Source organism: Acanthochromis polyacanthus, chromosome 14 (assembly GCF_021347895.1).
Source record: "Acanthochromis polyacanthus isolate Apoly-LR-REF ecotype Palm Island chromosome 14, KAUST_Apoly_ChrSc, whole genome shotgun sequence".
NCBI classification, from domain to species: domain Eukaryota; kingdom Metazoa; phylum Chordata; class Actinopteri; family Pomacentridae; genus Acanthochromis; species Acanthochromis polyacanthus.
The window spans coordinates 14,543,062-14,687,240 of record NC_067126.1 but is presented as its reverse complement, the minus strand read 5'-3'; the positions used below and the strand labels follow the sequence as shown (position 1 = coordinate 14,687,240).

The window sequence follows — 144,179 nt, the reverse complement described above, 5'->3', positions numbered from 1 at the left end:
TTGGAACGCAAAATAATTAATTTCGGAATAAATATCACCAATTACAATGTTGAAAGATGTTCTACAAGCTGGAAAAAAATGCAGCTTTTTAGCAGTTGTCACTGTCTCCCGCAGTTTCATCACAATAAATAAGCTTAAAACATCGCAACTTTTATCGCAATTTTTTAGAAGAGCTGCCGTGAATTCAGGCATTTTCGGCCGCAACAATCACGACAAAATGCCCGCGAAATCCTGGATGGACTGCTTTGGGTTTTACAAGGATAATAAATCTAAGAAAAATAACTAAATGACAAAGATGCATGTGTTTCAATGATTCTATTATTGAACATGATATACTTCATATGATATACATGATACATGAAGTGTATGTAAAACATTTTTTTCAAGTGTACATTAATCCATTGTGTGTGCATGGATTTCAGATTTCACATATACATTTTTTTCCTATCACATGACCCCCAGCTTCAAGGAAGATTCTATAAAAGGCACATCAAATTTTCCTCAAAAATCCCAAAATAGTTAATCAGTTCACAGTATCTGTTAGCTAGTTGTTTCAGCACTTGTGTCACTGACTATATTTTTTCCACTTACTGTAGGAGGAGGTGCTGTGTCAGGAGTATTGGCAGCAGGATCTGTAAAAAAAAAAAAAAAAAAAAAATCAACAACAAAAAAAAAAAAACAGTCGGGTAAGTAGAGGGGCTTTGATGGAGGGTGAAGAAGAATGGTAGAAAAATCCTTAATGGAAAGGCTGGATAAGCTGTATTGCTGAGTTCAAAGTTTTGTCAAACATACTGATCTCGGCAAAGCTTTTCGCCATCATGCCATTGTCCACACTCGACTGCACCTTGTCTAAGACTTTACCCCCAACTCCCTACTTCGTTTGTCCTCTCTTTTTCCTTTTCCTCCTCTGTTGTCTGAATGGCTGCTTTCCTGCCGTGCCTCCACTTCGGCACAAAGAGACACCTGAGCATGTTAGTGCTGCCACTCGGAGTGGGGATCGAGTGACCCTGCAAGTCCACCTCTGTGGGTAAGATTACATACTCATGTGTCAGAGAGAGTCATGCGTCCCCAGAGAGTCAGTGAGCCAGTGGGGGCAGGTGGAAGAGGAGTAAAGCTGCTGATCACTCCCTGGTCACAGTCCAGCTGCTTCACTGTCCAGCTGCTTCCTGCAAATACATGTACAATAGTACAAGTCAAACAAAGTCTTGTTTTTTAAAAGGACAGTCACAAAAGCAATTTCTATTTGTTCATAGACACCAGATGCTATTCCAATATATAAGGGTTAGTAAAATGTCAGCTGTGTTAATTAAAGCAGTGAGAGCATCATTCATGGTTTACCCGTCCCAATACCACTTCAATGGTACTGACCACTGTTATCTCGGAGCACTCCTAGCTACACTGTCTGTCAAAAAAAAATTCACCACTTGGATTTAACTAAGCAAATAGGTAAGAGCCTACCATTGGATCATTATTGTAATGATGAATATGTTTCAGCACGCAACAACTTATTTAACCCTAGCTGATACAGTGAGTAGCTTTACATTTCTTAAACAACCATGTTGGAAGACATATCCTGTGGTGGTGGACATGATGTTAATCTGTCTCAGAAGGGTCAAATTATTGGTCTGTATCAAACAAAGAAAACAAGGAGATGTCGAAAACTACTAGAGTCAGATTAAGAACCATCCAACGCATTATTAAACCTGGAAAGATAGTGGTGAACCATCATCTTCGAGGAAGAAATGCGTTTGGAACAAGCTCTTGTATGATCATGATCGGATATCACTTAAACGTTTGATGAAATCATATAAGGAATCAATAGTAGAACTCACAGCTATGTTTGGTAGTGACAGTAAGAGCATTTCCACTGACTGAGGCTTATCAGACAACAAGGCTTCAATTTGCTATTATTTGCTAATTTGCTATAAATGCTGAGACATTGCAGAAGTTTATCGAAATGATGCCACATTGAACGTGTGCCGTACTCTCAGTTAAAGGCAGTCCAACGAAATGTAAGAGTGTGCGACTTTTCTGAACGAACAGTGCATTTCGTTGATGGTACAACCCAGTTGATTAACCATGATGATTCGGTACTTGTCAAAGTATTCCAGGGCTTTACACAGGGTTTATACACCAATCTTGAAGTTAAATTTACTACCATTTAATACCTTTTTTACTACCTTCAGATTTTTTTTACAACCATCAAGACACCGAGTTGCAAGTATTAATCAGAAACCTTTTTTGATATGCACGCAGATTTTGACATACAACACTTGCATTATACTTACCACTATCCAAGGAGACCTAGTTATTTAGCTACAGGGTATTAGTTACAGTAACTGGTACAATGTCAGGTGGGGTGCCTTGCTTCAGAGGCACTTAAGCAATGGAATGGTATTGAATTTAAACTTACGTACAACCTTTTCAAGATTGACTCCCAACCATTAGGCAACAGCTACTAATACTATAAAAGAAGAGATTTAGACAAAATATTGCACATTTATTTCCTGTCCCCATGGAAGGCTCCACTAGTCCATTAAGAACATGTTTAACAACCACACAAACCAGTAAAAACAAATTGAGACAAGGATTGAACAACCAACTAGGTTTAAATGACCAACAAATCTGCACGCAAATTTTCACAAAACACTTAATCAAAAAGAGAGCAGGATGACAAAATAAAAAAATCTTGTACCAAGTGCCTTAACCTTTCATAAAATAGAGAGAGAGAGAGAGAGAGAGAGAGAGAGACAAAATCAAAGTCTTACGGCAAGTGCGTCAGCTGCACAGCCTTGTCCTCGTTAGTTTTGTCCATTTGCACCAATTCCTCCTTCTTCTCTTTATATCTTCTCCTCAGAGAATTTGATTTTGTGATTAGTTCAGCCATTGCAATTTTGTCCAATCACCGCAACTTTCCCGCAATTTTGGCCCGCCTCCCGTGAGTCCCACCAATCATAGCAGCTCCCAGCGCAAACGTAATGCACGTATGTCACCGAATTCACTTCCTGTTTATGGTTTGAAGATGCAGACATGTGCGATACTAATGTCTCTCATTTGCCAATAAAAATTACTGCTGAAGACCGTGATAAACAATTAATTCACTGATGTTCTTCACCAAAGCAGAGCTAAACTGTTTTACAACCATGCAATATTGTGGTGGAATACAAAAAAGAAAAAAAAAATCATCGATTGATACACACTCACGAAACATATTAGAACGGCTGAAATGAGTGGACAACAGACCAGACAAATCACCATGATGGAAACTGTTGCATCTAGATCCATTAGAGCACTGAAAGAATGAGGTAAATTAGATTAATTATTCCACCAAAGAGTGGAGAGAAATGTCCATGTCATCCGGAGGGTCCACCACCTGAGCGGGACGCTACCACAGGCAACACGCTCCGTGGTCGGACAACTGGGGCAGACGGGGCGTCTCGGTCTCGCCGCTGAGAGCCACGGCGGAGTTATGTGACGATCAGCGTGTGTGAATCATTTCCTTGTTACCCACATCATTCAAAACGGACTCGGGGATTTGAATGAAGTTTTCAGGGTCGGTCAGAAATGACACAAGGACCAAGTGATTAGATTTAGGCAGTGATACGACTTAAAGTTTGGATCCACGTATAGGTTGTGGGAGAGCAATCTGCGGACAGATGAGCGCTATTCCGCGATCCCGCAGGCCGCGGTCGCTCTCGGAAGTCGAAGTGGCATCATCCAGGGAGATGTCAAGTTAGCATTGCAGCAGCTAAGTCAGCTATGTAATTAGTGCGCACGCGGAGGATTTCAGCTCTCTAACGACCAATGAATGCATTGCTATGACGTCGACGTGAGCGACTGACGAACGTTCCGGTATAAAATTTTGCAAGCAAGATATGTTTTATTTCATTTATGTTTATTTTTTGATCGAAATGAAACACCTCATTGTCTAAAAGAAAAAAATAATACCTCGTTTTTAAAAATAATACCTTTTGCCCAAATTTAAAACCTTTTAAGGCCATTAAATTTTGCGTTTTTGATTTATCACTTTTTAATACTTTTTAAAACCCCGCGGAAACCCTGTTACACCTGCCTATTTTTCCTACATCCAACACGTTGACTACAAGAATACATCTTAGACCTTGACACGTATCTTTGGTACAGGACAATCAATGTTATTTCCTTCATTTGAGAGTGGTTGATGACTTGTGTGTATTGTTTTTCTTTTTCAGTTTAGCTTTCTTTATAAAACACCAAATCATAGCACAAGTCAACTCAGGAAATTTTACATAGAAAGGTCAAAACCAATATAATAGAGAAAAAACCCAACAATTCCTCAGGTTTCTTTTTGTTTCTGTATGTTTCTATTGTCAAAGTGCATCAGAGAGATGTATTATTTTACTGTCAGTGAGTTGCAGTGTGTTTCTAGAGGCAATGAAGCATAGGTTTTTTATTTGACTAAAACTATGTACATGCATTTTCACATAATTTTGGACTATTGCAATATAAATACAATAACACTAATAATCAGAAGAATTTGAATTGTGATTTTCTCAACCTCTCATTTAAAGATATCAGTACTTGTTTATAACATTTGTATATATAGACAAATTAAATACAATATGCATAAATATAAAATATATAACTTTTATACCTTTGCCGTCTTGCGCAAAGTGGATAGTCAAACTGAATAAAAGCACAAATACATGATTTCTGTATCATTTAGGTTTTTTTTTAAACTTTATTATTAGCACTACGAATAATAAAGGTCAGATTATGAATCACCACCATGGAGCAAATCTGTGGCTATACAGTATATGTCTTGAAAAGGTATGAAATTTAAAAGCAAAGACCCCAGGAAGACTAACGACAGTTAAACAGTCCAGTGTCTAATGTTGATCTAAATTCAACGTCAAAATAACAATAATAATTTGTCAGCATTGCTGAAGGGTCCAGTGGTGGCCACATCAGGGTCCGAACCACTGACATTCTGATCAGTAGTCCAGAGACTCAACCATTGCACCACAGATTCCATGTTACATTCTTCATGAATATGGGTTATTACAAATCAGCCAGTTATATTGCAAAGTACGTTTCTGTATGGTGTTTCAAACTCGTGCTCCATGTGCCCCCTTTTAACTTTGAGCACCTTCCCCTCCAATGGTCTCTGTACGGCCCTGAACATTACTCAAAAACAAACTAAGGGATTTAGATGAAATTTTCAGGGATGGTCAGAAATGACACAAGGACAAAGTGATTAGAATTTGGCAGTGATGCGACTTATAGTCTGGATCCACAGACTTGTTAAGGATTCCCCATTGAGATAGCGGCATGGAACCATGGCAACAAGGAACCATGGCAACAAGTGAACGCTACCTCAGCGGCCTGTTGACGATCACATGATTGTGATCCTACTACAAATCCACCACTGTGGACATATCGGAAATGACACAAGGAACAACTGATTAAATTGTGGGGGTGTTTCTGAGTCCCATCAATTGTGGCGCCCGCTATATATTTATGTCGCGGTTCGGTATGTACACTAATGGTGTGGAAAATAATCGATATTAATCGATGCATCGATGCGCACGTGCGCGAAGCGAATGCATCGGCTCATTCACTGGATATGGATGCAATTGACGGGTGAAATCTAGATTCATCTCGATGCGTTAGCGGGTATCAGTAAAATCCGATGCAAGCGCCGTTTTATTCATGTTAAACTTCACCCCATCTACTGTTCCCCATGCGCAATGAATGCACCATCATTTTTTCGCGTTTTGTATTGAATACGGACGGAAGCCGTTAGGTACATACAATACACTACTAGTAAAACAATGGATGTTCACGTGAGCAGCAGTGAGGAAGAGACAATATTTAATGCACCCGCAACGTTTAAATCTTTTGTTTGGAAACACTACGGATTTGCAAAGAAAGACGGAAAGCTCGTCAAAACGTCCGTCATTTGCAAAGAATGCCGCGTGAAGAAGCTGTACAACGGAAGCACGACAAACATGCAGAGCCACTTAAAAATAGTACACCACATCACCGACAAGTCTACCGCCACCTCCCCCGCCTCCCCATCTAGTTCCTCGTCGGACACTGGAGATAAACCAAGCAAATCAGGTCAGGATCAGAAAAGCGTCGCTTCTTATTTTGGGGGTCCTCTCGCAGCAAACTCTGGCCGCGTTCTCCAGACCAGAGCTTTCTGTGAGTCTCACACCGGAGCAAATCTTGCAGAGTTACTGCGCGAAGTTAGCCGCAAGTGGAAGATTGGCGACAAGAAACCAGCGTTAGTCACGGATAATGCAACCAACATGATTCTGGCTGGGTCTGGCACAGAAATGAAGCCACATGTGCGATGCATAGCACACACACTTAATTTGTCCTCGCAAAAAACATTTAAAGCAGACCAGGTGAAACCTATCCTGGTGAAAATACGGCGAGTTGTGACATTTTTTCATAAAAGTACCAAAGCATCTGATGCTCTCCGTGATCAACAGCACAACTTGGGTCTGGCACACCACAAGCTAATCCATGATGTTTCCATAAGGTGGAATAGTTCCCTTGAGATGTTGGAGCGTTATTGGGAACAGAAGGATGCTGTGGCAGCAGTATTAAGGAAAATCAAGCCAAGGGGATAAAATAAGATAAAATAAGATAGACTTTATTCATCTCACAAAGGAGAAATTTAGTGTTACAGGGCTCTTAGAAACAAAAAACAAAGGAGTGCAAAAGTCACGAAAGTGCAAGAACAAGAATAAATATTGCACATAGTAACAACTACACAGTAGTGTTATATAGTCTGATGGCAGTGGGGATGAAGGACCTGCGGTAGCGCTCCTTCCTGCACTGAGGGTGTCTGAGTCTCGTGCTAAAGGAGAACCACTGCCTCCCATTTCAGATGATGAGATGAAAGTTATCCCAGAAATTGTGAAACTGATGTCCCCCCTGAAATTGGCAACCAAGCTCCTCAGTGAGGAAAACACCCCCACTCTCTCCATCGGTTCCCCACTACTGGCCAAACTGCGGTCAGAATTTGGAGAAAACCACAGCGATCTAGCGGTCATTGGCAAGATGAAAGAAAATTTCAGACAGGACTTTGATTCCCGTTACAACTACATACAAGACTTCCTCGACAATGCCTCAGCCCTTGACCCCCGCTTCAAAGACCTGCACTTCATAGATGCTGACAACACTGCAAAGAACATAATATTCCTGAGGATAGTAGAACAAGTGGAGGATATGGTAAGAAATACAATATTATCAGCAGTTAGTTTTACTCTTATTATTTTCTGTCTCTCTTAAGGGTTTTCCGTTTTAGTTCTAATGATGATGATGTTATATGTATTTATTTCACATGGAAAATAAATTAACACTCATGCTAGTTTTCAACACTTGTGCAAGTTGACTTTTCTAGATGATGATGATAATCTCAGCTGCTCTCTGCTCTGCTGATTGTCAGGCAAGGGCTGATGGTATGCTGGATGATGAAAGCCAGGCAGCTCAAGCAGAAGGTGATGTGAGAGGCCACAGGGAGGAGAAGGATGATGAGGAGGAGGATGACAATGAAAATGATGTGGAGGAAGATGAGAGGTTTGTTTTGGTACTAGTGCATTGATTTGAAAATAGGTGTGATGATGATATTGTAATGCAGTCATATGGTAATTTAACTAATAACTAATTTAATATGCTCATATTATTGTAAACAAAAGCACAAGTTTGCGGAGCTGCGCGTGAATTTATTTGGAGCATTACAAAGTGAGTTATGAGACTTTGCTATTGTTTATGATTCCTGTTAATGTATCAGCACCAAGAGGAGGATGTGCATTATATTGTTTTATGTTGTTTGTGTTTGTCATATTATTGTAGACATATTGTTGTGACTCATGTTTCTTTTGTCCTGTTTTGCTTTGTCTTGTCTACCCTAGATGAGGAGCCAGAGCCTCCCAAGAAGAAGTCAGCCATGGACCAGTTGCTTGGAGGTTTCCTCGCTCCTAGAACACCAGAGTAGACCATAAGGGAGAGAGCTAAGGAGGAAATAACAAAATACAGGGCAAGGGATGGGTTAGATGTCAATGGTGACGTGTTGCAGTGGTGGAAAGAACAAGTGGATCTTCCACTGCTTTCAAAATTGGCCAGGAGCTATTTGTCTGTTCCTGCAACAAGTGTCCCTTCTGAAGGAGTGTTCAGCACAGCAGGTGACATTATAACAGCAGAACGCAGTCGGCTTCTTCCTGAACATGTGGACCAACTAATCTTCCTGAATAAAAACTTGAAGCAAAGCCATATGAAATGCATCACAAAGTGAGGTGTTGATAGTGAGAGTGGCATTTACAGAAAGATCTGTTTTCATTTTCTTTTCTTTTTTAATTATTATGGACATTTCATAATGAGGCACTCAGTGAGAGTAGTCTGTTTACACTACAATACACACAGCAGCTTTGAGCCTGTGACTGTCATATTGTTTTAACTGTATTTTACTTTCTGTCTTATGGAGATGGACATGTCATAGAAGACACTCAGTGAGAGTAGTCCGTTTGTGTTTACACTACAGCAGCAGCTGTGAGTCTCAGATGCCAAATTGTTTACATTTTCTATGCACAAAACCCAATTGTGAAAGGGTAAGTTGTTTAACACTTTCTGCTCCTCACTACAGTATTAGCCTACCTCCTAGTGAGTTCATATTAGCAGTATACACACGTGGACAAAATTGTTGGTACCCCTCAATTAAAGAAGGAAAAACCCACAATTCTCACTGAAATCACTTGAAACTCACAAAAGTAACAATAAATAAAAATTTATTGAAAATTAAATAATCAAAAACAGCCATTACTTTTGAACTGTTGATTAACATAATTATTTAAAAAAACAAACTAATGAAACAGGCCTGGACAAAAATGATGGTACCTCTATAAAAGATTGAAAACTATTTGACCAGAGTGACATGATTAACTCAGGTGTGTCATTTAATTGACATCACAGGTGTTTCCAAACTCATAATCAGTCAGTCTGCCTATTTAAAGGGAGACAAGTAGTCACCCTGCTGTTTGGTGAAAAGGTGTGTACCACACTGAACATGGACAACAGAAAGCGAAGGAGAGAATTGTCCCAGGACATCCGAAAAAAAATGATAGACAAACATCTTAAAGGTAAAGGCTATAAGACCATCTCTAAACAGCTTGAAGTTCCTGTGACAACAGTGGCTCATATTATTCAGAAGTTCAAGACCCACGGGACAGTAGCCAACCTCCCTGGACGTGGCCGCAAGAGGAAAATTGATGACAAATTGAAGAGACGGATCGTTGGAATTGTATCCAAAGAGCCCAGAGCAACCTCCAAAGAAATTAAAGGTGAACTCCAAGGCCAAGGTACATCAGTGTCAGATCGCACCATTCGTCGTTGTTTGAGCCAAAGTGGACTTCATGGGAGACGACCAAGGAGGACACCACTGCTGAAAAAAACTCATAAAAAAGCCAGACTGGAATTTGCAAAAATGCACGTTGACAAGCCACAAAGCTTCTGGGAGAATGTCCTTTGGACAGATGAGACCAAACTGGAGCTTTTTGGTAAGGCACATCAACTCTATGTTCATAGACTCAAAAACCAAGCATACGAAGAAAAGAACACTGTCCCTACGGTGAAACATGGAGGAGGCTCAGTAATGTTTTGGGGCTGCTTTGCTGCATCTGGCACAGGGTGTCTTGAAAGTGTGCAAGGTACGATGAAATCTGAAGACTATCAAGGCATTCTGGAGAGAAATGTGCTGCCTAGTGTCAGAAAGCTTGGTCTCAGTCGCAGGTCATGGGTCTTCCAACAGGACAACGATCCAAAACACACAGCCAAAAACACCCAAGAATGGCTGAGAGAAAAGCGTTGGACTATTCTAAAGTGGCCTTCTATGAGCCCAGATCTGAATCCCATTGAACATATGTGGAAGGAGCTGAAACATGCCATTTGGAGAAGACACCCATCAAACCTGAGACAACTGGAGCTGTTTGCTCATGAGGAGTGGGCCAAAATACCTGTTGACAGCTGCAGAACGCTCATTGACAAATACAGAAATCGTTTAATTGCAGTGATTGCCTCAAAAGGTTGTGCAACAAAATATTAAGTTATGGGTACCATCATTTTTGTCCAGCCCTATTTCATTAGTTTGTTTTTTTAAATAATTATGTTAATCAACAATTCAAAAGTGATGACTGATTTTGATTATTTAATTTTCAATAAATTTTTATTTATTGTTACTTTTGTGAGTTTCAAGTGATTTCAGTGAGAATTGTGGGTTTTTCCTTCATTAACTGAGGGGTACCAACAATTTTGTCCACGTGTGTATTTGGCAGACAGGAATATGAACAAACATTGATTGCACTGTTGAAAGTGTCACTTTAAGTTACTCATTGGGAGCATTTTGTTGTTGCTTTTTACAACAGTAATTGTTGTTTAATTATTTTACTCTTTCATTGTTGCAGAATTCACTCAAATCATCGATTCTCAGTGGCCAGTTAGAAAGTCAACTCTAGCACATCGGTTTGGCAGACAGTAGTATGGCCATTGAATGGTTTATTTGTTAGGCAGTACATTAGTTCTTCAATAATGTGTACTGTATATTACACTACTAGAACAGAGCACTTGTATGTAGTAGTGTTGAGAGTGGGGGAAAAAAAAGACAAACAGCACTTTTGTTGAATTTACTGCCAAGCGCCTATAAGGAATAAAACCAAATCATTTTTGTAGTACCATACTGCATTCCATCTTTTTTATTTAATTTCTTTTTTTGTTTGCTTATTTGCGTCATGATCGATCGCAACAAATTGCATCATATGGTATCGGATCGCATTGATTTGAACAAAATGATTATCGCATCGTATCGCATCGCGAAGAGGGTGAATCGTATTGCATCGTATCTCCAGAAAATTCCACGTATCGTTAAAGTATCATATCGCTGGCAGTGCATCGTGATGCGTATCTAATCGTCCTCAGTGCTGAGATTCACACCCCTAATGTACACATGCAAAACACACACCTGTGTTTTGGGCAAGGTCAGGTAAACAGTCTTGGTGGAGTACTGCGATCTCTGAGTGCATTTCTTGTTAACTGACGTGACCAGCCGTGAGCGCGTATGTGAATGTGTGCCAGGAAATGAAATTAACTTTTTAGGCTACTGACATATGTCCAAATGTGAGTCAGTCAATAGTAAATTATCATTTTGTGTCTTAAATCTACCAACCACTTCATGTTAAACCAGTATATGGCTGCTGCTAATTTCCCACCTGTGATGACCCTGGGTCATTTTGTGCAGTGTTCATATTGAAAAACTTGGTCTCCTCTCCTCCTCCTGTGTGTGTGTGCGTGTGAGTGGGTGTGGCTGTCCAGCAGAGTCAGTAGCTGTGATTAGTTCCTGGTGCTGAGGCTGATTGGGCTGCTGGGAGGATTGCTGCCACCTGAGAGTCTGCCTGGAGGCTACAAAAAACCAGCTGCTGCAACCTGCTCACTCTCTCCTGATCCGGCCACCCTCGATGAAGCAGCCTGTTGTCAGCTCTGTGTGTTCATGTGATAGTTGGAGACTGATCCTGTGGTAGGGGCAGGAAGCCCAAAGACCTGTTAGTGACTAAGTTTGTTAATTGTTATTCTGGAAACCCCAGTTTATAGTTTGCTTTATAAAATTAGAATTTTATGTTACTGGGAGTTTTAAGTTACCTTTGTTTTGTTTAAAGAATAAACCTTTTGTGCACCTTTTGAGAATTTTTCCAGGCTGGCTTCATTGGAGGTGGCTGAGTCCAGAGCATTATCATGTTGCGTTCATGTTTCCCCTAGACTAGGGACGTAACACCACCGTAGTGGGCCAGCTAGTGTAAATGGGTTGGAGCGTTAAAGAATTAATTTCGGAATAAATATTTTTAATTGCAATATTGAAACATATTCTAAAAGCTGAAAAAATGCATTTTTTTTTAGCAATTGTCACTGTCTCCTGCAATTTCATCGCAATAAATAAGCTTAAAACATCACAACTTACATCACAATTTTTTTTAGAAAAGCTGCTGCGAATTCAGGCATTTTTCGGATGCGACAATCTCAACAAACGATTGTGAAATCAATCGACATAACGTGACGACGATGACCACACAACTATTGTTATTTGGTGAACTGGTATAGCATATGATCAGTAGACTATAACTGAATATTTAGTTTGTGTAGGTTTATTATTAGCCTACATTAGATAGAGGCAACACTTGCTGCGACTTATTTGCTACATAACAAAAAGAAAAAGTAGCATCATGAAGAAGAAAGGTCAGAGTCAACATCAGAGTCATGCTAACTGCTTAGGGCCTTTTCCTCTAATTTTAATACATCTTAAAAACTGTTCCTGATTTATTTTGTCAACGCAATGTGATTTGACGGAACTAAATCAGGCAATAGGCTGCATTAGCAAAATATATGATTTTGTACTAACCATGAGCTAGTTCTACATTACAACTGTAGCAGACATCCAGGTTAAGTGGCCAAAACATTCCACAGGAAATCCCATCTCACAGATAAAGATCAAACTCTCTCTCTCAAAGACCTAAGAAAACACGCAAAGTGCCTTTTTATGGCCAGAGAGAGCCCTGTATCATCCCAGATGCGATCCGTATCATCTCCCAGAGACCTCATAAAATTAACTTATGATGCCCTCTGACTTTTAAAGAAAACCTCTTTTCTTTCCAAACAAGAGACACACGTGTTCCTATCATTTCCCCTTCTACAGAGAGACTCCAGAGTCCCTGCAGAGAACTGTTAAAACCTTTAAATTTAATTACCATTTAAATGTTTGTGGTCCACACCAACAGAACTGCTTTGATGAGCTAAAGCCTCTTCTGGCTCCATCCTGTCCCTGACTCCAGCTCTGCTGATCGGCCATCAAGATAAGCAGGGTCATAAATATTCTAATGACCTTTTTGTTACCCTGAAGCTGCAGAGACTCTGTCCCTTTTCATTCCACAGGACTTTTCTTAAAACTGATGTTTCCAAAATGTATTTTGTGATTTTGAGATTATCAAAGTTGAAGTAATAACTTGTTATACATGTTGGTTCAACTCTGACGTTTCTAAGCCTCTGATATCAAAAGTTAGCGAACTTATGGTTCATTGTCTTTCTAATTCATTTTGCATCCACAGCTCAACATTGCCACCTCTTGATGCCGGAATGCCATGACATTATCAAGAATTTCACTGTATTAATCTTAAAATTCTGTTCTATTCAGGTTTCAAAGACGTGGAAAACTGTTTTATTCCGCCTTGTATGAACGTATGTTACCATATTTGCACTGTGACACATATAATAACCATTAGAATGCACACAAACATATAAATAGGAACTAGAACTCACATATTCTTAGATTAGCTTGTATATTCAGTTTTATTTTATCTTTGATTGTTTAAAATATATTGTAAGGATCATGGAGGAGTAAACAGATCGTTCTTTTGCGCGTTTTAATATTTTTAATCCTTATTTGATCCAGTTTCATCTCTCCCCTCCCAAAAGTCAAAAGTGGGAGGCACCCAGATTCAAAGGAAGCCGCGCTCAGCCGTCAGCTTCCCCGCCTCCGTTTGGAGAAATCCCTTAAAACCAGCCATTTTACGCTTTCTCTCTCTTACGACTCTTCCTCTTACGCTTCCTTCTTAACTCGCTTCCAGAAACTACGTCGAGCGATTCTTTGTTTTTCCTTTGGCGCCTTTTCTTTTTTCTCTTTACTCTAAAGCTTATCCTGGTTACAGAGCGGGCCTCTACTAACCACGACTCTTAATCATTTTTCTTTTAATCAAAGAATAGATATCTTCGCTCACTACCTGAGCAAATAGAGCTACATTTTTGTTTGACGACGATTTTTGATCAAGAACCAATTCGATCCCGTTCCAGTTTTATTCTTCCCGTTGTGCAGCGGCTCCGGTCACAGGTCTGCTACTTTTTCAGCTAAACCTGCCGATCGACGAAGACAGACCAAGAGCCTGCGGTTTTGTTTGTTTATCAAGCTATTTTTCGGTCAAGTCAACCCCAGAGAAGGACAAACGGTTCCTGTTCTCTCCACCATCTGCTGAGATCCCAGCTGAGCCAAACCGGATCAGCGGCACTCAACTATAAGACGGCAGGACGCCAAGACGTTGCCATAGCGACAGACTTCACGACTCGGGCATTCCCAAGAAGTTGAAGTTAAGGTCCGTTCAAGGCCACGTTGTCCCAGCCAAACCTCTGAGCAGCCATTCTCCAACAAAGTAAGCCAGCAAACGCATTGGTGTGATCTGAATTATTGGGTTGACGTCTTAAAATAGCTTGAAATCTTCCTTAAATAGCTTCCAAAATATTCCTTTTAATAACTCCGTTTAGTCACCTATCAGTCGTTCCAAATTTTCACATTTCCAAATTATTAATCATCTCGTCATACCTTCAGCGGTCTGATTACTCAGTCCATAATCCTAGTTAGAAATGCAAATCTGAATAATTAACACACACACACACACACACACACTATCACCCACCCACACACACACTTATTATCTCACACACAAACACCCATTATACTTATTACTGTATTAATAGCTGTTTTGTTATTAGTTTAGTCAATAAATATCTTTCATTTAGACCAAAATTACCGTCTTTGGTGTTTCTGTGTGTACAGACTGGGTCATTATTTCTTAGAATTCCGACATTCAGATATTAGACTGTTCAACTGAATTAAATCATTACCAGTTATTTTATTTCTCTACATATGTAGAGTGGTGCCCCATTTCGTAACGAGTGCATAATTCATATTTCCTACCCAACACTTGCAGTAATTTTGTATTTACATTGATAGGCTATTATTAAAACTTTAACAATGACTTAAATGCCCGTGTCTTCAGAACATAACTGGGTCATTCCAGGTGAAATGACCAGATATTCCTTGGGAGTGTTGCTGCACCATTTTCAAATTAGTCCTAAATTTGCATGCCATTAGATAATCACAAAAGTACTTTCTATGCAAAATTGTAGGCCTGTAGCTCAAATAGTTTCTGAGTTGTGGGGGTCTGAAATTTTCAGAATTTGGGCTATAAAAAGCCTCGCAAGCGTTTTTTGCATCTTTAAGTGGCTATTTTTCAGCCTTTAGACATACCAGAGAGCTGTGGGTTGGTAAACAAGGCCTCTGCATGTAGCTAGTGCCCCACAAACATCCCCAGGTGTTTTCCTACTCTCTGCAGGCCATGGGGGCTTGCTAAAAATGTTAAAAATTAACAGATACCTACTCACGAGTGGGGTTTGGGACCTTAAAAGTACTAGAAATACTGCACAAATCTCAGTGTGGGACAGGTACCAGAGACCCCAAATTTTTCTACAAGACAGTTCCATCTGTCTTGTATCACTGTACAAAAACCAGCAGGGTTATATTTGTAGTTACTGAGATATTGTTACTCAAAATGGCATGGGTAATGTCAAAATGGTTTTTTGCTTTTCAGTACTTTAAATTGGGATACAAGTATTAGTAGTCATTCCAATGGTAATATTATGTATGTTTTGTTCTTTTTGAAATGTTAGTTGTTAAAGGTGACTACCTTCAAAAAGTGTAATTATGCCTTTATATCTCTATGCCTTCTGTGTGCTCTGCTCTTACTACTTATTTCTCTATATGTTTAATATGCTGCTGGTTTCTTGAATTTCCCTTGGGATCAATAAAGTACCTACCTACCTAGGACCTGTGGTTTTCATGTCAGCTACTGAATTTGATAAGTTGCAAACACCCCATTTCTAGCCAAGATGTATGATAGTCATAGTGCGAGTACTGAATGTAAATCAAATTTTATTTGCTTAACATTAAAAACAGTTCTGAAGTCTTCAGCTGCACAGCGATCATAAATTTGCTAAAGTGTGAGAAACAAACAAAACTATGCTTTAACTCGTATAAGGTACTGCAGTCTGTCATGTTCTAGCTCGGGGGTTGGCAGCCCGCGGCTCCGGAGCCGCATGCGGCTCTGTCATCCCTCTGTTGCGGCTCCCTGTAGCTTTAGAAAATAAATAATCAGCAGGCTATTTAATTAAAATTTATTTTATTTTAGTTTGTTAGTTTTTAAAAATTAATTCTAAATTTGAAGATTATGGTGATCTTGTAACATAAAAATAAAACGTCTTAATTTTTTGTCTGTCAAAATATGCGTCCCAGCCGTCAATCTCCGACACTCGCTGGCCTGCTTGTATTTATTTGGAGTCTTGTTGATCTTTGGATCCCAGTGTTTGCTCTACATTCATTCAGCAGCGGCGGACCACCATTCCTAAATCCTCGCTGTCGCGCCTTCAAATTTCTGTCTTTTTGTTGTCACAAATGCACCACTGCCGCATGTCTCCGCCTTCACAGCAGAGTCCTGCATTGTGTCGGGTACTCGTGAGTACTAAGGTAAACTACGGATAATTGTCTTGCTCAGTATCTACTCTTTGATGTCAGGTTAATACGATGATACTCGCGAGAGCACGGCTCGATGTCACGTCCAGCATCCAGGCAGCAGGTCAGAGAGTCAGAGGAGTGTGGTCTTGGAAAAAAAAAAAAAAAAAAAAATCGGGCAGCGACTTACCGGAGAAAAGTTATTAGCGTAAGATAACTCATAATAGATTTTACAAGTTAAATAGACATTCGCAAAATATTGATTTCCAGCTATCATTACATAACATAACATATGAGGTCCAGGAGCAAAAATGACATTTACCAAGTAAGATAAATATTAGTGGTAGGGCACAATTTAAAAAAATTAAATTTATCTAATTAGAGGCTTTGTAATTAATTAATCACGACTGATGGCATCAAATAGCAATATCTGACATCATGAATTTCAATTTAAATAATTATTGGTTGATGACTGAATTGGTGAACAGACATATATGTTAACTTAAACAACAAGTATATTTCATTTATATTTATCTGCATTTTTCATCTTTCTACTACATTTACAGATTACTGCAAACTCAAAGTTCATTTATAGTGATTATATTCAATATTTTAAAGCTTTTTGTAAACTCAAGCACCTTTAGCATCTGAAAGTGGTCTATTATGGGATGGATACACTGGCTTGAAGTGCTGTGGTGATCAGAAAACTATTTGTTGCACAATTTGCAAATAGCAACGCTTTTATCCAAGCTGCCATCAGGAAGATTTTTAAAAGAAACTTTCTGCCCAACACACTCAGTGTTCTCGTCTTCGATCACGGCTCACCAAACTTTGTTGTGCGCTGACAGTGCATCCTGTGAATCTTTTTCACGGCTGGAAAATAGACTTTAGGTTCATTAGCACTACCCACCTGGCTGGAGTGTTCAGTGTTATCGGTGTGCCAGAAATTTGGGAACTGAGAAAGGTGTGGTTAAATACATTATTTTTTAAATTAATTAGTCAAAATTAACAAGGGCATAGAGGTAAAAAGCGATATGTGCAGTGTTGTCTTCATTTTGAATGCCAAAACAATTTTGCGGCTCCTGGTGTTTTCTGTGGGAAACGGGTTGAAATGGCTCTTTGAGTGTTAAAGGTTGCAGACCCCTGTTCTAGCTAATGACAACCTGCTGCAAAACCTGCAGCCCGTTTGCTTACCTATGCTTATCATTTGCTTACCATTGCGTAAACTCAACTCCATGTTGATAATTATAGCCAGCACTATAAATAAACTTCAGAAGATGATAAAAGCATGTTGATGTGATCAGTGCATTCATTTATAAATGTCTCTGCCTTTGTTTCTCTCAGGAGTTGAGAGTGTTGGTGGTTTGGTGACAGGAATTTTTGCTTTATATGTCCCCGTTATTGCTTTCTATTTATAATTGTTTAAAGATACAGATCGCCTCTCTCTAACCTTGTAAACCTTTCTGTTAGAGATCTAGAGACTACAAAGGCCATAGCATAATATTCCATGGTTATTTACCTGATAATGACATACTGTAGTGATCACAGAGCCGGTCGGTGAGACTGAGTTGTTGTGCTGCAATGCATTATGGGAGTTTGAAATGTTAGGGAATTAAATGTTGTTATTGTGGTTCATGTTACTGTTATGATGCTACAAGTGTTTGTGTTTTATTGCATTTTTGTTATTTAGTCAGTCTACTTGGTTTAGTTAAGTGTTATGTTGTCAGGACTATAAGTGTGAAGGGTAGCTTGTTGAATGTCTTCGTGCTTTGTCTTCTGTATTGGGTATTTGCTTCTGTGTCAAAATAAAAACATCTGCCAGTTGCAGATTGCATAAAACACAAATGTCCTTTCTCCAGTGTTGTTCTTCTGCACGGCTTGCCACAGTAAGTATGCTAGGCACATGTGTTTGTTCAAATGCAACTCTTGGTCATTAATTTAAATTGCAGAAAAAAGTACTATTTTGGAATAAATCATAACTTGGCACTAAATGAGTACTATTTTAGTAGACAACAGCATCGCTTGATCATTAGGGTTGTGGGTTGCTGGAGTCTATTCCAGCTGACTTAGGGTGAAGGCAGGGTTCACCCTAGACAGGTCACCAATCTATCACAGGGCTACACACAGAAGCAGACAGTCACTCACATTCATACCTATGGACAATTTAGAATCACCAATTAACCTCAGAATGTTTTTGGATGGCGAGAAGAAGCCAGACAACCTGGAGAAAACCCACACATGAAGAACATGCAAACTCCATGCAGAAAGATTCTAAGTCCAGGGATAGGGTTAGGATTAAAGACTGGTTGAAATTAGACTTTAATGCCAGAAGTTGCACACTTTAGTGAGCAACCACTGTGTGAGGTCTTAAAACAAAGAGGCTCAAGACATGCGGTCCTGAAAGTGCAGCCTTATACCTCTGCTCAATTTGCTTTGAGTTGAACTAAAGCAAAAATAAATTTCCCAGGTGTTAGCTAACCTTTTCCTTTCAGCAGGGAGTCCTATAAGCACACCTTCCAGAAACCATGAGGTACACCCCCTGTCAAAAGTTTTAGGACAGTTTCTCCTACAACTTTTGACAGGGGGTGTATCTACCAAATTTGGTACACATATACAGCACATCAGGCTGAACAAAAAAAGTCAGTGACAACCACATTCCAAACCCAACAGGAAGTGAGCGAACTCCTCCTAGGGGGAAACTCCAATTCACCTCAAATTCAGCCAGTACATACAGGAGGCCTTAATGATCCAAAGTTATTAAAATCTTTTTCCAAAGTCAAAGGGTGTGTCCATGGCAGCCTCTGGAATTTTGATCCTTAGCCATGAAATTTCAAATGCTGTGTAAATGCCCTGAGCATGCTCCAATCTGCCTGAAACTTTACATGTATGATCAGAGTCCTGCCCTGATCACATCCATATGATGAAATACAACCTCTGTCAAAAGTTGTAGAACAGGTTCTACTTTATTTGAATGAGAAAGTGTCCTAAAACTTTTGACAGGGGGTGTAAGTGCTGTGGTCCTCATGAAACCTCTGCTTCTTGTTTCTTTGCTCCCACTGGCCAAGCGCACACAGAATCAGGAGCAGAAAGAGGCTGTGCAGCAGGGAGAAAGTATTCATACTGAAATACATCAGACCCCTGACTGTAGATGACAACACTGATGTCCTACAAACAGTCATTTCCACTGAAGAAAAGGCACAGTTATGGGTCTGGTGATCCCATCAGTCCTGCAGGTCCAGGTTAGGCCTCTTCTGTTCAATCCCATTAGCTCCTCCACAATGTCTATTTTTACACTGACAGGGACATTGTGAAATATGTAACTGTACAGTCATTATCAGTGATCCTACTAACAACAGCCTTAGCATACATGCCGTTTACTGAAACTGCTGCAGAAAGCACCTTGTTGTAGTTTCACTAACACAGCTTGTCCAGTGTCAACCTACTGGAACTGACTGAGCTTGTATTTTGTATTTCAGACACTGAAAGATGGCAACAAGTACAGTTTGACAAACTTCATGGTTTGGATGTCAATGTGAATATGTTTTCATGTCACCCAATCACAGCTATGACGGACAAGAGAAATGCATACTGTCTGTTCACAGATTGGAGAGGGAACTGACCTGATAATGGGAATAGAGGCAGAGACAAAAAAACCCCAGTCATAACACAAGTACAAATACAAGTTCAGGGATTTTGTGGTGTAACATACACTGACTTATGTTCATTATAAAATTATGCAGAGTTTCCTAGGCTGATAAATATACTACATGAAGAAAAGTATGTTGACAAGTGGATGTTGAACTAATTTGCGACAATCCTGTGTAATTCTTTTTTCCCCCCTTTTCAATCTAGCTCTCAATCCCCTGGCATTCCTCAAACTATTTGCTTTTACAAATAATCTGATGAAATTTTAACATTCAACAAGTATACTTTGGAAGTAAATTTTGGAGCGCAATGTTGAAATTGGCAGCTTGACTTAATGGTGCCAGTGTTGTCACTATTCCAGTTCCTGCAACCAGACAATGATACAAAAATGTGCTTGTTTGGATTATTGTCACAGTAACATGACAACACCACAGCTGCTTACGGGATAGTTCCTTTGATTTCCGTGGATGATGATATACTTAAAGCTGCTAATGATGAGAAATTTACTTTTGTGACATTCATAAATCAGATATTTTGAAAGCTAAACCTGAGAATGACATTGACAAAGCAATTCATAGCACATGTCTCATAATGTGAAATGGCACAATGGTCCAAATGTGTACATTTACCATCCCAAGACAGGTAGGGACTGATGATAAATCTCAGTAGGCACTACATGAGGTCACAAATTTTGAGCTGCATGCAGACATCCATCAAGGGACCATGGACCCTGACAGACTTGTTAGATGACAAAATTTTCACGAAATGCATAAATTGACCCAAACACAGCCCTTAGATGCAAATCAGTGTGTGAGAAAGACATTTGGACACTTCAATCTTTCTCTCAGAGCAGTCATGTCTATTGCAATGTTACAGGGGGAGTTGGAGAACCCAAGTGCAGGCACAGGCATGATAGACAGGTGGCGACAGAATCAGTTCTTTATTTAAACAAAACCAAGTAAACCACTCCAGGAAGGGGGAAAACAAGGCAGGAGATAAACTAACCAAATCCAAGACTTAAACAAACTATAACTTAGACCTACAAAAACCCTCAGCACCACTACAGAAATCAAACAGGAATAAACTCAACCAGTCAGCAAAACAATGTACTTACAAAAACCAGGATGGGGGAAGCAGGAGAGTCCAGGGGGCTAAAGCAGACAAGGTGGTCGCAGGGCTTGGTGTGGTGAGCACAATCCAAGGAGGGAAACAGAGTCCGTGACAACATGTGAGTCGCTGTGGCGAGAAGTCTTTATGATCCGGTGAGGTGCAGCTGAACGAGCTGGGCTTTATACTGCGAGAGGTGATTGTGACCAGGTGTCTGGAGTGAGCTGATTACTGCAGCTGACACTCGTAGCAGTAATCAGCAGACAGAAGAAACAGGAAGAGCAGAAGGGCGAGAGAGATAACAGGAGGGAGAGTGAAGGGCAGAAACAGGAGCAGGATCATAACATGTAAATACTGCACAATACACATAACAGACATGGTCTTTAACCCATGTATATTACCGACATGTCAGATAATCTTGTTATGAAGTCAATGTTTTAGTGGTGCAGAGCAACAGTTTGGAAATGGCTATTAAGTGTCTGCTGGTTTGTTAACACATAGTGTTAATGGGCTGAGCCCTAGTCACTATTTTATACTTGTTCTATTGTCCAACCAAAATTAGAACAGCTGTTACTGTTGACCTATTGTTGCTCAAATTGCTGATGAAGTTAATGGTGGTATTGATAGAAAGGCGTCAGAATACACGGTGCATTGCATTTTGTTGCATATCATGTTGGATAGCTGCAGACCAGTCAGGATGCCCATGCTGACCCCTGTGCACTGATGAAAGCTTCAACAATGGGCTCGTGAGCATCAGAACTGGACCACGGAGCAATGGAAGAAGGTGACCTGGTCTGATGAATCACGTTTTCTTTTACATCACGTTAATGGGAGGGTGCCTGTTTGTCACTTACCTGGGGAACACATGGCACCAGGACAGACTATGGCAAGAAGGAAGGCAGGCAAAGGCAGTGTGATGCTTTGGGCAGTGTTCTGCTGGGAAACCTTAGATCTGGCATCCATGTGGATGTTTCTTTGACACATACCACCTGCCTAAGTATTGTTGCAGACAATGTACATTCTTTCATGGTAACGGTATTCCCTGATTGCTGTGGCCTCTTTCAGCAGGATAATGAACCGTGCCACAAAGCAAAAATGGTTCCGAAATGAAACAAAGATGAGCACAAGTTTGAGGTGGCCTCCAAATTCCCCAGATCTCAATCCAATTGAGCATCTGTGCGAACGGTCAGGACAAGCAAGTCTTATCCATGGAAACTACATGACCCCGACGTCCCAGAACCACACTCCAGAACTTATTGCAAAGCATAGGCTACCAATCCTAACAGACCAAGAAGACAGAAACAGCAAAATTCCTGAATTTATTGCTTTGGTATATCATGTAAATCAGTGGTTTCACAAGCTTTTTCATTGGTAGTGTCTACAGATACGGACCCGTACCCGTCGCCTGTGGGCTATGGATATGGCACTTTCCATTTGCCAGACAGATACGGACCCGTCTCGCGAGTCAAGAAGCTGCTAACCACTGCAAACTGTTGAAAGGTAAGCAAAGGTTAAGGTTAGGGTTAGTGTTAGGGTCAGGTTTAGGATCCGTACCTGTAGTACCGATGCTACGGATCCGTACCGCAGCGTCTACCGGGAGTCACGTGACCAGATCTCGTGTATCTGATTGGCAAATGGCAAGTGCCGTATCCGTAGTCCACAGGCTTCAGGTACGGGTCCGTACCTCTAGCAACAACCTTTTTCATTAGACACATGTAGTCTCTGCACAGTCCCTTTTAGATTTTTTTTTTGCAAACTTTAATCTGATCTTCCTATTTTTGAGGATCACCAACGGTTTACAGCAGGGGTGTCAAACTCCGTTCCTGGAGGGCCACTATCCTGCATGTTTTAGATGTTTCCCTCTTCCAACACACCTGATTCAAATGATCAGGCTTATCATCAAGCTCAGCAGAAGCCTGATAACGAGCCTGATCATTTGAATCAGGTGTGTTGGAAGAGGGAAACATCTAAAACATGCAGGATAGTGGCCCTCCAGGAACGGAGTTTGACACCCCTGGTTTACAGCTTGTGGTAAAACCTCCGTATTCTCTCTGGTGAAGTCTCCTCTTAATTGTAACACGCCAACCTCCTGGAGAGTGTTCTTAAACTGTTGTGAAGTGATTTTTCTTGACCAACATCAATGTGTGTATTCAGTTCTTTGTAGCGCCACCTTTTGCGGCAACCACAGCAGCAAGTCATTTTTTGTAAGTCTCTATGAGCTTGCCACTGGGATTTTTGCCCATTCCTCAAGAAAAAACTGCTCCAGCTCCTTCAAGTTTGCTGGTTTGTGCTTATGAACAGCAATCTTTAAGTCTGACCACAGATTCTCAATTGGATTGAGGTCTAGGCATAGACTGTATATATAGTGGATGTAGCATCTGGCTCCAGAATTGAAGCCAACCGGGAAGTGTCAAAAACTTGCAATATCACGCCATCCGCCAGGTTTGGCTCCAAAAAGCTTTTTCTCCATAGACCCCAATTCATTTTTGGAAAAAATAAAATTTGATGGACTGATTTTCTACAGCTCAGGATTTTTTTCCCGTTAGTTTTCATGGTCAAAATGAGAGATCAGGTGGCCGATCTTAAAATAAATCAACACTGAATTTTAAATAAATCGTTAAAGTTGGCAGAGCCAGGGGGCGTGGCTATACTTGATAGACAGCAACAGAAGCCTCTGCAGTAAAACGTGGGTGGGATAAGAGAGTCCTCAGCCAATCATGCCCCTAGTTGCTCTCCGGTACAGCCTGTTTGATGACGCTTTTTACGTCACTGGCTCCAAAACATCCAAAATGGCGACCAGGAAGTAGCAAAATCCGGGCTTCATTTTCTCGGTGTTGAAACCAACGGGTGACGTCACGGTTAGTTTACGCCTGGGTCTAAGCTTTGACTAGGTTATAGCAACACATTTATATGCTTCCCCTTTAACCACTCAAGTGTTGCGGTAACAATATATTGGGTCATTGTCCTGCTGGAAGGTGAACCTCTATCCTAGTCTCAAATCTGTCACAGACTGGTACAGGCTTTGCTCAAGAATATCCCTATATTTAGCACAATCCATTTTTCCCTTGACTCGGACCAGTTTCTCAGTCCCTGCTGCTGAAAAACATCCCCACAGCAAGATGCTGCCACCACCATGTTTCACTGTCGGGATGGTGTTCTTGGTGTGATGTGTTGGGTGGTGTCAGATTTTAGCTGAAAATAATGTCTTTCTTCTGGCCACTCTTCCATAAAGCCCAGCTTGTGGTCCTATGGACAGATCCAAAGTAGTTTAAATCAATCCACTGGACTTTAAAAAAGTTCCTTGAAGACACTTCACCTCTCATCCAAGAGGTTTCTTCAGTTCTGGTGGTGGTTGGTGTTGCCTCAGCTTTTAAACCTCTGTGAGGTGTATCCAGGGATATTATTCCAACGACCAATACCAAAAATCATCTGACTACTCAACAATGGTCGTTGTGAGTATCGGTGGGGGTCGTTGAAATGCGTCACTGAGCCCTTGTGTGCTAATGGTGATCATGGTAGTTTGTATGTGTGAGGGACCAGGTCTGCGAATTAGCTGTCAGCTATTGACCTATGAACACGACATCGGTTAATGTAACAATGTTTGTTGTTCTGTCCCTGTCAAATAAACAAATAAACAAACAAACAAACATTAGCTTGAGTTCAATTCAATTCAATTTTATTTATATAGCATCAATTACAGTCAAATTGTATCAAGACGCTTTACAGAACCATATGCCTGACCCCCAGAGCAAGCCCAAAGACAACAGTGGCAAGGAAAACACCCTTTTAACAGGGAAAAAACCTCGAGCAGAACCCGGCTCTATATAGGGGGGACCCATCTGCCTGCTGGCCGGGCGAGTTGAGAGGGACAGAGGAGGGCAAGGGGGAAGGATGGGAGGAGAGGGAGGGGTGGGAAAGCAAGGAAAGTACAACACACATTTGGATACATGTATGACAAGATATGTGACACAAAGTATAAGCTAACATTGAAAACTGACTCATAGTTTACTCTCATGATGTACAGCTCTGACATTAAATATACTACATATATAGCTAGCAGTAAAATTCAAACAGTATGCAGATTAGCATAACAAGTATAGTGAGGGCGATGCAGAGTTGACTGGTGGAAAAGGGGAGCTGGAAGCAGTGGGCTGGAGGAAGGTCAGCAGCAGCATCCCACAGTGGACATGGTGGAGACTGGACCAGCTGGTGGAACATCAACCGCAGATCTGAAGCATCCAGCTCTGGGACCAGGGACACTCGGAGAAATAACACAGGGGCAAACAGAGTGAATCTAATGCAATAACGGTATACATATTAAATGTAAAGGTAGACAGAGAAGGGCTCAGTGCATCAAGAGAAGTCCCCCAGCAGCCTATAGGTCTATAGCAGTATGACTAGGTGCAGAACAAAGGGACGTCCAAGAGGGAGTCAGCTGTGGAAATGAAGACACAGGCCAAACCCCTCTGGGTCACCCAGTCAGCCCTAACTATAAGATTTGTCAAAAAGGAACGTTTTAAGCCTGGTCTTAAAAATAGAGAGGGTATCTGCCTCCCGAACCCAAACTGGGAGCAGGTTCCACAGGAGAGGCGCCTGATAACTGAGTGTGCTGAGTAGTTCTTTTGGGGAGTTTTGAAAGGACCTGATTGTAAATTGGCGAAAGATGATGTCCCACTATATAAATACACAGGTGGGTGGCTTTACCTCAGCCTCATGCTTTCTTCTGAGCTCTCCTCATGGTGGTGACTGCAGCAGAGTGTGCTGGATCTGGCGTGGCAGATCAAGACGCACATAATACCGCTGGTACAGGTAATGGGCTTTTCCCATCTATCTTTCTGTAATGTGCGCCGCACTTAGTTACAGCTTGTTTTGCTCTGTGTAGTGACGCTGGGAGACGGGTAGCTCTGTTCAGCGGGCCATGGGTGCGTCTGTGTCGGCAGGGTAAGCTAACGTTGTCAGCTTTGTGTAATCTGATGTGTTAACTGGTCCCTGATTTTGTTGTGTGGTTGCTGCAGTATAACTGCCACTGTTTTTGCAGGATCTCCTCCGCCTGCATTGCTGCTACGCTGCGCCACGGCTAATTGGGTATGTATCGCTCTAGTGAGGAAGTGATCAATGAAGCACAGGTGATGTCATTTAATGATAATTATGCTTAATTGTTTACCTTTACTAGGCTGCAGCTAAGCGTGTGGTTTCTTGGACGCCACCGCTTCCCTGGACTGGCTGCTGTTTCGGCTCTCTGTTTCCCTACGGCTCTTTTCCGGCTCTCTTTTGTTTCTTCAACGGCTGTACTGCCTTTCCTGTGGGCTCATTGTGTCAGCGTGTACTTTCTGCGGCTTATGGCCTCAGTATATTGGATTTATTGGACTGCACTTTTGGCCTGAAAGCCCTAGGCTACAAAGATTATTGTGGCCTCATATTGTACATGTTTTAAATACTGTTTTGTGGAGTGAGTGAGTGTGCGTGTGTGTGTGTGTATTTTTAATAGTGTATATTGGTCTGGTCACCAGGTTGTTAAATTAAGAGTGCTAATTATCTGTTTCTTTTGTGCAGGTTTGGTGAGCCTCGGCGGCAGTTTAATCCCCGGTGGTGGTTCACACATCCCTTTTTTCGTTGGTGTTGTGTCACAGGTGTGATTATTTGGACCCCTTTTTCTCTTTTGATTTTCTGATTATTTCTTATTTTTGCCTGCCGCCATGGTAAGCCAGCCTACTCTTTATTGTTTAAGTTGAGTGCTCCTGATTTTCTATTTTTAAACTGTGGCCTTGACCTATTTAAAATTAATATAAGTAAATAAAGAAATTGTTATATTTTTGGAAACTCGTCTTTTGCCCGAGTGATTTCGAACCTGTGCCTTGAGTGTTTAATTGGTCCTTAGTTGATCATGTGAGTAGAATGTCCCGGCGGTGAAATTCCCCTGGGTGGCGTTGTCGCAACATCTATCTAAATCCTAGCCATTCATTTCCATTCCTTTCATCACGCCACACATGTTTCTGATTATTGGTGTTTTGAGTTTTGTCTTTGATTTTGGGGTGTCCCACTGCCCGTGAATGCCTCTGATGAGGCAATAGGCTGCACCTGCCAGGTTCTCCCTTACTTAGACGGGTCTGTCTGCAGGCTGCAAGAGAGAGACGTGTCGCAAAGTAGGCGTGTCGCAAAGCTTCGCATCACTTTGTGACACACCTACTTTGCGACATGCCTCTCACCGGCAGTCACGGAGAAACACACGAGATATAAGATTTGAATCTTCAACCATGGCGGGTCGTGTCCACACTGTAAGTTTTAGCATATTTCATGTAATGTAAACGACTTGCTGCATGTTGTTGTTTCATAGCTATGGTGATAGGCGATATTATAGTATGTAATATTATTTCATTGAAGAAACAGAAGTACACCAGCCTGTTGCTGTGTAAACGTCACAAAAAGAATGAATGAACGTCACAGTGTGTGTTGTAATAGGGTGACCAAACGTTCTCTTTTGTCTGGATATGTGTACTATGTGTACCAAGGGTGTTTTATAAATTCGTGTAAATTCTCTGCTGTGCTCAGTCCGTATGTTTCGGTGTTTTATAAATGCTTTTCACATTATTTCATATTACGTATTTATGTATTTGTCAAGTAAGACTTGAAAAGAGAGCTATTATTTTGTTATAAGTTGATATGCTAATACAGAAGAGGCATTATGTAACCGTATTTTCTTTAAATAACAGTGATCTCTGGATTGGTCCAGAGAGAGAGGTCCCTGGATTGAAAAAACAGGCAAAGACATAGAAGTAACAGTCTTCAAGATTGCATTACGTCATCAGAAGATAGGGAATCAAGTGTTGCTGTGTCCCAAAAAGAGGGTGGCCTGCAGTGAATATTGTAACTATTTTGCTCAGAACTTTTTTTAGTATTAATATGCACCTCCGTATAAACTGACTTGGCCCATCAAAGCAACATCATGATACCATGATTTTTAAAATAAATTGTATTAGATAAATTTTGATATTTGTTCTATTGTGGTGCAGCGGCTTCCGAGACAGACACATGCAAATGACTGTGGCATTTTTATGATAATGGTAAGCTTTCAAACATGGAACTTTCAAATTAGCTGAACATATTTTCAGTACCTTAACCTGTTTAATGTTTCTGACACAGTACGCCTGGTACCTCATTCTTGGTGCTCCATTTGACTTCACTGTTGTAAGTTGAACCGATAATTTGATCGTTACAGTTCCTGTAAGTTTGACAAACTAGTGTGGATATTTAAAGTAACAGCAACATACATGTACATGAAGTTAATCATTGTGGAATGTGATCTTCCTAGAAGGACAACATGCCAGTTCTGTGGAGATGGTGGTGTTCCGTTATTATGGAAAACCTAATCCTGGAAGGGTATGATTGATTTAACCTTTGTTAGATCAAAGAGATCTAACAAAGAGATCTAACAAAGGAGATTAGATTTCTTTGTTAGAAAAAAATATTGTTATATTGTATCCCTAGCTGGCCCTTTAAGTATTATGACTATTTTTCTTAGTTTATTTTTTGTTTCTTCAGGCATGGGAGAAGGTTTGCCCATTTCACTAAGGAGGGAAAGGACATGATTTCTGGCTGTCTTTCACCTGTTTTCCAACTGAAGCGGAAAAGAACAGATGATGAAGACACAGATGTAAGAATATGTGACAACAACACAATGAGTGATATAATATGGCGACTTTACATGTATGTGTAATTAAGACCTTCTTCAAAGGACAGTGTTGTCACCAATAACCCTAACAGGCAACCTTGGTTTAAGGCCCACTGAATGGTCTCACTAGGAAGCACACCATAGTATTTGTCATGTTTGTCCTTTGTTTCATTTTATTAGTAAGTTTGAACCACTGGTCATAAGCCTGACACACAATAATAAACAGTTACACTAATATTATAAATCATACATCAGCATTGCAGATCAGAGACCAAGGGCTATCTAGAAATAATATCAGAAGTAACTGAGATCTAGACTTTAATAAAAAAAAAAATCCCCACAGTTGAACAGAGACAGAGATGCATATTATAATAGACGATATTTGAAGACATATTAAGTGTTTTCTTTTTTCAAATTTCACTTATTGTCACCATGAACTTGTGAAACGCTTGCTGCTTGCGTCAGCAGCATCCTTTACAAACTGACAAAAAATGGACATTTGGAAGACCGCCGACTATATCAATAAACATTTAGTGTCGTTTTGATATGTTTATCTTGGAATGTTCCATCTATTTAGAATCATGACTGGGAAGACAATGAGGTGTTGAAGGTTGGTGAAAAGCCACCCAAGATCTATTGACCCACATTTTGTAGAATTATTTGTGAAAAATGAATTTTGAAATTACAGGAGGAAGTGAAAGCGGCACAGCGGGTTCGCCAGCTTCACCGTGCTGATCTTATTGACTGCATGAAGGGGAGCATCTCTATCAGGAGAAACCTAGAGGTAAGTATATCAGCATGAAGACATAAAGGTTATGTCATCAGTTACATTTCAAAATGAAAGCTTCTATTAAAGTAAAATCTAATTAGAGAAATTTTGGTCACACTGCCAATGTGAACAACCACCATCCACTAAACTGACAAATTGTTTTCAGGCTATAATAAGTGGAGATGTTCCCTCATCATGGGAGCTCAGGAGAGAGAGGCCAACCCTTCACTTTGAAGATGAGCAACTCGACCAGGTTGTCTCATTCTTGTTTAAATTAATCAAGGAAACACCAGGAGCAAGGCAACGAACAGACTGGGTTGCCTTCATTTTTGATGTCCTTTTGCCAGAGGTATGACAAGATTGTGTTGTTTGCATGAAGTGATTAATGAATGAATGTGAATGTCATGTGTGTATTAAACACATAAATGTTTAAGACACATTTATGTGTTTAATACATTTATGTGTTTTATCCAAATGAACTATAGGGGAAACACTGCATCTTAAACTTGGAAAGTTTAAGGGAAATTTTTAGGAAATTCTTTTCAGATTGAAGTTAATAAAATATTACATATATTTTCCTTTTGTTAGTCTTCCAGTGAAAATTAAAGGACTGTTAATTTGTGATAGCTTTTTGTTTTGTTTTTTGTTTTGCAAATTTCTTTCTTCTGGTCTAGGTGACAGTTCTGGCCGAAAGACATCAACTGACAGTATCAGAGGCTTTAGAAAGGTTCAGAAGGGGTCCACAATATGAACTATGGTAATAATAATATGTGAACAATTGATGATGATTGATGATAATGAAACATCTACTTGAATACCTTTTTATTTTTATTTTTATTTTTTTTTACAGTGAGATGAAAATGTTGGCAAACAACATGATGAAAAACCTGTCGGAGGAGGGAACAGTAAAGCTGAAAGCTTTAAAAAAAAAATATGAAAACAGCCCTCTCTTCTGAGGCATTCCTCCAGAGACTTTAGATTTTTCATCCTACACACACTCATACATCACTACTTTGTTGTACTTTGTTTTACTCTATATTTTTATCCAAAAAAGTTCACTTGTTTATTTGTCTTTTGGATGATAGATTTCATTTTTCAAATTAGAATGCTGACAGGAGCATGTGCCAGTGGATGCAATGAGCTCTTAATCAACTTTGTTTCTCAGCAGAGCAACACATACTATAAAGGTGAGGAATGTAATTCACTTCAATTGTCATGGTTTTAAAGCTCTGGCTGACTATCATTCTTCATCAGTAAATGAATGTAGTTACCTGACTGTTGTGACGTAATGTAATGTAATGTGACTTTTCTGTTTATACAATGGGCTTATTTAGTTTAATTTAAATATGTGCACCAAGTTGCAGTTTTATTTCAAACATCTGAATGGTGCAGCTGGGTCTGTTGTGTTTACAAACGCTGCTAAAAGCGATGTGAGCTTTAAGTTTTAATAAAGCCACAGCAGTTACAAATAACTTGTCACATGTTTTCCTTCTTTCTTTAAGGGACCAGAACAGGTGTTGTACAATGAACGTGGTGTTTTAGATGTCAGTGTCAAGCAAATTACATCCATGTATTATTAACAACTTTTAGAATGACAAAAAGAATCATATTGGTATCAGGGGCCTATTTCACGAAGCAGGTTTAGTGAAAACTCTGAGTTTGTTAACCCTGAAATGAGGGAAACTCAGAGTTTTCCGTTTCACGAAGCGAGGTACCTCTAACCAGGGAATGCGGGGTAACTCGAGCCTGTTTCACAAAGAGGGGTAACTTCAACTCTCAGTCAGTTACCGCAGTAACAGACTCTATGACTCTAACCTGCTCGCCAGCAGGTTTATCTGAGAAAACCTCGAGTTTCTCTCCGTCTCCGCCCTCTTTCAGCCACACACGATGTTTCATTTCCTCATTCATTCAGTCAGTAAGCGAGCGAGTTTTGGCGTAGAACAGCTTTTATTAACAATCCAGGGGATAAAGGAGCAGCATTACTGCACAGATAATTAAATATTCATCGGTAGATTGTTATCAGACCGAGCATAAATGTTCTCGCATTTCCGGACAATTATCGGTTTGAGCGGTACCGTTTCGTAATCGTTTCAAGTCCATAATCTACATAAACAACCTAATCCGTCCTTACATTTACATTACCAGCCGCAGTCATGCTCTCACATCCAGCAGATATTGTGTGTTGCGCTGCGGTTCTTTTCAAATGAAAGTTTTTATATGATGTCGGAGATGCAGAGCACTACAGTAAGACAACTGTATGCAGGATAGTCAGAAAAGTTTTCTGTGTGATTGGCTGCATAGATGCACATACTTCCCCATCACAGCTCCCTCGCATCATGAATAGGAAGTCCATTCACAGCATAAATGTGCAGGTAGGCTACAGGTAGACTGACTACTGTTTCTAAATGTTGAAGACTGCATCATAGTTCAACATCTATCATTCTCTGCACTGTCCAGATCATATGTGATGCTGCATACATCATTTCTAATGTGGAGGCCACGTGGTCTGGGTCTGTTCATGACTCCAGGATTTATGGAGAGTCTAACCTGAGCAACAGACTGCAGCGTGGTCAGCAGCCTAAAGACTTTCACAATAGAATTCTCTTGTCTCTGTCCTTTAATATACTCTGATGTATCCACTATACATTACAGGAGAGTTTGATGGCCTTCTGCTGGGTGACAGGGGTTACCATGCCAACCCCGGCTGATGACCTCATACCCTGACCCTGAACCAGGCCCCCAACAGAACTTCAACCGGGCTCACTGCAGGACCAGAGCCCGGGTGGAGATGACCATAGGCCTGCTGAAAGCCCGTTTCCAGAGCCTACGTCTCCTCAGGGTGACCCCTGAGAGGACCTGTGATATTACTGTCGCATGTGTTGTTCTTCATAATATTACCACTATTAGAGGAGAGCAACACCCTGCCCTACAAACTGAAGACCCAGATGATGACCCCATCCACCTGCAGCTATCCAGGACAGCAGAGCAGTCAGAGACACCATATGCAATAATCACTTTACAGTTTAAGTCACCATCATCACCACCACAGCAAATAAAGACATGATACACATTGCATTTGGTCTTCTTTATTTCCTACAAATAAAACAGATAGTTCAGTTAATGTTCCAGTAGTTAACATAATTCACCTGTGACCATCACCCACCTCTAACTTGTGCTCCAGTCTTTCAATTTCCAGATCTGCCCTCCTAATCTGTTTTTTGGATTTTTCTCAGCAAATGCAGTTTGTAAATCCGTTTTACTGATAACTGGGAATACATAGAGGACATTCAATTATACAGTTGCACATGAATTCCACAGAATGAACCTCTGGTGTTTCCTGAACATCCATCTCACTGTGTCAATCTGTGCAGTGGAAGATGAGGGACCATTCTGCTGCTGTCCAGCCATGCTCTGTTAAAAAGGATGAGAATGTGCAATACTTCAGTGTAGGGTAAATGTCACACTCTATATTCCACCCAAAATCTGAATGAGAAGAGAACTATCCGTAACATACCTCTATATGCCTTTCTGGATCCCCCTCTGTAAAGGCAGCAGACACAGTTTCATCCTCTTCATCCTAGATCAGTGACATGTTTCAGTAAACTTAAACTACCATTTGGATAAATCTTTGGAGTGTTGCCTACTTACAATTACAAGGTATGTATATATATATATATATATATATATATATATATATATATATATATATGCATCCATGACATTTTATACCACCGTTTTACAGGCATCTGCTTTCTTTCTGTTGGCTGAGCAGAAGTCTATGTTAGTTTAAATAGGCTCAATTATTTAGCAGGACATGATATGGATGCAGACATTTAGGCTATGTGTGGATAAAACAACTGCACAGTCAAACAGCCACTTAATATTTAGGCTACTTTACAATGTAAAACATGATCAACACGAAGTACCTCCATGAAATAATGCCGAGGTCTGACCTGTTTGAACAATGTTTTTATATTTCATCTTAAGCTGCTGCCCCGTCGGGATTTCACCTAAATGAAATAACTTACTAGGCTGCCATTCAGACAGTTATTCCCTGTAATATTATTACGATTACAAAGGACTACATTTAAACTTACGCATTGATCTGCGGGCAGCAGTGTTCTCTACGCCGTCTCCCTCTCTTTTGCAGCTGCAGCGGTGTTGCACTTCTTTCTAAAAACGTGTTCAAACTCGCCATATGAGCACGTTAAAAACTTCCAGTTCAAAAACGCAGCCTTTCACTTCCCCGTTTCCACGGTGACTCGTCGAATCGGGGTTCCATTGATGCTGTCTTTTCAGACTTGCGGTGCACGCGCGTAACTCCGGGTCAAACTACTCCGAGTTGATTAACCCAACTCAAATCAGCCATTGTGAAACCGAAAACTCAGAGTTTTCTATCTCAGAGTAGATCAACTCAGAGTTGTGGAAGAAACTCAGAGTTTGTAAAACCTGCTTCGTGAAATAGGCCCCAGATCGGTCTCGGCCAATCCTGAAGGCTGCAGTATTTATATCGGTATCGGATGTGAAAAAGTGGTATCAAGCCATCCCCAATTGTAATATTTGTCATTGTTTAACAACTTTATAATTGTATTATTAAAGTAATATGTTTGTTTGTTTTTGGTCACTTGCTACGTGACAGCCTCCAAAGTCATACTGCTGGCTAGGGGACTGCAAAGAGCCACAAACGATTTCTGGAGGAGGGCAGCAACACAGGCAGCAAAAGACATGGCCAACTGTCTTTGTGCAAGTATGTCGACTAGATTCCATCGAATCGAGTCAAATCACATCCTTGCAGATGCTGCTGGGTCATTCCATCTCAAGTCAACAAATGGCTCCAGCAGCACCATTTCTGATTTGCATTATATTCAGTTTCAGTGTGCCATTAGGTCCCAAAAGAAGATAGCAAACAGGTTTTTGGTCATATGTGTACACATTTTGCTTTTACACCCAATTATAAGAGGGTAGGTTTTGGCCTAAATCTGATAGCCGTCATTCAGGTACATACTTCAGAGGTTCATAATTCTTGAAATGTGCAAGCTAGAAGCATGAAATTCACAGGAACATTGCATTTTTCACTGCTAGTTGCAAAACAATCATGTTTTTAGCCCTCGTCTGAGTTTTTATGGAGGGTGGAATTCCTGAAAAAAAAACGAAAATCTTAATTTTGCCCATGTTTGAAAGGCCTCTGTATGCCATTTTAATCTAAAAAAAATATTAAAACAGCATTTCTTTCTTTAGTATGGATCTTTACTAACAGGTTAAAACCACTGTTGAAGTACTCAGCTGTTTAGTGTGGCTGCAGGACCTACTGTAATTAGGGGCGAATCTGAAATTTCATGAAATACAACCACATTTTTCACCATGTGTGATAAATAGCACCACTCTGAAACTTTTTGCAAAGAATCTTTGCGTACTAGTTGTCAAAACTTCAAAATATTGAATTGGTGTTCTGTCACCTTCATATTGAAAATCTAAGTCAAAAGGAGGCCTAAAATGTCCTCCGCTAGGGTGCATCAGACCCCCCATGATTTTTAAAATGTTTTTATTTTGTTATGGCGGTATAATAAAAATGTTCTACCTCATGAAAAAATAATTTAGTAAAAATTTCATGAATTTTGATTAACATTTACCGGGTCCACATCAAGGGTGAAAAAATGGGAAAATATCGATAAACTAAAAAAATGAGACAAAAGTAATTTAAACTTTCTAAAATCTATTTAATGTTTACACTTTCTTGAACAATACATATAACATTAAATAGTGCTAATAGTTTAAACACAGCAATTTTCAGGTTTCATGAAAAGTTACTAGAGTTTGTATCTGATGGCCTATATCCGAAATAAATCAATCAAAGGTAAATACATAATCTATAAAGTCGTAACCTTCACAGCTACTCGTGTTTATGCACTATTCCATTAGCTTCCTCTTGCGGAGGTTTGGTCTCTCCTTCCTGTCTGTTTCCACTACTTGTAGAACATTCTGAAAGTGTTCTTCTGACTTAGCAGCACCAGTAAAGTCCGCACTCAGCTTCACGCCTCTTTCTGCACAGTCATTAATGACATTAATGGCATTGATCTTTGTTTTTGAAGACAGATAAGATGGCAAATTCATCCACTCAGTAACTTCTTTGGTCAGGAAATCAGTGTCCAAACACAGCAGTCTAAAGATGAACCAGGAGTCGCATGAAACCAAATCTGCTAGTGTCGTAGACTGTGTGATGCCAGTTGGAAAATGTGGCTTCCCAAAACCTGTACCAAAGCGATTTCTAGGTGTGTCCTGACTGTCACCATGTTCAGATTTCACTGCCATGAGCCTCTCAGCCAAGTTGTGCCGCTCACCTGATGGAGTTAAATCACTGAAGAGTGCAAGTGGTACTATTTCTGTAGTTAAATACCACAGATGACGGGATAGAGCAGTTATGGCACGCTTTGATACGGTTGGATTGATTGCCTTGTATTGCAAGGATTTCTTGTACAGACTCAAGTCATTCCAAGGAGCATCCACAGCTGTGGTACAAGTATTCCACCATGAACTGTAGATCAAACACACAAATGTGACAAAGACATGTAACTTCTCACTCTGTTGTTTGGTAGTAATGGTTCCAGGTGGCAAGGAACTGATCTCATGTTGTAGAAGAACGATTTTGACTGAATACAGCAGTTTCGCCATCCGTCTGGCCTTATGCAGTGCACCAGGACGCTTGAGACTAACATCCTTGTTGCTGAGGCCATCTAAATACAAGAAGCACAGTTCTGAGAATTCCTTGTAATCATCACACTGATGTTGTGTAGAGACTGTGGCAAGCTGAAGTGCTTCACTTCTCCATTCTTGCACCAGAGCCTTTGTTTCATCAGAATATGAACTTGGATCAAACAGTGTCAGCTTTTCTTTGCTGAGGTGCCCTACCCTTTGAAAGTGTTTCCTAAACCTGCTGAATACGGATACTTCAGGTGATTTAGACGCTTCTATTTTCAGGTCTGTGAATATCTGTGTCAGCATCACCTCACCAACATGATGTCGACATGCTGCCCAGAGTAACGGCTGTCCTAATGCCTGTTGGAGACAAACACAAGCAGCAGTCACATGGCCTGTGTTGGAGGCAGTTGTGTCAAACACCAACAATACAACTGAATTCTGACAGTCCCATAATTTCAGTAGTTCCATGCTTTTCTCAGTTATAATTTCTCCTGATCGCCGGTCAGTGCCTGCTTTGTAAGCTGGAACTCCAAGCAGCTTAATTTCGTTCACATCACCGATCGCTACAGTTAGCCGCTCTTCATTCACATTCTTATTTGTCAAAGTACCCATAAGTTTTGAATCCCAGTGAAGTGAAGCAAATTCTGGGCGTTTCCACTCATCTCTCACTGCAGTGGCGATCTTCTCTCCCACTTTACGTCGTGACCTGTCTGCAGTAGCATATGAAACAGCAATCTTGCTGTTGTCACCACCACATTCCTCAATGATTGCCTGAGTGTATGCTGCCTGCTCAGCTGGTGATAACTTCTTGTAGCCAATGAAACCAACTTAGGGTTTTTAAGAATGTCATGTGGAATGAAGGCTGCTGTTCCAGGACGAGCTGTTCGATGATGGGTTTTCCCCTGTGATGAACCAGGAGTGACCAAATCTTCACCACTGTTATCTTCATCTTGACTGCTTTCACTGTCAGTCAGTTGAACAGTTTTACTAGCTGTTTCTCTTTCTTTCTCAACCTTCTCTTGGAATTCCTTTTGTTTTAGCTCTCGGGATTCTTTACGCTGGATCTGGGATGCCAGTGCCTGATCATGAACACCAAATGAGGCAATTCTGTCAGTTTTCATTGACTGAAGAAATTTGATATCTTCTTGGTTTTTCATAACTTGCTCTGCATCTCTAGTCCACAGAGGAAAAGTCTTCTGCAGATCAATTTCCATATCTTTCAGTTTTGCCAGTACACTTGGAGATGAACGGCGGTCTACTGGTATTTCTCGAATTTTAGAATTCTTCCCAACTAGTTCTCCAATTTTCTCACAAGCTCTTTTCTCTGAAATCATAGGGATGTTTCCTTTCTGATAAAATGGAATTATGTTGTCCAGAACAATCTTTGCGTTGTCCCTTTGTGTTCTATTGGATGCTGTGCCCTGCGCTGATCCTTCACGTTGATGGAACATGTAACTTCTTATCACCTGCTCATTGGTTGGCAGCCTGCAGCCTGTAATTTCTTCATCCATTGCTGTTATGCCTGCTCCAAGACCAAATATAGCAGCAGATTCACGAGTATTCCTTACTTTTTAACTGCTTTTGCCATTTTGTTGTGCTTTGTCAGTAGACAACGAGTGTATGACTACATGCTGCATTAGACCAATACTTCTAGATTAGAAACCATCTATTTCTGAGAAACTGAAAGTAAAACAACATATTTCTGAGAAACTGAAAGTGAAAGTGCAGAAGAATGATATTAACCACTTAAAATTCTGGGAAAATGCAAACATTAATGCTTGGCATTGCTTGCCATAGTAATATAACCATTTATTTGAATATTGCAATGATTTCAAAATTTTATGGTCAATGTGGACCCGGTAGAATTTATCCAAATTTCAAAATATTTTATACAGTGTGTTTTTATTAGGGGTAGAACATTTCTATTATATAGCCATGGCAATATTTTTTACTTGGGGGGTTTAATGCACCCTACCCTCCGCCATCATTTTTGCCAGATTTAGGGCAAAGAAAGTGTCATAGGCCCTTAGAAGATACAGGTTTCTTTGTTGTTTATATATGATAAGATGGTTGCAACACTCCATCTAAGCCTATATGGAGATAGTTTGAAATACTGCACTCACTGACTCTAGCCTGTTAGTTTTGGAAACACTCCCATGAAGCCACGACAAGGCCGGTTAGTTGTTCCAGGGTTTTTTTTTGTTTGTTTTTGTTTTTGTTTTTTTTGTTTTTTTTTGGGGGGGGGAGAAAAACTTATACCTAAAGAAAAGTAGATAAAGCTTCGAAATTCTAAAGATAAAAGATAAAGCTTCAAAATTCCTTTGTGAAAACAGACATCTATAGCTAGTCATATGCGGAGTCACTGACCAGTGCCAGCAAAAAAGAAGAGAAGTTTTCATTGATGAAAAAATTTGCATCATATCAGATTCTTTTTGTCTAATGTTAGCCAAAGGACACATATTTAAAACTGTTTCATGAATTCAGCCTGGCATATATAAGTATGCATGATAAGAGCAGTGAGTTGACTTGAATGAATGGGGAATTTTTGCTTTTTTTTAGTGTCAGACTACATGCAGACACAGAAGAGCAGAGAGTTATTAGACTGAGGTAGAGATTTTCAGAACTTGTACCAAACCCTCCTCTTAAAGTACAACATCAGTATAAATAGTTGTGGTGTCTCTAGATTGGGTGTGTTGGCCTCAATGGGTAATAAGTGTGGTTTAATAACATCTGCTGATATACCTGAGGTGTAATATGACACATTTGATACTTCAAAATAATATATGTTATACGGCAAAAATGCTGCTCGAGGGCACTTTCAGGCCCCTATTTAACATAGATTTTCTATATGGAGCCAGAACACCAATTCAATATTTTGAAATTTTTATTACTGGAATATGAAGATTCACTGCTAAAAGTTTCAGAGTGGTGCTATTTATCACACATGGTGAAAAATATGGTTGAATTTCACAAAATTCCAGATTCGTCCCTAATTAAAATAGGTCCTGCAGACAAACTAAACAGCCGAGTACTTCAACAGTGGTTCTAAAATGTCAGTCAAGGCCCATACTCAATGATTAAATACTATGAGTCATAATTTATTGATTTAAATGGCATACAGAGAGCTGTAAAGACATGGGCGAAATTAAGATTTTCAGTTTTTTTTCAAGAAATCAACCCTCCAAAAAAATTTTCACACTCAGGTTAGGGCTAAAAGTCTGATTGTTTTGTAATCAGTAGTGAAAAATGAGATGATCCTGTGACTTTCAGGCCTTTAGCTGTTATATTTCAAGAATTATGGCAATGTGAAGTACCTACCAGAATGACGGCTATCAATTGTAGGCCTAAACCTACCCCCATATAATGGGGTGTAAAAGCAAAATGCATACACATATTACAGAGAACCTGTTTCCTACCTTCCTTTGGGACCTAATGGCACACACAGACTGAATATGGTGGAAATCAAAGGTGGTGCTGCTGGAACTTTTTTGGATATTGGTTGATTTGACATGGAATGACCCTGCTGCTCTTGACCCTCGATTTAAGAGGATGGCTTTCGCTGATGCCAGAACTGCAGACGAGACCTTCCAGAGGATATGAACTGCAGCAGGAAGACTCAGTCCTAACAGCAGCGAACCCATCCAGCAACCAGTCGAAGTGGAAGAAGCAGGCAGTGCGGCCGCAGCTGAATCAATTGTTTGGAGCTATTTCCATGGGGATGTAAGGGTGGCAAAAATGTATCACATTTTTTTCTGTAAATCTAGGATGACATCAATCTAATATCACAATCTCATAAAAACTGTTGTATCTCCCATTATTATATCTCCCACCCCGAGCAGGTAGCGGAAACAGTATCAGCCAGGAATCCCATGGCAGATGCTGTCATGGAGGTGCGAGCCTTCTTGGAGGAGCCTCTTCTTGCAAAAAATGAAGATCCCCTCAAGTGGTGGGAAAGTCGGGTCCCTGTGTACCCCAGGCTTAGCAAGCTGATGGCCAGGAAGCTGTGTGTTGTGGTGACATCAGTTCCCTCTAAGTGAATATTCTCGAAAACCGGACTGATTACCTCAGAGAAGTCGCCTCAAGCCTTTGAAGGTCAGATCACTTGTCTTCCTTAATGCTAATTTGCCCAAAGACAAGATGGACAGGCAGAAGAAGCCGTAAAGTATGGAACTGCTTTGTATTTGTTTACATTGCATTTTGTTATTGTTCAATTAAGACTTGAAGGGGCAGATCTCCTGTTTTTCGAAAAGGAGCTCATTTGCACACGCTTGTAGGACAGTCCACCAGTCTATGCAGAGTTTATATTAGTAGTAATAGTGGGCTGTATGTTCATATTTTCTTCTTATTTATTCTAGTTGTATCTATTTTTCCAATACTTGAAATATTTTTTGTAATTGAAGTACAGTCTTGCAAGTTGTTTTCTAAGATTTTCTATCAAAAATAACAATTGTATAGAATTTGCACTGATGCTCAGGTATAGGCTGCTATTAACCCAAAGACAGTTCAAGAGTCCTCCTCAGGGTTTAACTTTTTTACAGAGCAACAAAATGCACCCCAGGACAGTCCACCAGTCTATTGAACAGTTTATTTGTTTGTATGTTTTGTTGTTCTGTATTATTAACAATGTTCTTGTGTGGAAATCTTTGCACTAAAAGCTGTTTTGCACAGAAATTCATTGTAGCCTGCTTTGTTTTTTAATGTTTATATGTGTTCAAGTCATGGTTTACACACATACACAGAATTTGTACAAAGGGTAATTCAAAATAGTCATGTCACCGTCAAAGCAGAGTGATTTGGCGTCGCCCTGTGGAATATTTGCAATTAATCCAGATCAGACTTTAAAATTTAATCCACACATGTCAAATAAGGTTATAATCAATATTTCAGAATAATTAAAACTCATATTGGTGGGATATCTAAATTAATTCCTCCCAGTGATTATTTCCAAGATAAAACGAGTTAAGGCCAGACTGGCTTCTTAAAACTTAAAGCTCGTTTCCGGAGTTTCCGTTTGTTTTCAATTTATGTATCATTTTTTAACAAAGCTTAAATGTGTTAGTCGAGTTCGATACTATAATATAATGTTAGTATGACGCGATATGAAAATTTATTCATGAGCTCCGCCTTCCTCTCATAGACCCCCATGTTATTCCAAAAAGCGCCAGTCGCTGCCGACCAATCAAGTTCGAGCTTCAGCTTTGTCATGCTGTCAATCAACGGTTACGCGCACAGCAAGCAAGCCCATGCAGAGGTGGGCGAGCTACGCACTATGCAACCGCGCGCATATTTGTTTTGCTTGTGGAGGAGAGAGCATCAGGGATCAGCAACTTCCAGAAAAGTTACCAATCCCATGGCTTGTCAGGCCAAGAGACTGCAGGACGTTTTTTGGCTCGGGGTGCTCGCGTCGCTCTCCGACCACGGCCTCCATAGCCCGCCTGACGGCTTCGTTTAGATGCCCAACCTCTGGAGGAAGATGTTGGGGCGTCTGGGACATACTCTTCGTCAGAGGAGTCATGCAACTCTGAACTCTAGATAGAAATAAACAAACAATGTAACACATATACACGCGTAAATGCACTAAGTTTGATAAACAACGTCATCGAGAGGGATACACGAGTGTAATCACATATTGAAACTTTACTCGTTCGTCCTAGCAGATCCATGTTATTTTGGTATTAGGACAAGTTAGACTCAATAAAGAATTCTAATGCAATTCCTTTATTATTTACTAAATGTACTAAATGTAGAAGAGTGGAAAACAGCAAAACAGGCAAGATGCTGCAGCACTCCGGGCACTCCTCTCAGGTACTGCGCGCGTGCACAAATAAAGGGGCGAAATCAGAGGGAGGGTGGGACCAACAGTGTTTTGGGAGACGCTGCGATTCAAACTCCGGACACGAGCTTTAATAAATATAAAAAATGAGCCAAATGAGCCAGTTTCTTGAACGGCTCTTTGAAAGGAATGGCTCACCAAGATCCGGCTCCCCTCAAAGAGCCATAAATCCCATCTCTGGGACGGCCCTTAATATGGAGGACCCTCCGCAGGAATGCGCAAACAGAGGGGTAGTGTGTAGGGATAGTGTGTAGGGGGCGGTTTGGGACTGAGCCATACTGTTGCTTCCTCCCTACAGGAGCCAATGGGCAGCGGGGACAGAGGCTTTGAGGCTGGCAGGAGAGAGCTATATACGAGCCTGTGGAGGACAACAGGAGAGTGCGTACGGAGGGAGAGCTGGAAAGGGTGGACAAGCGGAGGGAGCACGAGTCTGAAAACGGAGGCAGAGGGTAACGCCAAGACGAAGCCTGAGAGAGACCCAGAACGTTACAACGCGACACACTCGCAGCGCCAGGGCGGTTACCTCTGCCTGGCGTGTGAGTATCCCTTTGGGGCTTTCCAGTAACGTTCTGGCGGGTGTACATCTTCGTGGGAAGGTGGGTGGTGAAAGAGACTTCCGTACTGGCAGTGGGTCTGTGTCTTGCAGGTGGTTTCCCTGGACACGAGCCCAGGCTCAGGAAGAAGGTGGCTGGATCCCGTGACTGCTGAACCGTGTGCTCTGTACCCCGCGTCCCCTGGATTTTAACCGTGGATTTTAACAGAGAGACTATAGGTTTTATTGGACTTCCGCCTTGCCGGCTGTTAGTTGGGTAACGTAACGTAGAAGTGTACACTGTATTTGCGTATGAAGAATTTATTCCTGTAATTAAATGATTGTTTGGCACCGGCATCTGGTTTTCCTGCTCTCTGTTATTATCGTCGCTGATAAGGTGCTCCAACCAGATCGGTAAAGAACCTGGAACAAAACCCTTGCAATATTATTGATTCGGTCATTCTTTATTCACACCCACTCGGCTACATGTTGAGCCATGCGCTTGTTAAGTGGCTGTTTGGTTTCCCCTATGTAGAGATCTGAGCATTCCTCACTGCATTTAACTGCATACACCAGGTTGGAACGAGGTCAGGGCCCTGTTTTCCACTTCTTCCATGTATAGATTGGTCACAATAGTAGAGTGCCTGTATATCAGAGTGGCAACATGACGGGTCCAAAAAATTTTGGTCACGTGATCTATGGGCGCCATTTTGTTTCCTATTCATGAACGCCGGGTTTTCCTGTTAATGTTGTTTACACCGCAGAGAGTAATTCTAGGTCCTTTTTCGCTTCCTAAATACCTGAAAAATGACGGGCTGTTGTGCCTTTGGGTGCACAAATCAATCAGAAGGGATTCCACATGTTTAGATTTCTCAGTTTAGTTTAGTTTAGTCTTTATTTAAGGGACAATGTACAGAAACATTAAGCTCACATGAGTCAGAGATGTGCTGCACCAGATTATAGCTTAGTAGCTAGTTTCCATCTGCAGTCCCTATAACATTAATAAATAACAATACTAATACAATAAAAATAAGAAAACAATAAATGAAACTCACACTTCTCACTACTGTCAGACCTTCACAATCAGACAGTTAACACGTCCAATTCCATTTGCTATGTCACATTTTACATCAGTCCATTTAGCAATATAATTTACATAGCTCTACTAAGCAAAACAACTATATTGCAACACATCAATAAGTGCACCGTATTATTCACATTTAAATTTAATACAATTAAATTTAATTAAAAAAATAAAATAAAATAAAAAAACACAAGAGAAGAGCTCAGTTCGTAGGTGGATCCTACGGAGCCCCTAAGGTGCCACGGACGAAAAAAAAAAATCGTGCTCACGAGATACTATTCGTGCGCACGCAATACGAAAGCGTGCGCTCGAGATACTTATTCGTGGGCATGCTTTAGCTTAAACGTGGTCACGTTTAAGTTAAAACGTGAGCATGATATGTTAAAGCGTGTGCACGCTTTAAGATAAAACGTCAGCCGGCGGGAGGAGGACTCAGATTTGGTAAATATCCCTGTGCACACTGACCGTGCAGAGCCGTCTCTGCGGAGCTGTTCATGGTCTGAATGCTATACGTGCAGAGGAACACACCACCGAGGCAGGTATGGAAGCAATAAAGGGAATTTATTGTAGACAACGTAATATGGAGGCAGGTGGGTCTGAGGTGAGAGGGGAGTGAACCTGGAGATGAGTTCGGTTCCGAGGATGGTGAGCCGGGGATCGGCGGCCGTCTTTGGTCCGGTGGAGGGGGACGAGTGTGGCGGCTGATGGTATTTGGATCCCTGGCGGCAACGGAGTTGGATTGGGGCGGAGATCCAGGAGGATTGGTGCCGGCAGGACGGAACGGGCAGACGTAGATGATCCAGGCAGGGAGGAACGACGAACCAGCTGAACGGAGATGGAGGCTTTCCGGGGGGGCACTAGGAGTACCGGAATTAGGAGGGGATTCAGGGGGTTTCACGGCGTCTGGAGGATTCGGTGTGGGTAACAGGGAGGGAGAGAGAGAGAGATCGACGTCGATGGAGAGGTCTGTACTCGAACCCGCCACTGCAGGCGGGGATGGTGCATCCGTGGGCTCTACAGAAGGAGCAGCTACAACATCCGGATCATCTACTTCAGCCTCTGTGACCTGCTCCGCCACGCTTGGATCGGCGGAGGCCGCTGCAGGAGCAGCAGCCTGTGCGTAATTACGCACGGGCGCATTGCCATCCACTCGCTCTGGACATGCCCTGATTAAATGTCCCTCTGCACCGCACCCAAAACACTTCTCTGATGTAGCGAAAACCATGTAGTTGAAGCCATCTATTTTGAAACTAAATGAAACATTAAGATCAGATTCATTGTCCCGTAGTACCATCAGCGTTTGTCTGCGATGACAGATGACATGCTTGAGGAGCGGGGATTTACAGCCCAGCAACAGCATCTTTATTGGAGACACAACTTGACCAAAACGGGACAGTTCTTTCACTAAAATGTCATTTGTAATGAACGGTGGAGCATTGGAGATGATGATTCGCTTTGCAGGACTCACCAACGGAAGCACAGGTGTGTATGTGCCCTGGATATCAGCGCCTTTTTCCACCGCTTCCGCAACTTTCTCTGTGCTGGACAAGAAAATCACAATCGCTCCATTCATCCGGGAGGCTGATTTGACATTGTTATATCCAATCTCCTTTCCCACGGCGAGGGTGGCTTCCTCCACTGAACAGTTACCGCTAGGAACTAGCTTGACAGCGTGCCGGCGTGTCAGCTGTTCAAAGTCACTCACACCGGCCGGCACAGGCATGATGCTCACCCGGCGGCCAGCGCACACCTACACAGGTAAGGTCCACTAGGCACAACGGGTGAGAAAAGTCAGTATATCCCAAAAAACATATTTATTTTTCTCCTCACGAAACCACACTCTCTTAAAGGACACCCGACCGGAACCGAGAGAGAGAGAGAGAGAGAGAGAGAGAGAGAGAGAGAGAGAGAGAGAGAGAGAGAGAGAGAGAGAGAGAGAGAAGTGGGGAAAAGATGGGGAAAATGTATTTGGATGCCAGATAGGAAACGGGGAGAAGAGAGGGTTCTGACAGAATCTGTCACGCCCCTCTGGCTGCAGCGAGCCGGCTCATCAGTGTGATGTGAACGGCTGTGCGGAGAAGCGCAGCTGGGTAAAATTAACAATCGGCGCCCCCATAAAGCCTGGCGCTCTCCACCACTTCAACGCTGCATCATTGACTGAAGAAACCTCTCCGCTGCTCATCTATGTCTGCCCGCTCCATCCTGCCGGCACCAATCCTCCTGGATCTCCGCCCCAATCCAACTCCGTTGCCGCCAGGGATCCAAATACCATCAACCGCCACACTCGTCCCCCTCCACCGGACCGAAGACGGCCACCGATCCCCGGCCCACCATCCTCGGAACCGAACTCATCTCCAGGTTCAGTTCCCTCTCACCTCAGACCCACCTGCCTCCATATTACGTTGTCTACAATAAATTCCCTTTATTGCTTCCATACCTGCCTTGGTGGTGTGTTCCTCTGCACGGGTCCAGCCTTGTGACAGTTTCAGTGTTTTAATAAGTCTGTTGCTTGTCCTGTGAATACTGCTGCTTTAGGAAACACTACAGCTGGAGCTAAGGTTAACGTTTAGGAAAGGGAGCCTGATGAAAAGGAAACATCAGCTCTACCTGATGGCAGGAGGAGTCTGTGAAAGCTGCACCGGTAAAATAGAAGCAACCTGTCAAATTTACACTGGTAGAGACGGCGTCTGGGTCCGGATTCGGACCGCGGTCCGCCTTTTAGTGAGCCCTGTTCTCAGCCATACAGCTTCACCGCTTCCTAACACAGAGAAGACAAATTTATGAACGGGAAAGTGAACGTTATGTCAATAAAACATATACATATGTTTGCACATTTTTAAGTGGTTGTATGGAAATTCGGGACCTTTTCTAGTGGGTATAAGGCGTATACCTGCGTGTTTACACCCCTGGGTATGCGTATCTTTGCGCATTTTTAAGTGGGTATACGGAAATTTGGACAATTTTCTCGTGGGTATATGGCGTATACCTGCGTATCACACAGACCCCTGCTTTCTCCCTCCCTCGCTCTCTCTCTCTCTCTCGCGCGTGCTCTTAAAATGATTGCAAATTTCACTCAGTTTGTGATAACTGTGGAGAATAGGCTATATAACGGCTCTCATGCCAGGAGCATATTATTTAGGATTTTTCCCAGTAACTAGTTAGGCATCACGTTATTTCCAGACATGCTGTTTTAAGTTAACCCGCAACATGAAGTATACCTATTTTGTTTTAAAACATTATTTTAAGCTCTGTGCTCTGTTTTCTGTTGTGCAAAGTTATTCTTACTTTGATTTGCTTGTCTGAATAACTAAGGGGAGTATGGACAGCTCTGGTCAAAAGGTCAGTATAGCATTCAGGACCATGAACAGCTCCGCACAGCCTCAGCCGCAGAGACAGCTCCGCACGGTCAGTGCGCACAGGGATATTTACCTAATGTCTCTAAAGCTTCGACAAAATAGCCTCCGATCACTTTTGGGTCACTGCTTGTTTTGTAGGCATTCAGCCAAATTACTTTAGGAGAGAAGCCATCGATACACCCATTAATACACACACCAAAAGGTTTCAGTTTGAGTCGATGTGCCAGAGGTCCCTTTGAGAAGTGCTGTCTTCTGTCCAGTCTCTGTCGTCTGAATGCTGACCCCTCTGGATCCAGCTCGGCCAGTATGAGTCGGACTTCTTCCTTCTTGACTTTTAGGCCATTTTCTTGGCACTTAGTGAACATCCACCGATATCCATGCATCTTCCCCGGACCTTGTAATTGTTCCTGTATGAAATCAATGACACGGCCCAAATCTGAGTCCTCCTCCCGCCGACTGACGTTTTATCTTAAAGCGTGCTCACGTTTTAACATATCGTGCTCATGCTTTAGCTTAAACGTGACCACGTTTAAGCTAAAGCGTGCCCACGAATACGTATCTCGTGAGCACGCTTTCGTACTGCGTGCGCACGAATACGTATCTCGTGAGCACGCTTTCGTATTGCGTGCGCACGAATACGTATCTCGTGAGCACGCTTTCGTATTGCGTGCGCACGAATACGTATCTCGTGAGCACGATTTATATTTTTTTCCTCTGTGGCACCTTAGGGGCTCCGTAGGATCCAGGTCCAGGTTGAATGCGAAAAACAACAGCATTACAGTCAGTGCTGACAAGTCTGACCATCCAATAACCACTTTCTTAGTTCCAGCGTAAAGATAGTATAACTCCATTGATTTTTAAGATCAGTGGGGAGACTGTTCCATTTCTCCATAGCCTTGTATGAAAAGGTTGTTCGAGCAAATTTAGTGTCTCTATATGGGACATTGCACTGCCCCCTGGAGGAGGAGCGAGTAACTCTAGTTGTGACTTGAGATCTCAGTTTGATAAATTTCTTCAGAGGAGCAGGTGCAGTGTTATTTAAAATTCTGTAAGCCAATCAGACCCTTGCAAACTTTTGGATATTTTCAAAATTCAATCATTTATATTTTTTCAGAATTTGACAATGATGAAACTGCCTTGATTTCCTGTCCAAGATTTTTAGAGCCTGTTTATGAATGGACTCTAAAGGTTTCAATGTAGTTTTGTCAGCCTGAGACCAGCATGTCACACAATAATAAAATCGAGACATAATCATTGCATTGAAAAACATTTTTGCTGCCTCCAAGGTCAATGAGTTCCTAATGCATTTAAAAGTAACAATATTAAATTTTAAATTTTGACACATTTGTTTAACATGTTTTTTGAATGAAAGCTTTGGGTCTAGGATTACACCTAAGTATTTATACTCTGTTACATTTTGAATTTGTTCTCCGTTCACACTGATAGTTGGATAATTAACTTTTTTATTATTATTACAGAAGTACATTGTTGCCGTTTTATTCACATTTAATGTTAGGCAACATTGTTGCAGCCATAACGCTACTTGTCCCATGGCCTCAGTGAGTTTAGAGGCCACCTCTTCAGCATTCTTACCCCACATATAAACGACTGTGTCATCTGCGTACATTTGGATGAAAATGTTATTCTGCACCACAGACGGCAGGTCATTTATATAAAGGGAGAAGCGCAAAGGGCCCATATTGGACCCCTGCGGCAGACCGATGTTAATGGCTGCAGTAGAAGAGGCGGCGTTGTCAACTCGAACAGCCTGAGAGCGATCGGACAGGTAGGACTCCAGCCATGTCAGGACATCCATGGACAGTTTATATTGTGACAATTTAGAGAGAAGAATAGAGTGACTGACCGTGTCAAAGGCCTTTCGCAAATCTTAAAAGGTTGCACCTACAACCCCTCCATTATCAAGTTTGGTTTTGATATTTTCTAAAAGAAGACAACAAGCTGTTTCTGTTGAATGATTTCTTCTAAAACCAAACTGCATGGGATGTAAAAGGTCTTCAGCTTCTAGATGTTCAATGAGCTGTTTAGTTACCACCTTTTCAAGTGCCTTTGACACAATCGGAAGTATACTAATCGGTCTATAATTACTTATATGTTGTTGACGTTGTTTTTGTTGCTCTTACACCAAAAAAATTGACCAAATAGAGTACAGAGTACTGTGTCCGTGGCCAAACATGCACAGCTTACTTTGTTCTTTTAACGTTAGATTGATCAATGAATCTTTGTGAGGCGAGAAAATGTGACACCAAGCACAAAACGTCAATAAAACATATAAAATCCAAAAGATTTGAGTGGAGCCACACAAACCACTCTTGCCTTCGGCAGCCATCTTGACTCATCTTGACCACCGTTCCCAGTAATAGTGAAAGAAGGAAACTGGGGGAAAATAAAGTCTGGAGAGTGGGATGGAAACCGACTTCATCATCGTTTTTGTGCCAGGTTAGTCCCATGTATGTACTTTCATGTTATGATGTATGGGTGAATGACAGATAGAAAAGTTTGATGTGATTTTAGGCAGTTGTGGTTATTTTGACTTTGACCATTTTCATGCATGGAGATGCATGAAATACGGGCCGCTGAAGTTTAACAGGTTACCCCGTTAAACTTCAGCGGCCTGTATGTGCAAACGTATTTTGCTAAATTGACCGAAGCTGCAAAATCGATGATAGAAACATTATACACCCATCGAAAGCTTAGATTCTCGTGAATCCGACGGTATAAACCACTTTCAGATGTGATTACCACAGCGGGTAATATAAACACATTTGTCCAACAAACAGCAAATAACGTAAACAGCACAACTCACCTTTGAAGGCTCAAAACTAGTCACAGATGAAAATATTCCACAAAAAACGGCCATAATCCAACCTTGGACATCCAGACAAAACAAGCCAGTAAAATATTTTGTCCAAAACATGTCTTGAAATCAGTAAGCAATCCACAAATAGGTAGTTTTCGTGAATGTGCACCTCGCGCTGCGCGTCCCGTATTGAGTGAATGGAAACAAAATTTCAATTCAATTCAATTCAATTTTATTTATATAGCGTCAATTACAGTCAAATCGTCTCAAGACGCTTTACAGAACCCATATGCCTGACCCCCAGAGCAAGCCCAAAGGTGACAGTGGCAAGGAAAAACACCCTTTTAACAGGGAAGAAACCTTCGGCAGAACCCGGCTCTATATAGGGGGGACCCATCTGCCTGCTGGCCGGCTTCAAATCCCCAGTTGTCACCACTCTGATATACAGGCACTCTACACAATAGGAGACACTGGCGACCCCACACCACAGAGCCAGAAGAGCAACCTGGTGTATGCAGTAAAATGCAGCGAGGAATGCTGAGATCTCTACATAGGGGAAACCAAACAGCCACTTAACAAGGGCATGGCTCAACACAGGAGAGCCAGTTCCTCAGGACAGGATTCGGCAGTCTTCCTTCACCTTAAGGAAGAAGGACACTCGTTTCAGGACACCAATGTTCAGATTTTGGACAGGGAGGACAGATGGTTTGAGAGAGGAGCGAAAGAAGCCATCCATGTCAAGGTAGAGAAGCCATCTCTGAACAGGGGGGGTGGTCTACGACATCATCTTTTGCCAATTTACAATCAGGTCCTTTCAAAACTCCCCAAAAGAACTACTCAGCACACTCATGCTAATGACCACCATTACCACAAAAGGGCTCAGTGATGCATTTCAATGACCCCCACCGATACTCACAACGACCATCGTTGAGTAGCCAGATGAGTTTTGGTATTGGTCGTTTCGTTTTGAATAATAGCCCTGGACACACCTCACAGAGGTTTAAAAGCTGAGGCAACACCAACCACCGCCAGAACTGAGAAGCCTCTTGGATGAGAGGTGAAACGTCTTCAAGGAACTTTCTTAAAGTCCAGTGGATTGATTTAAACTACTTTGGATAACCATGACCTGGATGAATGAGAACCTACATGGACATCTATGGACAGATACTCCAGCCTCTGCTGTGGAAGTCTGCAGTTCCTCCAGGGTTACCTTTGGTCTCTGTGCTGCCCTTCTGAATAACAATCTCCTTGATTGGTCTGTGAATTTTGAAGGGCGGCCCTCTCTTGACAGGTTTCTTGTGATGCCATGTTCTTTCCATTTGATTATAATGGATTTGATGGTGCTCCTGGGGATCATCAAAGATTTGAATATTTGTTTTTATAACCCAACCCTGACTTGTACTTTTCAACAACTTTGTCCCTGACTTGTTTGGAGAGTTCCTTGGTCTTCATGGTGGTGTTTGATTTGAGGTGCTACTGCCTTAGGTGTGGCAGCCTTTCAGAAAAGGTGTGCATATACTGACACATCATATGACACCTAGGTGGACTTCATTTCACTAACTATGTGACTTCTGAAGGTAATTGGTAGCACCAGAGCTTTTTAGGGACTTCATAACAAAGGTGTGAATACATATGCACATGCCAATTTTCATTTTTTATATTTTTAATATAGAAATTTCTCATTTCACTTCAAAACTGACTAGTTTGTGCAGATTCATCAAATAAAACTCATATTTGAAAAAAAATGATTTAAATTAGAGGCTGTAATGTAACAAAATAGGTAAAAAGCTAATGGAGGTGAATACTTTTACAAGGCACTGTGTACACAGGATGTTTCCTTCAGTTTCATTATGTGAATTTTTACTACTTTGTGATAGCATACTGTCTTCATTGAGCAGGGACAACAGGAACAACGTATCTGAGATTAGTAAATCCAATTGCATTTCAAGTTTAACAGAAACATACCTTTATTTACTAAACAGCGATCATACATTGTCATTGGATGATAACAGAAGTACTTAAAAGACAAACTTCACTTGTATGCTAGAACAGCATCAATGGCAAATAAGTCACTTAAAGCTGGATCAGGAAACTTCAAACATAAACTCTTTTGACACCATCTCTTCTCTGTTGCAGTGCCAACTAGTGCAACTTCCAATACAACTAAAGAATAATTGAATTAAGAGTCAGTCTGACACTTAATACAAAGTGTTTTGCTTGTATAGTAATAAAATTTGCCAAATATCATTAAACACAGTCATAATTTATAGTTTGTTAAAGGCCTCTAAATATTGTTTGAATATAAAATGCAACACTTTTGAACTAGGTGTTAGCATATATTGGCATATATTAAGAATGCAGTGGAATTGTAATGTCCACAATCTAACATCCAGGTCCTTGGTCTGTTTCTAACTAGTAGCCCCACAGAAAATGCGCCATGTTACAAAAAACCTCCATAGTGCTGTAGGGCATCTGTGATCAGTTTACATATTTCACTTGAAATATAAACACATGCCATCCGGGCTAAGAGGCTCCTTTAGCTCTCAGCTTGGACAGCAGCATCTCATTCTTCCGACATTCCTGGTGTTGGGGGAAAAAAAGGAACATTTATCGTTACTGATAGATGTCATACACAGGGTTATATTTGCAAAGTGCTGCTTTGCCTTTCAAATAGCTTTTGTTGTTCTCTGACATACTGTCCATTCTTTAATTCATTTTTTGATATTTTTGACAAGTGGGGATGATCTGTTATCACGCTTTAGTAATTTTATCAATATTTTGTAAGAACTCATGCGAATGTAGTACCCTTTCCACCTCAGAGCTAATGTGTATTAACAGTAATGCAGTTTTTCCACCCAAATGATATGCATCTCCATATCACAATTAAAGGAAACACACATTTAAATTTCTCAAATTCTAATTGTTAAAATGCTTAATGAGGTCAACTGTGTTCCACTCTCATGCATAACATGATCATTCACATATCTAAAAGAAATAAAAACAACCCATATAGCTAATTTTGGCAGCTTTGAAGTGTTAAGAGGTGGAGAGAGTTTGTAATTCAGCTGTACTGTATATTGCTCCTATACAATGGAATTAAATTCTCATATCTCTAGTATTAACACGTTATCTTTATTTCATTCTTTAAATATCATGGTTATTGTCAATAGTGGTATACCAATTAAAGAGGAAAAAAAGATATGTTTATGTCTTTATTATAATTTGCATGTGATTTTAATGTTTCCTCATTTAACAAGGTTATTTTTTAAAAAGAATACTGGATGTTATATGTGCTCATCAGATTTTTCGATAGTCAAATATTAATACTAGCCTTGGAAAAAAATACTGAAACTTTCAGGACAACAGTACATGTAACTTTATGCAAAATGTCATGGCAGACATTTCTGTAGTATGACCCTGGTTTGTTACTCATTATTCTGTTATTTTATAATGATATCCCAAATTAAGAGTAATTTGTCTAATAAACACTTAATATCCTGTTTGTATGTACATGCAGCTAAAACTAATTAAGTCTAACAACATTCCTGCAATATGTTCTACACCTCGAGTTGTAATGTGCCACTAAAACAGTTTTTAGAGAGGAGCTAGTTCAGCTTTACAGTAGTTCTGCTGGCTAAAGTTTGTGTTACTGCATTATAAGAAGGAAGTTTTAAGATTTTGTTAGTCTCACTTTGTCTGCCTTTTCTGAAGAACATCATAGTCTCATTCAACATCATTCAGCTATAGCAAGAGACAAAACACTCTGACTTGTTTGTATTTCTTTAAACCAATCACAATTGTTGTGGATGGAGTTCGGGAAAAAATGCCTTTGGTGATCCCTCAAAACAGTGACAGTTGAAAGTATTTTGGTGGTAGATTTGCATGCAAAGAAGAGACAAGCAACGTGGCTGAAATGATAATCCAATGAGGAAAGAAATAGCAGGCATGATCCAAACCCTTTGCAAAACCTGACATTTTGATGTGCTAACTTGCTGGCCAGAGCCGGTTGGATTTACAGTTGCACACAAATAGTGGAAGAAAAGGACAAAGATACCTGAAATGACTGGCCAATTGCAGACCTATACTCGCATCCTACATCAGTGTATTTCCATCAGTTAAAATACCAGTATATGTTTCCAACATATGTTTACTGAATAGCTGTATTCTTCTTTTTTCATAATGGCTGGTTTCTGACTTTAAATCCTCCCATTGTAGTCAGCAACACGTAATGAAGCACATGCTTGGTGCCAATGCCTGTTGTTATTACCTCCGCCAGGAGGTTATGTAATCACCGGGGTTTGTTACCTCCGCCAGGAGGTTATGTAATCACCGGAGTTTGTTTGTCTGTCCGTCTGTGTGTGTGTGTGTGTGTGTGTGTGTGTGTGTGTGTGTGTGTGTGTGTGTGTGTGTGTGTCTGTTTGTCTGTCTGTTAACAGCATAACTCAAAAAGTCATGGACGGATTTTCACCAAATTTTTACAGGATGTCCGGAAGAGCAAGAGTAAGAATCGATCAGATTTTGGAGGTGATCCGACTCACCGTCTGGATCCAGGAATTTTTTGAAGGTCGAAGGACAATTGAGAGACAGAGATCACCTTCAAAATCTAATCGATTCTTACGCTTGCTCTTCCGGACATCCTGTAAAAATTTGGTGAAAATCCGTCCATGACTTTTTGAGTTATGCTGTTAACAGACAAACAGACACACACACACACACAGACGGACAGACAGACAAACAGACACACGGCATGGCGGAGGTATGCGCTCTCCGAGTGCTTTTCTAGTTACCTCTTTAAACTCCTTGACAGTTTTGAAGTACAGCCTCTGCTTGTCAAGCAGCTCCAGGTACTCATCGTTCAGCTGATCTCTCCTCATTTTGTTCTCCTGCTTCTTCTTCTCCATCTGGAAAATAAAGCAACCTTAAACACTTGAGCAACAATGTGCAAAAACAACAAGTAACAAAAATTGTGTTCATGTGTGAATGTGAAACACTGTAAAGTACTTGGAGTATCAATAAGGTAGAAAAGCGCTATAAAAGTGTAGAACATTTACCATTTACATGTACACCGGGATCCCAGTTATGAGGTCTATCACCATTTTGATCAAATTCAGGATATTTACATGCAATACAGAAAAATCTGTTTCTTGATATCCCATATACACACCTGATCAAAATCTTAAGACCAGTTGAAAAATTGCTAAAATTTACCTTTTGCACATTTGGATCTTAATGAGGTTTTAAGTTGAGCTACAATATGCAAAAGCAAGAAGGGGGAGTGTGACAAAAAGCACTTTGAAAAAGTAATTTATTGAAAACAACAAGTAAACTGAAATAGGCTGTTTATCAGCTGATCAAAAGTTTAAGACCATCGCTCAAAAAGTTACAAAAAACTCTCCAAACCAGAACAAAAAATTTACTCAGTAGGACTCAGTAATGAGCAGCTCTACCGTTCTTGTTAATTACTTCAAAAATTCGTTTGGGCATGCTTGATGCGAGTGTTTCCAGGAAGCTTTTGGGAACATTGCTCCAAGTGGTGAAGACGGCTTCACGAAGGGCATCAACTGTCTGGAACTGATGGCCATTTTTATAAACTTCCCTTGCCATCCATCCCCAAATGTTCTTTATGGGATTTAAATCAGGGGAACATACGGGATGGTCCAAAAGAGTGATGTTATTCTCCCTGAAGAAGTCCTTGGTCAAGCGAGCATTGTGAACTGCAGCATTGTCCTGTTGAAAAACCCAGCTGTTACCACACAGATGAGGGCCCTCAGTCATGAGGGATGCTTGCTGCAACATCTGCACGTAACCAGCCGCCGTTTGACAACCCTGCACCACCTGAAGCTCCAGTCTTCCACTGAATGAAAAAGCAACCAAGATCATGATGGGCCCCCCTCCACTGTGCCGGGTAGAAAACATCTCAGGTGGGATCTCTTTGTCATTCCAGTAACGTTGGAAGCCATCTGGACTGTCAAGGTTACATTTTCTCTCATCAGAGAATAAAACTTTTTTCCACCTTTCAATGTCCCATGTTTGATGTTCCCTGGCAAAGTCTAAAATGGCAGTTTGTGGCGTTGAAGGAGACAAGGACTTTGAATTCATTTTTTGTTTTAGAAACCCTTTTCCCGCAGATCTGATGGTTATTACGCTGCAGTCGGCACCAGTAAGGGCCTTAATTTGGGTCGAGGACCGCCCTGTGTCTTGACGGACAGCCAGACGGATCCTCCAGCTCAGCACAGGTGTAATTTTTTTGGGTCTACCACGTGACTTTTTTGTTCCATAATGCTCAGGATCTTTCAAAAAATTTAGAATGACCGTGTTACCGCGTTCAACCACAGCAGCAATGGCATGCTGTGAGAGGCCTTGCTTATGCAGCTCGACGATCCTACCACGTTCAAGTAGAGAAAGCTTCTTAGCTTTAGCCATCAGGAGGGCATGACTATGTGAATGGCTGACAGAAAATGAGAATTTTGAGCAGATTTTGGCTTTTATAGCCTGTGGTCTTAAACTTTTGATCAGCTGATTAACGGCCTATTTCAGTTTACTTGTTGTTTTCAATAAATTACTTTTTCAAAGGGCATTTTGTCACACTCCCCCTTCTTGCTTTTGCATACTGTAGCTCTACTTAAAGCCTCATTAAGATCCAAATGTGCAAAAGGTAAATTCTAGCAATTTTTCAACTGGTCTTAAGATTTTGATCAGGTCTGTACATGATAAATACAAGTATCCTGGTTATTGATTACTTTGCGCTATGCAGGCATCTGTAATGTCTACAGCACAAATCTGCAATTTCATCGGACATTCCTGTAATTGTGAGCCTAACTTTAAATGAATTTGTGACTAGCAAAACCGAGACTTCGGCTAGGTATGGGTTTAGCATTACTAAAAATCAACATGGATGAAATTATCTCTACTGTACCAAGCATACTGAGTGAATGACTACTAAAACAAGATTTATACCAAACTGAGAATTTATGTACCATTACACATGTAGTAGTAGGTAGTAGGGAATGGTAGATGCTGTGGTTACTTGAGACAGACAACAACAACAAGATGTGGAATGCTAGCAGGAAATGCAGGTGCAGCAACAGTCCACTGAGAATTGAGCAGTTAAAAACACAGGAAGAGATGGTGTGGCGATGTATTGCATTTGAATTGACGACCAGGGACAAGTCAGACGACAACAAGCTAGAAATTAAGCCATGTCAGAGGATTTGGAATGAACAAGCAAGCACCTCATTCTTTTGTTTTTTGGTTTCTTTATGGAACTGAATTTGGTATAAAAAACGTGGAATTTCAATGGTACAGACTATCACTTTTCTACTATCCCTCTCTATTATCCCTATAGAGAGACAATTACCTTAATCCGGCTCTGTTTGATTCCTTCCACTATTTGTTCCATTTGTCTAAGGAACTGTTCCTTGGCTGCTGACGATGACATGGCTCTGAAAAAAAGTGCGCCAGTTAACAAATTAACTGAACACAGCAAAGAAACACTGACAGATCCTGGAAAAACAAAGCTGTGGACTTCACTATGACTTCAAATACATCAGTGTTCAATGATACAAACATGCAACAAATGACTGTATTAATACTTACTGTTGGAAGTTGTCATGAATGGAATTCAGCAAATTTACCTATAGAAACAAACACTTCTTATTGCTATTTAGGTCATATTTAGATGTTTACCTTTAACTGGCTAAATTAGTCAAATACATCCATAGTAAAAATGAACATTTACAAAAACAACAGACAAATACACTGCATTCAACGCCAAGTTCTTCCAGAACCCTGCCATAACATTCAGTGGGCAACTGGACTGAAAAATATGTAACAAAGGCCCATGCTAGAATATACTTAAACACATCGTAAATTCAGTTACTCACATCTCATGTATTACTGCATACTTACATCACTAATAGGGACAAATGGTAATTACTAAAATGTTTATTTTGAATAATCAGAAATAGCAACAACTGAATTTTTGGATAGTTAATATCTATTTCCACTAGCAGTTCAGTAATGATCTTTTCAGATGCTTTGTGCTGTAATGTTAGTGATAATATTCTGCTTCTGTATTTCCACTCGACAGTATGCAAAGAGGACATGCATATCCCATGCTGCTATAACTAATTTTTTGAAACGCAGTGGGAACATCTGCCTTACTGGCTTCACTTTAATTGTGACAACTAGTTTGAGCTATGACCACTCCAACTACACCTGCTATCTGCATGCATTCCGCTGTTGCACAAGAAGCACATCCTTTTCATTACTATCATTTTGATCCCTAAGTTTATTATGTCAACAAAATGGCAGGACTACATTCATTTATTGAATATATAAAACTGCGCTATAATGCTACACGTCCACACCTCTTGCATCATAAAATGTTTTGCCTTCAGACTAGCAAAGATCTAGCATTGATTAGCTGTTCCAAAGATACTGCTGTGACTTAATGTCACAGAGTTTAGTGTTAGTCTGATGAAACATTGTATTCATCGTTAAATCCTCTTCAAATTTTCTTGCCATATGCCAGGTCAACGAATGTTACCTGAAATGTCTTTACCTCAGTGATCTCAAATCCAAATGCATGTCAAGGATGAAGGCAAAACTTTGTTCCACTCACAATGTTCAAGTGTTGAAGTGACGTGATAGACACAGACCAGGTCCTGACAGGCTAGTAGAGTTTTTTCAGACTCACTGACTTCTATTAAAATACTTACTTTCATGACACGTGTAGCATTGACTCTTGCCTGGGTTTTTACTTTATGACCACCCACTACCCTCCCGAAAAAAAAGAATCTTTCGGATTTGGATGACTCACACATCATCCTAATTGACATGAAAAAGTGACATTCACTGACAAGTGACTAGATGTTGCTGACAAATGATTGCTGTTGTAGCTTGCCTCCTTTTCCAGGTAGACCTTCTTGTCATCCAATGTGTTATACAGTGTAAAGAACTGCTTTGTCTCTTTGTGTGTTGCAGAAACTGAAAGTCACAAGAATAAGCATAGATTTAATATCTCACATATTTTGTAGACATCCATTTGTAAAAGGAGAATAGAGTTTTCTGATCACAAATGCTGATTAGACCAAAATGCAGAAGAGTAACACACCAAGACTGTAGAGTTCGATAAATCTCTTCTGGTACTGTGTCAGTTCGGCCCGGCTTGGCACCTCATCAAGCTTCCTCTGCATTATGGCAATCTCACGGTTTCGCCGAGCCTGAGCAGAATGAAGATAATCTTGAATGAGTCATCTCAAAGAACAGAGTTTTTGTAATGCCAAAAGCTATAAGAGTTATTCTGATCCAACCGTGGACGGTGTCTGATAATGTATGTCGTACAGCATCTTACATCCAAAAACTGCTAAAACATGTCAGTAAGTTGCACTGGGTCAAGAACACACATAGCGTAATATATTTTGACTCTTGGTGCCTTAAATATTTAATAAAGCACCTATGTGGATAAATCCACTGCTAAAAGTAGTCATAACAAATGCAAAAAATGTGTAGACATATTCACTGCCCTTGACAAGTTTCTCTTTTTATTGTTTTTACAAACAAACATCCATCCATTTATCTATACACTGCTTCATCCTCATTGGGATCATGGGGGCACTGGAGTCTATCCCAACTGACTTAGGGTGAAGGCAGGGCAGACCCTCGACAGGTCACCAGTCGATCACAGGGGTAGTACACATAGAGACAAATAATCACACTCACACCTATGGTCATTTTAGAGTTACCAATAAACCTCAGTATGTTTTTGAACTGTGGCAGGAAGCCAGAGTACCCAGAGAAAACCCATGCATGTGCAGGGAGAACATGCAAACTCCATGCAGAAAGACACCAGGAAGGCCAGGATGCGAACCAGGGATCTTCTAGCTGCATGGCGAAAGTGCTAACCACCAATCCACTGTGCAGCCCTATAAACAAACAGACTTCTACAAAGTAACGTCAATTGATTACAGATAAAATAAGTTATTACACAAGTGTCCACTCACCTTAAAGTGATTCAACTAAACACAGGTGCGACCAATTAATGCTACAAGTCATAAAGCTATTAAATTCTTGTCAAAACAGCTAAATTCATCTACACAATATTTATAAAGCAGAGCGAAAGAACGTAAAACTAGAAAAGCACTCGGAGAGCGCAGACCTCCGCCAGGCCATCTGTTTGTCTGTCTGTCTGTCTGTGTGTGTGTCCATTTGTCTGTTAACAGCATAACTCAAAAAGTCACGGATGGATTTTCACCAAATTTTTACAGGATGTCCGGAAGAGCCATCTCTCAATTGTCCTTCGACCTTCAAAAAAATCCAGGATCCAGACGGTGATCCGGATCACCTCCAAAATCTAATCGATTGTTACTTTTGCTCTTCCGGACATCCTGTAAAAATTTGGTGAAAATCCGTCCATGACTTTTTGAGTTATGCTGTTAACAGACAAACGGACACACACACAGACAGACAAACAAACTCCGGTGATTACATAATCTTCTGGCGGAGGTAATAATGAGATTTATACTGGGAAGTTGCTCTTTATACACCTGATATTGGTCAAAATAATAATGTCTCTCAATTTGTTTTATTCTTACCTGTGGTCTTTTATTTGTTACTGTGACATACTGTAACTAGCAGAGATCACTCCAATTTCATCTTATCACATGTTGTTTGAAGTAGTTACCATGAGCAAACGGATCTTCTGAAGTTTCTCTCTGTCTGTGTGGTACTGTTTGTCTATCAGCTGGTTCCTCTCCTGGGGAAATCAAAAAAATTACCAATAGTGGGGCTGAAGGTTTTTGTGAGAAATGTCAGCTTAAAATCTTGAGAAACACGACAAAGTGTCTCTAACTTGTCATCTGCAAGTGGATTGCAAATATAGAATATACGCACCTTCTCCTCTGTATCATGTCCTGATGCAGACTTCAACTCTTGAATGTTCAGCTGAAGACGGGTCATTTCCTCCTAGACACAAAATACACACATCAGAGAGACGATGAAACTTACCATCAACAACATATGCAGAGTGAAAGCGTGTGTTAATACACTCACTCTACAGTGTGTGCGGAACTCCTGCTCCTGCTGCTTCAGGTTGTCATTCATTGTCACCAGAGCCCTCAGCTTTTCCAGCAGGCTGTTAAACAGAGCACAACACTATAATGCTGTATAATAAATCAAAGGTCACAGGTTTCATCCTTGCAATGACCTCATGCTTACTAATTACTTACTGCTAGCTGCAAAGTAAGTAATTAGTAAGTCTACAAAATAAGTGTGCAGCGAGCGTCTACTGCCCCTTATGATAAGAATGTGGTGGCTGGGCTATGTGAAGTTGAAGTGAAGCGTTCACAACTAATCAGAGGGTTCGCAGTTTGATCTGCTGTGTGACGTGTGCTGAAGTGCCCTCGGGCAAGACACTGAGCCCCGAGTTGCTTCTACCACATGTGGCTCTGCTGAGAGTGTTTGTGTGTGCGTGTCACAAAGGCTCATTTGCTGGGTTTACATGGGACTTTTTATTCCTCTTTAATTCAGAATTAAACTTAATTCCGCTTTAAAATCTCCTTGTAAACACTTAATTCCGAATTAAAAAGTTAATTCCGAATAAACTACCTGATTTATTCCGATGTTAATTCCGAATAAACTAATTCCTATGTACGTTCTATTCATCCGTCCATCCATCCATCCATTCTCTATTCACAGCTTTATCCTCACTAGGGTCGCGTGGGGTGCTGGAGCATATCCCAGCTGGCTCGGGCGAAGGCAGGGGACACCCTGGACAGGTCGCCAGTCTCTTGCAGGGCTACATATACAGATAAACAATCACACACATACACACTTACGGACAATTTTAGAATAACCAATTAACCTCAGCATATTTTTGGACTGTGGGAGGAAGCTGGAGTGCCCGGAGAAAACCCACACATGCACAGGGAGAACATGCAAACTCCATGCAGAAAGATCCCAGGCCCAGGCCGGGATTTGAACCGGGGATCTTCTTGCTGCAAGGCAAAAGTGCTAACCACTACCCCACTGTGCAGCCCCATTCTATTCATGTATACAGTTAATTCCGGTCATTCGTGGTTGTGCATGCTTGGCTCCTCACGTAGCGATGATGTAGCGACGTACAGATTCTGCGACCTTTGTCGAGTTGCTGTTTCAAAACGACAATATAAAACAAAGTGAAAAGCATGCTTATTAGTTATTCTTCCATGTTGTTGGGAAAAAGAAATGCTGTGGCAAATGGAGTTTGTTTTCTTCCGGTAAACAGGTGCTGCAGGCCAAGCCTGCTCTCCCTTAACTGAGGCAGGTTGTGTCTCTGTGTGTGTGTGTGTGTGTGTGTGTGTATATGTCTATGGGTGTGTGTATGTGCGTACCATATACAGTCTATGGTGCGTATGTGAGTGTGATGTAGGAGGAGCGTCTGTGACAGAGACGAGAGGAGTGACGGAGGTATATCGAGCTGCACATAACCATACAAAAGCTAAAGAGGAAAATTGTGTGAAGCCAGTGTGTGCTCTGAGCAGTAAGTGCGGACAGTTGCTGCCATTTCAATAAAGTACCTCGTTCTTCCACCTGCAAAGTTTGTTGGAGTGTATGTTGGCTGTTACCACCGAGCTGTGCTAAGCTAAATGGGCTAGTGCTACCCGGGCCTGCCCAACCACGGTTTGGTGGCCGGCAGAATGTGGGTTGGTAACACAGGGATACGTCACGTCTACTCCCTGTCCAATCAGAATCCTTTCCAACGCCCAAGCCTTAAAGTGGAATTAAGGAAGGAAACCCTTCCTTAATTCCATGTGGTCCATGTAAACCGTAATTCGGAATTAATATTTTCATGTACACGTGAAGAACAAACCTTTAATTCCGAATGAAAAACCCCCATGTAACCATACCCATTGTAAAGCGCTGTGTAGAAGGTGGTACATAAGTGCAAACCCTTTGCCACTACAATTTGGGCCAGGCAGGAGGTAAGTTCTCAATATCATGTCTCCACCCACCACTCACTAATGAAAGACTCCACTTGCAAATAAACACGCTCCGCTTAAAACATCCCCCGCCTTATATATACAGGGATGAGAATGAGAAAAAATATTTTCAGCTGAAAATTAGCCGGGGGTCTGCCGGGTACAGGGCGGAGTCTGGTGGGAGGATTCTTGGGTTTTGGAGATTTTACAGCAGTAAAAAGTGGCCTGAGAGTTCTTAAAAACAATTTAATATATATCAATCTGGTCCAAAATTATTTCTAAATGTCATGATGATAGGGACTATGCTCTCAGTTTGCTCACATTACTAGCAGTGTAGGTAAACCAAATGGCTAAGATAACTATCTTTATGTAAAATAAATTAAGTTACCTTTCTCAATATTCTCTTCCTCTCACCTCACCAAGAAGTTAAATAATATTTCTGAGAATTCATTCTCAATGCAGAGTCACACACATGAGAGAGATTGTACTACAGTCAATGTTCTCTTCCTCTCAACTAACCAAGAAGTCAAATAATATTTGAGATTTCATTCTTAATTAATAGTCACACACATGAAAGATTATACTCCAGTCAATGTTTCTGAGATTTTATAGCCACACACACACATCTACACATTGTTCCAACTAACATATTTACAAGCTGCATCATTCTGTTCAAATGCACTCATGGTTCATTGCAAAGATTTCTTTTTCCTCTTTGCAGCCAATTGGATCAGTTTCTCTGCAGCTGCACGCTCGACAGGGAGGGAGGTGGGCTAAAAGGTTGTCTATCAAATCACTCTGCAGCAATTGGGCAGGTATATAACCAATCAGCGCAATGAATAGGCTGACATATCCTGTCAGAATCGTCATGCCTCTGTCGTCACTTAGTTACACCCGCCTTCTGACTCTACACTTCATGGTGATTCGATTACAGTACTGTACATGACTGCTCTCACTGAGTGGTGGCTAGCATTCAGCGCGGTGGATATTAACAGCCGTTCGATATTACGACTCGCCGACCATAAACATACCTCACCCCCCAAAAAAATTTTCTCCTCGAATTTAGACGATTCACAAGAATGACCCTGGCAATGATAAAATCCGCGGAATTCCGCGGATCCGTGGAAAATTCTCATCCCTGTATATAGTGCCTCTAAGTGCAAGAAATAATAATATATACTGGACGATACACCTACAAAATGATACATCTTCACTACAATAAAAACAATCAGGTCAAGGTCATACACCAAAAAAGGCAGATCTACATTATGCACAGGTGGCGTTCGTGCAATATGCATGAAATCCTTCAGGTAGTTTCTGACATATGCTCCAGAAACAGAATCAAAAAATATTTGAAGTGCCTCACAATGACCTTGAAAATAAGGTCAAGGTCATGCACCCGAAAAAGCAGATCTACATTATGCACAGGTGGCGTTGGAGCAATATGCATGAAATACTTCAGGTAGTTTCTGGCATATGCTCCAGAAACAGAATCAAAAAAATATTTGAAGTGCCTCACAATGACCTTGAAAATCAGGTCAAGGTCATGCACCCCAAAAGGCACATCTACATTACCAACAGGCTTAGTGTGCGCAATATGAGTGAAATCCCTCAACTAGTTTCTGAGATATGCTCCGGAAACGAAAAAATATTTGAAGTGCCTCACTACGACCTTGAAAATCAGGTCAAGGTCATGAACCCCAAAAGGCACATCTATACTATATAGAGATGGCCTGGGTGCAATATGAATGAAATCCCTCAAGTAGTTTCTGAGATATGCTCCGGAAACGAAATGTGTGTACAGACGGATGGACATACGGACGGATGTGCCCACGCCAATATCCCCCTCCGTGCCTACGGGGGGTGATAATAAAACACAAGATTGCAGGGCTTTTTTCTCTGACATGATGGGTTTACTTTGGGACAGTGGAAGGAAATGGCTTTTTTAGACTTTACAACTAGCACTGCTCGCAGTTACACCTGACTAAACACTGTAAATTTGTCCATCGTTGGATTAATAAAGGCCTTTCTTATCTAATCTTAAGTATCAGTTTCCTTTTAAAACGCTGTTTTAAAACAAAAATATATTAGTGTGGATATAGCCTAGGGGTTCAGATTTTTACTTGAATTCTGTTAGGAGAAATTTATATCCACTGCTCTTAAATTTTTTTATTTTGTAATTTCTGAAGTTCAAGGTTCCTCTGCAAATCTGAAGACACATGAGATGTCATAAGAGAATGAGGAAAACTTAAACGGCAAACTTTAATGACTCACCTACTGTCAGCCTGCTCTTCTATCTCTTCTAAAGATTTCAGCTCTCTCTGCAGTTTTTCTGATTGTTCTGTAGCCTAAAAAGATACACAAACATAGGATATAATTAAGTACAACCCGTGGTTAACACTAATTTTCTAACAAAAGCTTGTGTTACTGATCCTTTGGGAAAAAAATGTTTTCTATGACACAATGCTTGCTAAAAATACACAAAACTGACAAAATCTTTTCTTTCCCCAAATGTTGAATAACTGATTGTCAGGTAATGTGTGCTACATTGTAAAGCTGCTTGCAATTTTCAGAGAACTCTTTGCCAGACTGTTAAGTCAACTGCAAATGTTAATACCTCTTGTATTACTTCTAAGTTGGCAATACGAGTTTCTACTTTTGAGAGAAACTAAGCCACCAAAGTAAATATATGTACAGTTGTGGTCAAAAGTTTACATACACTCGTAAAGAGCATAATGTCATGGCTCTCTTGAGTTTCCAGTTATTTCTACAACTCTGATTTTTCTCTGATAGCGTGATTGGAACAGACACTTCTTTGTCACAAAAAACATTCATGAAGTTTGGTTCTTTTATGAACAGAAAAAGTGACCAAATCTGCTGGGTCAAAAATATACGTACAGCAACATGAATTAGCAATTTCGGTGACTTAGAAAGTTGTGTCAATGGAATGAGCTTCATAGCATGGCCTCTAACTTACCTCCACCAGTCCTCTTTTGGCCTCGTCACAGCCTATTTTCACTTCTGCATGCTTAGCCTGTAGCTGTTGGCTCAAAAACAAATAATGTCAACATCATCTATGGCACTGCAGCAATTCTCTCTCCAATGCTAAAATTCAGGCAATTTGCTTAATTTCACTTGCTAAATAAAGATTATTTATTCACAATGAGCAACATCAACAACTAGTTTCTGATGACGGATTCATAATGTGAAAAAAGTGTGCTGTACGACTTTTAAAAAAGCATAAAACAACACCATACTCAGTGTTTGAGAATTCAGACTTCCAGATGCAGGCAGAGCACATTTCACCAGCTGAATAATTAGCCCAAGAGTTTTTGAAAAGTGCTATGTGTGTCCACATGGTAAATTTGAGAGCTGAATGGGAGGCTGGAACAAAAAAGTAAGGCGAAGGTAGAGCATAAAGGAAAAAATGCATGCAAATCTGTTAATAATAACAGTGAGTTTGTTATTAGAAACTCACTGATATTAAATTTCTAGGCTGACAATAATAACCAACAATAGTTATGTTACATTGTTGTATTCCTGGTATTTACTACGATATGATAACTGATATTAACATTAAGAATGCAAACTTAAAAAGACTAGTTCATTTCTGTAAGACAACACCAATATTTAGAGAGCATTATTTACTTGATTGTAATAATAACTTCTTGTTGTGTTATATTAACTCATGACAGATTTATCCCTTTATGCCAGGCATATAAAGGCTACAAAACATATTAAAATGTCTTTACGTTGTTAAACTTTCTGCAAAAAAAACACAAAATGCTTTTTTAAAAAACATTTAGGCTATATGTTGTAGATAGTTGTCAAAGGAAATCAGTAATGAGCTTAGGAAAAAAATAGTGGAGGCTCATAATAAGGGGGAAGGTTATACTGACATTTCCAAGCAAGTTATATTCTCTAGAATAGCTGTACGTTGCACCATTGCTAAGTACAAGGAGACAAGTTTTGTAAGCAACAAACCTGAACATGGATGAAGGCACAAGATATCAAGAACTCGAGAGAAGAAAAGAGTCAGAGATGTCAGCAAGAAGCCCCAGACATCTACCAAGATGATTGTCGCTCACCTGGCCTCTTCTGGAGTCGATGTTTCAAGGAACACATTTGTGAGAGCTCTTCATCAAGGCCATCATCCCAGAGGAACCCCTTTACTTCAAGAGCGGCACATCAGAGCCACACTAAGGTTTGCCCATGAACAGTTGAAAGGTAAAGATAAGTTTTGGAAGCCTGTTCTTTGGTCGAATGAGGCTAAACAGAAACTGTTTGGGCACATGAATGTGGCTTATGCTTGGTGAAGAAAAGGAGAGGCCTTCAGCCATGAGAACACCGTTCCCAAAGGTGATTGAAGCATCATGCTGTGGGGCTGTTGTGTAGCCTAAGGCACAGGGGGCCTTTTTCAGGTGCAAGACATCATGAAAAAAGAAAATTATGACGAATACTAGGAAGAAATCTGTTCTTAATCTAGGCTTAGGTCATTGCTGGGTCTTCCAACAAGACAATGACCCACAGCATACGTTAAAATTGCTCCAACAGTTCTTAATAGACATTAAAACCAAAGTCCTGGAGTGGCCCGTACAGAGCCCAGATCTCAATCCTATTGAAAATCTGTGGCGAGTGTTCAAAGTAGATGTCCATTCTCAGAAAGCATGCAATTTGGACTAGCTGGAACAATTTGCATTGGAAAAATGTGCATAAATCCCTCAAAGATATATGTGCCAACCTAGTTAAGAATTACATTGAGGGATTGTTGTGGTTCAGAAAGGGGACACTATTGACTATTAATGGCCAGGGTGCTAATAATTCTGGCTGTATTTTTTTTTTTTACCTTTTCTTGTTTCAACTCATTGCAATGAGTCAAACTTAGTGAACATTTTGTCTTGTTATTTTGGAAACAAATCAACTATAAATACTAGTGGTCACTGGCCATTTCCTTGGAGAAATCAAGGGTTTTGTCTGATTTTACAAGGGCGGCTCATCATTTTGGCTTCAACTGTAAGTCAGTGCTTTTTTTTTTTCACAAGTCACTGTGATGTCATTAGCTAAATCAGCTCCTTCTGATCAGTGTACTGGTGGTCATTTTGAAAATAATTACATCAATAATAATACAGCAGGTATTAGACGTTAAAGAGAGGTATGTTTGGGGATGTGACTGGCTTTTATATGTCTGGTGGAGAGTGACTGACAGGTCATTTGGACAAGGCAATGTGGAGGCTCAGTTACTGGTAAGCTTGAGGTGCAGCTCATTGTTTTGATTTATTTGTATCTGTTATTTTGATGTCATGTGGTTGTGGTGTAGGCAATATAGTTTCCACAAACAGTTTTGCTGCCTGATCTTTGATTGTGCCAACAGGCCTCAAAGGAACTCTGGCGTCTAGGATTTTCAGTAAGTCATTGTTCATCTTTCTAATAGTTTCCAATTGTGATGCACTTAATGTGCAATTTTAGAGTTGTACAGAATGTGTGCATTGCATCTTGTTCATTTGCTTGCAACGACCATCTTGATACAGAGGCTATGGTTTGTACAATGTACACTACCAGTCAAAAGTTTGGACACACCTTCTCATTTAATGGATTTTCTATATTTTCATGACTATTTACATTGTAGATTCTCATTGAAGGCATCAAAACTATGAATGAACACATATGGCATTATGTACCAAACAAAACTGTGTGTAATAAGTCAAAATATGTTTTAGATTTTAGATTCAAAACAGCCACTCTGCTTTGATTACTGTTTTGCAAACTTTTGGCATTCTCTCGATGAGCTTCATGAGGTAGTACCTGAAATGGTTTTTCAACAGTCCTGAAGGAGTTTCCAGAGATGCTGAGCACTTGTTGGCCCTTTTGCTGCCACTGTGTGGTCCAACTCATCCCAAACCATTTGGAGTGGGTTTAGGTCAGGTGACTGTGGAGGCCAGGTCATCTGACGCAGCACTCCATCACTCTCCTTCTTGGTCAAATAGCCCTTATACAGCCTGGAGGTATGTCTGGGGTCACTGTTGTGTTGAAAAACAAATGATGGTACCAGTATTCCTAAACCAGATGGGATGGCATGTTGCTGCAGAATGTTGTGGTAGTGATGCTGGTTCAGTGTGCCTTCAATTTTGAATAAATCCCCAACAGTGTCACCAGCAAAACACCCCCACACCATCACACCTCCTCCTCCATGTCTCACAGTGGGAACCATGCATGTACAGACCATGTGCTCACCTTTTCTGCAGCTCACAAAGACACGACAGATGGAAGCAAAGATCTCAAATGTGGACCCATCAGACCAAAGCACAGATTTCCATTGGTCTAATGGCCATTCCTGGTGTTTCTTGGTCCAAGCAAAACTCTCCTGCCTGTTGTTTTTCCTTAGTAGTGGTTTATTAGCAGCTTTTTAACCATAAAGGCCTGATTTGTGCAGTCTCCTTTGAGTAGTTGATGTAAAGATTCTGAGTGGCATTTATCTGGGCTCTGATCTGAGGTGCTGTTAATTTGCTATTGTGATGCTGGTGACTCGGATGAATGTATCTTCAGCAGCAGAGGTGACTCTTGGTCTTCCTTTCCTGGGGCAGTCCTCATGTGAGCCAGTTTCGTTGTAGCGCTTGATGGTTTTTGCAACAGCACTAGGAGATACATTCAAAAGTTTTGAAATTTTCCGGACTGACTGACCTTCAGTTCTTAAAGTAATGATGGACTGTTGTTTCTCTTTACTTTGCTGATTGGTTCTTGCCATAATATGGATTCTAGCAGTTACCAAATGGGGCTGTCAATTGTGTATGAAACTGACTTCTGCACAACACAACTGATGTTCCCAACCCTACTGAGGAGGTAAGAAATTCCACAAATTAACCTTGACAAGGCACACCTGTAAAGTGAAGACCACTTCAGGTGACTGCCTCATGAAGCTCATCAAGAGAATGCCAAGAGTGTGCAAAGCAGTAATCAAAGCAAAGGGTGGTTATTTTGAAGAATCTAAAATATCAAGCATGTTTTGACTTATTTCACACTAAATAATAAATAATATTAATAATTCCATTTGTGTTCATTCATAGTTTTGATGTCTTCAGTCGGAATCTACAATGAAAATAGTCATGAAAATAAAGAAAATCCATTACATAAGAAGGTTTATCCAAGCTTTTAACTGGTAGCGTATGTATTGTGAATTCTGAGAAAATTACTGTGTTCTCTGTTGTAAATGTTTGTTTTATTTTCTTTTTACTAGTTTCACCATCTACTTTCTACACCACTGTCACCAACACACGTGGTTTCCAATGACTCTGGTTGTAATTAGGAATTAGGTGTTTGACAGGGTGGAGGACACAGTATGGTGTAAGTGGAATTCAGATTCAATCACAGTGAGTCTGACCTCCTCCAGCTGTTTAGTTTTCTGCTGGATCTGCTTGTTGAGCGAGGCGACTGCCCTGCGATGCTGCTGTAGTGGGCCGTAGCGCTCTGAACGCTCCTCTGAAGACAGTTCCAACTGCTGCACGGACAAATGAGAGATATGTTTATTACAACAAGAAAAGACTATTAGAAATTTACAGAAGCATAGAGGTTTGATCAAAGTGCTGGGTCACCACTTGCTGAAATTTCATCAGTAATCAGCACTTTAGAATTACACCTCTTCATTCACTTTATATTACATTAACCTGTATTAATTAAATGTCCCATATTTGGCCCTTTAGCAAATTAATCAAAGTTTCACATGTCCACAGAATTTGTTTTTCATTTTTCTGTTCAAAATATTGCTAAAATGGTTCATTTTATAATAATGGTATAACCCCTGGTTTTCATGTTGCTCGACGTACATTCTAATTTACTTTAAATACAGCTAATTTGCTGCTGTCGAGGCTCCTTTTCTGATGAAAACTCTCTCTGCATGTGCTCTGTTTCGTCACTGACTGAGCTGAGTAAGACAGGTGGCTGCATGGGAGCAGACACAGATGTAAATGAGTATTTGACACTTCAACCCCTTTCAGACATGTATTCCATTCCGTAAATCTGAAGGATACTAAGCGGTCAGCTGCACGTCTAAATGCACACCCTGGTCACTTATCCGTAAAAGTTGCTCCTTCAGTCTTACTCAGTCAATCTTGTATTGCTTCCGTATAACTTTCAACATGGCACAAGTGTGAATTGAGTCTTCATATAATGGACAGACAAGTAAAAGCAGTGGTACTTTGTGAAGTGATTTGAAGTATTTGTCCACATTTCAGCACCAATATTTGTCCGAAAACATCACAGAAACACCTAATACAGAGTCTGTATGCCAAAATCACAACACACTTTTTTTCTTGCTCTTCAAATTTCAATCTATTTGGCAAAATAATGTAAATGGTTGGATTTATATAATGCTTTTATCCAAAGTGTTTACATGATACGCCACATTCACCCACTCACACACTGATGGCAGAAGCTGCCATGCAAGGTGCTAACCACAACCCACCAGGAGCAATGAGGGGTTCGGTGTCTTGCTCAGGGACACCTCGACATGAGCTCGACGGGCCGAGGATCAAACCGGCAACCTTCCCGTTACAAGACGGCCACTCTACCCATTGAGCCATGCCGGCCATGTAAAATCAATAATAATAAAACTTTAATGAATACCATAACAAACAGCTTAAAGAGTAATGATATTCAACAATAATGAAAATAATCAGAGTTTTCTCCCCATAGGATGTTACAAGGGGCGGAAGTTTTTTCTGCCAGCTTTTTGGAGCCATTAGCTCTAAGTTTGTTTAATACCTGCAGAATCAGACAGCAGCAGGATCCATGTGTGTGTCTCCAAAGAGAGAGTTGCCCAAATTTGCACACTGCAAAACCCTGTAACTAATTAGATTCTTATAATCATAAATTATCGTTGAGAACGGATTAGTTCAGACCAGCCTCCATGTCTTCATATCAGACAGGTGAGCTGTCGCACAGAATAGCAGTTTTGTTGTCAGCTGTTCAGGAGTATTTCTTCATAGTTTATTACAAACCTGCAGGATCAGACAGCAGTAGAATCCACTAGTGTCTCAAATAATACAGGGAGCAGCTGTATTTACACACAGAGCAGCATAAGTAACTCCATTAATGAGGTTTAACTTATACACTATCCCAACATGGACAAAGGGCCGACCAGAATCGAACAGCAGCTGTGAACATTTCTGTACCTTAGACAGTCCTGGGGCCTCATTTATAAAGCTTGCGTACGCACAAAACAGGGCTAGACAGTGGCGTACGCCACTTTCTATGCAAAGGTTGTGATTTATAAAAACAAACTTGGCGTGAGAATGTGCGCGCCGGTGCGCCAACCTTGATGCTTGCTTACGCACAAAACAGGGCTAGAAAGTGGCGTAAATCACAACCTTGGATGCGCTGACATTGCTGGAAGATCACGTTAAGAATGGAGAGAGATTTTAGGGTTCACGGGGATTTACCCATGACGATGACTGGCTAATAAGCCGATTCAGATTCCCTAGAGCAGTACTCTTGGATCTACGTGCTGAACTGGGCCGTCCTAGACAGACCCACCCACCGAAGCCATCCCAGTACAGACACAGGAGCTGACGACTTGGGGGTTTCTGGTGACACTGGCTCCTTCCAGCAGGAATTGGCCGACAGGTATGTGTTTTATATGAAGAATATATGAGGTTACATTTGTTGTCTAAATCCTATCTGGGTATGATATACAGTTAAATGATGTCCTTTAGGTCTGGGATATCACAACCATCCCTCAGCGCAATAATGTCAGCTGTTTTGGATGACATTATAAACATGACCAGTCAATACATCAGGTTTCCTTACACTGTGGGTGAACAGGCCAACATTGAACGGAAATTTGCAGCAATGTCCGGTTTCCCAAATGTAATCGGCGTAACTGACTGCACTCATGTTGCTGTAAGGGGTCCAAGTGAAGATGAATTTGTCTATGTGAACCAAAAAAATGTACATTCAATCAGTGTACAAATTATTTGTACGTCGGACATGATCGTAACAAATTTAGTGGCAGGGTGGCCTGGGTCAACATATGATTCATTCACCCTGACGCACAGCAGTGAAAAGACTGCAGACCAGCGCTGTGTAAAATGCCGTGGATCAGCAGCTTATTTATATACAGCTACATTCATGAGTTACTTTGCATTGACCATTCATGGTAAAATGTGGGTGTGTTGTGGGCAGAATGTGAGGTGGATCCACCTGTGCAATCTTCCAGCTGGTGTGTGATTTATCAAGAAATTGCGTGCAGCTGTGCTTACGCACAGTTTTATAAATCGGGGCGAAGGGCATACGCCCATTTCGGATTTTCGGCGTACGCAAACTTTTAGTATGTCAATGTTTTATAAATGAGGCCCCTGAACTGTCTGTTTCATTGTTTAAGAAATCAGAGAAAAACTGGGCTATTATTTATTTGGACAGTTTGATCAGCTCCTGTTAGTTTCATTTTTATCTGTTATTGCATTACTACATTTTACACATCACTGAGTGTATCGACGAGTCTCGTGTGACTCACAAATATCGCTGACGCATGCGTATTGTGGTACTCTTTGCGATATGTGGTATGTGGCACCATGCAATGCAGCTGCGAGAAACATTAATGGATAAGTGACCTATGTGTAAAGGAGTTTAAATGGCAGAATGCTGTATGACTTAATACATACAGCATACAGCAATACTTTAACAGATTGAATAACCCAGCAATGATCCCTGTTCCATGTCTGAAAGGAGCTTTTGTCACTTCTGATTTTTACTCAGTGATCATTTCACCAAATTTACCACACAGCTGTTGCTTTTAACTTATTTTTAACTTACGGTGAGTTTGTCAAATGGTCTTGTGGCTTTAACAGCTGTATTTCAGAAGTGCAGAGCAGCAACTTAAAAATGGCTATAAAGTGACGGCTGGTTAACATGTAATCTTAACAAGTTGTGTTTCTGTGTTTTTTCTGTTTGACAACAGGAACCGAAAAAATTAAAACAGCTTTATCGGGAATTCTGCTGTATTCAATTACACTATTTACTATGCTTTATAAAAGCAAGGAAGGAAGTGTGGAACAGACCATTTTTACTGCATCTTTAAACAAAAACAACATCATCAGCTGACTATTGCTTACCTTCTCAGCATACTCTGAGGCAATCTGTTTGATCTCCTCAGACTGCAATCCCACTATTTGACCCACTGCACTCGCTGTCAGCTTACCCTATGCAAAGCACACAAGCAACTCAGAGTAGGACATTTTCAGAGAAACTTATTTTTGCCCTACTTTCGAGCATACAGATAACACTGTAGACATGTTCCTAGGAAATCACTGACATCTTGGGCAATATTTACACATTTGTTCTACCAATAGATGCCAGAAAATAGGCTCAGAGCCCTGAAAGCCCTTGTTGAAAACTATTGAGGTAGTTAACTTAGATGACTGACACAATGAAAACATTTTACTAAAAGAATGTGACTCTTGTAAACAGAAATGAGAAGGCCAACTACAGAGGCGTCTCGCTCTGTTGCTGGCATTCAGAAGCCCTCAGCTTGCTTTGAGTTGTACAGCAGTGTTATAGACTAATGACAATGACAGTCAATTTTTGTAGCATACCTCTTCGTTTGCCATGGCAGCCATGCTAGTCATCAGGGTTTTGATTCTTATCTACATAAAAACAACACAAAACAAACAAACAAAAAACAAGGAAAGTTAAGTTATGGTTAAAGAGTAAAGTGTACTTGAAGATTATAGTACAATAATAGCACACTTAGCGGAAAATTCATTATGAAATAAATAAATCATTTGTAGAATTATACTCATTGGATATGCTGAAAGATAACACGAATAATTGTAGATGTATGACAACAAACTACTTCTTTGTATAAAGATTACCTCACAGCTAACACATGATTTGCTGAGGTTTGTAAACATGCCAACACTCACTAAAGCATTTCTGCATTCACTATTCACTGATTTGCTTTCTTTTTCCAGGATAAAGATACTGCCATTTTTAATTACAATAAATGTTGCAAATGTTAATCAATGTAAATGGATACTTTGAATACTTACTTCCCTACCTGTTTCTCCTACTTGACTTTATGTCTAATAGGTTGATTTTTGCTTTCCATGTATAAGATTCCCATCGTATAAAGTGCTCACCTCCTCTGCTGCCTGCAAGTTCTCATCCTCTGATATCTCTGCAGTCCCAGGGGGTGTTGCTTGAGAGCCACTGACAAGCGGAGCATTCCCTTGATCTACCTAGAGGAGGGATGAAGGGAAAGGGAAGGAAGGAGAAAATAAAAGAAAGAAGGAGTAGTGCTAAAATTCAATGCAGAAAGACTTTAAACTAGATATTTTTTTATTATATATATCCTCTTCATTTTCAAAACCTGGCTCCAACATTACACACATTAAAACTCAAAAAAAAAATTGCAGTTTGAAGATTTGGAAGTACTTATGCTAGTAATGACTAATGTAACCAAAAAACTGCAGAAGTCTGATGAGCTCATTTTGCACAAAAAGATTTCTTAACTTTTCACACTTTTGTTCTCTTTAGAGCCACGTCAATACTGGCTTAAGTGACAACACAAAAAAATGTCACAGCTAAAGAACACACTTGTCCAAAATTCCTGTCTAACAACATAGAGATGTTTGTCTGACTGGGATAAAGGAGGAACATTCAGCAGTATATCTTACTGTACTTGCCTAATAACTGATAAAAATGCTCTCTTCAAAGCCACATTCTGAGTAGGACTTATTTGTAAAAGTCAAATAATACAAATACTACCTTGTCATGTTTGGATTGCTTGCTGAATCCATATCGTCTATGGAAACAAAAAACATAAGTGATAATACAAAATTGTGAAATGAGTAAGCATTCATCCCCCCACCCCCACAAAACCAATGTCAAATACACATGCCACATTAAAAATCAGCCCACCAAATGGCAGCAATCTAGGACAAATATTTCGCTCAGGGCATGACTGCCAGAACAAGTATAATAATTAATGCAAAATGGCATTGAAGCAGCACCAGAGTTCACATCGCCATGCTTAAAATACCTGAGTACTGCTTGCATTCTCTAACCAACATGTTCAACCACAAAACACAGTTCTATGAGCAGCAGAGTACTTACAGGAGGAAACCTGACATTCTAGTACAAGGGTAGAGATAGATGGATGGGTAGATCAAAAGACAATGTGTCAGACAGATGAAAAACTAAACATGACATATGTGGATTCAACAGTACATGAATGCTTTTCAAACTACTATTTACAAACTGTAAGAAATATCTAATAGAGATTTCTGACAGATTTTTTAATACGTATTTAGAGCTTCAAGTCAATATTCACTGTGTAATACATATAAAAACAAGTGATTGGGCACTCCCACATGAGACACCATGAAAAGCATGACTGTTACACAAGGAGGACAATATAAATTTTACAAAATCACTGGCACAACAGTTTAAACGTGAGGTCAGACTGCTGCAAATGTATATCCTAATTTGCCAGCTTTGCATTTACTAATGGAATCATTTCAAATTGCAGTTTAGGTTAACAATCACAAATTGTTAAGGCTATGAAATCTGTTTAAATGTACAGTACATTAAGTATAATCTCTATTTTTAATTTAATTTTCCACAAACCAGGAGTTGTAATAGAGCTAATATAAAAATGAGGTAGTGACAGCAAAAGACTAGACTAGAAATGTAAAGGGTTAGTGCACTCAAGTAGGAAAACAATAAATTTTCTGTCTATATGTATATATATTATATATTGTTTTTCCATAGCACTGTCGCCTCACAGCAAAAAAAGACCTGGATTTGAATCGTGGCCTGGGATCTTTCTGTGTGGAATCTGCATGTTCTCCCTGTGCCTGTGTGGGTTCTCACTGGGTTCTCTGGCTTCCTCCCACAGTCCAAAGACATGCTGAGGTTAACTGGTGGTACTTAATTGTCTGTAAGTGTGACTGTGAATGTGCTTGTTGTCTGTCTCTATGTTTCGTAAGCAACAGTCCAAAATCCCAAAAATATATTACACAGGACACAGAAAATCAGCAAATATTTTACAAAGAAAAAAAATCTGTTCTGGATAATATCTGCTGAAGTATCCAAAAGTCTGGGGATAGGAAAATTTTAAAGACACACTAGAGTTTTTTTCTTAAAATGTTGTTCTTACATTTAAATGTCTGCGTTAGTACAAAGTCCATCCTAATGTTAATCATAAGCGCTACAGTAAGTGTTGCAAAGTGCAGTTCATGTAACAGCCTTCTCTATAAGTTCTGATGTAAAATGTTTAGCTGTATTTTTTCTCCGAGCACCAGGCTGAAGCCACATCCTAGACAGTGATATGAAATTACGGCATGCATCATATATTCCTTGTGTAAATGAATGTTTACATGGTAATAAAACAAACTACAGTGATTACTAAAAGCCACTTTGACAAATGATAGATGACAGTAAGCATGACAGAATGTGTGTGCACCCGCTGTCTGAGTTGCCACAATGTATACCCTGGCCCCTTGCCATAACTGTACCGAATTCTACCCTTAACTATAAATTGAAATCTTCACTTTCATGTTATTGTTGAAAGTTGTGAGAACCAGCCGAGGTCAGCACAACATTATGTTATTTGAAGTCAAAATGGGTCTTACAATATGTACAGACAAATATGTGATGTGAATCTCACCTGCCATATTCCAGCAAAGTGGAGTGAACCCTGGATTCCTCATCGAGCAGCTCCTCTGTGTCCCACTGCCTCCTGTATTTCCTCTGTGGTTTGTACATATCCTGAAAGGCACAGGTATGGATTGAGAAAACTACTTGTTTTCATTGCTGTCGAACATATACACTGTTATCTGTATGTTGATGTAAATACATGTTGATGTATTTACTTTGTTGATTATGTAGACACTTTTTTTAGTGTACATGTACCAACTCACCAACACATCCAAAACTGCCCTCACAGCCTTGTCTTTCTTGAGGAGAAAATCTTCATCCTAAATCAGAGGGGTTCATTCACAGCAGATATCAACAACAGTTCTTACTTACAGGGCAGTTTATGCAGTAATCCTTCTTGACTGTCAGGAATGATATCTTTCTAATGTTCTTACTAAAGCCGAGCATAACTTTTAAAAAAAAATGGCCCTGCTGTGTTTGACCCGTGGATACAGAATCACACTTTTACAAGAGGTAGAAAAAAATGAATCACGAATTGACAAGATAAGAATAAGTCAAAATTAAGTAAATTTATGAAACAGCAAACGCCATTCCTGAGTATTTCATTTTTTTTTCTCGAGTATTTCATTATTTTAACATTTTATCTAGCATCAGCATCATTTCTTAATGATTCACAGTGGTATTCATCCCAGCCAAAATGAATGCATAGGAGATACTGAGCATTTTTTCCACATATAATTTAGTTTGATTTCTAAACTGATGCTGGTATCAGAGAATAAATAGCATGTCCATCTTCATATGAACTTGAAAGCAAAGTGTTTTTGCTATATCCTGGTCACAATTTATGTCTTATTATTCGTACCAACTTCCAGAGATCATAGCAGCTTCAGCAAAAAACAACTGGACTTCTCTTTTGCGTTCTGGACGATATTTCACCTCTCATTAAAAAGGCTTCCTCATTTTGCTTTTTACGGAATTTCCGAGGATTACTATTACCTGACTGAGAATCTACACACACTTGATCACCCTAAATAGTGATCTCATTCTGTGAGTTACCGATTATCTGCATGCCACACCACCAAACCTCTGAAGCAGGTGGTCCTAAAGTGTGTGCTACAGCATACAGAGATGCACTGGGGACAGGCCTAAGGCACAGCATGCTTTATTATATCATTCTTCATGTACAGTGCCATGATAACAGCATTATTCTCCTTCATGATGTCTACTATTTTTACCATTTTTCTCACACAGAGGAAATGATTCAGATCATCAAATTTTATTTATCTATTTATATTTATCTAGTATTAGACAACACACAAACCACAAAATGCAGTTTATAAATAGCTATTTATTGAAGACAGTAGTTTTGAGTTTTTTTATTCAGAATAGATAGATGTTGATTACCATGACAGTTTCGGCGAAAACTTTTGCCTCCTTCAGAAGTGTCTCACTGACAGCATGTGAGATGTCAGGAAAGTGTTGATTCAGTTCTGTCAAGGTAATCAACCTCTATATTCATGTTATGTCTGAACATAAGAATTCAAAACTACAGTACAAGAGACAAAATGAACATTTTTGAGCTATTACGATTTATTAAAAATCTGTATCACCCCTATGAAAAAGGAATTGTCGCCCTAAATTTAATAACTGGTTGGTCCCCTGGCAGCAATAACTGCGGTTAAACATTTGGTATGACTTGTGATCAGTCTTTTAGATCATAATGGTGGAATTCTGGCCCACTCCTCTCTGCAGAATAGATTTAATTCAATTTTCAAGGTGTTTTAAGGTCTTGCCACAGCATCTCAATTGGATTCAGGTCCAGACTTTGACTCAGCTACTCCAAAACCTTAATTTTGTTCTTTCTGAGCCACTTAGAGGTGGACTTGCTTGTGTAATTTGAGTCACTGTTGTGCTACATAACTCATTCATGCTTGAGCTTTAGGTTATTAACAGATGGTGGATATTCTCCTGGAAGATTTTCTGATAAGAGAGCAGAATTCATGGCTCAATCAATTATGACAAGTCTTCCAGGAAGTAAAGGAAACCATCACACTATTATCACCATGTTTCACTGTTGGTATCATGTTCTTCTTGTGGAATGCAGTATTAGCTTTACACCAGGTGTAACAGGACCCATGTCTTCCAGCAAGTTCCACCTTTGACTCATCAGTCCACAGGATGATATCCCAAAAATCTTGGGGCTCATCCCGACATTTTTTTGCAAATGCCAGACAACCCTTTATGTTTTGTTTCGTCAGTAGTGGTTTGTGACTTTCCCATGAATGCCATTTTAGCCTAGTGTCTTCCTTATTGTGGAATCACATAGATGGACCTTAACTGTGGCCAGTGAGGTCTGCAGTTCTTTTAATGTTCACCTGGGTTCTTTTGCGACTTCCTGAAATAGAGGTTGACACGCTCTTAGGGAAATTTTGGTAGGCTGGCCACTCTTGGTAAGATTCACCACTGTTCCATATTTTCTGCATTTGTGGATAATGTCTCTCACTGTGGTTGACTGGAGTCCCAGAGCATTGGAAATGGCTTTCTAACACTTTTCACACTGTAAAATGTCAATGACTCTGTTTCACATCTGTTCTTGAATCTCTTCAGAACGTGGCATAATATACTGCTTTCTGAGACCTTTAGCTACGTACTTCACAATATCAGACAAGTTCTATTTAAGTGATGTTTAGATTCAACAAGTGTAGCAGTAACTGTGGGTGTAGCTGGTGAAACTGACCCCAGCTGCCAAATTAATTTGCTCATTAGGCAGATTGGTAGCTATGGGGACAATGATTTTTTCACATAGGGTAAAAACTAAAGGTTCTGCACCTTGGTACTTTTGAGAAGCCAGGATGGAAACAGCTGTGATCAACAGTCATGCATTAAAAAAAAAACAGTGAATTTCAGGCTGAACTTCTGGATGTGTTCACATTGAACAGATCAGAGACAGGGATGAAGACAAACTGATTTTGGGTACTTGGAAAAATGTTGCACATATGAATTCTATTTTTTTTTTTCAATTTCTGTCAACAAAAATAATCAAAGAAATTCAACTTTCATTTTTCTCTTTTATATGTAAACCATTATGAATTGGTTATTCTACAAATAGAAGATTTTTTAAAAAATTGAGCTCTCTCTACTCCTAGACATGGTTCTGCTGTTTCCAAAGATCTGCAGGACTTCGTACTGTGGTGAATAAAAACGTGTTTGGAGCAAACAAAAAAAAAAAAGCCCAGAAACTGTTTGAAGCTTTGAAATTCAATATGCAGTTGTATCAGCTAATTACATACTCAGCCATAGTTACTGGTTGTCATAATAGCACAGTACGTTGTCAAAATGTAGAGTTTTTAAGTTGTTCTGCCGGCAGAAAAACATTAACTATCAGAAAAGCAAACTGACAGGAAATTAAAGTCAAAGAAATGCTGACACACTTCTGTCCTTAACACAGTCTGAATGTGTGCAAACCAAGAGTCAAAAATCCCAGTCATTACATAACTAACCGGGTAATTGTTACGTTTTGGTCGCCGTCATTCTATTTTCGATTTGGGGTCAAAACACCAAAAACGGATAACGGCCGTTTCCTGTTTTTCGTTTTCAAAATAAAAATCAGAAAACGGAAAACCAATCCGTTTTCCGATTTTCTTTTTTCAATAAAAACGGATATCAAAAAACAAATTAGAAGTTAAATTTCATTTTTTGATGTCCGCTTTTCATTTATTTATTATTTTTATAGCCCAATATTACAAGAGTTACCCCAAAGGGCAAGCAAATCAGGTACAATGGATTTCACTGCTGTCTTATTTATTCACAGGACTAGCAGGATGACTTAAGAAATAAATGTAATAGTCAGAACAGCACTGCCGAAGCGGTCTATCATAATGGCATGCCTAGTTTTTATATACTTTGTGAACAATCTCATCCACTATATCTGAATGTCATAGTAATAATGTGAACATCGCCACCTTCTGGGTGCTCTAGCTCAGAATACACAATTTTCAACATTAAATGTTCTTCCAGACTGGATCATCATTTGGCCGCAAAATGATGACCGGCTACCTGTCATCAAGAAACGTCAAGGCTTGTGAGGGCAGGGTTAAGGGTAAGATCCCTGCATGGACCCTACCACCAAGCACGTTAACATGTAAGAGAAACACTATTTGCACTCATGTGTTTGTGCAGTTTAAAAACTTCAGTGTACCGCCGGCGGTACACCTACTAATTTGCATAGGAATTTCAAGAATGTCCGATGGCTGCAAACGCGATTATACAAACACTATGCGCCGATGGAAAGCTTAGATTCTCATGAATCCGCCGGTATAAACCACTTTCAGATGTGATTACCACAGCAGATAATATAAACACATTTGTCCGACAAACAACGAATATCCATCCATCCTTTCTCTATACACGGCTTCAACGTACACAGCGCGACTCACATTTCCGGGTTCATTATTACACACAGATGAAAATATTCCACAAAAAACGGCCATAATCCAACCTTGGACATCCAGACAAAACAAGTCAGTAAAATATTTTGTCCAAAACATGTCTTGAAGTCTGTATATACTGCATGAATAGGTCGTTTTCAAGGAAATGCACCTCGCGATGCCCGTCCCATATTCCCTGTATGTCTCGTCATATTTTTTATTTAAAAATAGAATATTAGCGATTTTTTGTACTGAAAATGGCTGGAATTGACTGCAGCTTAAAGGGTTAACAACATTTATGTTTTGATTTGGTTCTAGGAGAGTGGGTTCGTGTACGTCGTCATTTCTGATGTTTGTCTTGCAAAAGTGTAGTTAAAAAACGGATATCAAAAAATGAAATTTAACTTCTAATTTGTTTTTTGATATCTGTTTTTATTGAAAAAAGAAAATCGGAAAACGGATTGGTTTTCCGTTTTCCGATTTTTGTTTTGAAAACGAAAAACGGGAAACGGCCGTTATCCCTTTTTGGTGTTTTGACCCCAAATCGAAAATAGAATGACGGCGACGTACACAGACCACCTCAGTCCATGTATTCTCTATTCCTAACAATTATGTGTGTGGGACCTGACTCTTTCATCACTACTTAACATGAAAACAAGACAAACCTGAAGACCATGTTTCCCTCTGCACATATTAATTCCAGACTCACAATGTCCTAACAAAATGCCGGCAAGCTTTTGTTGTTGTATTTTGAACAAATACATTCAACACATTTGCGTATTTATTTGAATTTACTGTTTATAAAATGTATTATTTCTCCGTAAATTGGCAGAGCACCTGTCAATTTGTATTCTGAGTGACAGTATGTTAATATTATTTAACATAATACAGCAACTAAATATAAAATAAACCTGTATCCATACAGTACAAGCATGTATGAAGGTCTAAATTGTTGGGGAAATTTTGAATAACTGCATGTGTTATTTTCATGGTTTTTGTATAAAAAAAAAAGTGTTCACTCTTTGCTAGGTCTTGGCTCTGTTACTGACTGGTACTCTTACCTCTGGAAGATTGTGGGTCTTCTGGAACTGAGAAATGGAGTATGCTCTCACATAATCTCCCATTTCTGCCCTTGTCTCTATGGCTCGCTTCACCAGCCACTAACAGAAGACACAAATACAGAACTTATCTCATCAAACACAAAAATAAATAAATAAGAGGCACAGATTGACAGGAACAGTGCACACCTCCACAAATGCTGGCATCTGGTTAATTGCATGCTCCAACTGGGCCAATCACTTTGAATAAACTTGAACTTTAAGTAAAGACAGGTGAATGCAATTCATCCATTGATAAATAAAAATCCTTGCAAAACAAATGACAATAGTGAAAAGGAGCCTTTGACTGATGAATGACATAACTACATTGAAAACTAATATCCCTCACTTGGTGTTTTGATGATGGTGGTGGAGAGTGCTGTGGAACACAATGATCTCATGTGTACAAATGGACTGAGATCTGGAGACAGGATTCACAGATTCACGTCATTGTCATTCTTTAAAAGAACCACCGGATTTCCTTACTACAGGGGTAAATGACTGAGGTGTTTCCTTTAATTTGTTATGTCTGTATATTACTTTGACTTGATCATTAATAATGTTTAGAAATGCACTATATAAATGGGAAATTTTGTTGCTTTTTGCTGAATCCTCTTACCTGTATCACTGGAAAAATGTGAATAAAATCCAGCCCTTGGATTTGATGGGGCTCCAGACGATGAGGACACTTCATCTTTGGTAGAACAGAAACTATTTTCTCTGTCAGGGCACTGCAAAGAAACAGTAATGACTCATCAATGTTAGAATAAAACTGCTATCTGCAATCAATTTGAAGTGAAACTGCACACCCAAAACTAAACTGGTATAAAAAGAACAGTAGCCAAAACTAATAAAATAAGTTGTACACACGTGGACAAAATTGTTGGTACCCCTCAGTTAAAGAAGGAAAAACCCACAATTCTCACTGAAATCACTTGAAACTCACAAAAGTAACAATAAATAAAAATTTATTGAAAATTAAATAATCAAAATCAGCCATCACTTTTGAATTGTTGATTAACATCATTATTTTAAAAAAACTAATGAAATAGGGCTGGACAAAAATGATGGTACCCATAACTTAATATTTTGTTGCACAACCTTTTGAGGCAATCACTGCAATTAAACGATTTCTGTATTTGTCAATGAGCGGTCTGCAGCTGTCAACAGGTATTTTGGCCCACTCCTCATGAGCAAACAGCTCCAGTTGTCTCAGGTTTGATGGGTGTCTTCTCCAAATGGCATGTTTCAGCTCCTTCCACATATGTTCAATGGGATTCAGATCTGGGCTCATAGAAGGCCACTTTAGAATAGTCCAACGCTTTTCTCTCAGCCATTCTTGGGTGTTTTTGGCTGTGTGTTTTGGATCGTTGTCCTGTTGAAAGACCCATGACCTGCGACTGAGACCAAGCTTTCTGACACTTGGCAGCACATTTCTCTCCAGAATGCCTTGATAGTCTTCAGATTTCATCGTACCTTGCACACTTTCAAGACACCCTGTGCCAGATGCAGCAAAGCAGCCCCAAAACATTACTGAGCCTCCTCCATGTTTCACCGTAGGGACAGTGTTCTTTTCTTCGTATGCTTGGTTTTTGAGTCTATGAACATAGAGTTGATGTGCCTTACCAAAAAGCTCCAGTTTGGTCTCATCTGTCCAAAGGACATTCTCCCAGAAGCTTTGTGGCTTGTCAACATGCATTTTTGCAAATTCCAGTCTGCTTTTTTATGAGTTTTTTTCAGCAGTGGTGTCCTCCTTGGTCGTCTCCCATGAAGTCCACTTTGGCTCAAACAACGACGAATGGTGCGATCTGACACTGATGTACCTTGGCCTTGGAGTTCACCTTTAATTTCTTTGGAGGTTGCTCTGGGCTCTTTGGATACAATTCCAACGATCCGTCTCTTCAATTTGTCATCAATTTTCCTCTTGCGGCCACGTCCAGGGAGGTTGGCTACTGTCCCGTGGGTCTTGAACTTCTGAATAATATGAGCCACTGTTGTCACAGGAACTTCAAGCTGTTTAGAGATGGTCTTATAGCCTTTACCTTTAAGATGTTTGTCTATACCGTAATTTTTTTTCGGATGTCCTGGGACAATTCTCTCCTTCGCTTTCTGTTGTCCATGTTCAGTGTGGTACACACCTTTTCACCAAACAGCAGGGTGACTACTTGTCTCCCTTTAAATAGGCAGACTGACTGATTATGAGTTTGGAAACACCTGTGATGTCAATTAAATGACACACCTGAGTTAATCATGTCACTCTGGTCAAATAGTTTTCAATCTTTTATAGAGGTACCATCATTTTTGTCCAGGCCTGTTTCATTAGTTTGTTTTTTTAAATAATTATGTTAATCAACAATTCAAAAGTTTTGATTATTTAATTTTCAATAAATTTTTATTTATTGTTACTTTTGTGAGTTTCAAGTGATTTCAGTGAGAATTGTGGGTTTTTCCTTCTTTAACTGAGGGGTACCCACAATTTTGTCCACGTGTGTATTTTTTTCTTGCAAGCTTCTTTCTTCTCGTTCCTGCACAACTGTGTCTTAATATGCAAAATAATTATCCTAATGGTTTACAAAGAGCAAAAATATGAAAGTAACAGTTTCTGTCATAATGTATAGCTGATGTTTAAATCAGCTACAAAATCAACATCTGCAACATTCCAGGTTCACTGGATACTGTAAACGGTGTGAAGTCGTAGCTATAGTCTGTACAACATCAGTGTCGATATTGTTATTTTTGAGAAGAGATTAATACAAAGTTAACTGCTGTGCTTTTATATGCATAGTGAATAAATGGGAAGTAGGGAAGAAAACACTCATTCTGTGCCTGAATCATCCATCTGCTCTTATGCTTTTAAAAATGCACAAAATGAAAAATCAGACACACAGTTCTATATATTGTAACTGCATTCAAAAGTGGTGCTGCCAGCTGGAATCTCACTTACATTTTCTGGCCAATGGTGGAGTTTTCTTGAAAAAGAAGATCTACATCAATGTCAAAGTTACATGTTGTGATGCACCAGGTCATACCACCGACCACCTGTGCAGGAGAAATGGAGTAAACAGCTTAGTGGGGGTGGAGGTTGACAGGGGCAATACTGCAATGGGACTGGGTTTCTGTGGCTTAGATTGTAGAGCGGGTTGTCCATTGACTGCAAAGTTGGTGGTTTGATCCCCAGTCCCTCCAGATGCCAAAGTGTCCTTGGGCGAGACACTACACCCCAAGTTGCTGGCACCTTTTGTAGCAGCTCTGTCACCATTTGTGTGTGACTGTGTGTGTGTGAATAGGGTTAGAATGGAATGAATGGAAAACACTGTAAAGCTCCAAAGCTCTTTGAGTACCACTGAGGTAGAAAGGGGCTATACAAGTGCAGACCACATATAGTTTTATTAACTAATTGTACGAGACAAGTACAAGTAATTACACCGACATTGTAACATTTAACCCTTATGTCAAGTTTTTTGTCCTTTTCATCTGTAATTTTTAGATAATTTTGGCAGTGCTGATTAGCCTAGCCATGCTAGATCCCATGTTTCTGACGGCACAAGGGTCTAGGGAAGCTCGACAGGGAGGGAGGCGGGCTAAAAGGTTGTCTATCAAATCCCTCTGTAGCAATTGGGTAGGTATACAACCAATCAACGCAACGAATAGGCTGACGTGGTTCCGAGAGCACCGGCGGATTGTGTGGCTAAGTCCCATTAGCTTCCCAACCAGCGGAGCCGCGGAGCCAACTGGTATATTAAGGATTTGCCATATCCCGTCGGCATAAGTCCAAATACGTCTTTCTTCTCAATTGAAACACTTAAGTGCCGTCCTTTGTTTATCTTTCAAGTTGAATTTTAGCTTCAAATCTTTAAGGGCTGTGGCCAAAGCCGAGTCGAAAGATAACTGTTTATTGTGCGCCAGTTGTTTCTGTCAGAATCGTCACGCCTCTGTCATCACTTCGTTACGTCCGCCTTCTGATTCTACACTTCATGGTGATTGGTCCGGCCAGTTTTAGGAGAATCCAGCCTCGAGCCTTATGGAGGGTAACTAGACCCACCCTGGCAGAGAATTAAATTCGTTGCCGTGGGTTGTCTAGCGCGGCTAGGCTAAGCGCTGATGCATTTGACATAAAATTTGGAAAGGTGTGTAACTGTATGCAAAAAAATTAGACCTGTCTGGATCTCCAGACACTCTGATCTGTCCCTGTCTCTCATTCTCTTACACATATACACACTTTTTCCCAGTTATATGTTGAAGAAGAAAATAGTACATCCTTTAGCTGCAGAGACCCCCTACCCCTAGAGTCGTTCTTTATTCCATCACCATTTGTCATTTATTGACAACTATATGCAAACTGATCCCTACTCTTTTCTGTATTTTCATACTGTTCCCTCCCAACTGTCTGATCAATTGCATAAAATGGTTTACTCTGTTATTCTTCTGGATCTGCATACCTTCACAGACTCGCACTCTGTGTTTGTAAAACCATTGTATACTGGAATACTACTAAACACTAGGGATGGGAATTTCGACTAATTTCCGAACCGACTATCGCCAATAAAATTAGCGACTAGTCGGTTCGGAAAACTTGCAATTTAACCCTTTAAGCACCAAAGTCGCAATATTGCGACAAGCAACACTGCTGAACATAACAAGCCATAGCTTCAAATATACTGCCTCGTGTGCCTCATGTACTGTACACCAGGAGATGGCGGACATCTGGAACTTCAATCTGAGCATCAGTTGTGGGCGTGTTTTCATTCAAAGTTTTGGAGTTTACAGAGTTTGAAAACCGAGGAGACGAGACTCGCCGTCGGAGCGTATCAGAGCGCAAGACGGCACATTTTAGAGTGAGAAAACTTACCGTACCGAGAGGTCTGGTCAACGCTGACAAAGTACTTTGTCAAGTAATGGCTTACTCATATTCTGAAGAGGAATATTCACCCTCTGATGAAGATGTTCAGTCGTCCACTGAGACAGTAAGTGCCGCTGCGTCTGTGCGTAACGGCAGCGGGTCGGTGTGCCATGACAGTCCACGAGCAGCACATACTGGAGCCGATGCTTTGCTTCGGGGTGGCAGGAAGAGACGTGGTGGGTGTAGCTGGAGTGGTCAAAATACCGCTAATGATGAGGGGGATAGCGGGGGTTGAAAAAAGAGACAAGCATATGCTACTGGCAGGATCAACCAGGTAGCCCAGACGGGACGAGCGTGCGGCGCACGCCCGAGCGTAGAGCTGCATGGCGTGGCGGGAGTGGGGGGTGGGGGGTGGGTGAACGGACAGGCGGTGTAGGTTTGGAGAAATGACCGTGTCATCCGGAGGTCGACCGCCCCCTGCTACGTGTGCGTGCGAGGGGAGGGGAGGAGGAGCAATTTTCTCCCAGGCTGCTCAGCCTGTTTACAAAGAAGCCTATGCAGAGGCGCGAAGAACAAGGTGCATGATGCTTGATGCAGCGTTTAACCGACTAGTAAAATACTAAACGTTTAATAAATGAGTAGGCGGTTAAACGATTAAACGACTAGTCGCGCACATCCCTACTAAACACCCCACATTGTATACTGGAACACTACTAAACACCCCACTACAGCAAACTCGCATTAGGGCTATTGGTAAATTTCCTTAACAATAGTGCCATGACCCAGATGGCAATATACTTCTGAGCAGACTCTTTTCCCAGACCAAGGACATGTCAGTGACTCATCATTCCAAATTGTATTGTTGAAAGGGATCCTTTTGAAAACTCAATTATTGTTACTATGTGTTGTTGAAGGTCTGTTGAACTGTAGTTCCAAAAGATGTTGTAATCTATATTTTGACATAAGTTTGCTGTAAGTGGTTGAGAACATGAAGAGGTTAAATATTGTACAAAAAAGAAGAAAAAAATAAGCTTTTGCTTACAAATCAGAGTTAGTTCTGTAAGTTTGGTCTTAATAGTTTTATTTAAAGTAGGAAAAAAAAACTGCAAATCAGAAACAGAAAAGGGCCCATTTTTAGTTTGTTTGTTTTTGATTTTTGAAGGAAAGTAAGCAAAGAATAAACCTTGACCTTGGATGAATTAGAGCGGAGACTGAGAGCCAGGCCTTCTCGTCTAACATCAGTGTGTGACCTCACAAATGCACTTCTGGTAGAATGGCCAAAAAGTCCCACTAACACACTACTAAACCTTGTGGAAAGCCTTCCCAGAAGAGTTGAAGCTGTTACAGCTGCAAAGGGTGGGCCAACATCATATTGAACCCCATGGATTAGAAATGGGATGTCATTTACATTCATATGCGAGTCAATGCAGATGAGCGAATACTTTTGGCAATATAGTGTATATAGTGTGTGGATATACAGTGGGTACGGAAAGTATTCATACCCCTTGAAAATTTTCACTCTGTGTCATTGCAGCCATTTGCCAAAATCAAAAAAGTTCATTTTATTTCTCATTAATGTACACTCAGCACCCCATCTTGACAGAAAAAAACAGAAATGTAGAAATTTTTGCAAATTTATTAAAAAAGAAAAACTGAAATATCACATGGTCATAAGTATTCAGACCCTGTGCTCAGTATTGAATAGAAGCACCCTTTTCAGCTAGTACAGCCATGAGTCTTCTTGGGAATGATGCGACAAGTTTTTCACACCTGGTTTTGAGGATCCATTCTTCCTTGCAGATCCTCTCCAGTTCTGTCAGGTTGGATGGTGAACGTTGGTGGACAGCCATTTTGAGGTCTCTCCAGAGATGCTCAATTGGGTTTAGGTCAGGGCTCTGACTGGGCCAGTCAAGAACGGTCACAGAGTTGTTCTGAAGCCACTCCTTTGTTATTTTATGAACCACGCCTGACGTACGTCAGCGGGGTTACTGCATTCGCTTTGGTATGTGGCTGGCTGGCTGGGTATGTATGTATGTATGTATGTATGTATGTGGGTGGGTATATCCGGTCAGATATCTCTGCAAGTGCTGAAGTCAGGATAATCAAACTTGGCACTGAAGATCAGTCTAAGGTCCCCTGCTCAGTTGTGGAGTTAGAGGTCAGCAGATCAAGTAGGAAGGGATATACGTAGGATGATCAAAATTGAAAGCTACGTGTGACGGTCGGGGCTGCACAGTGGCAGCCAGTAGATGGCGTGGTTCTGCCATCTACTGAGGGCTTGTCTAGTTTAGCTGTGTGCTTAGGGTCATTGTCCAGTTGAAAGGTGAACCTTCAGCCCAGTCTGAGGTCCTGAGCACTCTGGAAGAGGTTTTCCTCCAGGATATCTCTGTACTTGGCCGCATTCATCCTTCTTTCAATTGCAACCAGTCGTCCTGTCCCTGCAGCTGTAAAACACCCCCACAACATGATGCTCCCACCACCATGTTTCACTGTAGGGATTGTATTGGGCAGGTGATGAGCAGTGCCTGGTTTTCTCCACACATACCGCTTAGAATTAACACCAAAAAGTTCAATCTTGGTCTCATCAGACCATCCATCCATTAGAGTTGCTCGTGATTCATCGCTGGATCGATGAATCATGATGGTTCACGTGACAATTAAGCATTGATTAATTAAGCCTTGATGCTTTGCCGCAGAAAACGGAAAAAAATAGTAAGCGGAACCAAAGATATGCGACGCGCACGCCGACCGGACAGTTTAGCGAGTGGGACCAACGGGAAATAACCGCCGTGAGCGGCATTTTTCAAATGGCTACTCCGACGCAGCTAACTGCTCCAAATGTTGAAATCGTGTCGCCACCCGGAGTAACCTCAAAGGTTTGGACTTCGTTCGGATTCTACAAAAATGAAAACAAAACACTCGAAAAACGTAACGCAATTTGTAGGCTATGCACAACCCGGTCTCACGGGGATTCGTGAAACTGTGACGTAAGTTTTTCTTTCGGTTTCGTGCGCACCAACACGATGTCGTCATGTTTTTCGTGCAGCTCACCACGAACGAAACCGGCTGTGGTAATCACATCTGAAAGTGGTTTATACCGGCGGATTCATGACGATCTAAGCTGTCCATCGGCGTTTGCGGCCGCGGCCGCCGGACATTCTTTAAATTCCTATGCAAATTCGTCGGATTCATGACGATCTAAGCTGTCCATCAGCGTTTGCGGCCGCGGCTGCCACCGCAGCCGCCGAAGCAGCCGGATGTCCGGCAGCCGCGGCCGCAAACGCCAATGGACAGCTTAGATCGTCATGAATCCGACGAATTTGCATAGGAATTTAAAGAATGTCCGGCGGCCAGGGTGGCGGCCGCGGTGGCGGCCGCAAACGCCGATGGACAGCTTAGATCGTCATGAATCCGCCGGTATAAACCACTTTCAGATGTGATTACCACAGCCGGTTTCGTTCGTGGTGAGCTGCACGAAAAACATGACGACATCGTGTTGGTGCGCACGAAACCGAAACAAAAACTTACGTCACAGTTTCACGAATCCCCGTGAGACCGGGTTGCTATGCAAGGCAAACATAAAATACCTTGGTAATACAACAAATATGCAACAGCACCTAAAAACACTGCACCCAGAGACAGACAAGGGACAGCCGCCAGCCCTTCCTTCACGACAGAGGACCATCCTCGAGACGATGTCTAAACTGCCAAGGAATTCTGAAAAATCCCGAAGAATAACACGCACGATAGGCCTTTTCATCGGCATGAATTTACAGCCCTTTTCCGTGGCGAACTGTAGGGCATTCCGCAAAATCCTCTGCGAAGCGGAACCAAGTTTCAAAATGCCACATCGAAACTATTTCGCAACGACGGAGATCCCATCTATCTACAAGACGGCAAAAGAGAAGGTAAATATATACTGGCTAACTTTCTGTGCATCTGTATGTCTTGTGTCATTTTGTCTGTGCTGTAAATTGTGCAACGTGCATTATTGTGGGATCTTTGTCAGGGGGTGTCAACAGAAGAGCTCCCACCACCAAAAAAAAAGGGCTTCCCTTAATCTCCTTGAGAACCTTCTTGGAGTAACGTTTTCAACAATCGAGGTAGAGATCTTTAAAATTTCAAACTCTTGATATTGCACTCGCCCCATAAATTGCACTGTACCTGTACCCAAAGTGGCATATTTTTTCTCACTCACACTCACACACACTGGCTCATAACTGTCTCTTTCTCCCTCTGTAGCTCCAGAGCAGCCTAAATCAGTTTTTGCCAGAGCCAGTGAAGAGATGGTCAAGTACCAGGCAGCAGAAACGCCCTCTCTTCAGGAGAATCCACTCCTTTGGTGGAAAGAGCATAAAGATTTATACCCCATGATCTAAAACGTGGCCAGGCGCCATCTCTGTGTTCCTGGCACCAGTGTGTCTGCTGAACGTGTCTTCTCCACGGCTGGGGATATTCTAACCGCAAAACGCAGCCTACTCAGCTCTGAGCATGTGGACCAACTCCTCTTCATACAAAAGAATGTGCATGTTTCAGGTTCTGAATCGGAGTCTGATGATGATTCACAAAGATGTGCAGTGTAGACCCCTCTCAAACTCCACTCCACTGTAGACCTCACTGTGTCCAAGAATCCATGACCAATGTTCCAAACTGAATCAGTTATTTTGATGAAAGTACTTATTTTGCCCTTGACATGAGACAACAATGGTTTAAGTTATCCATTCCAGTTTCAATGACATGAGACAACAATGGTTTAAGTTATCCATACCAGTTTCAAGATGAGGTAGGTGTATTTATTTTTGTTTAATGAATGCACTGTTTTTGCCTTTGATTATTAAGGCTGTATGTCTTGAAAATGTTCTTAGTCTCAAAATGTTTTGATTGCACTTTAGATTACTTTGTTGGCTTTGCTAAATTGTTTTTTTTTACAAAGCTATATTTTTCTATATTGTTTCTATCTATCATACTACCCAAATGTTTAACACTTGATACTTATAAATAAGCGCTTTTTTTGGTTTTCTTTTGAAGAATGCAATTTGCCTGGATGATTATTTCGGCAGTTGTTTCTTTGACATTTTTGTGCAGCTGTTAAATGTGTGTCCATAAGATGAATTGTGTTTGTTTCCATTTGATAAAAATTGATGGAAGTATAGAGCGGGCTTGAGCTAATATCATTTTTGTAAGCTTTCTCTTAAACAAGAATCATTGTTTGGTGAATCACTATCTGCAATGGAAAGATGTTGCAACTTCATTGTTTTCTCCCATTTGATAAGTTACATGGTTAGCTGCTTATTTTGGTTTTTATTTACACAATCAAAACATTAGTCTGAATGTTTTGTGTCTTTGAAAGGCATTATTATGACGAGTCAAATGTTTCATAAATCTTGACATTTATTTCACGAGTGAAGGTTTAGATTAATTCTGAGTTAATTGATAGGCAATTTATTTACAAATGTAGCATCCGGTGAAGACAAAAATCAATTTTAGATGGAAAAAAAGCTCCAAAAAAAAAATCGCAATAATCGAAAAATCTGGGCAGCAATAATCGAATTGATTCAACAAATTTTATAATCGGCATAATCGAGGAATTGAGGCTCCTATAATCGAAATCGAATCGTGAAATACCCTTGATGGAGCAACTCTACCATCCATCCATCCATCCTCTATACACCGCTTTATCCTCACTAGGGTCGCGGGAGGTGCTGGAGCCTATCCCAGCTGACTCGGGCGAAGGCAGGGGACACCCTGGACAGGTCGCCAGTCTGTCACAGGGCTACATATACAGACACACAATCACATTCACACCTACGGACAATTTAGAGTGATCAATTAACCTCAGCATATTTTTGGACTGTGGGAGGAAGCCGGAGTGCCCGGAGAAAACCCACGCATGCACAGGGAGAACATGCAAATTCCATGCAGAAAGATCCCAGGCCCACCCCGGGATTTGAACTGAGGACTTCTTGCTGCAAGGCGAAAGTGCTAACCACTATCCCACTATGCAGCCCCTCATCAGACCAGAGAATCTTATTTCTCATAGTCTGGGAGTCCTTCATGTGTCTTTTGGCAAACTCTATGCGGGCTTTCATGTGTCTTACACTGAGGAGAGGCTTCCATCGGGCCACTCTGCCATAAAGCCCCGACTGGTGGAGGGCTGCAGTGATAGTTGACTTTGTGGAACTTTCTCCTATCTCCCGACTGCATCTCTGGAGCTCAGCCACAGTGATCTTTGGGTTCTTCTTTACCTCTCTCACCAAGGCTCGTCTCACACGATTGCTCAGTTTGGCTGGACGGCCAGGTCTAGGAAGAGTTGTGGTCGTCCCAAACTTCTTCCGTTTGAGGATTATGGAGGCCACTGTGCTCTTAGGAACCTTGAGTGCTGCAGAAATTCTTTTGTAACCTTGGCCAGATCTGTGCCTTGCCACAATTCTGTCTCTGAGCTCCTTGGGCAGTTCCTTCGACCTCATGATTCTCATTTGCTCTGACATGCACTGCGAGCTGTAAGGTCTTATATAGACAGCTGTGTGCCTTTCCTAATCAAGTCCAATAACTTTATTAAACACAGCTGGACCCCAATAAAGAAGCAGAACCATCTCGAGGAGGATCAGAAGAAATGGACAGCATGTGAGTTAAATATGAATGTCGCTGCAAAGGGTCTGAATACTTCTGACCATGTGATATTTCAGTTTTTCTTTTTTAATAAATTTGCAAAAATTTCTACATTTCTGTTTTTTTCTGTCAAGATGGGGTGCTGAGTGTACATTAATGAGAAATAAAATCCTTTTTTGATTTTGACAAATGGCTGCAATGACACAGAGAGTGAAAAATTTCAAGGGGTCTGAATACTTTCCGTACCCACGGTAGTACAGTAGGACATTAGGACGGTAGGTCGGAAGGTAGGTAGGTAGGTAGGTAGGTAGCGTGTCTGGTTGGGGGAGGGGGGCTGGTCATTTCATATTCACCTGAAAAGATTCACAGTTCACAGCTCATGAAGCTCTGGAGCTAATCGTGCAGCCTGATGACGATGAGCAACACTTAGATGACTCAAAACTGAGGATGAATGTTTTTCAATTTGGAAAACCTCACCTTTTTTATTTATTTATTTTGGGTTAAAGGATTCTTGTGCTTTTTGCTTTTTCTAGAGTATTAAATGGTAACAGTCCAGTGGGCATTTTACATAGGCCTTAAGTTACCATGTAAAATTTTAATCTCAAGCTGCTCAAAAAAATAATGCATCAAAATCAATGTTGTTGCTATTCACACAGGATATGGAGAAGAATAATAGTGACTTTGTGTAAACAAACTGGCATTTACAGGGTTTACAGAATTACTTTCTTACTATCTAGTATATATATTATTATATTACTTGTTATTTTCTTTTTTCATAAAGAACAATGACATCATATAAACAAATTGACATTGCAAAAGTTAAAATCTTTAAAATGAGTGAAAATTAATGTATATTTTTATTTAATTGTGAACACGCCTGATGTCGATTTTAAAAATAAGCCATTGAAAGCGAAAATAATATTATGTCACATTTATTTGCCATTGTTTCTGACATTGATATTTTGTCTTTAAGAACCTCTGTGTGAATTTAAGTTACAGATATCAACAACTTGGTTTTAACTAGTTGTCATTACACTGTGACTCGTTCAAATTTTTGTTGCAGATATCTATAAAGTTATTCTAATGAGACAAGACAACAGATGGAGATATTTGTAATTCAGTCTGGACTAGCCAGAATACCGACTAGTCTGAACTGTTGTGTATGACACTGAGACTTCTCACTGGTGTTGATCCAGCAAATAATCTGAACAGAAACAATGGCAGATTCTGTGGTGGATGAGAATGTTAGAAAACGCGGTGAAACATTAACAGCTTATCAGCAAGGAATTTGTGGAAACTAAAAGCTTCATTCATCAGCGAATTTTGAATAAAATTCACTCGAGCTTTGGCTTCTAGTTGACATGGTAATAAAACTGCTTGTTATATGTGGTCATGGTGGCAGTAGCATAGTATGTTGGATAAGCAAGCCAACAGCCTCCTCTGCAATTACATTATGATTAGACGGAATTCCAATTTGAGATATTTACAATGTCTTCAACAGCTCAAACTTAATCTAAGCAGGACAGTGTAAATATCCTAAATTAGAATTTGACTGGTCAAAAAAAAATTTAATCAAACTATAGATATCTGAAACTGGAATTTCAATTATTCATACTTTGGCTGCAGACATTTGCAATATTATTTGTAGATATCTGTAATGAAAACGCATAGATGGTACAAGTTACACAAAAGTGACAAGCAAGATGCCCCCTTCCCTTGTAGAGTGGATCGAGGGATTTTCCCAAGAACATAAAGGGTCTACCACTGACAGAACTCAAACAAGCCCTGTGTGTACCTTATCAAAAGGTGACAATCCTTTGATCCGGGCTCTGAAGTATCCAGCTGCCAGCAGAAGCTCCAGGATCTCTGCCAGCTTGACACGCTGCTCTTCATCCTCTCGAGTTTCCACCTGGAAGTCAAAACCCCTTTATAACTCAGATAGCTGATGACAAAGGACGGACAACCTCTGACTGTGCCCTAATGCATTAGCATACATCAGACGTATTGTTAGGTTAGGCCTGGGCATCAGAAGTTGTAACCTTGAATATTTTATTAATACTTATATTCATTTATTTTACAAATCAAGAATAAAAAATGCTCTTAATCGATTCATCTGTCATTTATCCCAAGCGCTAAAGCTTTTCTTCAGGTACACTGGCATCCTCCCAAATTCCAAAAGCATGCATGGTAGGTTAACTGGGGATTCTAAACCGATCTGCCAGGGTGTACCCTATGTCAGCCCAACAAGCCTCTACAGGGTTGAGTACAGCAATTGGATATTTGTAGTGGGACTTCATTATTCAACTTTTCTTCCTCAACAAGACCTGCAACACTTCATCCAGCCAAAGTGCAAAGAAAATAAACGTCTGAAAATATATTTTCAAGACACAATTTTACACATGATTACAACTGTAAATCACACAGTCTGGACTAATTCCAAGGCACTGAGTTTGAGAAACACTGGTCGAACTGTGATAGTAATGTGGCGCATGGGCAAAGCATAGAAAGAAAGTGGCATGACCTTATTTTGCCAAGAGAACAGCGTTTTACATTTTATAGAAATTCACTCAGAAATAAATGGAAAATGGTACAATTAACAGACTAAAGATTCCCTGTTACGCTTCTGACCCTCACTGACATTCCTCCATTTTGCCTTGAAACTGCTGTTGAACTTACAAATAAGGCATTTCAACAGCTAAACAGTTTACCAGTTACAAGGGAACTCCACCGTTAGCTAACCAGCCTCAGTGTTAATTTTTGTAAATCGCAGTTTTACAGTCAGTGCCTTGTTGCAGGAAAAAAAACAATAAAAATGAACCCCACCTGAATGACATTGCCTTCTTGGTCGTACTGAGCTCCTATTTTCGAGCCAGTTCTCATTCTGTGGAACACAGACGTGCCCGTCGCCATGTTGAGCTGAAGTGCTTATGCCTGGTCACATGACAGCTGCATATGACTCACAGTCATTCACTGCTAAGTTTGAGTTTGGCTTCACGCAAATAGAAACATTAAAACATGTTTTTATCTTATCTAGAATTTGGAACCGTAGACTTTTTAAAACACTGGACAATGACCGACTGTGTCAATTAGGTAACAGACAAAACAGTGTGCATGCGTACTTTTCACCAGCAGAGGGAGCACTGAGCTTGTTAAAATGCTGGTCAGAAGAAAAAGGAATAATAATAATAATAATAATAATAATGAAAACAATAATAATAATAATAATAATGATAATGATGATAAATACTGTCACTGCAATTCCTTTTTAACGACGACTTCACTATTATAAGGGCCATTCCAGAATTGGAGGACATTTGGGCTTCAAAAGTTTTGAAAAATTAAACTTCTTTTTTCAATTTTTTTTTTGCTACATATTCATCAGTAATAGGTGATAAACTATCAAATGCTTGATTGGCTCAGCTAATACTTCAGTGGTACAATTTTTATTTCATGTTTTATTTGTTTGCTGATCATACTCTAATCACAGTAACAGGGTTGCAAATACATGCTAATGGTAGCTCTTTCTCAGGAATAGAAGCTAGATATTTGGCTCGCTGTTACTGCTGACCAAATTGACAAACTTGCTTTTGTAAAACAGTAAAGAAAAAAATAAAAATATTTTGTCTATCCTGATAATATGCATAACAGTGTTGCATGAGGTAGAGTGAGACATTCAATCAAGGCTGAAAATGTTATGAAAATATAAAAAATGGAACAGAGGACATAGCTTTGCTCTACTCATTCTTTTGAAAAACTGTTTGATGATGTTAATTTCAGCGGATTGTGTGATTCGCTGTTTTCTTCTTCTACCTCCTAAAAAGGTTATGGTAACAGGGTTGGGTGCATGTTGTAGGACATTCCATGCAAAAATAATTATTATTTAAACTATCATGTTGATTAGAATGTTTTACCTACAAGTACAAGAGATGTCAAAAAAGGAGGTTTAGGTTTCATTTTAACTGTTTTATCTCACATTCAATTTTATCATCAGGGGGGTGGGACAAGAGAAAAATGGCGTTTTGGAGGGTACCCCAGACTTATTTGGTATATTTAAAATTATTTTCAAACTTTCTTTTCTCCTAGTTGTTTTTTTGGTTTGTTTTTTTTTAGATTTGGTCTAAGGAAAAATACATTTAGACAAAAACTGCATGATTTAGTGTTTAGTACATAGATAATTTAAAATTCAATGGGTGGGACATAAAATGTCCTCCAATCCTGGAATGACCCATAACACTACTGTATTTTTTTTATTTTTTTTACTCAGTGGTGCATTTATTTTGGTGATTTAGTTATGGTTGCAAATTAGTTGCAGATTCAAATTATTAGTGGAAATTACATATAATAAACTACCAAAAATCATAATGTAGCCATTAATAATGGATGAAACTGGCCAGAAGTAAATACGTTTATTGCAGAAAAAGTTCAAATTACCTTACAGCCTCCACCAGCTGTAACATCAGTGACCATGTGTATTATCACTTAATGTCAAATGATTCAACACGGTATCGCCTCTTAATAGTTACATTATTTCTAAGTTGGCAAATACAGTATTTCCTCTTATGACCAATCAAAAATAAATTTTGAAAATTCAGGCCACAAAGTAGAAACCAATTGCAACCAAAGTGAATACTCTGACACACAACTTGGAAAACCTGTGATCATTAAAACAAAACTCAGTACACCTGTGATGTCCAATCAGCATATTTGCATGATCAGGTAATGAAATAACTTGTGAAAACCAGAAATTTGTCAGTATTAGACCTATGGATTGTATCAGTCTGCTTGTTTGCTTTACATCACTCAACGCTGTTGCCCATCTGAAAAAGAAGGCAATGAATTATAAAAGAATAGCTCCAAAGTACAATGAAAAATTGTGTACCTTGAAGCAGACCTCAAGTAGGCTGGAAATACAGTGGTGTTTTGCAAATTCAGAAGAATTTCTCCTAGCCTGGAAATATAATTTTATTCCATGTATAAAAGCTATTTGTAGGACAAGAACTGCTTGTTGTTCATTTCTAAATGAGGAAAACAAGAACAACCCCAGGTTTCTTTTTAGCACTGTAGCCAGGCTGACGAAGAGTCACAGCTCTGTGGAGCCCTCTGTTCCTTTAGCTCTTAGCAGTGATAACTGTATGATCTTCTAAACTTTTGATTATTAGACAAAAAAATCTGAACATGTCTTTAGGTGCAGTGGCTCTGTACTTGGACTGCTTCTCTCTGCTGTAAATCTTTCAGAGCTCCCTTCGATAGCAAATTCCTATAAACCAGCAACATGTTTGTCAGACCCCATCCCCACTAGATTGTTCAAGGACATCTTTCTTTTAATTAATAAGACAGTATTAGACATAATGAAACTCTCTCTATTAACAACCTATGTACTGCAGGCTTTTAAGGTTGCTGTAATGAAAATGAAAATTGCTGAAAATGCTTACTCTGGATCCAAGTGTTTTAGCCAACTATAGACCTATAACCAACCTCCCTTTTATGTCTACAATTCTTGAGAAAGTTGTTGCAAGCCAATTATAATGACCAGCTGTATAGAATGAATTGTTAGAAGAGTTTCAGTCTTTGGTACATTTCTCAAATCATCGTCAACATTTGCAAAACAGTAAGTGAATTTTTCAAAACAATTTGTACAAGTAGCAAAACACCATGAATCACCTGCAAAAGCCAGTCTCTTGCTCAAAATCCTGAGTTTATCTCTCAAAAATAAATATCTCTGTCAATGAACAGGTCATTGCCATTACAATGACAAGTCCTTGTGTCATTGTGTATGGCTAAGACAGTCAAATTGCTTCGTCATGTTGACATTATAACAGTGCACTCTGGAGGGATGTTCTGATGTAAACTGTGGCTAAAGTTTTGATGACAATTATTGTAGATTGTAAGTTACACCTTAGTATATGTGGGAGATTGATTGCAAGAGATTGGAAAAGATTCACATTTATGCTTTTAGTGTTTGTACTGTATAATTGTTGACAGGCCATGTCGTTGTGATACAGAAAGGAAAATATGGCACTTGATAGTACAAAGAAAAAAAAACAACAAAAAAATAAAAGCAGAAATGTGAACATAGGATAATCTCCTTTGGGAAAATTGTGCATGCACTGCTTTAGGAATTAAAGTGCAGTTTTACAGACATTTCTGTCTGTTGGGCCACAAATTCTCATCCACATCACAACGAATATCTTCTCTTGTGATGCACCATGGAAAAAAAATCTTTTAGAGTGTCTTATCCAGCCTCTGCAGGCATCTGCTGTGATGTCATCACACGCTGCATGCATGGCAGCCAAAAGTGTCATCTGTGTATGTGGCCGGTGATCATATACTTTCCATCTCTATGCTGAGAAAAATTCTTCAATGGGATTAAGGAATGTGGAACAAGGTGAGAGGAACTCCATCAGCATCCTGTGGTGGGTCGCAAACCATTGCCTGATGATGTTGGAGCGATGGAAACTGACATTGTCCCAAACTATCATATAATTTGGCAAGTCATCTCCAATCTGACCCCTCTCTTGTTCAGGGATGAGATGCCTGTACAGAGTGTCTAAAAAGGTTACAAGAAACTCTGTATTGTATGGCCAAATACTGGAAATATGCATAAGCACACCATTCTCAGATAGCAGCACCCATGGTTATGTTCCTGCCCCATTGACCTGGCACATCAGCTGTAGCTCTGTGGCCGATGATATTGTGAAGACACAAAATGAGTTTCATGAATTACTTGCATTTTCAATTTGGACAAGATACAGTTATATCAAATGTATACAGTACATTTGCATTTTCTTTTCTACAGCCATAGCAAATGTGTAAAGGTCACATTTACTGTACTGTATATCAGTATACGATGTTTAGTGTTTACTGTGAGGTACAGTAACTGCATGCTCATGCATGTTTTAACTGTACATACTGGTAGCAGAGGTGCTTCATTCTTTTACCATTTCTTTCAAATGGCACAGTGTACAACTGCTTCATATTCATTTGGTGTCTTTTTAGCACCCTGTCAGTGGTTGGGATGCTGACTGTTTGGATGTTTTCAAAGATGTTGTCCTCCTCCTGTTCAGGTGTGAAAAGGGGCCCTCTGCCACCCCTGTGAAGTTGTCTTGCAGTCCTATGTGGAAAAAAACTGTAGTAATGCAAAACACAACATTGAGTAGGATAAAATGCCACTGTATAATAATAATAATAATAATAATAATAATAATAATCCATTTATTTATAAAGCGTTTTCGATCATAGTGCTGAACACTGATTTTATTTTATTTAAAGGAATCTGTTTCTCATGATGAAGAAATTCACATTTCATTTTTCGTTTTTGTTTAGAAGTGTATCCTCGGTACTTGGTGTCATTTCATGAGGTGACGTTATCATATATTTTTGCGACGATTCCGCTCACTTTACGGCCACAATTTTACGACAACTGCCCGCTTTACGGCACACGTGTGCGCACTGCTGTCCAGTCCGCTTGCAGTATTTAGTCCCGCATGGCTAAAGTTTCAAAGGCAAAAATGAGTAAAAAGGTCTTTAAAAAAAGCTCCGAAGCGACGATGAACAGCACGGCGCTGAAGCCAGAGGTTCTCTACGATGACGACGATGCAGACGAGGATTTAAAGGGAGCAGATGAAGACATGAGTAAGGAGGAGGATGGAGAAGATGAACGAAAACGTCAACATCTGCTGGAGGCCATCAGCGCTCTTGGGGGTAAGAGGAGGAAAACGCTGAGAGAGAGATCCGAGGCGGCTGTGCAGATGTCTGAATTTATGGTTAATGCGGAGGACGAGAGTGAGAGGGTGGAATTGTCGGACCTCATCCAGATCATAGAAAAAACCTCTACCGTCCCTGCCAAGACCAAGAAGCAGTTGAATAATCTGCAACGCAGTAAGAAGACCATTGAATGTCCTCTCAGCAAACAGGAGAGTGAGAGGATTCGGAGAGATGTGGCTTTTCAGAAGGCAGCTACTGATATTAGCCGGTGGAAAAGTATTATCTCACAGAACCAGAGGGCCGAGCAGCTCGTGTTCCCCCTCAATCAGGAGCCTTCGGGCCCCAAACCCATGGAGAGAGTGGTGACTGGCTGGAAGGCCCAAACCCCACTCGAACAGGAAATTTTTGCCCTCCTGTCTGCCAACAAGCAGCCCATTAACGACCCCATCCTGACACCCACTGAACAGGCTTCAGTAAGAGCGATGAGCCTGGAGGATGCCAAAGTCCACCGCGCAGAGCTGCAGAAAGCCAGGGCTCTGCAGTCCTACTATGAGGCCCAGGCCCGGAGAGAGAAGAAGATCAAAAGCAAAAAATTCCACAAAGTGCAGAACAAAGCCAAACGTAAAGAGTTTCTGAAACAGTTTGATGAGATGGTAAAGACAGATCCAGCTGCTGCCTTGGAGGAGCTGAATAAGATGGAGGTTGCCAGAATGCAAGAGAGGATGTCACTAAAGCATCAGAACAGTGGCAAGTGGGCCAAGTCCAAGGCTATTATGGCTAAATACAATGAGGGGGCTCGCAAAGCCATGCAGCAGCAGCTGGAGTTGAACAAACACCTGAGCCAGAAGCTGGTGACCTCACTGAATGATGATGAAGAGGAGGAGGAAGTAGGTGACCCAGAACTGCTTCCTGACTTTGTAAATGATGCTGAGCAAGAAATGGATTCTTCAAATCCTTGGATGAGAGGGAGGCTCTCTCAGGATCCCACAGAAGAAGAAGAGAATGGTGACACTGTGGGTCTGACAACAGAACAGTCTGGAGGGGTGGAATATATAGCTGAAGAGGAGGAGAAAGTTGAGGAAACGGAAGACAATGTGATCCTCAGAGAGTTTGACAGCAGGAGGAAACTGCGTCAGGCTCTGGAGACTGACACAGCAGCAGAAATGTCTGTGGATGAGGAGGAAGAGGAAGAAAGCAAAGCTGCAGCTGAGGATGGAGATGCTTCTGACAAAGAAGAAGAGGGGCTTTCGGAGTTCACAAACCTTTTCCATGAAATAGTTGAAGGTCAGAGTAGAGTTGAAGGAGCAGGTGATGCTGGTCGTGCAGATACTTCAACTCAGCTGGAAGCAGGAGTGATAAGGATCAGGACTTTGAGGGATGTGGAGCTTCTCACTCAGGACAGCTCGGCCACTGATAAACTACATGGTGAATTCCCGAAGCCCCTATCCACAGAAAACCTCCCATCTACCACACAAAAGGCAGGTAAAAGCAGAAAAAGAAAAAAAAGATTCAACTGAAAGAAGTACTCACCAAAGAGACAAAAGTCATGAAAGTCTTGCTCGCTCCAACTGTCGAGGCCTCTGAGGAGTTGGAAGAAAAGCTGGACCAGAGGGGCCTCATTAAAGAGGCTTTTGCTGGAGATGATGTCATCTCAGAATTCCTAAAGGACAAAAGGAAGCGGGAGAATGTAGGAACATCTAAGATACTAGACCTGACACTACCTGGATGGGGCGAGTGGGGAGGGACAGGCCTCAAGCCATCACGCAGCAAGCGCAGAAGGTTCAGAGTCAAGAATGCACCACCTCCACCCAGGAAAGATCAGCATCTGCCCAGCGTCATCATCTCAGAAAAGAGGAACAGCTTTGTCAGCCTCCACCAGGTGAACTCGCTGCCCTTTCCCTTTGAGAACCACACGCAGTTCGAAAGCACCATTTGCTCTCCACTGGGCCGCACCTGGAACACAGAGCAGACAGTTAAAAAGATTACCAAGCCCAAGGTGGTCACCCGGCTGGGAACTATCATTGAGCCCATGGCTCAGGAGGAGCTGGTGAAGGTAAAAGTGTCTCCTGGAAAAAACAGCTGTGTGGACTCACTGAAAATGAAATATTAGCCACTGTTATTACTACGATCCAGAGTAAATAATCATGTACATAGTGATGGCAGGTTGTTGGTATTTCTCCACTCATGAGCTGTTCTGTGGATATTGAGAGATAACTTCACCATTTTAAGATAGACCCGAAAAACTTACCCTTTAAATGCAGTTTGTTCTGTATGGCATTTTCTCAGACTGTGAGAATATCTGAGTATATAGAGAGCTGAAAGAATGCCTACTTCTTTAACTGATCTCTTTCCTTGAGTTTTTCATGTGTGTTTGAAATCAAAATCAGTAAAATCAAATATATAAAGTCAACTAATTGTTTAAGAATATTTGAAAGAAATTTCACATTTGGAATTAAAGATGTTGTGGCAGGCTTACAAGTTGTGTTTTTACCAGGTCCTCTTCATTTAAGTTCCAGCCTACACAGCCTAGCTGGATGCAGTTTACTGTCTATTCTTAGCAGTGTACAAGTGTATGCAGTTGATACACATAGATAAAACCAACACAATCTAATATAGAAGTCCTTCAATAAGGATGTATAGTGTTCACTTCTGTTGTAACTTAAGTGTTGTTGAAATCTATAGTCATTTTGGAGACTAGTGTGTGACTCTGTTGAACTGTAGAATGCAGTTTTATCTTGGTAGGTGTTTTTATTTGTTGTCCATTCAATTAAATCAAAGAGAATATGCCAAATATATTTCTGTCCTTCATTAGTACATTTCTTTTGCATTACACTGTATTGTTTTTACCTTGATGGGCCTAATCAATTTCAGACTGTGATTTATTCAAAGGTAAAAAGAAACATTCCTCAGACAGGTGTTTAACATAACAATGACTTTTGGCCAGCCTGACTGTAAAAGCACACTGAATTTAAACAGACACAGGAGTTTTCCCAAGTACATTTATGATCCTTATTGCCTATGGGGGTGTTGTGAAGGTTGCAGAGTTTCTGCTTTCTACATTTATAGTGCAACTCGAGTGATGTTGGGGATTCTAGTGTTTTTCAAGCTGACAACAAACAGCCTGTTTGTACTTTTTTTTTTTTTTTTGCATACAACAGATTCTTTTTCAGGATACATTCCTGTGTAAACTCTGCATAGAGTTCACATGCTGAGTTATATAAATTTATGAACAATTTCAATCAGCTGACACTGAGTTTTTGTGCAAGCAGAGACACAATTAAGATAGTCCACCATTATTTAATAAATGCTAATTTGAATACACTACAAATTCAGCAAATATTTAGCCTTTTTTTTTTAAGCGACAGAAAGTGGTGGGAATCTTCTTGTCACTGACTAGATCATTACTTGTTGGTCATGCTTTTCTAAGTGATTTTAAATTACTAAAAGTTTGTCCAGGATTGGGCGCCTCAGCCCAAGAGTAGACTCGTCTCAAGGACCCCCACATTTCATCACAGGATCTGCAGGTAGTTCTTCAAGTATTGCCGTGGAAGAGATTGACGGCAAAATAAATTTGAACTGCATGGAAGCATGCCAGGAAAAAGCCTTTACAGTCCAAATAAATGATCAGTGCAAACATGTAAGCAAAAAGCATCCCTTTTGGGACAAATGAGCATAAATCAAAGACAAAGTTGTTTGGTTATAGTAACAGCAGACATGTTCGGGGCAGACCAACAACAACTTTAAGAGAAGCTCAGACCAGTTGTATAAGTGGTGATAGTCTTCTGCTTTGAGGTTAATTTGTTTCCTTAAAGACTGAAGAAACATTGGTTATGGTATGGCAAAGTTAAACCCAACATGTAATTTCCATTTCACATCCCATATGAATCGGAACTATTGTATTTACGTTGCTTTTTAATGCTTTTGCTGTTACAGACTCTGTTATGTTGATTTTTTTTTTGTCATTTCACAAATATTATTTTCCTGCTGTCAGTTGAAACCAAAACACACCTCTGACATCCTGATGTTTGATAAATTTTCAGCATAGTAGGAAAATAATGCAACTGAAACCTATTTAAAAGGTTGAACTTTGATCCCCAGGTGAGTATGTACATTTATAATGCACTGCCTGAAAGAGGGAATGGTCATGGTTAAAGCATCAAAGCAACATTTTGTAAGTTTCTGCCTGACTTCCTTACCTGTGTGTCTCTGCTAATGTTCAATACATTTGTAAGACCATGCAGCAATGTCTAAAAGAAAAGCCATTACAGTTGGGTTAAACCTTCACACATGGGTGAGAGTGCATGCTTTGGCACCTGACGTCTCTGTATTTCACATGATAGACACTCTATTAAAGTAGGGGATACTGTAATGGACTATGCGTCAGTTCAGGTAATGGTTGTCAGCCTGAGTGCCCGAGAGACAGTGGAGAATTCCATTAGAAACCTTATAGTTACTAAATCAGTCATTCTCCACCTTCCTCTCTATTGAACCACCTCTTTGGGGCAATTACTACAGCTTCAGCTTTCAACAATGAAAAGAGACTCAGTCCTTGGACTTACTCCTGACCACTGAACTGCAACAAAATCAGTGATTCTCACTCAAATATATGAAGACTGTTGTGGCTGTAAATCAGAGATCTAGGGTTAGGAAGGGCCTACAGCTCCCATGATGGAACATGTTTTTGTCTAGAGTCTATTTGTGAGATCTGCATACATATTTATTGTAAGATGAAGGAGCGTTTGTGCCTACAAAATTGGTTGGCTGCAGAGCATTGAAAATGTAATACTAGCTGATCTTCTGTATATCCCTGCTCTATTCTTGCAGAGTGTTATGTCAATGAGATGTGACAGAAAACAACTCTCATACAGAGTAGTTAGACTGATGGGAAAATAGCTGAATGGATTGAAGTGTCCATTAACAGTGGCTTTTTCCTACACGGCAGTGAATGTTCATAGCTGCAGTTTTTTTTGTTTTGTTTTTTGCCAGTTGCTTTGAAGGTCTGTGCCTGAAACTATATGATAGAGCACTCTTTCCCATTTCACCCTGTAATGCAAGGCCCAACTCCATTCACACCCTGACAGGTGTAAGATTAACTTAGTTAGGTGCAGAGCCGCTCATGCACACCAAATTAAATTAATGGAACAAATTTTCCTCCTAATTAAGATGAAAATACGTGTCAGTTGTAACCTTGCTGAGCACTAATTATGTACAAATGATTTATCATCTGTTTCATCCTGAATAGCAATGGGCGCACCTCTCTGATAGCCCTGGCTAGCTGTTAAGAGATGGCCCCTGATTAATACTGACAGGTTGTGCTGCACAGAAGCTGCACGTTGCCAGCCGGCCAATCAGCGCTAGCCTAAGCTCAGTCTCTCCTCCCTTCCATTAACCTACATTGGGTGTGCAGCTGAGCATCACTCTATCTCAGCTCTCCCTCTTGTTTCTCTCCTTGGAATGAAAATAAAATACTTTCCAAAAGCAGTGTGTATGTGAATGTGTGTGTGGAGCAGGGAGGGTGAGGGTGCTAAAACCTGAATTGGGATGAATCCCACTTCAGACTGAATTAGTTTATGCCTACATTTTCCATCTAACAAGAGGGAGATGAGTTCTTTGACAAAATCAAATATCAGATTGAATAACACAGAATGCAGTCAATCTCAAACATCAATATTTTATGCCCAGTGACAAATAATTGCTTTAAAGTGCCTGAGAACAACAAAAAAAGAAGCTTGTATCACCCAAGTACCCACCTGAGGCCAGCAGGTGGTGCAAAAGGTCAAGCCTGCCAAAAACCAATCAATGCCTGTGAGCTAAAATATCAAAACAAACATGGCTTCGTCTTATAATTACAGCCTAACTAGGCCCTTCCATCTTGTTTCTGCCTGCCTTGGAAGTACAGATATATTTCAATAGGCAACAGCACTGATTAGCATTAGAATTGAAGTCCCTTGTGATTCTGAGGACACACTGGCCAATCTGTAATCATTGTTCCGCAGACTTGCTCACAGGGGATATAGCCCGCTTTGTTCCTACCATTCGCTATGCCGCACACATGCTGGCATAGCTTCCGTGGTGCTTCCAGCAACAAGGAATTTACATTTTCTCCTCATAGTCCCAAGAATTTGTGCAGACAATGATGTATCACAAATGAGTCCTGTCTTGTTTCCAGTAGGCACAGATGAGAGATGCTTTTCCTTCCTGACTGCTGCTAAAGAATGAGAAAAGCTTTACCATTCTAGGTCTCATTTCCTTCTTGCGTGACTCTTCTCCTGTAGTTGCCTATGTATATTTAAGTGTGTGTGTGTGTGTGTGTGTGTGTGTGTGTGTGTGTGTGTGTGTGTGTGTGTGTGTGTGTGTGTGTGTGTGTGTTTGTTTGTTTGTGTGTCCTCAAAATGTCTTTATGTACAGGTGTCAGTTCTCACCATTAGGGATCATTTGACTTTCTATTGTGACTTGGGCTTATTTGGTCTACACCTTCCATTGCCACAATTTGCTCTTTGTAATCTTCATTGTTGTGGTTAATGTCAGTGCTCCTGCACAGGGAAGGTACCGGTGTTCCTTGTGTCATTTCTCTTTTTTGTTTTTAGCAGTGCTGAGAGGACAAGGCTGAACTGCAGTTAATGCAGATTCAGAAGCATATCAAGCACATGTAGACAAAAGGGGATGTCAGACATTTTGTGCTGTATGCCCTTTGTGTCTAGGTTGATTCAACAATTGAAGAATAGTTTGAGAAATTAATCTTTAATTTATTAATTTTGACATATTTCATGAAGAAAGGATCAGACTGACTCTGCTCTATCTCTGGCTTTGCAAAAATTCACATTCTTAGTGAGAAAAATGAACTTCAGAAGTTTTAAATTTTACCCTAAAATGCAGTGCTTCTCCCAAACCTGTGACATATACTGTATACTACAACACAAGAGCAGCAGTCATTTTCTTTTGCTGCTCCAGTGCCCTTTATCCATTTTATGTCTTTGCCTTCAGCATTGGAATCAGGCGTTGAGGTTTTAGAGACTTGGCAAACAGCGTGCACCTCATCATCATCATGGCTGTCTGGGGATTGGTGAATGAGACAGAAAAGGGAGGGGGTTAGAGGTTAATTATAGACAACAGAGAGGTCACAGGGCCTATTATAGGGGCTATTATTTTGGATCCTGGACCTGCAACGGTCTAATGGGGATGACATTTATGATGAGGACCCAGCCCCACCCCTCCGTCACCATCCACACCCACAACCCACCCTGCGCACGCTATCACTCACATTTATACAGAAGCACCTGACAGTGGTCTGATAATGAAAAGGCCCTTAGTGCTTAGCACAGGCAGTATAATGAATTATGTCCCTGGCTGTTCCCTGACTCTGTTAGGGGGCCTCCAAGTAGCCCTTGACAACTAATTGAAAGACCCCATGCCCTCCCCTTATGTACAAGACAGTCTTTATCACTTAAATTATTCGGGTTAAATGAGTCTCCGTTGGAAGTGTAAGGAGAGTGCCGAGTCACACTTTTAAAGAAAACACAAATACCAAAAAATTAAATATACTGATCAGGCATAGCATTATGACCACCTGCCTAATATCATGTTGGTCCCCTTTATGTTGCAAAAACTCCTCTGATCCAGTGGGACATGGCACCAGGATAGTTGCAGTGAATTATGCGGGTCCTGTGGGTTGCAGGGTGGGATCTACCTAGATCAGGCTTACCCTGGCACATCCCACAGGCGCTCAGTAAGATCTGGCTCTATAGGGAGTGTGGAACCCAGGTGAACACTTTGGCTCTGTTGTGTTTCCCGGGCCACTCCTGAGCAGGTTTTGCAGTCTGTCAGGATGCATTTTCCCCGCTGATGGTGGCAACTGGCATCAAAAACTGCTGTTGCCATGGACGGGGTGGGGGGTTGATGGGTTGCTTGACCTGCAATGTTTGGGTGTGTGGTACATGTCAAACATCCACATGAATGTCAGGACTCAAGGTTTCCCAGCAGATCATTGCTTTATAACAAGATGATCAATGTTATTCACTTCACCTGTCAGTGGACATAATGTTGTGGCTGATCGGTGGAGATATACAGAGCTCAACAAATTTATTAGACTAACACTCAGTGTAAAGTATTTGCCACCACTGCCCTAAATTAAAAGTATTGCTGATGACAAAAATTATTATTTTTTGTTTCTGTAATGATTAATCTGCCAGTATGTGCAAGTTCCTTAATGAAAATATCTTTAAAGCTAAAATATAATTATTGTTGTTATCAATGAATTTTCAAATGTACTGTTTTACAAAAAGAAAAAAAATAGTAAATCCTATTATTATTTTTTGATTGAGGTGCCAAATTACAGTTATTTGCTTGCATTCCTGAACAGAAAAATACTGTTTTAGTGGTTGTATATTACTTTTGATTTATTTCTGATTCTCTCTCTCTCTCTCTCTCTCTCTCTCTCTCTCTCTCTCTGTATATATATATATATATATATATACATATATATATATATATATATATATATATATATATATGTATATATATAAAGTTTGATTGAACACACTTTCACATTCAATGGTTTTAACTTAATGTAATTACAGTAGTTATAACATCCATCCATCCATCCATCCTCTATACACCGCTTTATCCTCACTGGGGTCGCGGGGGGTGCTGGAGCCTATCTCAGCTGACTCGGGCGAAGGCAGAGGACACCCTGGACAGGTCGCCAGTCCGTCGCAGGTCTACATATACAGACAGACAATCACACTCACATTCACACCTACGGACGATTTAGAGTGACCAATTAACCTCAGCATATTTTTGGACTGTGGGAGGAAGCCGGAGTACCCGGAGAAAACCCACGCATGCACAGGGAGAACATGCAAACTCCATGCAGAAAGATCCCAGGCCCAGGCCGGGATTTGAACCGGGGATCTTCTTGCTGCAAGGTGAAAGTGCTAACCACTATGTGACTGTGCAGCCCTAGTTATAACATTATATATATATATATATATATATATATATATATATTAGTCATAAACCAAAATATTTAACATGATTATCTATATTTTTAGATTTTAGATTCTTTAAATATCCCCCTTTTGCTTTGATGACAGTGTTGCACGCTCTTGGCATTCTCTCAGTCAGCTTCATGAGACACTTTCCTGGAATGGTTTTGAATTAACAGGTATGCCTTGTCAAGCGTCTATTTGTGGAATTACTTGCCTTCTTAATGTGTTAGAGCTCATCAGTTGTGTTGTGCATATCTTTGTGAGACACAGTGAAGGTGAGCAGATGGATTCTGCATGTGTGGTTCTCATTGTGAAGCATGGAGAAGGAGGTGTAACGGTGTGAGGGTGCTTTGCTGGAGACACTATTGATGATATATTCAAAATTCAAGGCACACTTAATCAGCATAGCTACCACAACATTCAGCGGCACCATGCCATCCCATCTGGTTTGGGCATATTGGGACCATCATTTATTTTTCAACAAGACAGTGACCCCAAACACAACTATAGGCTGTGTAAGGGCAATTTGACCAAGGAGAGTGATGGAGTGCTATGTCAGATGACCTGGCCTCCACAGTCACCTGACCTGAATCCAGTTGAGATGGTTTGGGATGAGTTGGACTGCAGAGAGAAGGAAAAGCAGCCAACAATGGCTCACCACCTCTGGGAACTCTTTCAAGACTGTTGGAAAACCATTCCAGGAGACTATACTCCTGAAGCTCATCGAGAGAATGCCAAGAGTGTGTAAAGCTGTCATGAAAACAAAAAGGGCTACTTTGAAGAATCTCTCTCTCTCTTGAAATATATTTAATAGGGAAAAAGAGCAGCAGAATGACATGTCAGGAATCAAACCAGAGGCTCACTGCACAGGGCTTTTGTATCCACAAATTACGTGTTCCACCCACTTGGCCATCGGGGCACTCTTGAAGTGCATTTTTAAGAAGTGAAAAATGTCTAACATAGCATAGAGTTAGCAATATTTTTATCACTGTGAATAAATCCTATGAAAAGACCCAAAGAACAATGCATGAACTCTACTGCTATTCTGTATGTGTTCAAAGCCTCATATGTCATATTCATTTGTGCCACACAGCTCCACATCACTGTTGCACTGGGTTAATTTTAACTCAGTCCCCCAAAAACAATCAAGCCAGATATCTAACAACTGTTGCATCACCTGTGGATTAATTCATAGTTGAAAATAGTCCCCAACAAATACACTGTTTTCTCTTTTTGATTAACACTTGCTAAAATCTTTAGTGCCCCATTGTGCTGGGAAATTAATGAGCATTTCAATGACAAAGTTTGATTTTTATGACCTGAATAACATCTTCAGGAGAGACCAGTGACCTTGAGTCAGGACAGATAGGTTGGGACAGATTGACAAAAGGACTAACAAACTGTTGTTTTACATTCATTTCTGCTAAAGAAAATAGAGGGTATTTTTAGCATTAAATATGCCTTTAATTCTCCATCTTTAAGCATGCATTAGCTTTTGGATTTTTGTGTTCTTGTTTTTAATCAAGGCACGTCTAAAACAATGCATGTGTCATGAAACAGGTGGTATGAACCCAAGCAGCAGGCAACAAGCAGGCGGGTGAAGTGAAAAATGAATTTATTTTACAAAACAAAATCAAACAAAAGGGCACTCCATAAGGGAGGCACGTGGAATAAACAGAACAGGGAATTAACGGAACTAAGGGCGACGGCTTACGGCCGTGATGGGCTAACCTTAACTAAACAGGGAAGGAGAGAAACTCACGAATGTCCTGGGGTCGGGAGGCGAGGCGGAAGCAGAGCAGAAGACGAAGGTTGTGGGGAATGTGGCGAGGATGGCTGAGCAGGCAGGATCCGAGCAGACGGGGGTTACTGAGTGAGGACAGGGAGGCAGAGCAGGTGAGGTAATCCATGGGGGGAAACGAAGTGATCCAATTGTCCAGTGAGCAGTGTGCTCGCAGCAGGGTGGAGAAAGGCAGGTAAAGAGCTCAGGGAATCCAAGATGCAGGATACACAGCAGGTCTGAAGAGTTGACAGTGAAGACGAAACAGCAGCAGGCAAGATGCAACAGTGTCGTCTGTGTTCATGCAGGAATGCAGCTATGTGATCAAAATGTCTTTTTTTTCAATTGAATCTCATCTCTCTTTTAATCTTACATTTAATCACAGTGATTATACGTTTATATTATGTAGTGTAAAATTGGTATGTGAGGGAGCCACATTAGCCTAATGCTTTTAACTGTTGTCTTTGTCAAATACTGATCCAAATGTATTGTTGTCTTTAAGTAGAAGTAAAATATTACGCTCATCTTGCAAAAATCCAACTTGTTTATTCAAATTGTAGAATGTTTACTCCACTTCATATCAATACAAATGAAATCAATACAAATCCACAAATCATAGTGGCCATGACATTTGTTCTCAGTGGTAACTGCACTCCTGCATTCTGAATGAGAGCAGTAAATCTCACACATTTACAAGAATGTAGGAGCTGGAAGAAAGAAATTGCAGTACAGAATCATTTCATGTGTTGAAATTATGCTCAAATCCTCAAATTTTTACCTCAAGCAAGGATTTCAATTAATACATAAAAACAAATAGCCTTGTGATTATTTTTGTATTTCAATTGTTTGGCATTATCACTGGCAATTCCAGTAGCTTGCTTAAAGCTTTTTCTACATAGATTCATAAAATCTGTAGCTTGGAAACTGCACCTAACCATGATGAACTGCAGTTAAACTTAATAATATTAACTAAGAGCTATGATAGAATGAAAGACCATGGATAGTATTTTTATGTTCAAACCCTTGTGCAACCAGATATAATCCCTGAAGCTCGATCATGAGCAGCACGCCTCAGGATGCCAAATACAAAAAGAGTGGATTAAGAGTGATCAAGTCTGCACTGTGACTTTCTCGCCTTTGCATATCTATAAGCCTATTAGACTACAAGAGCAAATCAAAAATGTTGTTTGCGTCTGTGTGTGAGCCAGGAATCTGCAACACACATCTGCTTATTTTCAGTGTGTGAAAATTGTAAATTAATAAATGCACGGGTCTCTCCAAAATACTTCTTTCACCTATTTTCCAGGTGAAATTAATGACATGAACATGAACAAATTTTTAATATTTAAACTGTACCTATTACATCCATGTGCGTATCACTGGTACAGAAAACTTTTTTGGACAATCCCTGAACCATAAACTCCGATCACGTGATACGTTAGTTTCGTATAACGTGTTTACGTCATGGCTTCTGACGCTGATTGGGTCTCCATTCAACCGGAAGTAGTCGCTGTAGAGAGAGAAGACATATGAGTGTTTTCGTCTACTGCAGGCTGGTATCTCAGTGAGCTGCTTCAGATGGTGTTTCAAATTATACTTGTATTCCTTGAAGGTCTCTGTCAGCATTAGGTAAGAGTTAGCTTCAGCCAATGTGCTACAACGGATAGCAGTTAATGGCAAATGCATTTAACTAGCTATTTCGCTGTTCCACATAATCAGGCTAACTAAATTTAAGCTAACGTAGCATACATATATGCTATCGTCACAACCACTTGCAGATTTGTATTATGATTTAATCGAGATGTGTAATTACTTACATTATTTTTTTCATCTGCAGCAAGTACTGAAAAACAAATAAATGTTGTGGACGCTGCTTAATGGTGAGCGAGCTGAATTCATCAGGTTACTACAGACTAGGGCTTAATTGTGTAACAACACTGTTGCTTGCTCATTTTATTTTTTTTCTAAAATTTGAAGTGGCAGTATTACATTAGTTAACTGTATAGTTCAAACAACCATACCGAGTCTTCTAATCAGTGTGTCTAATGTATTGCCACTGCACGATAGGTACGGACTTGGGCTAACGGTCAGTTAGCCACCATTGGTGTGTGAGTGTGTGTGTGAATGGGAGAGTGGGAAACGTCTGATAAAGCACTTTTTAACTGTGGAGCATTTACCACTCGGTTCATATTTAACGTTTCCAACCAGAATCAAGTATTCAGGATGAGACCAGTAGCGTAGCCAGAAAACATTTTGTGGGTGGGTATGGAGAAGATCAGGTAGGCCAACCTTAAAGTCCTCTTTCAGACATACACACGTCTGAACTGAATCGTCAACACAATATGAAGCTTGTTCCTTCCAGATATTTAGAACTATTATTACTTGCAACACAGCAACAGTATCCCCTCATGGCAATGGACTCTCTCAGCCGGCTAAAGCAAACCTTGTTCAGGAATAGTGTGAGGAACATGATAAAGAGTTCAAGGTATTAACTTGGCCTCCAAAAACAAGTCAGACCGATGGAGACCTTACCTTGCAGCTTCCAGGACTTAAATGATGTGCCACTAATATGTTGATATCTTATACCACAGGACTCTGTCAGAGGTCTGTGGAGTCCGTGCCTCAATGGACCACAGTTTTTGTTTGTTGTGTTTGTTTGTTTTTGCAACATGTGAGGAACTATACAATGTTAGGCAGGCATTTTTAAGTTAATCTCTAATTGGTATATGTACAGATTACTTGCTTATTGCAATAGACTGTAATAATGTGAGCACATACACTACATTGTGGTATTACACTTGAGTAAATTGTGTAAACTGACAGCAACGTGCATTATCTAATATCACAGGCAACATTTTTTGCGTTAGGCTATTTACAGGCTTACTAATAGTACATGCATGGGCAAGCAAAAATTTCTGAAATTAATGTTGAATGGGGGAATTTAATAAGCTGTGCTTTCACCTGCTGCTAGCACATAAACTAACACTGTGTTGTGGAGGGCTTCTGTGTTCTTTGGCAATGTTGTTTGACAGCTGTAAAATGTCCAAAGCAGCCTAATGTAACATGCCTTTTATGGAGGATTTTTCCAGTCTTTGCTAATTCTCTGCCTGTTCTTGTTTTACAGTTTTGGAATGTCAGGAAACATTCAGCTTACAGGCGGATAAAAACGTCACGCACAGTTTCATGTTTTCCTGACTAAGGCTTGTGAATGTCCCTAATACTGACAGCCATGAGTGACAACGCAATGACCAGTGGCAAGCAGCAGTGGGCAGGGTCTCGGGGACCCTATATCTCAGTCATCACCAACAGGTCAGCTCTATGACTGCTTTACCTAAGTTCTCTATAAGAGGAACAACGTGGTGGCGAAAGGCAGGAATATGGTATTAAGCCCACATCTCTTGTAATGTCATTTTGGTTGTCTTTGCTTTATGTCATATAACTGTAAGGATGTAGAAATCTGCTTTACTGAGGATATTGTAGGATGCTGTCTTAACACACTCTGAGCCTCAGCTGTCGCCCTCCTGGTACGTGCTACTTCACACGAAAACTCACGGAGAAAGAGTGTAAGGGCTTTGAAGTCTCCTGACTAGTTTTTGCTCTGCACTGTAGGACCACCAACCTGTTGATCCGAGGGGGCATGCTGTTCTCTGTTGGCGTCTTCCTTGCCCTGGTGCTTAACTTACTTCAGGTGCAGAGACATGTCACCCTCTTTCCCCCCGATGTCATCAGCAGTATCTTCTCCTCAGCCTGGTGGGTGCCGCCCTGCTGTGGCACAGCCTCAGGTGTGTGAACATCTTCCACAATGAGTGTAAAATACATCCAGTTTGGTTAATATTCATCCTTTAGATGGTGAGAAAGATAACGAATAGGGAAGACATGAGAAACGGGGAGAGAAGTCCACTTGGTGTTTTAACCTCAGCTGAGACAGGCAGAGAATTCTGGAAAGTAGTCCTTTTGTACAGCACAAATATTTTAACAGCACTAAAGACAGACAACACAAATGCTCTGCAAAATGTACAAATGTATTCAACTGTTGCATGGGTATTCCAAAAGGTAGTAAAATTACCAAGATATTGATCACAGTCATAATTTTTGCTTGCCACAATTCAGTTAACATGATAAACTGTACTATTGACATTTGAAATGCGCTCAAAAAACGCCCTTGTAGATGCAGATAAAATCACCAACCTATTTGAGGGTGCTGCAGGTGCCTAGCAGTATCTACTGCAGCCTCCATGTAAGGTGTTTAGATAACAGCTGTACACACGTGGACAAAATTGTGGGTACCCCTCAGTTAAAGAAGGAAAAACCCACAATTCTCACTGAAATCACTTGAAACTCACAAAAGTAACAATAAATAAAAATTTATTGAAAATTAAATAATCAAAAACAGCCATTACTTTTGAATTGTTGATTAACATAATTATTTAAAAAAACAAACTAATGAAACAGGCCTGGACAAAAATGATGGTACCTCTATAAAAGATTGAAAACTATTTGACCAGAGTGACATGATTAACTCAGGTGTGTCATTTAATTGACATCACAGGTGTTTCCAAACTCATAATCAGTCAGTCTGCCTATTTAAAGGGAGACAAGTAGTCACCCTGCTGTTTGGTGAAAAGGTGTGTACCACACTGAACATGGACAACAGAAAGCGAAGGAGAGAATTGTCCCAGGACATCCGAAAAAAAATGATAGACAAACATCTTAAAGGTAAAGGCTATAAGACCATCTCTAAACAGCTTGAAGTTCCTGTGACAACAGTGGCTCATATTATTCAGAAGTTCAAGACCCACGGGACAGTAGCCAACCTCCCTGGACGTGGCCGCAAGAGGAAAATTGATGACAAATTGAATAGACGGATCGTTCGAATTGTATCCAAAGAGCCCAGAGCAACCTCCAAAGAAATCAAAGGTGAACTCCAAGGCCAAGGTACATCAGTGTCAGATCGCACCATTCGTCGTTGTTTGAGCCAAAGTGGACTTCATGGGAGACGACCAAGGAGGACACCACTGCTGAAAAAAACTCATAAAAAAGCGAGACTGGAATTTGCAAAAATGCATGTTGACAAGCCACAAAGCTTCTGGGAGAATGCCCTTTGGACAGATGAGACCAAACTGGAGCTTTTTGGTAAGGCACATCAACTCTATGTTCGTAGACTCAAAAACCAAGCATACGAAGAAAAGAACACTGTCCCTACGGTGAAACATGGAGGAGGCTCAGTAATGTTTTGGGGCTGCTTTGCTGCATCTGGCACAGGGTGTCTTGAAAGTGTGCAAGGTAAGATGAAATCTGAAGACTATCAAGGCATTCTGGAGAGAAATGTGCTGCCTAGTGTCAGAAAGCTTGGTCTCAGTCGCAGGTCATGGGTCTTCCAACAGGACAACGATCCAAAACACACAGCCAAAAACACCCAAGAATGGCTGAGAGAAAAGCGTTGGACTATTCTAAAGTGGCCTTCTATGAGCCCAGATCTGAATCCCATTGAACATATGTGGAAGGAGCTGAAACATGCCATTTGGAGAAGACACCCATCAAACCTGAGACAACTGGAGCTGTTTGCTCATGAGGAGTGGGCCAAAATACCTGTTGACAGCTGCAGAACGCTCATTGACAAATACAGAAATCGTTTAATTGCAGTGATTGCCTCAAAAGGTTGTGCAACAAAATATTAAGTTATGGGTACCATCATTTTTGTCCAGCCCTATTTCATTAGTTTGTTTTTTTAAATAATTATGTTAATCAACAATTCAAAAGTGATGGCTGATTTTGATTATTTAATTTTCAATACATTTTTATTTATTGTTACTTTTGTGAGTTTCAAGTGATTTCAGTGAGAATTGTGGGTTTTTCCTTCTTTACCTGAGGGGTACCAACAATTTTGTCCACGTGTGTAAATTCTATTTTCTTTAATGATATGCAGATGTCGGGCTGCACAGTAGATCAGTGGTTAGCATCGTCACTTTGTAGCTTGAAGATCCCCAGTTCGCATCCCGCCCTGGGCCTGGGATCTTTCTGTGTGGAGTTTGCATGCTCTCCTTATGCATGCATGGGTTTTATCCAGGTTCTCCAGCTTCTTCCTGCAGTCCAAAAATATGCTGAGGTTAATTGGTAATTCTAAATTGTCCATAGGTGTGAATGTGAGTGTGCTTGTTTGTCTCTGTGTAGCCCTGTGATAGACTGGTGACTTGTCCAGGGTGTCTCCTGCCTTCACCCTAAGTCAGCTGGGATAGGCTCCAGCCCCCACGCAACCCTACTGAGGATTAAACGGTGCATAGATAATGGATAGATGGATATGCAGATGTTCTTTAAGCAAGGAGTTTAGCCTGTGGCTAGTTTATAGAAGTGACTTCAGATAACCTCCACAAAAAATTTGGTGACAAATTAATATATTTTCTGATTTAAATTATTTGTGTATATCAAGTGACTGCCGATCTTTACAAAGTGTAAAACTATTCATCAGCATTCAATGCAGAATCCATACTGTACCAAAAAAAAGAAGTGGTAAAATGCAACCGCATCATGTCTTGATTTGTGTGTGTTATGAAATGCACCTAAAATGATCCCATCCATCGTTATTTGCCTTTGACAGTAGTATTTGCATCTGACAGAAAAGATTCAGTTTTATTGTTTTATGGTGTTATGATGATGCAAATATTTTCAATATATGCTGAATGTCTTTTAAATATTTTTCTCTTGCATTGTTGTTTAGCATAACTAATGTTATAGAAAAATAAAAATAGGCTTTGTGAAAGAATTCTAAGGATCTCACATTAGGGGGTCGCTGGTATATTTATCAGTTAACTGTATTAAGTGTAGTAGCTGGGTCATTCCTTATGAAATCAACCAATTCTAAGAAAACTTCCCACCTGACCCTCTCAGATTTTGCCAAGTTTTTACATACATTTAGTCCATAAAAAATGATGGGAAAATCCAAAATTTGAATGGTCGGAGTCGAAGCTGGTGGGCATGCTATGCCTTCATATGTCAGGTTGTGTGCATGTGTGTGGGCAGCTTTACTCTGGCATCGTCTGCATATGTTTTCTTAACGTTCCATGAGCCGTGGTAGGCCTTTGTGTACACTCTTATGTAACTGCATAAAATAATTTTAGTTTCTCAAGGTACTATTTGTTCATCTCAGCAGAATGAAAATATATCATTTCACTGTATTTGATTAATCAAAGCAACTGTAAAATACAGATAAAGATAATTAATAGAGTTGGGTCATTCCATATCATTTCAACCAGTGGTCCCCACCTGACCCTCTCAGATTTCGCTAAATTTTTACATACATTTAGTACATTATATATGATGGGAAAATCCAAAATTTGAATGCTTTATTGTTATTAGTTTCAAAGTTATGGCCATTTGAAGTAGGTAGGGGGTACCCTAAAATTGCGGCCAAAATTAAGACTTGAAATTTTCAACCATTTCCAGACTTCTATAACTTCTGAACAACAAAAGATAGAGATCTGAAATTTTCAGAATCATTTCACAGTGACCTGTAGTCCTCAGAAATGTGAAAATATTTACTTTATATTTATAATTGCATGTTACAGAGAATGACAAATTTGCGATTTTATCCATCACAAACTTCTAAACTGCTACATGTGGCCACCCATTACACAAAAACTAATCATCATATTCATTAGAAATTTTATGTGGTATAATTTGGCTATGTAAGGATTGGATATGTATAAAATGAAAGTGCTATGGTATGTAATGCATGAAATATGAACAGCTAAAAATCAAAAATATCTGTCTGACCTTCGGATTCAAAGGTTAACATTAAACATAGAAGGGTTTATAGAAGCAAGTTGTGCTTGGTGTCAAAATTTAGGGAAATTCCTGTCATTTCACATGATGTCTTTTATTTTTTGATACCGCCTATCCCACATGCTGATATTATAAGACCTCATAATATTGTACACTGTTTCCCCTGGGTTGAAATGGCTGTGAGGTGGTGTGGTGTAGGCAAGGGCCGAAAAATTTTGAAAATCAAGATGCAAAATGGGGCATTCTGGCACAATTTGGAGCACATTTTGTTGTATTTGTAGCCATTTCCAAAAACTAAATTAAATAAAATTTTCATGTTTCTTTTCTAAAAATTAGTGATAGGGAGAAAATATGACAAATATAAACCCACTTGTCCTTGCGATCAAAACATGTCAACTAGTCCTGTCTATTATATTCTGGTCAGATTTCCACAAGCCATTCCAAAATGCCACATCAGTTCTTATTACAAATTTGAAAAAGATGACAAAGGACTTGAATCTGGAATCAAGTGGTGACTTTTACTTTTTTTCTAAAAACAACTACATGTTAGCTACCAAATTCCCTCTTCATTTTTATTTGAAATAAAAAGGTTATATCATGACCTTCATTTTACTTAAAAATGTGAAAGAAAACTTCAACTCTGGGTTAACAACTGGTTTTCTGAAGGAGTTAGTTCTGTTTTCAAAACTGTTACCTTTTTGAACAAAGAAACAACTTCTTTAGAATACCAGTTGTTAACCTTGAGTTAGAATACATAATTTTGCACTGTGATATGTGTCAGGCAGCTGAATTAAAGACTTTAAGTAAACATTCTTGAAAATACAAACACCAAATTTGAACACATGCTCTCTTTATTACATGAGGCAAATCAAATATAAGTGGGGATTAATGTTGATCAATCTCAGCTTTCCATGGGTGTATAGTGTTTCTATAATCGCGTTGGCAGTGTCGTTCTATTTTGAAAAATGCTTATGCAGATATCAAAACGGTCCGCCCGCGGGCCGCTGAACCGTTAAAATTACAGAATTTGTTTTGCCATTGAATGATATAATTTCGGGCACTCTATAAATCATTTTATCAAAAGAAACTAGGAACTTCATATTCCGTTGAAATCATTTGTCTCGTTCGTGAGAACGGGTTTTGTCTTGCCTAAATGTTTTAACGGGAGCCATTTTTGCAGTCACTGTCAATTCGTATCGCCACGGACAACAAAACAGTAAGCAAACTCAGTAAAGGAAGCGAGATCAATGCCTACACTGCGTTGCTCACTTTATTTTGATGACATGCGATAGTTTTGATACTTAATTTGACATATGTCTGTGATACACACCTGCTTTTAGCCCTGAAAAATGAAACCATGGAGCGCTGCCGCTTCTTGTCCGCAATGGGGATGTGCCTTGCTGTCTTCAGCCACGGCGAGAAAAGGCTGCCATTCTGGCTTGTTGATTTCAGCAGCGAATATACCGGACTTATGTGTCAATGCTTTCTAATATTTAGCATTTTTTTTTTTTTTTTTTTTGGTGCGGACCAGTGAGGCGTCAATGTCGGCAAAATTGTAATGAGGCGGTGGCCTATACCAGCGAGGCGGCCCGCCTCGTGGGTCATATAGGAGGAGAAACACTGTTGTTGCACTGAGCGGCAACTTAAAGCTCGTGTCCGGAGTTTGAATCGCAGCGTCTCCCAAAACACTGTTGGTCCCACCCTCCCTCTGATTTCGCCCCTTTATTTGTGCATGCGCGCAGTACCTGACAGGAGTACCCGGAGTGCTGCAGCATCTTGCCTGTTTTGCTGTTTTCCACTCCTCTACATTTAGTACATTTATTAAATAATAAAGGAATTGCGTTAGAATTCTGTATTGAGTCTAACTTGTCCTAATACCAAAATAACATGAATCTGCTAGGACGAACGAGTAAAGTTTCAATATGTGATTACACTCGTGTATCCCTCTCGATGACGTTGTTTATCAAACTTAGTGCATTTACGCGTGTATATGTGTTACATTGTTTATTTATTTCTATCTAGAGTTCAGAATTGCATGACTCCTCTGACGAAGAGTATGTCCCAGACGCCCCAACATCTTCCTCCAGAGATCGGGCATCTAAACGAAGCCGTCAGGCGGGCTATGGAGGCCGTGGTCAGGGAGCGACGCGAGCACCCCGTGCCAAAAAACGTCCTGCAGTCTCTTGGCCTGACAAGCCGTGGGATTGGTAACTTTTCTGGAAGTTGCTAATCCCTGATGCTCTCTTAGCTCCTCCACAAGCAAAACAAATGTGCTCGCGGTTGCGTAGTGCGTAGCTCGCCCACCTCTACATGGGCTTGCTTGCTGTGCGCGTAACCGTTGATTGACAGCATGACAAAGCCGAAGCTCGAACTTGATTGGTCGGCAGCGACTGGCGCTTTTTGGAATAACATGGGGGTCTATGAGAGGAAGGCGGAGCTCATGAATAAATTTTCATATCGCGTCATACTAACATTATATTATAGTATCGAACTAGACTAACACATTTAAGCTTTGTTAAACAATGATACATAAATTGAAAACAAACGGAAACTCCGGACATGAGCTTTAAGGCAGAAATGACGAGAGATCTTGCGGTCAGTGCCCCAGGCTTTATTGTCACCAACACAATAAGCACTCAGGAACTCACACACACTGTACCGGCTCGCAGGCCAAGGTCACTCCGCCAACAACCTCCCTGAGTCACGGTGCAACGTGAAAACAATGAACACACAAATGAGCTCAGAACATAGGATTGGAACTACTAAAAGCGACCAGTAATAAAAAGAACGTCTCGAACACATAAATAACCCCGTAAAACAATCCCAAAGAACACATAACTTCCCATGATGCCTAGCGGTCCCCCCACCCAGAACATAGTCACTCGCTGCAGCGACCCCAGCGGCTCCCACAGCTGCTACAATATTTTTCCTTGGCAATGGAGCAAATTCAGGCCTTCTGCCCAGGCGACCTGCTTAACCTCAGCAAGGTGCAGCGGCTTTGCCCTGGTCACCCTCTATACGCCTCTCGGTTTTGCTTTGCTTAGACTGTTTTAATTGTTGCTTTCTTTATTTACTATGCATCAGTGCCAGATGATTCCTTGTTTGCTTTAATTTTTTGTGTGCCTTCATTCATTTGCATGTGTTTTTATTGTTATAGTAATGTTAAAATTATTACCTGTATGGATATTGACTAAACACTTTCATTTTTTTGTAAACTATTCAGTGATATCGCCCAGCTCTATTTTAGCCTGCTTTTGTAGTTATTTTGTATCTGTATGTGCTTATTTTGTCCGTCTGTGGTCTCTTTGCAGCCGTTAAGTCTCCTTTTGAGAAGCAGGCTACACTGGGCCCTGACCACTTGGGCCCCTGGGCCCCAGCCTGTGTCCTGTAGTAGGCCTGTTCAGTTCTCCCTTCATCAGAATAGCATGAATGCTATGTGATATGCCACCATAGCTGCCTCTTTTCCTGCAGTTTCCTTAGAGTCTTCTGTCCCTTTTTCCCCTTGCAGCAATGATTGGGTTGTTGTACCCCTGCATCGACAGCCGTCTGGGTGAGCCACACAAGTTTAAACGGGAATGGTCCAGCGTGATGCGGTGCGTGGCTGTGTTTGTGGGCATCAACCATGCCAGTGCTGTATCCTTAAAAGTTTAAGTTTTACCTATGTAGTGATGCTGTGTGTAGTGCTTGTATTTGTCAGTCAAAAGCCCCATTTAAACAAGGTTATCATTACAGAGGACGCAAAATTGTCAAACATAGTAAAATTGCAGAATGTGGTCTTTGATAGACATGGATGATCAATCTAGCAGAGAAAAGCACTAAAACGTAACTGTAAATAAGGGTTAGAGGTATTTTCAGCATCTCTGTAATTTTTTTGATAGTTGTCTTTACATCCATCCATACATTACAAACAGGAACTGCAATAGATAGTTCAGTCTCTGTGAATGACACCAGTTTGACAAAATGCAAACAAATATGGGGGTCAATGAACTGATTTACAACTTTGTCAAGTAGCTCCCCTGATTGTTTTAACTTTATTCATTTGTTGTATAGGTATCCAAATGTTTCCATCAGATTGGCAAGAACATATGCACACTTGCTCCGTTATCACAAAAAGCCAGAGTCTTACCCTAAGAACTCAGAAGTTCACTATAAAAATGTGGTTTCAGATGGGATTTAGGGAGGAGACACACGTTTGTTGAACACTAGTAGGTAATTTTTTGCACTATTTCAATATTACTAAGGAGAGCATAAAAAATGACACGTACTCTCTGGATTGGATTAAAGTCACTGGCTTGGAGAGCTATTATTATAATATCACCCCATTCTTCTTGAGATCTATCTTAGTCTGTGGCACCTGGGCAAGAGTCAGTTTTCCTCCAGTGTGAATGATGCGAGTGATTTGTGTTCACTGTCCTACACCAGTGTTCAATTACAAAAATGCAGTTAAAATGCTTTCATTCAATTGATGACTAACTTGTTAAAAGGCAGAGCTGTATGTACCATTGTAAACAAACATTTACATGCAGTTGTATATCATGGCAGTTGGGATTTTTCAATGACTACTATAACTCCTAATTTTTTTATGATAGATGTATGACAGAAATATGTCTGGAGGAGAACAGATGAGGCCATTAACCCCAAGAACACCAAACCTACCGCCAAGCATGATGATGGTAGTTTGATGCTCTGGGATTCTTTTTTTTTTAAGTTAGTAAATCGAATAATGGATGGAAGATTATTTCCACAATTTTCAGGAAAATGAAAAATCATCAGCCAGAAGGTTCTTGGATGTAGTTGGGTGTTCCAACCAGACAATGAAACCAAAGACACATCAAAAGTTGTAAGGAAATCGCTAAATCGGCTAGAAAAAGGACTTTAGATGGACCTCCTGTGGACTGAAGAAACAAGTCAAAGCCAACTAATTTAGCTCAGCTATATCAATACTTTGTTAAGGAGTGGTTAAATATGCAACCTGAAGCTTGCTAGAAGCTTGTGGACAGCTACCTAAAAGCGGTTATTTGAACTGAAAATGGCCAAGACACATCTAACCAAGTATTAACATTTTTTTGTTTTTGACCCAGTGATTTTGTCGTATTTCCTTGACAAAAAAATTTCAACATTTTGGCACTCCACATCACCACAATGCATTTGAAATTAAACAATCAAAATGTGCTTTAAGTGCAGACTTTCAGATTTAATTTGAAAGTATTTACATCCAAATCAGGTGAACAGTGCAGGAATTAAAACACATTTTATATGTGCCCTTCACCGTTTTAAGGTACCAGAAGTAATTGGACAAACTAACATAGTCATAAGTCAAATAGTCACTTTTAAGATTTGGTTGCAAATCCTTTGCAGTCAATGATAGCCTGAAGTTTGGAACCCGTAGACATCACACGACACAGAGTTTGGTCCCTGCTGATGCTGTGCCAGGGCTCTAATGGTTTTTACAAGTGCATGTAAAATGTTTTGTTTACAATTGTGTATTTAGAGCACAGTTACATAAACAAAGTTTTGATCTGTCAACACATGTGGTCCTTTACCGCTACCTCTGGCAGAAAGTGGACTTTGCTAACAACGTCCAGTTGTCTCTGACTCTGGCGGCACTCTCCATTGGTCTGTGGTGGACATTCGATCGCTCCCGCAGTGGCTTTGGTCTGGGAGTCACCATCGCTCTGCTGGCAACACTGGCCACTCAGCTCCTGGTTTACAATGAAGTCTTTCAGTAAGTTCTCTCGAACGTAGTCTATGTACATGCAGTGGAGAGATGAATGGATAGAAATTTGATAACACAAGCTGAGGTGAAGCAAATTGTTGCATACAGTAATTTTCTGTATGCCAGTGCTTATGCTGTTTTTTCTTTTTTGATAGTAAAGCAATCTTGTGTCAGACAAGCTGTCACACAATTATGCTGCAGCTCACCTTTTAATGAACAGTCAAACCAATGTTTTCTGTGCAAGATAGTGTTGCAAATTAGGCTTTGATATAAATGATTTCAAGATGACTTTTTGTCCTGTGCTTCTTCTACACCCAGGTATACCTCTCCAGATTTCCTGTATATTCGCTCATGGTTACCCTGCATCTTCTTTGCAGGGGTTATAACAATGGGAAACATAGGACGGCAGCTAGCCTTGGTAAGAAAAAGGAATAAATTTGCCAAATCTGTTTTGCCAAAACTGTCTTGATTTATTATAGATGTATGGTGATTTCTTCAGGTGGACTGTAAACAAAAGATTTTAAGTGTCAGAGGTTCATCAGTATCCTCCACAGTTGTGTACTGAAAGAATGAGGCCATGAAGGTGGATTTAGCTGCCCTGTGTCTAACAGTTCTCCTGCTCTTCTTGTTTTTTCTTTCAGTATGAATATAAATTCCTTCAGGAGAAGACCCATCAAGACTGAGGGATGTTTTGGCTTCATCGGGCCTCTGCTCACAATGACTTTGTCTTCATCCCAATGTGAGACCAGAGACTGGTTATCAGAGAGCATTTGCATGTAGCATAGACCAGAGTGAGCTGACCTTGGACAGTCCATTTAAGTCTGAACAAGACAGTATTTTTGATTGGCTCTCATCAGGCCTTTCGATGATCATGGCAGCTGCCGGCCACATTCCACCCTGAGCTAAGGAGAACAATAAGAGTATAGCTTGTCTCTTTTTTTCCTTTGGTGCAGTTTATCTCTACTTACTTGGAAATGGATTAGTGTTGAAGCAACTATCGTTGTTCAAATCAACACAGATGTTTCAAACCTTTGGCTCCATTGTGCCAAACACAATCATACAGGATCAGTTTTAAGGCTGCTCTTGTCTCCTGATTTTTCCACATCCTGCACATAATCAGTGGAGAACACACAGTGTACTTAATGTATGTCTACAGAGATATGCATCCATGTCCCAGACCTTTTATTGTATGTAGTTTACTTATATCTACTTTTACATTTTCTTGAAGACAATGTCAAATAACGGAATGATGATGGGTGCTGTATGAGAATCTACCCTGCCTGTGGGGATCCAGGGGGTTCAGTGTTCACCTGAGTTAGGTATTTCTTTCAGCCACACCAAGTCTTTTTGTCACCAACATGTTCATTATAGTCAGGATACATGAAGCTCTATGGGTTTTGATTGAATGTGAAAGGTATGTTTGGAAGAAGAAATCATCATACAGGAACACTAGGATCAGCTATAATCATAAGAAATACTGTTTTCATTTCTGCAAGCGACACTTAGCAAAAAATGTCTCTATAACCTTTTCCGTTGCTTGTTAAAAATAAGCAAAAGGCAGCATTTGCTTTCCCCAATACAGCCGGAATGCCAAAAAATTCCAGCCTATTTTCTTTATGGAGCTTAAACATAAAATTATGTTGGGATACCTGACACATATTCTACTAGATAATAGAGATGGGACCTTAGAACTTAACTTGGAATCAAATAAATTCTCTTGAGTGTGTGTCAAGATTGTATGTATGATACATATAACAAAATGTGTTAGCTTAATATTTACAGATAATGCACACTAGCTTAGAGCCATGTACACCATGTAAACTGGACATCTCTTGGCAGTTTGTGTTCTGTTTTCACTGATGGTGTTATGAGTTTGGGGTATTTTTGTCAGTCACTTAGGATCTAGACTGTGGACTTATTTTCATACACATGAATCTATAGTACTGCGTATTTTCCTTTTTTTTTTTTTTGGGTGGGTTAGATAATTAACTCTTGGATGTGTTTGTTCTGAGTGTAATACAGGCATGGGTTTGCGCAAAGAAAGCCTGTAAATATGGTGATTAGCAGTGTTAAATTCTTGCTGCATTTATGCAGCATGTTTGTTGGCTTGATATATTGAGAAACCACCTTTTAGCAATTAATAAATACAGAAAAATCCACTTGCAGTATATAAACATTGAGCACTTATGTCTCTGTAAGTGAGTGTATAAGTGTATAACTCAGGGTTTCCCCCAGAAAACTTGCTAAGCCTGGTGGTTGGGCTGCTAGAGAAGCCCACCATGTTTATGTAATAATAAATAAAAAAAAGTTAAAAGTTGACAGAAATTTTGAAATTATGACTAGTTTTGTGTTATTGTAAGCCATTTATTTGCAATACTTAAATGTAAAGTCTTACAAAAAGGCACAATCTTAAAATACAGTTTAACAAACACAAAAAAATACAATTAAATAATATCAATTGTTTTCACTTAAGTTAAATCCTAGTGAATCTTAAAACAAGCCATTGCTGTTCACATTTAAAAGTAAAATAAATTAACATAAATAAAAAAGTGCAAACATGGCCAAGGGGTAAAATCAGGGAACTCAGAGGCTGAAGAGGTATATGCTGGACTGTGTGACCTCGTCTACTTTTTGCAGCACATGGTGCAGGTTGGATCAGTGCAAGCAATCCGTCCGGGCTTTTCAAAGAACTCTTCCAGAGCCTTATTGTAGTCAAGCTCAGCCACAGAGGGACCATTTATTTTGATGTGGAGGCAGGCAGTTAGGCTTTTCCCCTGCAGCCTGTTCCTGAGGTCTGTCTTGATCTATTGAAAAATAATCACTTAACTGACATTAAACAAATGTGTACCTACTTAAACTGCTAGCAGAAAAGTGAAAAAATACTCACCCTGTTCATAGCAGAGAAATCTCTCTCACAGTTGACACTTGACACAGGAATTGTCAGTGCAATGGCAGAGATCTGGGCCAGGTTTGGGTACAGGAGCTTCAGCTCATCAAAGTCAGAGGCCAGCTCCTGCATTACCTCCAGCTGTGACTTATCCTAGTAGAATAAAGCAAAGAGTAAAAATTGTTAGGAAACCAGAAGTAAAAAAAAAAAAAACATTTCTAAGAAATCCATTCAACATTTCACATCTGCTGCTTACTTTAAAGATGCCCTGGCCCACATGAACCTTGAAACTGGTCCATTCTTGCCATGCTGCTCTGCCATCCACAGTTGGAAATTTTTGGGCAAGCAGTTGTAAGTTCCCTTGAAAGTCATTATCTCCCCTCTCCACTGCTTGTGGGCTGAGTATGTTAAAAGCACCTAGGATGTTCATCTGTGGGAATCTCCTCTGAAGGTGCTCAATGACATGGTCCAAGTATGGCTCCATTACCTTTTGAAAATATGATTTTTTTTAAATTAGTAAAATTTCATATTATTGTACTATTTTTTAAGTTTGTAACTTGAAACATTGAATATTCAATACCTGAGTGCGAAAACGGGTCCAAAAAGAGGTGAGGTCAAAATGATCACCCCTGTGGCATCTCCTCTCTTCCTCGGCCTGTATGTTGAGGCTTTTCACTCTGTCTTCCAACCCACTGAGATGTGACCCTGGCGGCTGCTTGTCTCCTGCCTCCTTGATTTGTCGAATGGCCTCAATTGTAACAGGCACCTAAAATGTTAAATGAATATACTAAAGCTATATTGTTTTTGCTTTACATACTTTTCCATAAACAAGTGTATTTAAAATCAACTTACGTGTTTCTTGATAGCCAAAAAATTGACTTCTTCCTTTTGGAAAAGCTTTGAAAGCCGTGTCAGGTCGGGAAGGACATCTGCCTGGAGGTGGACAGCAGCTACAAACCTATATGTTGCACAGTATGTATAAAGGCCCCTTACTACAGGGTCTTTCATCTCTGCTTCTTCAGCAAGAGCTGCCAGCACAGCTGCCAGATTCCTCTGAAGAGTTGAAATGGCTGTGTCTTGGGACAGCCATCTTGTGACTTCCTAATGTCAAAAGAACACACAAAGAGGACACACAAAATCAAAGACAGTGGTGTGGAAAATTATCTTAAAATGCAGAAAAGGCAAGGCAGGAAAAGGCAATTTGTATAGCCCATTTTTGCAAACAGTGTCTCAAAGAAAAATTATTAGATTGCTTACAGTTATTTTCAGGTTGTCCACTCCTAAAACACTGGAAGCTGCTTTCAGCACAGCTGTGCGATTGGCACTGTTTCTAAAATAAATGTGCAGGTCTTGAAGGTGCCCTCGGATCGTTTTCATGAATGGCACATTGTCTGCAGCATCTTTGCACGCAAGAGCAAGGCGGTGTGCTGCACAGTGCACAGACACGAGCTGTGGCCAGGAATCTGTCAGCTGTTTGGCAACACCATTCTGGCATCCTTAAAGATAGATATTACAATAATCAGTCCTTAGTTAAAGATAAATTGTAGCTATACCTCAACTTAAACTTATTTTCAGTTCTTACCTGTCATCACAGCGGCACCATCTGTCCCCAAACCAAAAATTCGATCTGTTGGTATGGCTTTGACTGTGATCACCTCACAGATGGCCTCTGCAATGGTATCTGCCTTCCCATCATTTAGTGGCACCATGTCAAGAAACTGAAAAAAAAAGATGGCCTTCTCTGTCCAGGTACCTAAAAAATGTTTTATTAATATTATTTTCATTTATCCAGCCTAAGGTCAGATTTATATTCATTGTAAAATTAGTAGTACCGTAGTAGTACCTAATATGTATATCCAGTTGCCTGGTCATGGACATATCTGTGGACTCATCCACCTCAAGGCCAGTGGCAGCAGTAGAGAGTCGGATGGCCTCTTGAATTGCTTTTTCCACAACACTGGCCAGGATCTCCAACATCTCATCAACAATTTTGTGGGATCTATAATTGGTCCTCTTGTCAATCTAAAAAAAAGACAGAAAGAGTAATATAACACATAACATTTATAGTGTTTTGAAAACTTTGTCAGCACCACAAAATATACATTTAAATAATTTACCTGAAGTTTGGAGAAGTAGTTACAGCCAAGTAATTTGGCAAGATCAAGCAAGGCTCCATAATTTGTACGGTGGGCAATTTCATGTTTTAGCAGCCAGTACAGGCATTTAAACCCACCAATTATCGCCTCATGCTCCATGTTAATCACTGGCTCAAAGGCTTTGAGTGGTTGACAAGCCAGAACATGACAAACGTGAAAGCTATTAGTTATTTCATAATAGATATTTCATTTTAGTAAGTGTACTGTATTTACATTATTTATTGGTTACTTTTGCTTTTGCTTGCTGCCATCTCAATGCTAGTGCGATGTTGTAGAGACCCAATATGTGCGTTTAGCACACCTTGCCTATAAGTTGTACAAGGAGCTTCAATGAAGACTCTGGTTGAGGATCCTTGCGTTGCCCGCTGGCGGTGGTTGCGACACACCCGACAAAACATACCTAAGAACAACACCAAAAAAAAAAGCCACAGCTATGAAACGAAGCGTATCTAGTGCTAAATGTAATAGCAAAATTTGCTAAACCAGCATGAAATTAGCGAGCATAATATTGTTAATATTTTAATATAATACGAAACATGCTTACTATACTCGGTCTTGTAGAGAGAGGGTCAGCTAACCATTTTTAATTAAATCCGCTAGTTCGATGTTTACCATTGCGGCTCGCAGAAGGCTGCTCTGACGACGTGCAGCTACAACTCGCACCGGCTCTGCCTCATCATCGAGCCGCGGCTCAGTCGGTTCACAGTGGACGCACGCTCCACCCCCCACCCCCGAGCGGCCTCATCGTCTCCTCCTGTGCTCCTCCGACTTCGGAAAAAGAAAGTGTCCAACATTTTATAACCCTTTCTCTATCACATGTCGCGTAAAAGTTGTTAGCGTGCAGACAGGTAAAGACAGGCAGTGGTTGTAGGGGTCAGGTGATGAAAATACACCTGACCTCTGACCCCCTATGTGTTCACGTGGTATCGACCATAAGATGTCGCCATTGCACTTTCAACCGTATCACCAGATGCGGTTAAAAGCTCTATAGACAGTGGCGGTTTTTCACGGATGCCAAGGGAAGCCTGGCTTCCCCAAAAAATATGCAAGAAAGAAAAAATATAAATAATCTTCACCACTATGTATTTTATGTTTTATATTTTTGTCATTCCTTGTCAAAACACTACATCAGGCATTTCTGCTTTGTGAGGAGCAAAACAGTGCCCCTCTTGTCAAGCTCTTTTTGTGCATTACACTACGTCTCTCATGCCCTCTGCGCCATAGATATACTCTGCGCTGTCTGTCTGTTCAGAGGCCAGCTTCGTCTTGCCTCCCTTAGAGAAAAAAACAGCCCGTATTAGCCAATCAGATTGAAGCAAGGCTCATCGCTTAATGGTCGATGCATCATTAAAAAAAACATAAGGGAGGCCAGATCAAATCTGGCTTCCAACCAATCACAAACTGTAATGAACAATACACACACTAATGCAGCTGTCCCGCCAGGCGCCAGCAAGCTCACACAGCAAGTATAGCCATCAAGCTAGCCAGAGAATGGATGGGACCTTGAGTTTCTTGTAAAAAATGACTTCACAAAACTTCCTTTTGAAGTTCAACTACAAGTCAAAAGGAACAGTAGGCCAACTCCAAAGCTCAATCTAACTAAGTGTAGAGCTAATGGAAAAGCTCGCTCTTTTTGTGAAGCTAACTATGCCAGAAACGAGTGGCTAACGGGAAGTGCCAAGCTTAAAGCTGCTGTCCGGAGTTTGAATCGCAGCGTCTCCCAAAACACTGTTGGTCCCACCCGCCCCCCTCTGATTTCGCCCCTTTATTTGTGCACGCGCGCACTACATGAGAGGAGTGCCCGGAGTGCTGCAGCATCTTGCCTGTTTTGCTGTTTTCCACTCTTCTACATTTAGTAAATAATAAAGGAATTACGTTAGAATGCTGTATTGAGTCTAACTTGTCCTAATACCAAAATAACATGAATCTGCTAGGACGAACGAGTAAAGTTTCAATATGTGATTACACTCGTGTATCCCTCTCGATGACGTTGTTTATCAAACTTAGTGCATTTACGCGTGTATATGTGTTACACCGTTTATTTATTTCTATCTAGAGTTCAGAATTGCATGACTCCTCTGACGAAGAGTATGTCCCAGACGCCCCAACATCTTCCTCCAGAGGTCGGGCATCTAAACGAAGCCGTCAGGCGGGCTATGGAGGCCGTGGTCGGAGAGTGACGCGAGCACCCCGACCACGGCATCTAAACTAGGCCGTCAGGCGGGCTATGGAGGCCGTGGTCGGGGAGCGACGCGAGCACCCCTAGCCAAAAAACGTCCTGCAGTCTCTTGGCCTGACAAACCGTGGGATTGGTAACTTTTCTGGAAGTTGCTGATCCCTGATGCTCTCTCCTCCACAAGCAAAACAAATGTGCTCGCGGTTGCGTAGTGCGTAGCTCGCCCACCTCTGCATGGGCTTGCTTGCTGTGCGCGTAACCGTTGATTGACAGCATGACAAAGCTGAAGCTCGAACTTGATTGGTCAGCAGCGACCGGCGCTTTTTGGAATAACATGGGGGTCTATGAGAGGAAGGCGGAGCTCAGGAATAAGTTTTCATATTGCGTTATACTAACTTTATATTATAGTATCGAACTAGACTAACACATTTAAGCTTTGTTAAAAAATTATACGTAAATTGAAAACAAACGGAAACTCCGGACAGCAGCTTTAACCGGCTTTTCTGCTGGCCATGTCTCCTATTTGACCGGTCTAAAGGCTCCCTGAACAACCCCTGGAGCACTTAACCTCTTTTTTTTTTCACTGAAATGAATGAGAAGTCGGTAGAATAAAGGTACTGTAACAGTAGGTTGATTTGTTTACATGAAAATAACAGTTAAAACACCAAATCTAATTTGTTGTTCACACTGGCTTCCTCGGTAATTTTGGTCACGGGCCGCCACTGTCTATAGACCGTCTTTAGTATCACTGTTTTGGTGCATAAAAAAACATATTTACAATAAATTAACAAGTGACGCTTAGCCTGGCGGGGGGGGCAAGAAAAGCCTGGCGGCCCGCCAGGCCTGTAAAGCACTGAGGGAAACCCTGGATAACTTAAGAAACATTTTCTTTATGATGAAATATGATAGGGTTACTTACAATTAAAACAGTTCTAATATTTCATGATATAGGTTAGATGATATGGAAAGCACGATGGCGAAAGCATTTTAATGGTTTTTTGGAGTGAAATATTTTGTAACAACTGTAACTTATTTTTTGAAAATATGACAACCTTTTGCTTGCTTTATGAATTATGTATGATGTTTTAAAAGGGATTAATAGTTCTACTTACTTAAGCAAACTTTTAAATATAAATGTGCAGTTCTGATGAAATAAAGACTATGACCTTTTGGTACTGTCTGATTTCTTTGGACTGATATGTCTATTATTCTTCTGGATAGTACAAGGAACAATTAAACTGTAGAAGGGATATTATGTATTGTGAAAATTTTAAGAGTCCCCATCCCCATTCGTCAGACATCTGGCCAACAGTACTACTGATGGGAGTGGTCTCCCCCAGCAGGTGCACCCAATCACACCTCAAAAGCTCTTCAGGAATGGGTACAGGAACATAAAATAAAGGCATTGACCACAGATGCTCCCCAGATGTCAGTCTGATGGTGCATCTGTGTGATGCACTGGAACAAGCCCATTCCATGAAGGCTCTACCTGGTTTCCAACATGACCCAAAAGAAGTCAACATCATGGTGCTGTTTCCTCACATAAGGTCCTTAGAAAGTGATACTATTTCTTTATTTTCATTTACAAAACGTCTTTCATGTTGTCTGTTGTCCACTGTTAATTTTCTTGTTTTGTCCATCAGTCTAAAACTCAAACATATTTTTATTGCATTGCTGCTTTGAGCAAAATGATTTTGGCTGGAAAGTGACTAAAACAAATTGACAGTTCAAGCTTGTTGATTTACTTAATGGACTAATGAGTTTTTTGGCTAATTATTGTAGCTCCCACGATATTACTTTTAATAAAAGTAATTATAGGTTAATTTGCCTTTCATTTCTACTGTTTACCAATAATTACATTTATTATACCACTAGGATTTTTTGTAAATTCCTAGTGGTATAATAATGTAGAGCTGATATTCTTTGGTGTTATTTAAAAGGTGTTGTGCTGAACAGAATCTAAAATATAATCAGATTAAGATATAAGAGAAATGCAACACTGGAGCTACCAAAATAAACAGACTAATTCCCAAACACTCCATTATATTGCATGGCCAGAAGAGAGGTCACAATTCATAGGATTAACAAAAAGGTGCCAATATTTACACATATAGATCTAATTGCAGAAGTCTCCAGGTACAAGGAGCCTGATAGGACCAGAGTGCATGGTTGAGGTGCCCTTGTGTAAAGTATTTTTATGTTAATAGAGAGCTTGTTTAACTTTGCACCCCGTTGGAATTCCGAAACTCTCCCTCAAGAAATTATTTAAACCTCTGCAATTCTTATTGTTTCCTCAGCGACATAAAATGGCATTTAAAAACCCTGTTGTCTAATGGTATAAATTGATGAAGTCATATCCAAAACATCAAGCGTATATTATGTAGAGTCCTTTTTAGAATGTGTACTGATTTTATTCTTCCAATATATATTTGTAATATATAACTTCTCTTTTGCTGCTGCTCTTACTTTTATTTTTTACCTTTTCTTTCTTTTCTGACTTTGAGAAGCGGACAAGAATCACGGTCGACTTGTACTGCACTTATATAGCCCTCAGTTCTACAAAGCTATTTTCTCATCCACTCACAAACCAGTGGTGGCAGAACTTGGGGTTCAGTGTCTTGCCCAAGGACACACAGAGGGGCTGGGGATCAAACTGCCACCTGAGCCATGGCCACCCATGTAAAACCGATAAACTATTATCATTACCATATTTTGTGCAATGAAATAATTTGTTGGCTTGGCATTTGAGACCCATGCCAGTCTGTGCCATGTCTGCCACTCAGCTTGAACAACAGCCCAAGTCATATTTACATCTGTGTCACAGCTAAAGCAAATTCAGTGCTGCTATAGATATTACTAAAGCTCAACAACATTTCACAACAATGTGGTCATAAAAAATTATGACATGACTGTATAACAAACTATCCTTCTGCTTATGTTACAGTTGCACATTTTTACTATAGTATCAATATGATTATGTCACTCACCTTAACCAAAAAATCTAGACCAGCAGAAAACGTCTAAACCCTTTGTGGTCACGGATCTCAGATGGCTATAAATCACATGTAACACTACCTGCTTGTCCAGCACTTGTAATCTAATGTGAACCAAGATACAAGCTACAGTTAAATCTAAGATACAGATGAGAATACAGTGCATATCTGTAAGCTGTTCTTAATGTTTGTCAATGGTGAATTGTCAGTTTGTCATTCCAAAACACACAAATAAATAAATAAACATTTTCCATTTTAGAATTATAGTGCCACTGCAAATTTGCACACATCAGCTGGTACAGAGTACATTGCTAATGTGGATTAATGTGTACTGTCTTGTTCCAGCTCCCAAAGACATGACCTCCTATAGACAAATATAATTAAGATGAATAATCAGGATTTAAAGAGTCTTTGTTTGCATCATTGCTAAATTCCAGAATAAGGACACTGTTTCTCTGTGGTTTACATGATTGTATGAGGCAATTTGCTGTGTGATTGTTCAAGGCTAACTAGCTAGTAAAACAATAGGCGTGATGTGTCATAGCAGTAAGTGCTGCTCCGACGAGCTTAACTCCCCACCACTAATGAATTCATTAATCTCTCTATTTATTCCTGACAAGCAATTATCTCTTCTCACAGAATGAGGATTAGGAGACAAGGTTGAGAGCTCTCACATATTTGCTGAGGAGCGAACATTAGACAGGACCCAGTCGCTGCTGTCCTCTCACAGCTGGTACTACTTTTATTTTTCTGTTTTCAGTAAAACTTTGACACATCTCATCACATGATTAGGAAGACATTAATTTAAAAGTAGACTTGAGTCACAGATATTAGCCAAATTCAGTGTCAGACTGCTGTGGATGCACATGGTGGCGATATGAGGGAGCTGTCAACAGTTTTATTTTGCAGCTTTGGCATTTTACTCTCAGACTAGCTAACTGTGTGTTCAGACAGACTTCAAAGCTAATTTTAGAGGCAGTGTGGTTGCATACAAAATCAATGAGTTTGGCATCTATTTCCAAGACTAGAGAGTGAGGACATTACCTATAATGTACGAAATGTTTACCGTCCTGTTAGGCTCCCTGGTTACCTCATTCTCTTTGTTGTGGAGCAAAGTACTCTGATCTCAGCATTACACCGATTTCCAGTCATTTTTCAAAACCTCATTCAAAAACTCACTTGAACAGAGCTTGTTTTAAAACACACACACACACACACACACACACACACACACACACACACACACACACACACACACACACACACACACACTTTTGTTTTTAATTTAACACAAGTATATGACATTAATATCAAGGACTTTTGTAGCAAATCAGGTCTGTGTCTCTTGGTTACGGCAATGTTAGATTGCAAAAACAAATTAAAAATCGAAATGCATGATAGGTTTAAAGCTATACAGTTATAACGGTGATTAAAATCAAGTACAAACCACAATTTGCTGCAGCTAACTAGCATTAGCCACAACAGTATTCCTTTACAATAGAACAGATTGTTATCAGGAGTATTCAAGTGCAAAATTCCTAAAGCTTTGTGTAGATATGTGTTTAACATGTTAAAATATTTTACATTTTTACTTTACACCTTTTTAAGATCCCATGTATGAATTGCCACATCTGCTTTGTCTGGGTTTGAATGCTTAAAGTTTGACCTTGCACTCATTTGTGTGTTTTTCACACATAGTGGGGCATAAAACCTATAAAAGGCATGCAGTAACGGCTAAGGACAAGCTGAATACGATGAAATAAGCTCTTGCTGGGAACCACAGTGCTCTATCTCCAGCTTGTTTTTGAGGGATGACCGTCTAAACTGGAATAAAACCCTGTTAAATGGTGTCACAACATGAATCAGGGCCCCAGGAGACATCAATCACTGCTTAAAAGGTGACCACAAATGATCTGTGAACTACTAGATATTGATTACTCATGTGCTGCAGGTGTCAGGTTTAATGTTGCAGTGGGTTGATAGTGTCGCATCTGACAGCCGCTGCCCTAAGTCTCCTCTGATAGATTTTAATGGTGAAATATTGATTTCTTTCTGGCCAAGGTCTGCCAGCAAGGGCCAGATCATCTGTTGGGGTAATGCAGGACACTCTGTGCCCTGGGCCCATTCAATCATTTTGACAGGGAGCACCCAAGAGAAAAGGAAGAAGGAAGAGAGAAAAAAAACTCTGAAGATACAGCAGATTCATCCACAATCAAAGCACAGAAAGGAATGCAATACTCTCCTGCACTGGTCTCAGTTAATATGAATACTAATGATATGTTTATTGAGTAGGAATGCTCAGCAAATCACAGCTGACGGGATAACACTCAGAGTTCCTTGAGCAAGGAATGAGGATCTTGGAGAGAGGGTCTATATTTTATTTAAGCGGCTCTTGGCTGAGGCTGGGGCAGAGACTCAGGTAATGTGTTGTGTTGCAACTCAGTAGTCCCCCCCCCCCCCCCCCCCCGCGGAGCCATGACAGACTTGCTAATGGGAAGCCATCAATCACAATCAGCCTCCATTCCACCAGTGTCTCCACACTACTTAAGTCTGTAAGAGGGAGCTGGAATAGAGGTAATAATGGAGGTTTGTGGCTTAGCAGCCTCACCAGCAGTGTCAGCAGCAGCAGAATGTCCCAGAGTCATCTTTCCAGCTAAAGTATGCTTTGCCTTGTGAGCATATCTTTTAATAAGAGAGTCACATAATGATCATGAGAAGCAGTTTATGACTGCTCAAGGCCTTGGGCCACCACAGAAGAGAACTAATCCAGAGCTGGTCTCAGGTGGGATGCATGTCTTGAGTGATTTCTGCCAAAAACAGCTAATTGCTTTTTAATAACACTCTGTTCAGTCTAGTATACAGGTAACTGCAGAGTATGCATAGGTGTCAGTTTAGGGGGGGATGGTGGGGATGTGTCCCCCCCACTTTTTGTCAGGGGTCATTTTGTCTCCAACACATTCAAATTCTTCACATGTAAGCCGTTGTAAACCCAGTTATTTTCAGCAGTATAGAAAATTCCGACGCTCATGAACGCACCATCCGCACTCAGCCGAGAGTTGCACAGACATGCCGCACACCTTCGTGAGGTTAAAAAAAAATGTGCAGATGCTAAATTTGCGCCCGTGCAAGTGGAAGCTCCGACCAGAGGCAAAATTTCGGCCCGGGAGAATTAGTACTATAGCGGCCCACGGACCCTTCTACCCACATGTACCGATAGCTCAACAGGTTGAGCCTCTGCCTTTGGTGCAGTGGTTGTGAGTTTGAGCCCAGCTTGTGGCATTTTGCTGCCGTTCTTCGACATTTTCTCAAAGTGCTGTCTTACCAACGACACGGAAGCAAATGAGAAAAGCAGGCGTGCCGCACCAATGCTAAACTTTGATCTCAAGTAGAGGGCCACAAAATGTCGTCCCACGGGCCGCAGTTGGCCCGTGAGTTTGAGACCCATGATTTAAAGCATTATTATTATTATTATTTTATGACTGGAGCGGCCCAACAATAAAGCGGCCCAGGGGGGATATCCCCGGTGTTCCCGATTACCCAGCACGCCACCCAGGGTGTGCATTTCCATCTGACAATAGCTGTGATCTCCATCCCCCCCACTTTTAAAAACAAACTGACGCCCTTGAGAGTATGGGCTGCAAATAGTGGACAAATGAATAAGCATAAATGAGATGATTGCATACAGGTAAATTTGAAATCTCTTTCCATCCATCCATTTTTTATACACCACTTGATTGTCTCTAGGGTTGTGGGGAGGCTGGAGTCTGTCCCCGCTGACTTCGGGTGAAGGCAGGGGACACACTGTACAGGTCACCAGTCTGTCACTGGGCATTAGTGGAAAAGGAAATGAGAACTGATTGTACAGTCTAAATGTTTTTGAAAAGATTTGAACTCCAACACAGTTTTACCTTGAGAAAACCCCAGCGACTTGTTATACAGACATGGAAAAAATTATTAGACCACCCTCATTTTCTTCAATGTCACAATGACAATGACAAACACTTGTTCATTTTAATGCCTGGTACAACTAAAGCTACATTTCATCGGGCAAATATAATGATAACAAAAATATCTTATGAAAGTTTAATTTAAAAGCTGAAATCTAGTCATTTCCATGGTTTTCTTGATAATAACCAATGCCATAGCTATTGATGTAAGAACTTAAGTGATTACATCAATAGCTATGGCATTGTACTGCTGAAAAACAGTGCTTTTAGACATTCCATGTTTTTTTTTCTGTCTGTTTTAGTGGTACGATACAAAGAGGAGTTAGTACTTGATTGTCTAATCTTTGTTTTTGATGACTGCAGCAATGTGTCTTATAATGCTCTCCACCAGCTTCTAACATTGGTCCTGTTCCATTCCTGTTGCACAAATTCAAACATATTGGCTTTGTTTCTGGTCTTGTGGTTGTCCATCTGGCGTTTGATGATTTACCATAGATTGTAAAACTGGATTTAGATCTAGTGATTGAGCAGGCCAGGGCATGGTTCCAACGTTCTGGTTCTCCATCCAGGCTTTAACTGACCTTGCCATGTGGCAAGGGGCATTGTCTTGTTGGAAAATCGAGTCACTGGAGGCAGGAAAATGCTTCCCAGCTGATGGAAGAAGACTGTTTTCAAGAATAGCCCCATACATGACCTGGTTCATTCGCCCTTCACACAATTCCATTTGCCCTGTTCCACTTATACTGAAACAACCCCAGATCATCACTGATCCACCCCATGTTTTACTGTAGGGGCAAGACAGTCTGGTTTGTAGGTTTCTCCAGGCTTCTTCCTAACCAGTAAGTTGGCCGGAGTGGGCATCAACTGAAAGTTGGATTAATCACTGAAGAGAACCTTAGCCCAGTCATCAACAGTCCAATCCTTGTGTATCTAGCAAAGAGTAACTGGGCTTTCCTCTGCCTTTCATTGATGAAGGGCTTCTTCTCTGCCCTGTGTGACTTCAGACCAGCTTCAAGAAGTCAGTTTTGAACTGTCCTTGCCAAACAAGTCACATTTCTTGACAGTGCCTTATTTTTAAGGTCTGTGGAGGTCTGACGATGATTCCTGACACAGGAACGGATGAGTGCACGGTCATCTCGTGGGGTAGAAAGACATTTCCTTTCGCGACCAGCTAACAGTTTGGTAGTACCATGTTGGCCTGTTTTGAATGTAAGCAGGAAACCACTCTAGGCCTTTGCATTTTGCAATGCTGCTTATAACATAAAATGGCCTCTTATATACCCCAGGAATACAGTCCTTAAGCATGTCAAATAGGACGTAAAGTATCATGTAAACAGCTGCATTTTTTTGTCATGTTCATTGTATTCTTCAGGTAATATATCTTTGGTGGTACCAGGCATTAAAATGAACAACAAATTGAGGAAAACAAGGGTGGTCCTATAATTTTTTTCTATGATTGTATTTATTTAACTGCTTAAATGCTCAGATATGTGTTTATATGCAGTTACCAGCCACTAGTACTTGTATTGTTCTTTTAATTTTCAGAGGACATAAAAGCTAAGATTGCCATTATTCCGCATTTTTCTTGACTTTTACAATTTGCAAACAGAGAGTAAAGCATGCAATGTGTTGGTCTTTGCTGACAATACAACTTTTCTGCTTTACTTGTGGTATTCAGTGTTAGTAAAAATATATAAAGACACCAAAATGATCATATTTCAATACCAACCATGAAAACAAAGACTTTTGTTTGTATATGATGTGCTACATTACCATGCACACAAATATAAAGATAAGGAAATGTTGTACCATAAACCTTACCAAACAGAGGCATAACAAATGAAATATTGTTATGCCTCTGTTTCTCAACTCCATACTGAGAAACAATCCTGAAAGACCACAATAAAAACCATGTTCAAAGCCGTGTATGGAGACCGCAGCCAGGCATGCAGGGAGAGGACCCAGCCAGACACAAATAAAATGTGTCTGCAGACCCATAGGTTGCACTCTCAAGGCTGCAACTAGATCAATAGGACCCTACTCGCACGTTTAGTGCTTTTTTTTTTAGGCAGTGCCACCCACCACAATTTAGACTCACTAAAGTGCACAACTTACAGTTTTACTGGAGGATTTCACTCAAAATATACTTAGAATTTAAAAGGTTTATTCAAGGAGTATTCCACACAAAGTACTACTTGTATTTCCCTCGGGATCCTACCTATCTACTACTTTATGTCCTAGAACCAATGATTTTAAAGCTTTACTCCACCCAAAATGCTACTTTTATGATAATAATAATAACTTGGTTGCTAAGACTGCATTTAGACAAATTGTGTAATTAGCATTCTTCATTATGCCATTATAAATGATATTGGAATCATCTACTATCGCCTTTATGGTCTCTAAATGTCAAAAAAGACGATACCATAATTAAAAATTGTAAAACAATGAGTATTAAATGTGCATTCATACTGAAGGCTACTGCTACATCATGTAGTTGACAGACAGTGATCATTTCAACATACTTTAGTCATTTATTGAAGTATTAATATATATGCTGGCTATAGTTAATTATCACCATCTAAGAGGTGAGCTGCCAAAAATCAGACTATGACTCAATTGAACAAATCAGCAACAAGCTGAGACTTGGTTTTGCAACAGCTTTCATGAGCTAAAACGTGACTGCAGTGTTTAATGACGAGTTCAAACATAGTTTGTTTCTCACAGTTTGGCAGGTTAACAATAGCTTTGCTGTGCAAATGATGACATCAGAAATGTCAATAAAGTTTAACAAATAAAACGATTCACAATTAGTGCTCACATTGTGACTTTTGTCAGTCCTAACGAGAAATGCTGCTACTTCCTTGGGCATCAACTCAGCATGTGACACAATCTGGTGATGCAGCAATTATCGAGTGAGGCACTGCGTTGACCAGTCTAATATATACAGACACATTCCTGTAATACTCTGTATCAAGAAATGTCAGCTAAGATGTGATTGAACTTTTATACAGACACTTACATAAATGAAATACAAATAAGAAAACTCACAAATAAAATTCTTGCTAAGAGATTGTGATATGTATGACTGCAGAAAGAAAGACCCTGGATGAACAGTAGGGGGCACAACACTTCACAACCCACAGCCAGTCTCAATGAAGTGTCAACCCCTAACACTGCAGTGGGTGAAATGATTCTGATCAAGAGGAATAAATACAAAATTACTCATATCATGGATCACACAACTTTATTTCTGCTCTAAGTATACAGTAATCATACTATATAAGTCAAGTCTACTTTCATAAACATACTGTCACCATTGAGTGCTTTATTTTCTTGTTCATAGTCCTGTATGTGTAGTAAAACGCTTTACAACAACATAATTTAGCTGGTGTTACTGGTGATATGACTGCTGCTTTGTAAGGCAAACCCCACCCCAGCCACCACCACCACCACCACACACATACACCATTTCCCAAGAGGTCTCAAGAGGAGGCTAAAGTTTTGTAACCAGACTAATGACTGACTTCCGCTGTGCATTGTTTCTTTGTGTTTCCTTGTCTTTGACTTGTCTGTTCAGATCATGTTCGTATGTCAATCA

General features: G+C 40.4%; 3 protein-coding genes and 1 long non-coding RNA gene across 14 annotated transcripts; 3 read left to right on the top strand and 1 right to left on the bottom strand.

Moving 5' to 3' along the window:
• The first annotated feature begins 27,233 nt into the window (after positions 1–27,233).
• LOC110945655 (uncharacterized) lies at positions 27,234–32,628 on the top strand. 8 transcript variants are annotated; one of them, XR_007946623.1, is made up of 9 exons: positions 27,253–27,390; positions 28,126–28,176; positions 28,256–28,300; positions 28,425–28,492; positions 28,655–28,766; positions 29,473–29,568; positions 29,720–29,902; positions 30,228–30,310; positions 30,404–32,628. It is a non-coding gene; the product is annotated as an uncharacterized LOC110945655 (long non-coding RNA). The 8 variants fall into 8 exon arrangements; XR_007946620.1 differs by having other exon boundaries at positions 27,254–27,979; XR_007946624.1 differs by lacking the exon at positions 28,126–28,176 and having other exon boundaries at positions 27,257–27,390.
• Positions 32,629–51,814: 19,186 nt separating this feature from the next.
• ccdc93 (coiled-coil domain containing 93) lies at positions 51,815–97,418 on the bottom strand. Of its 2 annotated transcripts, XM_051958922.1 has the most exons (24): positions 97,277–97,418; positions 96,249–96,362; positions 85,949–86,043; positions 83,624–83,735; positions 82,969–83,067; positions 77,744–77,800; positions 77,491–77,591; positions 75,936–75,953; positions 75,588–75,624; positions 74,960–75,058; positions 74,414–74,464; positions 73,934–74,020; positions 70,207–70,323; positions 65,809–65,871; positions 65,106–65,179; positions 60,925–61,006; positions 60,766–60,837; positions 60,557–60,628; positions 58,988–59,096; positions 58,778–58,860; positions 57,469–57,506; positions 57,230–57,314; positions 54,660–54,773; positions 51,815–52,452 (listed from the first exon to the last, which is right to left on the bottom strand). In XM_051958922.1, the coding sequence occupies exons 1-24, from the start codon at positions 97,361–97,363 to the stop codon at positions 52,396–52,398; spliced, it is 1,923 nt and encodes a 640-aa protein (XP_051814882.1). In that variant the 5' UTR covers positions 97,364–97,418; the 3' UTR covers positions 51,815–52,395. The 2 variants fall into 2 exon arrangements, with proteins under 2 accessions (XP_051814882.1, XP_051814883.1); XM_051958923.1 differs by lacking the exon at positions 75,936–75,953.
• A 4,460-nt stretch (positions 97,419–101,878) lies between these two features.
• On the top strand, positions 101,879–104,952 carry si:dkey-251i10.3 (uncharacterized protein LOC553498 homolog). Its single transcript, XM_022217922.2, is given in 2 exon segments — positions 101,879–103,636; positions 103,639–104,952. Coding segments are annotated over 2 exon segments (2,328 nt in total). The 5' UTR covers positions 101,879–101,937; the 3' UTR covers positions 104,268–104,952.
• A 9,458-nt stretch (positions 104,953–114,410) lies between these two features.
• Positions 114,411–128,755, top strand: insig2 (insulin induced gene 2). Of its 3 annotated transcripts, none has more exons than XM_051958991.1 (7): positions 114,411–114,553; positions 116,049–116,233; positions 116,534–116,706; positions 124,212–124,336; positions 126,262–126,428; positions 126,797–126,837; positions 127,061–128,755. In XM_051958991.1, exons 2-7 carry the CDS (start codon positions 116,133–116,135, stop codon positions 127,063–127,065), a joined length of 612 nt encoding a protein of 203 aa, XP_051814951.1. In that variant the 5' UTR covers positions 114,411–114,553; positions 116,049–116,132; the 3' UTR covers positions 127,066–128,755. The 3 variants fall into 3 exon arrangements, with proteins under 3 accessions (XP_051814951.1, XP_022073612.1, XP_051814950.1); XM_022217920.2 differs by having other exon boundaries at positions 126,738–126,837; XM_051958990.1 differs by lacking the exon at positions 114,411–114,553 and adding an exon at positions 114,782–114,804 and having other exon boundaries at positions 126,738–126,837.
• The last annotated feature ends 15,424 nt before the right edge of the window (positions 128,756–144,179 follow it).

What these genes read in the sequence shown, in the direction of transcription:
- ccdc93 (XM_051958922.1), bottom strand. Translation starts at nt 97,363, where the DNA reads ATGGCGACGGGCACGTCTGTGTTCCACAGAATGAGAACTGGCTCGAAA. An exon ending in CCAAAAGAGGACTGGTGGAG is followed by an intron (nt 65,180 to 65,808) that starts GTAAGTTAGAGG and finishes GTATCTTTTTAG; the next exon opens with GCTACAGAACAATCAGAAAA. An exon ending in GACATGATACAGAGGAGAAG is followed by an intron (nt 60,629 to 60,765) that starts GTGCGTATATTC and finishes TGATTTCCCCAG; the next exon opens with GAGAGGAACCAGCTGATAGA.
- insig2 (XM_022217920.2), top strand. Translation starts at nt 116,133, where the DNA reads ATGTCCCTAATACTGACAGCCATGAGTGACAACGCAATGACCAGTGGC. An exon ending in GTTTACAATGAAGTCTTTCA is followed by an intron (nt 126,429 to 126,737) that starts GTAAGTTCTCTC and finishes TTCTACACCCAG; the next exon opens with GTATACCTCTCCAGATTTCC. An exon ending in TAGGACGGCAGCTAGCCTTG is followed by an intron (nt 126,838 to 127,060) that starts GTAAGAAAAAGG and finishes TTTTTCTTTCAG; the next exon opens with TATGAATATAAATTCCTTCA.